A 144179-nucleotide genomic window follows, 5' to 3' on the forward strand; every position below is an offset into this window, starting at 1 on the left:
TAAGGTGAGATGGCCATGGCCACTCTAGTCCTTCAAGTTCAAGTCCAGCAAAAACAGTCTCTGCCCCAACCCTGAATTCTCAGGCACACATTTGATTGTACTTTACTGGCTTTCAATCTGTCTCGTGACATTCCCTGAACCAACTGTAGTGGCCAGAAAATTATAAACACTGATGCCTTCCAAATTCACCTGAAACACAGGTTGAAGATTGGAGAGAATCTCCAGGGAGACTCTAGATTTACTGCTGGAAGAAGAGAGAGTGAATGTTGGGGTGAATGATCAAGTACCTGGATGTTAAGATAACCAATTGCTTCATATTTTTGTGCCAGTTATAGAAATTCAGAAGCAGTTCAATCAAGAGTTTCTAACGACTCACAGACTCAGACAGTAGGAAGCCTTAGCAATCATGTAGCTCCTGGCTATTCAAGATATGCTTCCTGGACCAGCAACAATAGCATCATCAAGAAGCTTGTTAGAGTTACAGCACCTCAGTCTCCCTGGACCTGTTGAATCAGAATCTGCATTTTAACAGTCTCCAGTATATACAGTAAAGTTGAAAATTAATGATCCAAACTTAACTCTAAGTTTACAGATATGGAACCTGGGATGAGGCAAATGAAGATCCTTGGCTGAAGTCATACAGCCAGTGAGTGGGAAATAGAATCCAGGTCTCTTGCCATTCGTGGAAGGCTTTACTCCAAGTTGACACTACTTTACATAGTTAGCTTTTCAACCAATCACAATTATGTTTTTAATTATGTGCTTGTTATTACAACATACAGGGGCTTCCCTGGTAGCACAGTGGTTAAGAATCTGCTGCCAATGCAGGGGACATGGGTTCGAACCCTGGTCCGGGAAGATCCCACATGCAGCAGAGCAACTAAGCCTGTGTGCCACAACTACTGAGCCTGCGCTCTAGACCCTGTGAGCCACAACTACTGAGACTGTGTGCCACAACTACTGAAGCCCACGTGCCTAGAGCCCGTGCTCCACAACAAAAGTAGCCACCGCAATGAGAAGCCCCTGCACCACAATGAAGAGTAGCCCTCGCTCACTGCAACTAGAGAAAGCCCACGTGCAGCAACGAAGACCCAACTCAGCCGAAAATAAATAAATAAAATAAAATAAATTTTTAAATAAATAAATAAAACATACATATCAGGATAGAAGTCAGCATAGCACAATGGTTCAGAAGTAGAACTCTGCAGCCAAAGAGGCCTGGATTCAAATCTCACCTCTAGCATTTTCTACCTCAGAAATTTGGGAAAGTTATTTGACTGCTGTGAAATGCAATTTCTCAGTTACCTACATTGTAGAATTATTATAGGAATTGAAAAAGACAGGCGTCTATGTATATTATAGATATTAAAAACTTAATCAGTATTTTGAGCACGTGGAGCTTAAAAATATTATTTTTATCATATTTTTCATAGAATAACTTTTTCCACCCATTTCTTCTTTTCATCTCTATCTTCTCAGGCATCAGTAATACAAAGGTGGATAAAAATGAGTGTCTGCCATCCTGGAGACTATATTCTATCAGACAAGATAGAATAGCAACAAACTGGGCTGTGACAAATACAAAACCATCAGCATGCACGAAGTGCCACCAAACCACAGAGAAGAAGCAATTAATTTTGCCTAGCAAAGGAGAACAAGCTCCTCAGAAAAAAATCATATAGTCTGCACCTGGAGGGGGCCTGGGCGTTCATCAAGGTATTCCATTAAATTTAGTTTTTGAGGAATTAACATGTGTGTGGTGTTGACAGTTGAGGGCATTAAAAAATAAATAAGATAACGCCCCCAACAGCATCATAGGATCATCAACTGCTGATGGAGGCTGTGAGCCTCAGCCAACATCTCCCCCAGGCCCTTGCCGTTAAGTAGGGCTGTGAAACGAGCTGTGTAATGAAGCAGGGGTAGAAGTGTTGTGTGTCCGATCCGGAGCAGAGTGTGGAAGAGAGGGCCCAAGAACACACATTCCATTTGGTGCAGTTACAAGATGGTGGAGCTTTGTGAGAGCTCCTTAACAGAGTCCCCTGCTGCCCAAGTTAGTCATGCTGTGTGGGTGAGAAATATACTTCAGTGGGGATAAACTGCTCTGACTTAGGGGTTGCTTGTTACCATAGCATAACCCAGAACACCTGACTCACGTGGGATGATAACGGTTCATGGAGAGTAACTCCTGATTTTAAAGTGAAGAAAACCATAGCTTCTTCAGAAGGGGGTTGGGGGGGCACTTCCCTGGTGGTCCAGTGTTTAAGACTTTGCCTTCCAATGCAGGGGGTGTGGGTTCGATCCTTCATCAGGGAGGTAAGACCCCGCATGCCTCAGGACCAATAAAACCAAAACATAAAACAGAAGCAATATTGTAACAAATTCAATAAAGACTTTTAAAACAATGGTCCACATAAAAAAAAAATCTTAAAAAAAAAAAAAGAAGGAGCAGTGGGAAGGGATTGGCCTCAGAGAAGGTAGGAGGGGCAGGGGGAAGATTCTTACTAAACCTACCAAAGTGTTTTACTAAACAACACCTTCTAATCATATTTCCCTGCTCACACAACAGTTTTTTTTTCAGAATTTCATCTTGAAATCCTCCTAAGGACACACACTTTCTCACGGCCAACGAAACCACCGTACATCACTGGGTCATAGTGCATGTCAGTGTTACAAAAACAGTTATGAATTGCCTTAAGCAAAGCAAATCCATCTGTGCACCTTTGCGTGCTACTTCAAAGCCACCCGACCATCTAAAGTCAAACTTCTTAGGATTAAATAGGCTACAAGGTTGAGGCGCAGCGAGTGTCACTTTTAACCTCTAGCAAATTTTCACAGCCCAGTGGCACACTCCTCCCAGACATTTCTAATGGGAGGGTGACAGACTTCTAACTAAAGCAGTTCCTATGTGCCACTATAATAACCTATTTCTTTTGACTGCATTTATTTTTAATGATTATTTTCCCTGCGTGCCAATCCGACCTGTGCTGCCAGCCCAGGAAGAGGGGGAGGGGAGGAAGCCAGGACCAAGAACGTTGTCTTGGGCTGCACTGCCACCTAGTGGTACCACTGAAGAACTGACACATTGCTCTTCAAAGAGCAGTGGCCGGCTGTTTGGTTAAAAGGGGACCTTTCTCCCACTGCGTGGGGCTGGGTAAAATAACTGAAATGATTCCCTCAGCTTCACTTAAACAAAATATATTATAAAATATACAATCATAAGATATATAATAATTTTTCACTGAAAACACCCACGGTGGCCCTAAAGAGGAAGATCCTTTAAAGAATGGTTCTGAGGAACTCTTGGAAAATAACAGTTATTTTCATTACAACAGTTAGATTTGCAGCTCGAACTGAATAGCTGGAAAATCATTTGGAAATGGATTGTTACAAAAGTCTGAATAGGTCCATCTGGTCAGAACTACACTTCAATTGCAAAAATGAAATTTATTCAAAAGTTACTCAGGTTCAAATCAGAAGCCAGGGAGTATTGTGGGCATAGAAAAAAGGACAAGGCTGATGATGTCTTATTGATTACTGAAGTTCTGCAAATGACAGAATCTGACGGGTGTATTCCTAATTGTCATTATTTCAAGGGCAAACTCAAAAGTCTGTTGTTGACAAGGTCTTTGGCTTTCTCCTCAGGCGATGTCAGCTTGTACACAAATGCAAGCCATTTTAAATAAACCTGAAGAACTTGTATTTCGTGAGGACGTTATTTCCAAATGATTAATGCAATGAACACACAAGTTAGGAAAAAGATAATTTAGGCAGGCTTTTGGAGAGGTAACGATTTAGTCAACATTACTAATGATACTTGCAGTAAAAGAGGGGCAAAAGCCAGAGACAAATTATTCAAGAGCTTGTGGATTTTCAGCTACGATCTCTTTGCGACATTTTAAGCCAAGAACTATAGGCTCCTCTTTGAATTGAAGGAGCACATGTATGTTCAGGAACACACCCCAGGACCACAGACTGTGTGGCTCCCTTCGTTTGCATCATTTCTCTGAGATCAAAAAACCTAGGGTTTTGATGTTGAAAGAACAAGAGAGCAAAGACACACAAAAAAGAAAAAAACATGTATTTTGTCGTGCAAAAATCCCATTACTCCTACAAATACAAAATTCAATATTAGGCAAATTAATAGTTCAACTCACTGGAAGATGGTTATTTTCAGAAGGGCAAAACAGCACAGTTAAAATAACTGTTTACATTTTTTACTTACAATGGTCCTGGTGCTATCTTAGGGCTTTACTCATTTGGTCCTCAAGGAACGGAGTGCGGTAGACACTATGACATCCCCATTTTACAGATGAGGACAGTGAGGTCCAGAGAGGTTAAACAAACTTAAAGATAGAGCCTAGATCACCAGGTAGTTAGTCTGTCTCCAGAGTCTGTACTCGTAAATACCATGCTAAGCTATCTCATTAAAGAACATTTTCTATAGGACAACACAAGAAACTACAGCTTTTCCCAGTGCAATTGTTCAAGATGATGCCTCCAATTGATGTTAAGTCATTGCCTTCCTAGGGACCACTCCTGCTGCCACTTCTGTAGGCTTCCTTTCCTGCTCAGATGCCCATTCAGGTCAGATCACCTCACTAAGAGCAGAGGCCATAAACGCTATCAGCGTTCAGGACCTAATGGCTTTCTCTCGTGGATCCTTCTCTGGTTGGAGCTGAGCCAGCCCATTCTTCAGTCACCCCACAAGGAATTTCCTTTTCCCACCAGAGTCCACATGTGCCTTCTCCTCCCAGGCCTTGGGCAAAGGTGATTTTCTGAAGTCAATTCAGTATCATGTCTGAGGTAGGTACTCAATAAACATTTGAATAGTATCGATGGAGGTATTTCCCAAGCTTAATCAAGCCAGAGGCAGTTCCTGGCAGCTCTTCTAACCTCACCCAAGATCCCTGAAGGCAGAAGATAGAAAGTGGTCAGTGGCCTACAGGCATTCATTGTTTTCCCCAAGATGCCCTCTGAAAAAATTGAAACACTGAAAAGTCTCAAAATAAGGATTTTACTGGTTCCAAAAAAAATCAGGGATTCCCTGGTGGCTCAGTGGTTGAGAATACGCCTGCCAATGCAGGGGATATGGGTTCGATCCCTGGTCTGGGAAGATTTCCACATGCCACGGAGCATGCACCACAACTACTAAGCCTGTGCTCTAGAGCCCGCGAGCCACAACTACTGAAGCCCGCGTGCCTAGAGCCCACGCTCCACAACAAGAGAAGCCACCGCAATGAGCAGCCCCCGCTCACCACAACTAGAGAAAGCCCGTGTGCAGCAATGAAGACCCAACGAAGCCAAAAATAAATAAGTAAATAAATTTTTTAAAAAATCAGCCACAAGAAATAACACTCATCTGCGAATGTCATTAAGCTAAATGCCTCTTTGCTGTAGATCCTTTCCAGTGAGGGTGAAAGGGAGGTCATTTAACTGTAACCCCCAGAAGCTGCCCCTGATAATGCAACATGTTTAGCTGGTTTAATTGTTAAGTCTTATGCTATCAGGATAGGATAAAATCTAAATTATCCATAGGGTTGGGGAAAAGGAAAGTAGAGGGAAATGAAATTCCCAGGCACATCCCTAAAATGAATCCCATTGGACCATAGCTTCTGTTTCTCTGGTTCAGAAGTATTGAATGAATGAATGAACAAAAGAACCAACAAATCAACCAATGAAGAAACAACTGAATGAAGAAACCAAGATGCCCTGGGCCAATCAAAGGTAAAAGGTCACCCCAGGCAGCCCCAGTAGTACATCTACACAGTGGACAACCACGCAGACCATTCCCTCCTTGCGCCTAGGCAGTGGCTGCTGCCAAGAGATGCATGTTGTCTAGTGACCTGGCTGGCCTGGCCAGGAGTCGGTGGGCTCCAGCAAGCTGAGCCCTGCAGAGCCAGAGAACATGCATGACATTGCGCCCAAGAGAGAGCACCAGAGATGGAAGCCAGAGGAGCCTGTCTGAAACAGGTTTTCAGGACAAAGGAGGCCGGTGGTGGGTATTGGGAGTCAAGAGAGAGCCATGATGAGGATCCAAGAGGCCAGTGAGCCAAAGAAGACTGGGCCAAGCACATTAGAGTAGATGCACAGGAGGGCTGTTTGTGCCAGCACCGAGACCACAAGTATTTTATTTGTTTGGTTGGGCTTTCTTTTTGCTTTGTGTTTATTTTTTTAAATAGGTAATACATGCACATGGAGCAAATCTCAAAAGTTTCCAAAGGGTATACCAAATGGTAAGCTCATTCTCACCCTTGGCCATCAGTTCCCCAATTTTCCTCCCCTGAATTTCTTCTGGATACTTCCACAGGTAGCCTTTCCATATATAAGCATAAATGTATCTATATCCTATATATCACAAGCCATATCATATTGTACTTAACAGTCTGTATCTTTCTTTTACATTTACCAGGACATCTTAGAAATGGTTCCATAACAGTATATGTAGAGCTGGTTCATCCTGATGGCTGCATAATATTTCATTATACAGACATGCCACAATTTATCATGTTTTTTAAAAGGTATATTTAGTTCCCGTGCAAACTTTGCTGTAGCAGAGAATGCTGCAATGATACGCATTTTGGATGTGTATGAATGTATCTGTAAAAGTGAAACAGGTAGGTTAATAAAGAGTAGGTGCATTTTAAATTGTGATATGTATTGTCAAATTATTCTCCAAAGAGGTGATACAAATTAATATTCCAAACCATGAGTGTGCCTGTTCCCCCAAACACTTGCCAACAAATAGGAAGAGTGAGATAGTATTATTGTTTTAATATGTATTTTTCTTATAATGAATGATGCTGTATAAACTTCATATGATAAAAATCGATGGAGACTTTAGGATTTCTTGGCATCTCATGTGTTACAGAGGATTAGACCTATTTCACAAGGGTGTGGGCAAAGGGGCCCATACTCTGGGATCCAAGACACCTGGGTTTGGAGTTTGAGGTGAAGTCCCATTGATGGAGCACCTACTATGTGCAGACACACTTGCCCCTCACAACAAGCAGAAACTTGCTCTTCCACAGTGCTATTATTTGAGAAAAGCTGATTAAATGGCTTTTCTAAAGCTACATGGCTGATAAAGGGAAGAGCTAGGATTGCAATCCAAGTCAGTTGTAACCACACTCTGTGCTCTTTCTGCGTCCTGGCATTATTAACTGCTAACTTGGAGCAACAAGGCCAGCAGATCTGAAATCAGAAAACCCAGGTATGTCCATCTGCTACTCACTAGCTGTGCAACCTTGGGTAAATGATAACCTCTTTAGGGGCAGGGGAGGTCCTCATATTTCTCAAAGAATTTTTCAAAAAGCTGGAGTTGTTATCTTCAAGTCCTTCCAGGCCTCATTCTGTAGTACGTTGTAATATGGCAAAAATTCAGATGTCCTGTAGGGAAAAGAAAAGCAAAAGCCCTGGCCTATGCAAATGCATCATCATCATCTCCTAAAATTTCACAGCTGATTATCTTCAAAAACCTCATTTACTCATGATACTATACATAGAGAATCCTAAAGATGCTACCAGAAAACTACTAGAGCTAATCAATGAATTTGGTAAAGTAGCAGGATAAAAAATTAATGCACAGAAATCTCTGGCATTCTTATACACCAGTGATGAAAAATCTGAAAGTAAAATTAAGAAAACACTCCCATTTACCACTGCAACAAAAAGAATAAAATATCTAGGAATAAACCTACCTAAGGAGACAAAACACCTGTATGCAGAAAATTATAAGACACTGATAAAAGAAATTAAAGATGATACAAATAGATGGAGAGATATACCATGTTCTTGGATTGGAAGAATCAACATTGTGAAAATGACTCTACTACCCAAAGCAATCTACAGATTCAATGCAATTCCTATCAAACTACCACTGGCATTTTTCACAGAACTAGAACAAAAAACTTCACAATTTGTATGGAAACACAAAAGACCCCGAATAGCCAAAGCAATCTTGAGAACGAAAAACGGACCTGGAGGAATCAGGCTCCCTGACTTCAGACTATACTACAAAGCTACAGTAATCAAGACAGTATGGTACTGGCATAAAAACAGAAAGATAGATCAGTGGAACAGGATAGAAAGCCCAGAGATAAACCCAAGCACATATGGTCACCTTATCTTTGATAAAGGAGGCAGGAATGTACAGTGGAGAAAGGACAGTCTCTTCAATAAGTGGTGCTGGGAAAACTGGATAGGGACATGTAAAAGTATGAGATTAGATCACTCCCTAACACCATACACAAAAATAAGCTCAAAATGGATTAAAGACCTAAATGTAAGGCCAGACACTATCAAACTCTTAGAGGAAAACATAGGCAGAACACTCTATGACATAAATCACAGCAAGATCCTTTTGGACCCACCTCCTAGAGAAATGGAAATAAAGACAAAAATAAACACATGGCACCTAATGAAACTTAAAAGCTTTTGCACAGCAAAGGAAACCATAAATAAGACCAAAAGACAACCCTTAGAATGGGAGAAAATATTTGCAAATGAAGCAACTGACAAAGGATAAATCTCCAAAATTTATAAGCAGCTCATGCAGCTCAATAACAAAAAAACAAACAACCCAATCCAAAAATGAGCAGAAGACCTAAATAGATATTTCTCCAAAGAAGATATACAGACTGCCAACAAACACATGAAAGAATGCTCAACATCTTTACTCATTAGAGAAATGCAAATCAAAACTACAATGAGATATCATCTCACACCAGTCAGAATGGCCATCATCAAAAAATCTAGAAACAATAAATGCTGGAGAGGGTGTGGAAAAAAGGGAATACTCTTGCACTGCTGGTGGGAATGTGAATTGGTACAGCCACTATGGAGAACGGTATGGAGGTTCCTTAAAAAACTACAAATAGAACTACCATATGATCCAGCAATCCCACTACTGGGCATATACCCTGAGAAAACCATAATTCAAAAAGAGTCATGTACCAAAATGTTCATAGCAGCCCTATTTACAATAGCCCAGAGATGGAAACAACCTAAGTGTCCATCGTCGGATGAATGGATAAAGAAGATGTGGCACATATATACAATGGAATATTACTCAGCCATAAAAAGAAACGAAATTGAGCTATTTGTAAGGAGGTGGATGGACCTAGAGTCTGTCATACAGAGTGAAGTAAGTCAGAAAGAGAAAGACAAATACTGTATGCTGACACATACATATGGAATTTAAGAAAAAAAATGTCATGAAGAACATAGGGGTAAGACAGGAATAAAGACACAGACCTACTAGAGAATGGACTTGAGGATATGGGGAGGGGGAAGGGTAAGCTGTGACAAAGCAAAAGAGAAGCATGGACATATATACACTACCAAACGTAAGGTAGATAGCTAGTGGGAAGCAGCCGCATAGCACAGGGAGATCAGCTCGGTGCTTTGTGACCGACTGGAGGGGTGGGATAGGGAGGGTGGGAGGGAGACGCAAAAGGGAGGGGATATGGGAACATATGTATATGTATAACTGATTAAACTTGTTATAAAGCAGAAACTAACAAAAATAAATAAATAAATAAATAAATAAATATTATTCCTTCATATTAAAAAAAAAAAGACCACCCTATTCTAAACTTTGTCCAGAGTGCCACCAGCACGCGTGAAGGAAGCATTTCTCCTCTTTCACTCATCTCCTTAGAAGAGTTCCTCTATAATTTTTTTCCTTTTCTTTTTTCTTCTCCCACTACCTAAATAGGGAGTCATCTTACATTTAGAAACCACAATTGAAGACAAATTTTCTTCTACACAACAGTTCATCTGTGTGTTGCTGCTTCATTTTAAACACTTTGAAGGCTTATGACTTTTCTTTTTTGTTATTGTTTCTTAATATATTTCTCTCATTTGGCTTTTTGAATTCCCTGGAGAGGCCCTTACATTCTGGCTCGATCTGCCCTGAGAATTGGGAAGCCAGCAGCAGCCTGCAGCACTCTTCTGCATGGTATGAACAGGCAGGTGAGAGGAAGCAAAAGCAGAGCTCCCCAAAGATCCAGGCTGCCCAGGCCCAGCAAACCCTTCTAGAGAAGAAGGTCATCATGCTCATTATGGAAAAGTGCCTCAAGGAGGAAACCTCTCTGCGAATGAACAGCTCACATTTGTCTAACTCCCTGACGTCACTGTCATATACCCCATTCATTGATGGTGGATGCAGGGGGCTGGACAACAGCCTAGCAAAGAGCCAGAAAAAATGTCTGCTTTGATCACAGACTAGGTGTCTAGCAATGTGCAAAGTACTTAAACTTTCTTTACCTTTTCACCTAAATTGCTCTCAATATAGATAAGAGAGATGAAGAAACTAAACCTCAACATGAGTTATGTAACTTGCTCGCGGGCACAGTTGGAAGTGGCAGAAGCAGACTTCAAGGCCAGGTCTGTCAGCTTGTACCCAGGGACCTCTGTCCCAACTCCTGAGGAGTCCTAGGTCCTGAAGTCAGTTCTCATCTAAAGCAGAAATTATCAACGGGCAATATTGGCCCCAGATGGGACAAACTGCTTCTGGTAACAGTATATAAACAAATTTAAGCAGTATATAAACACAGATGTGCATGTAGTATATAAACAAATTTCTAAGATATCTATGGTATAAAATTTCATGTGGGAGGCAACTAGGAAAACATGTCTACATGACTCTTCAGTGAGATGATAATGAAAAAAAGTTGAGAAACACTGCTCTAGGCATACGCCTGATGCAGGTCTTCTGTGCCTTCTACTGTATCATGCTGCCTCCTATTCGGCCTATTAGGCTGTTTCCATTAGACATATAAACCTCTTCCAATTAAGTGCTGCTAACTTAAATTATCAGTTAGTGAGAAGCTGATTTTAAAATCGAAGCAGCTCATAGTTACCTTACAAAATTTAGGTTGGGAAGCATTCAAGTCAGGCTCTATCAAGGTGCGAGCACCAACTTTTGAGTACAAACCATTTTCTCATTCCGGTCTTACCTCTCCTTGCTGCTCTCTCCTACCCCAGACTTTCCACTGTCTTTCCTCCACCTTCCTCTCTCTTCATGGTCTCCAAAGTCCACACAGGAAATGGTCTGAACTGGGTTTCAGAGGACAAGACCAGCCTGGGTAAGTTCATTAGCACAAAAAGCAGAGCCACTGTGGGTCCCCTCCTCTCTCATTACCAGCTCAACTCTTTACGTGAAATCAGAGCTGGGGAAATGATCACAACTTAATTCAAGCCAACCCAGTAGGAATTTACTGTTTACGAGAGGACCTGGGAAGGGGTGATGCTAGAGTGATGTGGGTCCTCAGGGAGCTGTTGATCTCTGCCCCACATTTTCCCCTTGAATCCCAGCTTTTCAGACAGAACTTTCTTACCCTCTACTATCTGATTTCTTCAGTCCTCTTCATCTTTGCTAAGAACCCCAAAATAACTCCAAACAGAACCCTAAATATTATCATTGTTCTTTCAGTAATTGAAAGTTACTGAAATTTTCAATAATTCTCAGTTCTCTGAGGCTGATCTCAATGGCTGCCTGATTCCAAAGACTTATTATCATTTCCTCTCCCCACACTGTTTCCTGCCATCACTGCATGCATTGAAAGGGCAACCACAGATGTCACCATGGATGTCACCTGTCCTCGATTGTTCTGAAAAGTGGATAAACCTGTGTGAATAGGATGGGGGAATCACTAAGGTTCCTAATGGAACTGCTGGACTGTGATCTCCTAGAAGGTAAAACATTGTTCTATGCGCCTGTTTGGTCCTCTCTTCCCCGCCACCCTCGCTACTCAAAGCTTCTGGCTGTAGCAGGAATTCTGGAAATGTTTGAGGACTGTATTTGTTTCCTAGGGCAACTATAACAAATTACCACAAGCTAGGTGGCTTAAAACAACACAAATGTACTCTCAGTTGTGGAGGCCAGAAGTCCAAAATCAAGGAGTTGGCAGGTCCAGGCTCTCTCTAAAAGCTCTAAGGGTGAATCTGTTCCATGCCTTCCTCTTAGTTTCTGGTGTTGCTGGTGATCCTTGGGGTCCCTTTATTTTGTAGCTGCATCACTCTAACCTCAGACTCCGTCATCACACACTATTCTCCCTACCTGCTTGTCTGCCTTCTCCTCTTCTGATGAGGACACCAGTCACATTGGATTAGGGATCACCCTAGTCAGGTAGGACCTCATCTTAATTTGAGTATCTGTAAAGACCCTATTTCCTATTTCCATTCACCAATACCAAAGTTTAGGATTTCCATATATCTTCTGGAGGGGATACAATTTGACCCACAACGGTGACTTAATGGAAAAAGCAAGTAAGTGAGTAAGTGCATACTTCACAGAAAGAAGAAAGGAAGGAAGGAAAGAAGAAAAAAGAAAGGAAGAAGAAAGGAAAAGAAAGGAAAAAACTGGGTTTTTCATAAGATACATATGATACTTTCATAAGTATCGTATCAAAAGGAAAAAAAGCCATCTCAACTAGGTTTTCTGAATTTATGTTCTGATGAGTCATTATGCAATTTGTATTCCTTTATGTAACTGACACACATGAACAGCTCCTTTCCCCTAAGACCTTTGGTTAATTTCCTAAGTCTTTTGCCTACTAGGTTATTTTTTTTTAATTACCTGACAGTGAGTACTTTGCATTAAATACCCCTTAACCTTTTAGGTTAAGGTCTACTTTGGGAAAAAATTTTACTTCTATGCTTAACAGGGGAGTCACTAGTGACTGGGCCATATGCCTCTAGTTGTCCTTTCCTTCTGTGCCTTGAAACAAAAACCCCACACCCTTTGTGCCTTTACCTTTGCACTCAAGAGAAATGGAAGGAAGGGATGGGAAAAAGCTGGCCCACACTCTCAGCTCCTAGTCCTGCAAAGCAGAAGGAAGAGTGTTGGTTTGAAGACAGGAGCCCTGGACTCTAGGTCCAGCTCTGAAACAACACCAGTCATAGGCTCTCCCCAAATACCAGTTACCTCACCAGTTAAATACAAGGTGCTTAGAATGGATAATCTCTAAAATCCCTCTTAGCACGGGCATTCATTCTATCCTGGGTGTCCACTCACTGCATTAGGTCCATGCAGAGGAGAGTGTTTCTTCTGCTCACCATCCAATTGGGAGATCACGAACTGGTTCTTAGGAGAATTTGAGAGCTTCCAATACTCAAGACGGAGGGAGAAAAACCCTATAGAAACCATAGTCGTTCCAAAACAAAAACTGAAAGAGACCTGGCCTGCCACAAGGCAAAGGCCATTGAGATGACTGTCTTGAATTTGAATCTGAGCATTGGCTACATTACAATCTTATCTCTCCTTCTGAGGAGTCAAGACAATAGAAAGAAAAGATGTTTCCTATAATTTTTTAAAGTATATATAATAATCATCGTCATGAAATATTTTCTTCTCCAAGATCATTTAGACTCAGTAAATCTGGGTGATCTTTAAGACATACTTTGTCTCAGGCAGGGTGTTATAGTGGAAAGACTCAAACAGATCTAGGTGGAATCCTACCTCTGCCATTTAGGCCCTTAATCAATTGAGCTAAGTCACTCATCTTGGTTAAGCCTGTTTCCTCTTCTGTTAAAACAGGAGTTATTGCAAGGATACAGTGAGAAAATACGTAGAAAGCTTGTAGGACACAGTAAACACTTAGGAAATACTTGTTTTTCTGACTAAAATAAGAAAAGTATGTCCTCTCCGTACCTTGCCCAAATCTAAGCTAGCCACAAGTCTGGTTGATGCTCTATGGTACCGTCTGGTAGATATCTAGCTCCCTTTATGATAGAGCACCTACACACGGTCAGTTGTACATGCCGTGATGTGTATTTTTAGTCGTTCATCTGTGTACTTGCCCAGTGCTCCCACTGAAATCCCATCGAGTCTACAATCTCTGAAGTTATAAACTCCTCACAGGACCATATCCATTTACAGCCATTTGAACAGCCTCTAAAATGATAAGAGGCACAGAGTACACATTAACCCAATGGATGGCAGAGAAGCCCATGGGAACACACATTCTCCCAGTCACTACACAGCTGGAATTTAATCAATGGCTCCATTCTCTCCAGCAGCAGAGGAGATGGCCTCTTTTGTGATCTTGTCAACTAAATGATATGTTCTTCAGGAATAGGAAGCATATCTTTTTTTTGTTGTTTTTCTTTCTGCCCAACCTTTCAGAGAGTATTTCCTCTAACCGATGCTGTGTAAGTGTTTATTTGGCCAGCTTTATGTATGTTGTGATCATTTAGATAAACTTGATGTTTGAAATAATAAATGCTCATTTCCTATTTTCAAAAAGCACATATGGGCTTCCCTGGTGGCACAGTGGTTAAGAATCCGCCTGCTAATGCAGGGGACATGGGTTCGAGCCCTGGTCTGGGAAGATCCCACATGCCGCAGAGCAACTAAGCCTACGCACCACAACTACTGAGCCTGCACTCTAGAGCCTGCGAGCCACAACTACTGAGCCCATGTGCCACAACTACTGAAGCCCGTGCGATAGAGCCCGTGCTCAGCAACAAGAGAAGCCACCACAATGAGAAGCCTGCACACTGCAATGAAGAGTAGTCCCAGCTCACCACAACCAGAGAAAAGCCCACGTACAGCAACAAAGACCCAACACAGCCAAAAATAAAATATATATAAAATAAAATAAAATATTTTTAAAAAGCACTTACGAATTTTTAAAAATCACCTCACACACAAATATTAAAAAGGTCTCAAAATGTTTGGTGTGTGCTCATTTAGGTTCTCAAAATTAGAAGATTAAAAGGCAAACTATGAGAGAATATAAAGCATTCTTCCTTTTTAAAATTTAAATCACCTAATGATTCTGAAATTGTAAAAAGAAAAAAAATAAAGGTACAAAATTATTGTGATGTTGCAGTATAGAGACTAATAGCCCACCAAAGTACTAATCCACAGAAACTGTAACATGTTACCTTATTGGCAAAAGGATCACATCTCTGCGGATGTGATTAACAATCTTGAGATGCAGAGGGTGTCCTGGATTATTCAGGTCATCTCAACAAAATCACAAGGGTCCTTACAAGGGAAAGAGCAAGGGAGGAGAGTCAGAACCAGAGAAAGAGATATGAATGCAGAAAAGGAACTTGGAATGATGTCACTGCTGGAGGGCATGGGGGAATGATGTCATGTCATGAACCAAAGAGTGCAGGCAGCCTCTAAGGAGCTGGAAAAGACAAGGAATGGATTCTCCCTACAGTCTCTAGAAGAAATTCCATCCTGCCGAAACCTTGATTTTAGTCCATGAGACCTATTTTGTACTTGTGGCCTCCAAAACTGTAAAATAAGTTTATGTTGCTTTAAGTCATAGAGTTTGTGGTAATTTGTTAGATCAAGAAGAAAAACAAGACAGAATACATAAACTAATGATTTGGGGGTTTGATGTCAAAATTAAGAGATGTTACATGCAAACAAACTAGAAACATTAATGGATTTACAGTCTTTTTTCAGTCTTATCGGAAAATAATCTTATCTACAGGCTTTGGGTAACTCACAGAATCAGTGAGAAGGCTTAAGAACCCAGTGCACCTTACAGATTATAAGCAGAAACCAAGCAAGGGAAGCTCATCTCTGGGGAGTTCAACCACATCAATGCCCCAGAAGGTCTGGGATCCAACCAAGATATTGCCACTGTAGCATCCCCTCTACCATCACTGTGGTGTGAGTGATTTAATAACTACTTTTAAGTCTGTATCACTCCTTTAGAGATAGGTGCTAAGTCTAGGTTATACACATAAGCTGGGGTTTTAGGGGATGGGGAGAGAAAATATTTGTTCCTTTAAAAGTTTCTCTCAGGATCTGTGGCATTCTCCTTCCCACTAACATTCATGGTGTGGGATTCCCTCTAAAGAAGGAGGTACTCAGATGCTGGTAGAAAAGAAAGTGACAAATGGCTATCAGAGGGTCGGATAACCTGAATTATCCAGCGTAGTATTTAATCAAGAAATTTAAAATACTATTGTGAAGACCCATTTGTCTACAGTTATGAAAAACATAGGCAAGTGATTAAAATTTTTTTGAATGAAATTCAAATATTTAAATTAGAGAATGTTTGAAAATTGTGTTCCATATAACACTAATCTTCCTCTTCCCTCCCTTCCTCTTCTTTATTTCCTTCCTTCCTTCCTTCCTTCCTTCCTTCCTTCCTTCCTTCCTTCCTTCCTTCCATCCCTCCCTCTCTCCTTCCTTCTGGGCACATCAGTTGAAAATCCAATGAGTAACTCTCTGGAAACAAGGCTTACCAGAGATGGGCAATCTGGGAGGATCTAGTGTGAGCTGGGTACAGGATGTCTGTGGCAATTATAAGAGTGAACTTCTCTCTCTCTCTCTCTTTCTCCCCTTTCCTCCCTCCCTCTCTTGTTTTATAGCTTGACACAGCCTCCCACCAAGAGGTAGGAACAGAATATTCCAATGAGGCAGAATGAACAGCTAATCCAAACAGCATGAAGGGAAGGAAGCAGGAACTTCATCAGCACGTGGAGGCAAAGACAGGAGAGCACAGATGAGAACTAGGGTCAGGCTCACCGCAGCATTCTGTCCTCAGATAAAAAGATGCTATAATGGCACTTGGTGATTTTTTTAATGGACTTTTTTATTCTTTTTTTTAATTCTTTTTTTTCCCTTTCAGTATTACTGAGATACAATTGACATATATCACTGTATAGTTTTAAGGGGTACAGCATAATGATTTGACTTACATGCATCATGAAAGGATTATCACAGTAAGTTTAGTGAACATCTATCATCTCATTTAGATACAAAATTAAAGAAACAGAAAAAAAATTTTTCTTGTGATGAGAACTTTTAGGGTTTACTCTCTTAACAATTTTCATGTATAACATTCAGCAGTGTTCGCTATATTTAGATGACAGCTTTCTTAAGTCACACTGTTCCAATCAGGACCATTATCCTTCTGCAACTGCAAAGTCTCTCATCCTGGGCTCTCCCTTCAGTGTCTCTCTGGGACTTGAACTTCATACCATTCCTGTGCTGAATCTCTTATTTCCTATAGTCCATGTCACTTACTCTTCCTTTGTTGGAACAAGTTCTCCAAGAGCTTCTTTTAAAAGTGCATAGAGTATATGAAAGAGAAGGTTTTTGGAGACCTTGAATATCTTGAAAATGTCATTATTATTGACATTTTCTTGATAGTTTGGCTAGGTACAGAATTAAAGTTTAGAAAGAATTTTCTTTCAGAAGTTTGAAAGCATTGCTTCATTGCCTTTTGCTTCTAGTGTTTCTGCTGAAATGTGCACAGCCATTCTAATTCTTGTTTCCTGATTTTCTTGCTTCTTCTCTCTGGAAACTTGGACAATTTTTTTCACTAGGCATAGGGCCCTAATGATGGTATACTCTATTTTCATCCATTCTTCTGGGTTCTAGATAGGCTCTTTCAATCTAGCAACTCATGTCTTTCAGCTCTGGAAATTTGTCTTATTTTGTCATCCTGCTTCCTCTGTTGTTGCCTTCCAGAACAGCTATTCTTGGATGTTGGCCTTCCTTCCTCTCCTGGTTTCTTTCTTTGTGCTTTTCTTTCTGGAAGACTCCTCAAATCTGTCTTCCAAACTGTGTATTGTTTACTTTTTAAACTTTGCTGTCATGTTTTTAATTTCTTTTTCTTTAATAGATCTTTATTGGAGTATAATTGCTTCACAACACTGTTAGTTTCTGTTGTACACCAAAGTGAATCAGCCATATGCATACACATATCCCCTTATCCCCTCCCTCTTGAGCCTCCCTCCCATCCTCCCTATCCCACAACTCTAGGTCATCGTAAAGCACGGAGCTGATCTCCCTGTGCTATGCTGCTGCTTCCCGCTAGCTAACTATTTTACATTCGGTAGCGTATATATATGTCCATGCTACCGTCACTTTGTCCCAGATTCCCCCTCCCACCCCATGTCCTCAGGTCCATTCTCTATGTCTACGTCTTTATTCCTGCCCCAAAACAAGGTTCATCAGTACCATTTTTTTTAAGATTCCATATATGTGTGTTAGAATACAGTATTTGTTTTTCTCTTTCTGACTTACTTTACTCTGTATGACAGACTCTAGGTCCATCCACCTCACTACAAATAACTCAATTTCTTTCCTTTTTATGGTTGAGTAATATTGCATTGTATATATGTGCCACATCTTCTTTATCCATTCACCTGTCGATGGACACTTAGGTTGCTTCCATGTCCTGGTTATTGTAAACAGTGCTGCAATGAACACTGTGGTACATGACTCTTTTTGAATTATGGTTTTCTCAGGGTATATGCCCAGTAGTGGGATTTCTGGATCATATGGTAGTTCTATTTTTAGTGTTTTAAGGAAACTCCATACTGTTCTCCATAGTGGTTGTATCAATTTACATTCCCACCAACAGTGCAGGAGGATTCCCTTTTCACCACACCCTTTCCAGCATTTATTGTTTCTAGATTTTTTGATAATAGCCATTCTGACCAGCATGAGGTGATACCTCATTGTAGTTCTGATTTGCATTTCTCTAATAATTAATCATGTTGAGCATCTTTTCGTGTACCTCTTGGCCATCTGTATGTCTTCCTTGGTGAAATGTCTATTTAGGTGTTCCACCCATTTTTGGATTGGGTTATTTGTATTTTGATATTGAGCTCCATGAGCTGTTTGTATATTTTGGAGATTAATCCTTTGTTCTTTCATTTGAAAATATTTTCTCCCATTCTAAGGGTTGTCTTTTTGTCTTGTTTATGGTTTCCTTTGCTGTGCAAAAGCTTTTAAGTCCCATTTGTTTTTGTTTTTTATTTCCGTTACTCCAGGATGTGGGTCAAAAAAGATCTTGCTGTGGTTTACGTCAAAGAGTGTTTTTCCTATGTTTTCCTCAAAGAGTTTTATAGTGTCTGGTCTTACATTTAGGTCTTTAATCCATTTGGACTTTATTTTTGTGTATGGTGTTAGGTAGTGTTCTAATTTCATTCTTTTACATGTAGCTGTCCAGTTTTCCGAGCACCACTTATTGAAGAGGCTGTCCTTTCCCCATTGTATGTTCTTGCCTCCCTTGTCGTAAATTAGGTGACCATATGTGCGTGGGTTTATCTCTGGGCATTCTATCCTGTACTGTGGATCTATATTTCTGTTTTTGTGCCAGTACAATACTGTCTTGATAACTGTAGCTTTGTGGTATAGTTTGAAGTCGGGGATCCTGATCCTCCAACTCCGTTTTTCTTCCTTAAGATCACTTTGGTTATTTGGGGTCTTGTGTTTCCATACAAATTGTAAAAATTTTTTGTTCTAATTCTGTGAAGAATGCCATTAGTAGTTTGATAGGGATTGCACTGAATGTGTAGATTGCTTTGGGTAGTATAGTCATTTTCACAATATTGATTCTTCCAATCCAAGAACATGGTATATTTCTCCATCTGTTTATGTCATCTTTGATTTCTTTCATCAGTGTTTTATAGTTTTCTGAGTACAAGTATTTCACCTCCTTAGGTAGGTTTATTCTTAGGTATTTTATTCTTTTTGTTGCAATGGTAAATGGGAGTGTTTCCTTAATTTCTCTTTCTGATTTTTCGTTGTTGGTGTATAGGAATGCAAGAGATTTCTCTGCATTAATTTTATATCCTGAAACCTTACCAAGTTCACTGATTAGTTCCAGTAGTTTTCTGGTGGCATCTATAGGGTTTTCTATGTATAGTGTCATGTCATCCGCAAAGAGTGACAGTTTTACTTCTTCTTTTCCAATTTGTATTCCTTTTTCTTCTCTGATTGCCATGGCTAGGACTTCCAAAACTATGTTGAATAAGAGTGGCGAGAGTGGACATCCTTGTCTTGTTCCTGATCTTAGTGGAAATGTTTTCAGTTTTTCACCATTGAGTATGATGCTTGCTGTGGGTTTGTCATATATGGCCTTTATTATGTTGAAGTAGGTTCCCTCTATGTCCATTTTCTGCAGGGTTTTTATGATAAATGGGTGTTGAATTTTGTCAAAAGCTTTTTCTGCATCTATTGAGATGATCATATGGTTTTTATTCCTTAATTTGTTAATGTGGTGTATCACATTGATGGATTTGCACATATTGAAGAATCCTTGCATCCTTGGGATAAATCCCACTTGATCATGGTGTACAATCCTTTTAACGTTTGTTGGATTCTGTTTGCTAGTATTTTGTTCAGGATTTTTGCATCTATGTTCATCAGTGATATTGGTCTATAATTTTCTTTTTTGTGATATATTTTTCTGATTTTGGTATCAGGGTTATGGTGGCTTCATAGAATGAAGTTGAGAGTGTTTCTCCCTCTGAAATTTTTTGGAAGAGTTTGAGAAGGATGGGTGTTAGCTCTTCTCTAAATGTTTGATAGAATTCACCTGTGAAGCCATCTAGTCCTGGATTTTTGTTTGTTTGAGGATTTTTTAATCACAGTTTCAATTTCATTACTTGTGATAGGTCTGTTTATATTTTCTAATTCTTCCTGGTTCAGTCTTGGAAAATTGTACCTTTCCGAGAATTTGTCCATTTCTTCGTGGTTGTCCATTTTACTGGCATATAGTTGTTTGTAGTAGTCTCTTATTATCCTTTGTATTTCTGTGTCAGTTGTGATTTCTCCCTTTTTCATTTCTAATTTTATTGATTTGCGTCCTCTCCCTTTTTTTCTTGATGAGTCTGGCTAAGGATTTATCAATTTTGTTTATCTTCTCAAAGAACCAGCTTTTAGTTTTATTGATCTTTACTATTGTTTTCTTTGTCTCTATTTCATTTATTTCTTTTTTTTTTTTTTTTTTTTTTTTTTTGCGGTATGCGGGCCTCTCACTGTTGTGGCCTCCCCCGTTGCGGAGCACAGGCTCCGGACGCGCAGGCTCCGGACGCGCAGGCTCAGCGGCCATGGCTCACGGGCCCAGCCGCTCCGCGGCATATGGGATCCTCCCAGACCAGGGCACGAACCCGTATCCCCTGCATCGGCAGGCGGACTCTCAACCACTTGCGCCACCAGGGAGGCCCTATTTCATTTATTTCTGCTCTGATTTTTGACTTCTTTCCTTCTCCTGACTTTGGGTTTCCTTTGTTCTTCTTTCTCTAGTTGTTTTAAGTGTAGGGTTAGATTGTTTATTTGAAATTTTTCTTGTTTCTTGAGGTGAGATTGAATTGCTATAAACTTCCCTCTTAGAACTGCTTTTGCTGCATCCCATAGGTTTTGGGTCATCATGTTTTCATTGTCATTTCTTTCTATGTATTTTTTTTATTTCTTCTATGATTTCTTCAGTGATCTCTTGGTTATTTAGTAGCCCACTGTTTAGCCTCCATGTATTTGTGTTTTTTACAGTTTTTTTCTTGTAATTGATTTCCAATCTCATAGTGCCGTGGTCAGAAAAGATGCTTGATATGATTTCTATTTTCTTAAATTTTCTGAGGCTTGATTTGTGACCCAAGATGTGATCTATCCTGGAGAATGTTCTGTGTGCACTTGAGAAGAAAGTGTATTCCACCACTTTCGGGTGGAATCTTCTATAAATATCAATTAAATCTATCTGATCTATTGTGTCATTTAAAGCTTGTGTTTCCTTATTTATTTTCTGTTTGGATGATCTGTCCATCGGTGTAAGTGGCGTGTTAATCTCCCCACTATGATTGTGTTACTGTCGATTTCCCCTTTTATGGCTGTTAGCATTTGCCTTATGTATTGAGGTGCTCCTATGTTGGGTGCATAAACGTTTATAATTGTTATATCTTCTTCTTGGATTGATCCTTTGATCATTATGTAGTGTCCTTCTTTGTCTCTTCTAATAGTCTTTATTTTAAAGTCTATTTTATCAGATACGAGTATTGCTACTCCAGCTTTCTTTTGATTTCCATTTACATGGAATATCTCTTTCTATCCCTTCACCTTCAGTCTGTATGTGTCCCTAGGTCTGAAGTGGGTCTCTTGTAGACAGCATATATATGGATCTTGTTTTTGTATCCATTCAGCCAGTCTGTGTCTTTTGGTTGGGGCATTTAATCCATTTACATTCAAGGTTATTATTGATATGTATGTTCCTATTACCATTTTCTTAATTGTTTTGGGTTTATTTTTGTGGGTCTTTTTCTTCTCTTGTGTTTCCCACCTAGAGAAGTTTCTTTAGCATTTGTTGTAAAGCTGGTTTGGTGGTACTGAATTCTCTTAGCTTTTGCTTGTCTGAAAAGCTTTTGATTTTTCCATCGAATCTGAATGAGGTCCTTACTGGGTAATCTTGGTTTAGGTTTTTCTCTTTCATCACTTCAGGTATATCCTCCCACTCCCTTCTGGCCTGCAGAGTTTCTGCTGAAAATCAGCTGATAACCTTATGGGGATTCCTTTATATGTTATTTTTTGTTTTTCCCTTGCTGCTTTTTTTTCTTTGAATTTAATTTGTGTTAGTTTGATTAATATGTGTCTTGGTGTCTTATTCCTAGGGTTTATCCTGTATGGGACTTTCTATGCTTCCTGGACTTGGGTGACTATTTCCTTTCCCATGTTAGGGAAGTTTTCCACTATAATCTCTTCAAATATTTTCTCAGATCCTTTCTTTTTCTCTTCTTCTTCTCGGTCACCTATAATTCAAATGTTGCTGTGTTTAGTGTTGTCCCAGAGGTCTCTGAGATTGTCTTCAAGTCTTTTCATTCTTCTTTCTTTACTCTGCTCCTCGGCAGTTATTTCCATCATTTTGTCTTCCAGCTCACTTATTCATTCTTCTGCCTCAGTTATTCTGTTATTGATTCCTTCTCGTGTATTTTTCATTTCAGTTATTGTGTTGTTCATCTCTGTTTGTTTGTTCTTTAGTTCTTCTAGATCTTTTTTAAACATTTCTTGTATTTTCTCAATCCGTGCCTCCATTCTATTTCTGAGATTCTGGATCATCTTCACTATCATTACGCTGAATTCTTTTTCAGGTAGATTGCCTATTTCCTCTTCATTTATTTGGTATTGTAGGTTTTTACCCTGCTCCTTCATCTGTGACATATTTTCTTGCCATGCTTTTTTTTTTTTAATGAGTGGGATTGTCTTCCTGTCTTACTGGTTGTTTGGCCTGAGGCTTCCAACACTGGAGCTTGTAGGCTGTTTGGTAGAGCTGGGTCTTCAGGCTGAGATGAGGACCTCCGTGAGACCTCACTCCAATGAACATTCCCTGGGGTCTAAGGTTCTCTGTTAAGTCCAGTGGTTCCAACAGAGAGCCCCCACCACAGAAGCTTCGGCCCAACCCCTGGTGGTACACCTGGGGGGTCCTCCCGTCTCCTTGGGCGTCAGAGCCCCTCACCAGTGGCCGGCAGGTGCCCTAGTTATAGGGAGACATTAACTCGGTGTCTTTCCACACCACCATCTTGACTCTGCCCTCTGTTTTTAATTTCTAAGGGCTTATTTTTGTTCTGTGAATGTTCCTTATTGATAGTACCTTGTTCTTGTTTCATGGCTGTGATAGTTTTGTCTACCTCTCTAAATATATTGATAGCTTTTTCTTCCCTCCATAAGCTCTATTCCCCCCAAGTTGATATTTTTCTGTTTATTTGGTCTCCATTTTCCATGTTAGAGCCTTCCACAAAAATCCAGTGATCCTTCGATTGTTCAGGGGAGCTAAAATCCTGATTGAAAGCTCTGAGTGATGGGAGCAACTTGCCAACTTTACTGTAGGGTGATGTGGGCAGGGTGCATTTCTTGGGAAGAGGTCTTACCTCTTAGCTGGTCAGTACTCCAGAGAAAAGTCTTTCAATCTCTGGGAGATAAAGGCAACAGCATCCTGAAAGCTGAGTGGGTATTATTAGCTTTTAGCACTGAGCACTCAGATGTTGTCACTTAACTCCCCTGCTTTTTGAATAGTACCAGTATACTCAACTGTGCCCAGCATAGCCCCCAATCTAGCATCCCTCTCTTTCACTCCAGAAAATACATCTCCAGACTTTGGTCAGAGTAATAGCGGCACAGCATGGAAGAACAATACTTAAGGATAGAGCTGCTTCTCAAAATGTTTTTCCCCTACCTTCCCTTATACCTCCAGTTCCAGAGGTACCTGCTTCCACCAATTCCTGAGCCTTTTGGAAAATCTTCAGTGTAAATCTAGATTCCTCTCAGCTTTCCCCCACTACTGGCTTAGGATTCAGCTTTCTTAGGTAGTTAACTCATTTCCAAATTTTCCATCTGCTCTCCAGTTTCATAATTTTGTTGCTATTGTCTTCTGTCTTTGTGGGTTTGTACCTTTAAAAGAAATATCCATTTGACTCTAGTTTCAATGGAGTTTTAGATAGAAGAAAAATAATATACTGTCTCATCCCAGAAAACATTCAATATTTCAGATTCTTAACCCAATTTTCCTCAATCTTTGTACCTTCCTTACTTCCTCAGCCCACGTTCATGGCTATAAGAGGGATAATTAAATCAGGCTAGTTTCAGAGCTGCAGTTATAAAACAGGAGGAGGTTCGTGCCCCAGTCCGGGAAGATCCCACATGCTGCGGAGCGGCTGGGCCCGTGAGCCATGGCCAATGAACCTGCGCGTCTGGAGCCTGTGCTCCGCAACGGGAGAGGCCACAACAGTGAGAGGCCCGCGTACCGCTAAAAAACAAAAACAAATGTACAAACAAAACAAAATAGAAACAGACTTTGGGCCTCCCTGGTGGCGCAAGTGGTTGAGAGTCCGCCTGCCGATGCAGGGGATACGGGTTCGTGCCCCGGTCTGGGAGGATCCCATATGCCGCGGAGCGGCTGGGCCCGTGAGCCATGGCCGCTGAGCCTGCGCGTCCGGAGCCTGTGCTCCGCAACGGGGGAGGCCACAACAGTGAGAGGCCCGCATACCGCAAAAAAAAAAAAAAAAAAAAACAGGAGATGGATTACAACACATTCCTGCAAAGGCCACATTTTATTCTTAAACTTCAGCACACTTGATGGTCTTGAACTATTGGCCACATATATCTTTTTCTTCTGTGAGATTTAGCTTGCCAGCATATAAAACAGCATCTATGGTTTTAGCACCAGGCTCCCCTTGCTTGGAGCCTCAAGGGGCATGTATTAGCAGTAAGTGTAGATCAGGGGTGCAGGACAGAGCAGGGGGACCAAGCTCTCTTTCCCACAGTAGGCTTCCAGACTGAATTGGAGCACGGAAAGGACTAACATCTCTAAATCAAGCTTGGAGTTTTGATTACTACATTGGAATTCTCATCTGAATATACTATGTTTGCAACTTCTCACCCAGGGTAGGGGTTCTTATTTGGGGCCATGGATAAAAATCCATATTTCTATCTTGGATAGGAAAAAAATTACATGTTTGTGGTCAACCCCTACTATAATGTAATACGTTTGAGAGTCTGTCTTACCCACTCCACATCCCCAGTGTCTAGAATCATACCCAGGACATGATCAGGTTCAATAAATGCAACTGAATTAGTGAGGGAACAGTTAGGAGGGAGATCACCAAGGGGCTGAGAGATCATGGTAAGAAGTTTTGGGGTTTTATCTAAGAGATAAAGTATCTATTTCTAGAATGACTGATCAGGAAGAGACGATATTTGTGGTAAATTAAAGAACATTAACTTCACTCCTAAAACCACACTGGAACTACTCATGACTCCCCATGAAGAGATCTTAATCCAGCTCCTGAGTTCTACCCTGCTGCACAGCAAGTGGGAGATGTGCCAGAAAACTGGGATTGAAAAATGTTCATAAGTCCAAAATCCTAAGAACAGTGTGGGACTCTACAAAAATGTATGTCAAATGCCATGAAACGTGGTTTGTGTACCACCAGCCTGCAAGGTCACAAGTTAAATGGCCTTACAACTAAATTCCCACTCTGCAGAAATTTAAGAGATATAAATTCACATAGAAATCTGATACACAGATGCAGAAAAGAAAATTTTTAACTGGGTAATTACTCCTAGAATTTGCACTTGAAAATTTATCTTACCCTGTAATTTCAAGTTGAAGCATTTGTGCCTATTTTCCATTTTCATCTATGAAGACATATCTTAATGTCTAGATCTGCAAAGAAGAGATGTTATTTTTATTTTAAGGCTTGCAAAACAATATGCCTTGCTGGGGATTCATTCCCATCTTGAGAATTTTTGCATATATTCACTGGAGATCCTTGTCAACAGGCAACTTGTCCTATTATAAAGGTTAGTTTCAATTCAGTTAGAAATAGCCACCACTGGGCTTCCCTGGTGGCGCAGTGGTTGAGAGTCCGCCTGCCGATGCAGGGGATACGGGTTCGTGCCCCGGTCTGGGAAGATCCCACATGCCGCGAAGAGGCTGGGCCCGTGAGCCATGGCCGCTGGGCCTGTGCGTCCGGAGCCTGTGCTCCGCAATGGGGGAGGCCACAACAGTGAGAGGCCCGCGTACAGCAAAAAAAAAAAAAAAAAAAAAAAAAAAAAAAAAAAAAAAAGAAATAGCCACCACCACTTTTACTGTCATTTAGATTAAAAAATCCCAGACAGAGCTCTGGTATTTTCTTAACCCCTTCAACTACTTCATCTAATCAGCCCTTAATAAATGGAGATCCTACACTTATAAGGACTCCATTCACAACTTTCCATTCTAACTTCCAGGCCCTCATTTTTTTCTCAATGATTTCCTTGTCTTTTAATCCACTCTACACAATATTCTATCCTATATGATACCCCAACTATGTATCCATCAAAATACCAAGAAATGTGGGAGGTCAGTGAACTTATGTCAAAGTGAATCCTCTACAATGCCCCATCCCCCAGGTAGTCTGGTAAATTTTGGGCATTTTATCACACACTGATGGTAGTATCCAGGGTCCTGAACAAGATCAATGCAATCAATTGTGCCTCAAAACTTTTTCATTTTTAATTGAGTGATCAAAGTGCCAGGTACTATTTCAAGCCCTTTCCATATAGTAACTCATTTAGTCCACATAACAACTCCACGAGGAAGGTGCTGTTATCACCCCTATTTTACCAATGAAGAAGCGGGGTTACACCCCTTGCTCACAGTTACCTACTAGTAGATACATGAGGCCAGGTTCAAACCAGGCAGGCTGGCTACAGAGCTCAGACCAGTGGCCACTAATACATGATGCCTCTTATTTATACTGTCCTTGACCATTGTGTATGTGTGTATCTCTGTCAATGTGTGCTTGCAGAAATTCCACAAATCCTGCCTTAGTTAATTCTTTGAAGCAGCAGCAGACAATAGGGATAAAACTCAAGCTCAGGGCATATGTCTAGTTGAACAAGTATGAGGGCAATAAGAATGCTGAACAGTTAGAAAGGATGCTACAGAAGTGAGAGCAGACAGCCTCATCCTGGTTTGAGGTCGAGAGGGGAAACTTCCTGAAGGAAGTGAAGCTTAAGCTAAGGCAGAAGGATGAGCAGGAGTTAGCTAGATGTGTATGGGGAGGGGGGGGCGGGTCAGAGAAAGGAACTAATCCCTGAGGTCATAAGGCTGGCCAGAGCGCATCCTATGAAAGCCTCACTATTCCTGGCCATGACACCCCAAGCTGGTCAACTGGCCGAGATGACAAGGCTGTGCCACAGACCGCACACCATGTGTTCATTCTTTTCTCCCCCCAGCCAGCTGCCAACTGCAGTTTCATGTAGACACATCCTAGAACTAAAACTACTTCAGGGATGCCTGCAGCAAAGCTGAAGGGAACATCCAGAAGGCCAAAGAAAGCGTGCTTTATTGAATTTACAATGCAGAAAATATTTGTAGTTCCTTAGACATTTGTATTGCTATAAAAATTATACTTTATGGGATAATTATTAATGGTTTGAAGAGAAATAAACAGTATAATCGAAATAGAGCTGATACTATGAAAATGTAAACCATGTAAATCAAAATCATAAAATAATTATTCAATACTCAGAGGCCTACTTAATATATACACATGAAATTTCTTACACACATATACTATAAAAGCCCGCAAAGACCATCACTCTGAAGCCATTCACTATACAAATATGAAAATAAATCTTTATCTTTAACCTCGATTTTATCTTCAGCAAGAGGATTGTGCAGTTTGGCTTTATGCAAATCACATTTCGTATTAAATAATCAAATGTCACCTATGTCATATAAAGCAGCAAGTAGAAAAAATAAATTATGAAAATGCATGAGGCTAAAGTTAGCAGTGAAAGATGTCTCCATATCCAACTTTCTTTTCCATGATGAAACTAAAATATTATCCAGTGTGTCAGGATACATAAAAAAGAGTATAGTATAACTGATTTTAAAAGCTCTCAAAGGAAAAATTGAGCCAAGATGAGTTACTTGCACAGAACTAAGCAAATTTATCAAATTAAATCTGTTTAAAAAATTAGATATTTTTTTCTTACCAAAAATATTCTTTAAATTTGAGAACACCTTCACGAAATCAAATGTTGATAATAATCTTGATTTCCTAGCAAGGCAATGGAAAGAGATGTAAGTAGATTTTCTTTAACCAAGTTTGCTAACTGGAGCTTTAATTTTCTAATTTGGATTTTGTTGCAAAAATATTTATCCAGGTTCAAAGAGCTACAGATGATGGCTTTGTGTACCAGAGGCACCTATGTAATCTAATCAATTTGGGTGTACTGGCCGTACAACCCAGAAGCAAAGATCAAGATGATACTTCTATATCAAAGGTACATTCTTATATACAGATCGTAAGACAAATACAGACACTTTGGGGGAAAATAAAGACAACACAATAACATGGATACTAACACAGTTTTGTGCAATTGCACCAAACACCTAAACATGAGTACCATAAGTCAACACATAGGTGTCGGGTCCATTCTGACCTGGGCTCTGTAGATGCCACCGAGGCAAACAGCAGTGGCAGAACTTTTGTCTGACCATGGCACAAAAATAACTACCACTCCCTCCCTGGTTCAGTTTGACATTCCCCACCAGCAAGGCATTCCTCTTGGTCAAAAATGTAAACTTTTTTTTCTGGGACCAAAAAACAGGAAACAGGAATCCATGCTAGAGTTGCTGAAGACACAACCAAATTTCCAGTTAAAAAAAAAAAAAAGATCTAGTTGGTAGAGAGAAGGCACACTTTGAAAAGCTAAACAACATTATGGCTATTTATAATCTATGTGTGTAACATATCTGGTCAATATGCATTAAAAATAATAACAATAAAGCTTGGGGAATTTAAGGTCTGATCATAAACATCATAAACAGGAGAAAAACTGCTACATGGAATTGTTTTAATTCAACAAAAAGGGATGTTTTTAGATGATGTAGTACAATAAATAAGAGCTGTTATTTCAGTTTTTTCAGCAAGCTACTTGGGGCCTGGCCCTATCACAAGGTAAGTTCAAGTCTCTGGTTGGGAATAACTTGGCGCAGGCCACTGAAACTCAAAAGCCAAACCTAAAGACCAGGCCTCACTGACCCACCCTGGGGTCAGGTGTTGACTCATTTAGCTGTTGGAGACATTTCACTGGGGAATCTGGGTGGCAGCACAGCTTCTAGGACGGCAGGACCCACCAGGCTGCGGGTGAGAGTAACTCACTAGTCTCCTCAGACGAAGGACTCTGACTTACCTGTCCCCTAACCACAATCCGCTTCAAAAGAGATGATTTTCCAAAACCACACGTAACATTTCTTTCACCGTTCATTATTTAAGAAACTGAATGCTGGCAACCAGGGAGTTAGGGGATTTGAGTTATACTGGAGATTATGCTTTTAAATCACAGGGAGGTTCGAGCGTGGGTATTTTCACTTGGCAAAATGGTAAACCGTTCTAAGTACTAGTGTGCTTTTTTAATGAGATATAATTCACATACCAAAAAATTCACAATTTAAAATACACAATTTAGTGGGTTTTAGTATATTCACAAAGTTGTGCAACATTATCACAATTCCACATTCTCATCATCTCCCAAAGAAACCACACACCCATTAGAACTCACTCCTTGTTCCTCCCTTCACCAGCCCCTGGCAGTCACTTGCTGTTTTTTTTTTTAAGTGAAATGTGACAACTTTCCTGTACTTTGTATTTTCAGTAGCGCGTGGCTTTATACGTTTTCATTAGAATTTTTATTTATTTATTTATTTATTTATTTATTTATGGCTGTGTTGGGTCTTCGTTGCACGCGGGTTTCCTCTGGTTGCGGTGAGCGAGGGCTACTCTTCGTTGCAGTGCACGGGCTTCTCATTGCAGTGGCTTCCCTTGTTGCGGAGCATGGGCTCTAGGTGCATGGGCTTCAGTAGTTGTGGCCCGCGGGCTCTACAGAGCAGGCTCAGTAGTTGTGGCACACTGGCTTAGCTGCTCCTCGGCACGTGGGATCTTCCCGGACCAGGGCTTGAACCCGTGTCCCCTGCATTAGCAGGCAGATTCTTAACCACTCTGCCACCAGGGAAGCCCTTCATTAGAACTTTTAACACTTAATTCAAACCATGGACTTTATAAGTATTCTGAGATTATAAAATACCCTCTTCTATATACAAACTATTTCTGTTGCAAAAATGTTTTCTTTTTTTATACATAAAAAAATAGATCTTTCTATATCCACTGGAGCTTAAAACATTACCATTTTTTTCCTCAATTAAATTCTGTTCTTGTATATGAAGTGAGAAGAATCAATACTCCAATATTTAAAAAGCATGAATGACCCGAGTCCTTATTAACTGTGGGCCATCATGCTCTCCTTCCCACGGCTTAAAGACCTACAGAGCTGAGACGGCCAAGGCCTGAAAGGCAAAGTTGCTTGTTTACAGACAAGGAAACGGATCTAATGTGGGCTGGTGACACGTCCAAGACCACAAGGCTAGTTTACAGCACAGCTAGGATAGTAACCCCCTTTTCCTAGTTTTCTAGTATTGAATATTGGAAGTAAATGTTATAGGTTATCTACAAAATCAGCTACCACATGAATCTAATTATGTCAGTGAATTTCTTCTATAGCTTTGATCTGAGCATGTGATTTTCTTTTTTAAAAAATATAATATATACTTTAAATATACTTTAAAAATATATATGTTATCTGGTAAGACTTTGTGAGGACAAGACAGGTACATTTAACCAGGGGGCCCAAATCATTCATTGAAACATAGCAAAAAGAGCTGAGGTTCTGGAGGGACCCCAGAGCATCTCTCAGATTCCACACACTGTAACTCTCCACACGACAGTGTCCGTAGGATGCACCACTATGCTATGTAAGAAGCAAACAAGTCACATACATTCAGTACTCTGGAAATGAAGGCCTCATGGGCCAGGAATGTTTGGGATTTAACCATTGCAACAATTCATCTGGGCTGACTTTTTGGAAGTGGTCCCACTCAGACTGGTAATGGATTTGCTGTCATCCTCACCAGTTCTTTTCTTCACTTCCCTAGAGAGAGAAAGAGAGAAAGACATATAGACAGAGAGAGAAAGGAGATTACTGAGGTATAAAACTGAACCGTAAACAGCTCTATAGAAATAAAACAGCACTACTGAGCACTTGCTATGCACCATCCAGACAGTGTTCAAAATGCTTTGTAGCTGTTGACTTATTTAATTCTCACAACTATGTGATTTTATTGTGCCCCATTTTATTTTTTTTTAATTTTTGTTTTTAATGATTTTTGGCTGTGTTGGGTCTTCGTTGCGGCGAGCGGGGCTGCTCTTTGTTTGCGGTGCGCAGGCTTCTCATTGCCGTGGCTTCTCTTGTTGCGGAGCACAGGCTTAGTTGCTCCGTGGCATGTGGGATCTTCCCGGACCAGGGCTCGAACCCATGTCCCCTGCATTGGCAGGCGGATTCTTAACCACTGTGCCCCCAGGGAAGCCCTGTGCCCCATTTTATATGTGAGGAGATGAAGGCAAAAAAAAAAGTTAAGACATTTCCCTTTGGTCACACAGCTGGAGAAGTGGCACAGCAGTTGGGCTCCAGCGCCTGCATTCTAAGCACCAGGCCACACACTCATGCATGAACACACGCACATGCCCAGGTGCATATACATGTGTGCACACACTCACATGCACACATAGACTACTCTTGCTCTCTCCTGTGGTTTCACATGGCTTATAGTCTGCCACACGCACAGCTCACGCCTTAGGATTCTGGAACCTGGCTCCCGTCCCCAGCTAATGCACAAAAGCAATGATGACTTTATAACCATTCTGTAATTATAGACGATCATGGAGATAACAACAGATGGTTAAAATCCAGGAAAAAAAAAGTCTTCCTTTGTCTCTTCCTAAATTTCGTTTAGAATTAACTCCTAGAGGCAGCACTGGACCGAAGATCTCCGTGACCTTATGAAAGCCCCCTAGGAAGTCTCCTAGCCCTGGGGATGCTTGGGAAATACACCCTTAGACAAGCTGAATGGCAGTCTCTGTGGGTGAGGAGAGTGTGACAGCTCGTCCCCAAGATGGTCCCAAAGGATTCTGCCTCCCTCTAGTGGTGAAGCTTGTGCCGCTGCCCCCTGGTCAGCACCGGCTCTGTGACTGCTCAGACCAGTAGAACGGCGAGGAAATGGTGTGCTGAGATTTCCAAGCCAGGCATTAATCAGGCCTGGCCGCTTTGAGCTGCAATTTAAGCAGCCCAGGGTTCTTCGCTGGAGAGAGGTCAGAGAGGTCCCAGGGGCTGAGATCCACAGGGAGGAGCATCCTGGCCGCAGACGTGCAGACGCGCCACAGCCCGTGTCCGTCTGACTGCGAACACATGAGACACCCAAGGGAGAGGAGCTGAGGACTCTCCAAGTGAGATCCAGTCAATTCTGGCCATTTCAGAAAATAAAAAGTGGTGCTGTTCTAGGCAATTAGATTTTGGGTGGTTTGTTACAGAGCAGTAGGTCCTGGGAACTGGCATATTCCCAGCACAGCGACGCTGTTCAACAGGAATAGAATGTAATATAATCCACATATGTAATTTAAAATGTTTAGCAGCCACATTAAAAAATGTAAAGAGACAAGTGAAATTAATTTTATTAATATATTTTATTTAACTCAGTATTGCAAAAATACTATCATTTCAGCATGTAACCAATAAAAATATTAATCAGGTATTTTACAATGTTTATGCTGTCTTCAAAACCCAGTATTTATTTAATATATCCGGCACATCTCAGCTTGGATCAGCCATACTTCAAGCAGCTAGTGGCCACCAAACCGGTCAGCACAGCCCCAGAAGGAGCTGATACCTGCTAACCTTTGAAAACCACTGCACTGTGAGTAGGAAACAAAAGGGAAACTAGTTCTTGCTGAAGGCCAGTTAATAAATGCTATGTTACATGTCTTCACATATTCCTTATTTAATACAAATAACACTCACACCCGCTTGCACAAAATCCTGACAGGTGACAGGTGAGCATCACTGTCCTCACTTCACAGATAAGGAATCAAAGACTCAGGAAAAGAAGGAAGATACACAGTTCAATCCATAAACCCTATAAGACTCAGTTCAGACTTCTAACCTCCAGAACTGTAAGATAATACATTTTTATTGCTTAAACCACAAGACTAGTGGGAATTTGTTACGATGACAATAGAAAACTAGTACAACTTCCAAATGCCAAATCTCAACCACTTGGTCATTCAATAAATGTCTGATTTATGCCAAGCTCTGGGATCCTCAACTAGTGAGCTTTGAGAGAGAGACAGATGTCTTCTAAATAAATTGTTACCAGGTCCCCAAAGAGCTGCTAACACACAAGCACAGCGTTTGCAGCAACACAAAAGGTGCACCACAGTTGTGCTGGGGCAAGGGGAAGGCAGCTTTGTGGAGACTGAGCTTCAAGGAGACTTTGACAGTGGAGCAACCTCTTGATGGGATAGGAATTCACCTTCATGTCATGAGGAAGGGAGATCCCAGGTACAGGAAACAGCATGCATGAGGCGAAGAGGCATAAAAGAACTTGGCCACAACTGGAAGCAGTTTGCTGTGTGGATAGATTATCTTTCATTTGGGAAGCAAGATAAGAGATGCAAACAAATGTAGGTGAGGTTGGGCTCTGAGGGACTATTAGCCACTTGTTAAGGAGCTTGGACTCTATGCTGTAGGTAGGACACCTACCTACAGCAAGAAAGAAAGTCTTAATTGGATTTTTATTTACAAAGATTACCCTGTTTACAGGGTGGGGGATGAACTGATGCTGGAGAAACTCTGAGGCAGAAACTGAGGTGCCTCCTGCACTACCTGGAGTAGGAAATTCTGAGGCCTGAAGCAAAACAGAAAGAGAGAGAGAGAATACGGACAGATTCAAGAAAGATTACAGAGAGGTCACCTAATCAATAGGACCCCAGAACCCACTAGAGGTAGGTGATGGAGAAAGAGAGGAAGGAGTCAAGACTGATTCTGGTTGGTAGTTTCCTGATATAGGAAATGTAGAAGGAGGAACAATTTTAAAGAAAAATTAACACATTAGAATTTGGACATGTTGGGGCAGTCATGCCTATGGAATTCCCATTTGTTGGTGGATGGGAATATGGTCATGGAATTTTTTTTTAAAGATGGGGATTAAAAATACAGAAGTTGGGGGCTTCCCTGGGGGCGCAGTGGTTGGGAGCCCGCCTGCTGATGCAGGGGACGCGGGTTCGTGCCCCGGTCCGGGAGGATCCAACGTGCCGCAGAGCGGCTGGGCCCATGAGCTATGGCCGCTGAGCCTGCACGTCTGGAGCCTGTGCTCTGCAACGGGAGAGGCCACAACAGTGAGAGGCCTGCGTACTGCAAAAAAAAAAAAAAAAAAAAAATAATACAGAAATTGGAAGTCATCAGCTAGACATAGTTCTAGAAACCATGGGGGTGGAAGACATTAGGCAGAGAGAGAAAGGAAAGAGGAAGAGAGTGCAGAATAGAATCCTGAGATTACCAACATTCAAAAGACAAGCCAGAGATTCAGAGTAGTGAAAAGTCCCAATTTTGCTCTTAGCAGCTGTGTCACTTTGAGCAAGCTGATTAAGCATTCTAATTCCCAATTTTCTTATCTGTACAATGGGTATAGTACTCACAGCATCCTCACAAGACAACTCACATCGCTCCCTTCTGGGAGGTCCAACAGCCTCTATTAGCTACATATCATATGGCTGCCTGGTCATATATTTTGTTTTCTTTTTTTTCTCTAATATTAAATTGTATGGCCTATCTTACATACCCTGATATCCCTACACGGCTTTGATGCTGAGCACTCATAATTATGCAGATATTATTGAACCTGAAAGGAAATACTAAGGGAAAAAAAATAGGTACCCATATTGTTCACCTGGACTTAAGTTTCTTTAATCTGCCAAAAATGCAGGCACATCCCACTTTAAGGACATCAGGAAGATACAATTTCATACAACTCAAACAGGTTTAAGGCTGGGAAAATTAAATTACCTCACCAAAAACTACCATGTGCTTCACAACTGCATTTTGAATGACTCAATCTATGGACAGGTTTACACCCAGTGGGCTCAGCAGTGGCGCTGATACATCAGCCTGAACTTTTTGTGTTTTTCTCAAATTTCAGGCCATTGATCGATTTAATGCCTGTTGAACTTGAATGTTTCAAGCCTGTGGCTCTGGTGACGGCAAATGTATTTACCAATGGACAATGGTTGGGATGGATTTCCTATCAGCCCTACAGGGAAAGTGCATTCCTAGGAGAAACGTTTCCTGGGATTGAGAGGTTTTCCAAGAAAAAGCAGAGGGGTTCAGGTTGTTAACCAAACATTGATGGCCTCCCTTTGAAAACAAATTTTGTTTCAGACAGTGCAAATCCATAAACTCTTCTAGTTCAAGTTTTATGACATGACGTGGAATGAAAGGGACCATGCCGGGAATTATCTTATGAAATCTAAATGAAGAACTTACATGTTTTGCATTATATATAACATTCTAAAGGCTGTAACACTTTATTTTTTTGTCACATCTTTATTGGAGTATAATTGCTTTACAATGGTGTGTTAGTTTCTGCTGTACGACAAAGTGAATCAGCTGTACGTATACATATATCCCCATATCTCCTCCCTCTTGCTTCTCCCTCCCACCCTCCTTATCCCACCCCTCTAGGTCATCACAAAGCACTGAGCTGATCTCCCTGTGCTATGCAGCAGCTTCCCACTAGCTATTTTACATCTGGTAGTGTATATATACGTCCATGCCACTCTCTCACTTTGTCCCAGTTTACCCTTCCCTCTCCCCATGTCCTCAAGTCCATTCTCTACGTCTGCAACTTAATTCCTGCCCTGCCACTAGGTTCAGCAGTACCATTTTTTTAGATTCCATATATATGTGTTAGCATATGGTATTTGTTTTTCTCTTTCTTACTTCACTCTGTATGACAGACTCTAGGTCCATCCACCTCACTACAAATAACCTAATTTCTTTTTTAATGGCTGAGTAACATTCCATTGTATATATGTGCCACATCTTCTTTATCCATTCATCTGTTCATGGACACTTAGGTTGATTCCATGTCCCAGCTATTATAAATACTGCTGCAGTGAACATTGTGGTACATGTTTCTTTTTGAATTATGGTTTTCTCAGGGTATATGCCCAGTAGTGGGATTCCTGGGTCATATAGTAGTTCTATTTTTAGTTTTTTAAGGAACCTCCATACAGTTCTCCATAGTGGCTGTATCAATTTACATTCCCACCAACAGCACGAGAGGGTTCCCTTTTCTCCACACCCCCTCCAGCATTTATTGTTTGTAGATATTTTGATGATGGCCATTCTGACTGGTGTGAGGTGATACTTCATTGTGGGGTTTTTTTGTTTGTTTTTTGTTTTTTTTGCCGTATGCGGGCCTCTCACTGTTGTGGTCTCTCCCGTTGTGGAGCACAGGCTCCGGAAGCACAGGCCCAGCGGCCATGGCTCACGGGCCCAGCCGCTCTGCAGCATGTGGGATCCTCCTGGACCGGGGCACGAACCCATGTCCCCTGCATCGGCAGGCGGACTCTCAACCACTGCGCCACCAGGGAAGCCCTTCACTGTGGTTTTGATATGCATTTCTCTAATGGTTAGTGATGTTGAGCATCTTTTCATGTGTTTGTTGGCAATCTGTATGCCTTCCTTTGAGAAATGTCTATTTAGGTCTTCTGCCCATTTTTGGATTGGGTTATTTGTTTTTTTGATATTGAGCTACATGAGCTGCTTGTATATTTTTGAAATTAATCCTTTGTCAGTTGCTTCATTTACAAATATTTTCTCCCATTCTAAGGGTTGTCTTTTCGTCTCGCTTATGGTTTCATTTGCTGTGCAAAAGCTTTTAAGTTTCATTAGGTCCCATTTGTTTATTTTTGGTTTTATTTCCATCTCTCTAGGAGGTGGGTCAAAAAGGATCTTGCTGTGATTTATGTCCTAGAGTGTTCTGCCTATGTTTTCCTCTAAGAGTTTGATAGTTTCTGGCCTTACATTTAGGTCTTTAATCCATCTGGAGTTTATTTTTGTGTATGGTGTGTAACACTTTTTTAAATGGTAGTTTTACCTGTGGAAACTATGCCGTCTTCACTTAAGACTTGGGTACTTTGACAAGCAAATCTGATGGCACAGTATAAAGCAAATTAAAGTCTCTACATGTTTGTTTATTTCTAATTTTCATATTTAACACATTGTTAACAGAACTCAGAGGACTCAAGCCAGGCCACAATACAATAACAACCATTTAAAAAACTCCTTGATAAGTGGTTCACAAGAAGTGACCTTGTTATCAAACGCTTCTGCACACCGGTTTTGTGTTCCCAAAGAAACACAAACCTGAGTGGAAGCTACACTGTAAACAGGGTGGTGCCGGGCTGAGCCAACTCTCTGGCAGGAGCACACGGGGGAAGGGCACAAGCGGCCTCCAGCTCTCCTATCCTTGTAACATAGAGAATCAATTATAAAAAGAGAATCAATTCTGCAATCTGGGTGTGACAGTGGCACTCTGGAGTCATTTAACTGTAATATGACCCCACAAGACAATTCAGTGTTAAATAGTGATTATGTTATTCAGTGGAGTCCAGGCTGTTATATATAGAATCATAGACTGTCAGGACTAGAAAGGGCCTTAGGGATCATTTTCTTCGGCACCCTCGTTGTACAGATTAGAAATGCCTAAAGGAAGACAGGGACTTAGTCAAGACTCTTCAGCTGTTCGGGGTAGATTTAAGATCAGACTTTGAGCCTCCTGACACTACACTCCTCCAACGGGCTGGGCAGAAGCCAGCAGCCATGCGGAGGGCCTGACCTGCAGCATCCTTTCCTGCTCATCCAGGACAGCAATGCAGCACCCCCTGCCTGAAGCTAAGGTAGCACCGAGCCCCTTATTGTACTAAAGTTAATATTCTTATAAAACCAGAATCTCACAAATGATCAGGAAAAGAACTACACGCCTAAAGTTATGTTTTTGCTTTGTCAGCAATTAAAGTATCATTGGCCTGGATTTTGTTAATGCACGTTTCTTTTCTCTCTCTCTCTCTTTTTTTTTTTTTTTTGGATATTTAATCCCTTTAGACCAGCAAAGAATCATCTTTTCATTTGTGGCAGAAAACTAGGCAGAAGAAATAAATCTAACAGAAAACATTCTTATTTCCTAAGAATGCTGCAAGGATTAAAGTACAGTTAAATCCAAGGTCTTCAGTGATGCAATTTTCATTCTAATCCACATCCCAAAATATTATTTATTGTTAACACCATTGACTTAGCTTAATAATTACCTGGGTAATAATTTAAACAAAGTACTTCCAACTGGTATGATATACAATTTGCTTTGTTGAGGTTTTTTTTCCCTTTACCTTGGAAAATGTCATAATAGACAGCTATATTCATAATAGTCTCCTGTGTTTAAAATCTGGTTCCTGGAACTGATTCATACATGTCAACTATTAGCTTTGTGGTGACATTTTGCAGAAACATCAACGACACCTTAGATGCACCTCCTTTGTTTGGCAGTAAAGGTATTTTGCCAAAGTTCACAGTGAACAAGCAGCATTACCAGTTTTTATAAAAACCATGTTGGGGGGCTTCCCTGGTGGCGCAATGGTTGAGAGTCCGCCTGCTGATGCGGGGGGCACGGGTTCGTGCCCCGGTCCGGGAGGATCCCACATGCCGTGGAGCGGCTGGGCCCGTGAGCCATGGCTGCTGAGCCTGAGCGTCCGGAGCCTGTGCTCCGCGGCGGGAGGGGCCACAGCAGTGAGAGGCCCGCGTATCACAAAAAAAACAAAAAACAAAAAAACAAAAAAACAAAAACATGTTTGTTTCTCCAACCACTACTGAAAGACAAACAGTGTTTTCCAATGTAGATTCATGTTATGGTCAAGAAATCTGGCACACACAACAGCTAAGTGAAAATTCAATCCTGTATCCAGTTTTCAAAATGTAAGGCAAAACTTTACCGGGAGAGATGGAGAACAGCTTCCACTATATTCGAACCATCTTTGGCGTTTGTTTTACAAAATAATGCCCCATAGGTCTGTAAAAAATATAAGTACACCATTAAATGAAGGCTTTAATTAGAGTTCCTGGAATGTTAGCTTTTAAAACCAATAAAATAAAATAAAAATACTCCCCTTTTGAGTATGCTAAAACTAATAGCTAAGAAATTGAATTCAAAGTTTCAATACTTTAAAAAAAACAGGTTTGAGCCTAGTTATTCCAGGAACAACTCCTAGTCAGAGGATTTTTATTTTGCATCCAAAAAAAAGAACCCGTAATACAAAATTTCATGTTTTAAGGTTCTTATTTCCAAGAGTCACACATGCTACCAAGTGTTCTCTATCAAATAATTTGAGAGAGAGAAAAATGATAGCTTAAGGTAACCACTCAGGAATTAAATGTCCATCTAAAGTATGTGATGAATTGGGAGGTTGGGATTGACATATATACACTAATATGTATAAAATGGATAACTAATAAGAACCTGCTGTATAAGCAAGAAAGAAAGAAAGAAAGAAAGAAAGGAAGGAAGGAAGGAAGAAAGGAAGAAAGTCTCCTTTTGGCCAGAAGCTAACACACATTCCCCTTCACCCTATCATCTTTTCCTATCAAGATTCAACAGCCTCTCTGTCACTAAAACCAATGGACATTTTCTAGTCCTCTATTTTTCAACCCCCCAGTGGTTATGCATACAATCATCGATCATACCACTCTCCTTCTTCAAACCCTTTATTGCTTTCCCCCATCCCTCTCAAGTAATACTGAAATGCTTACCTGGCCAACAAGGCTTAGCTTGTAGGTGGCCCCAACCAACCTCCCAGTGTTACCTGTCACCACTCTCCCTCACTCACAATGCTCAAGTTACCCTGGCCGTCCCTCTATTTCCCCAATGCTCCAAATTCCCTCCCACCTCAGGACCTGTGCACCTACTGTTCCCACTACTAAGTCATCCCCTACCCCACTAACCCCCTTCACCAGGCTGACTTTTACCTCCCTTCTAGATTTTTAGGTAATCCTCCCTTGAAGTTAAGTGTTTTCTAACTCTGAAAAGTCGATATTAGGTTTTCCTATTATAAAACCTCTTGACATGTGTATTTTCCCAGTATAGCACTTGCCACAGCTGTAATTGACCAAGTTATTTTTGTGTGTCTTTGTCTAACAAGCTGGAGACAATTTCCCTTAGGAAAGGAGAACTGTGTGTGCTGTGGGGCTGGGTGTGGGTGACACAGCCCTGTGTGGGATACGGGCAGCATGTGATGGGTGTTCTGGAGCAGAGAGAAAGGGAAGAACCTAACAACAGGCAAAGACTACCGTGAAACCTTTACCCATGAGCCCCCAAATCCACAGAAAAGCTTAAAAAACAAACAAACATGAATGTATTTCTAGTAGAAATGGGTAGTGCTACTACCTGGCACAGCCAGAATGTTATGGGGGTGAAATAGAGACTGCCTTTGAGGATGCAGGAGGGTGGAGGTCAAGAGATGAATAATAAGGAAGCAAACCTCGGGAAATCTGAGAAATCGTGAAGAGGGAATAAAACTGGCCTGCAGCCAGGAATTCTGGAATCTCTAGAGGGACATGTAGATTACATGAGTTTAATATCTATCTGCCCCAGACAGTAAACTACATGAGGGCAAGGACAGTCTGCTTTGTTCTCTACCCTTTGCTCAGCTCACAATGAAGTGCTTTTCACATGGTGGATACAATTAAATATGTGTTGAATCAATCTCTTCTGTATTTCATTGCCTAGTTTTGATGCTTATCATATTTGGTTCAAAGTTCTAAAATTTAAAACGAGTAATAATTCCAACTTCAAATAGTGAGGTTGTGACTTCCCTGGTGGTCCAGTGGCTAAGACTCCAAGCTCCCAATGCAGGGGGTCCAGGTTCGATCCCTGGTCAGGGAACTAGATCCCACATGCCACAACTAAGAGTTTGCAAGTCACAGCTAAAGACCCCGCATGCCATAACTAAAAGATCCTCCATGCTGCAACTAAAGATCCCGTGTACCACGACGAAGACCCGATGCAGCCAAATAAATAAATAAATAATCTTTTTTTTAAAATAGTGAGCTTGAAACTTCTTTTTAAAGTTAACATGTATATGCTACAGAGCAGTCCTTTCATGGTGCTGAGGACAGACAGCAACGATAGCAACATCAGGTCAGACTGTTATGGTAAGAACCTCTTATTTAACCCAAGGAGCATCTGGGTCCTTGTTTGGGTAAGACAAGTCGCAAGAGGGCCATGCAGCCTTCTGATACAATGATAATAACGAGAGAATAAACATTACTCACAATAACAATCTGGACAGAAACAGGGTCCAACCACTATACAAATGCATAACCAAAAATAATTTTACACTATTCCAACTGAATACAAACCTTACAGAAAAGAACAAGTCTTCCAATTCCCTTCACCCCTTCACCCAGGTGACACACAGCACCACCTGCTGCCCCTTGGCACAGGGACCCTCTGCAACCAAACCCATGTTTTCAAAATAGGACACCCATTCTTTTCCCTTTACCCAAATTCCGGGGCTAGAGAAGGGTTCCAGGAGCTGGGGAAGAGTGAGGAGGAAGACGGGATAACTTTGCCTCCTCTTTGTCCCTGACACTCAGTGGGGGGAAACGATCACGTGATGCTTTTACCTCTCTAAGGGATTTAATTCTTGGTGCAATTACCAACAGTTATGGGGCAGACAGGCATGGGGGGCACTGGGAGTTCTGCCTGTATAAGGACAGAAGACCCATCAAACTGAGTGGAGGTCCGTCAAACAACCTCTTCAGCTAAGGTTGACAAAAGTGGAAGAACCCTTCCAGTTGGACCCACTCTCACTCTTACCATGGCCAGTTTTTCTCCAAGGTACCCTGGGACATGTTTTTGTCCCTCTGCTTCAGCAGCGTCATGAAGATCAGCCTTGTTTCCTACCAACACGATAGGAATGCTCTCATGGGCTGCAGCCTACCACGAGGAAAAGGAAAAAACTGTGCACACGTCACACATTGGACAAGTTATGAGGATGATGACGACAACAGCTACCATTTCCAAATGCCCCTTATGTGCCACGTGATGTATACACAATATCTTCAAACCACAAACGATCTCTAAAAGGAGCCAAACTTTCTCTCATTGCCAGGTGAGAAAACTGAAATTCAGAGAGGTTAAATAAGACCTTGTAAGGACCAGGGCCAGGGTGGTCCAAACTGATTCCATCACCCTTGCCACTCTACAAACCAATAAAACTCAAGAGGCGTGACCGCAAAACTCTACTCGGCTGTGGTGCCCACATAATTTTCCACCACTTTCACTCCAAACAGTGGTGATTACAAATCAACTTCATTACCCCAGGTATAAAACACACAAGAATTCCCTCAGCTACAATGGGACAAAAATGGAGTCTGAAAGTTCCACACTCACTGCTCTCTGGTTTATAACAAAAGCAAAATACAAGGGCCCTAAAGGTCAACATTTTTCTTGCGAGCAGTCACTGAGCGATCACTCAAAGTAACAGACTCTTAGGATTAATGTCCCCAAATCAGCACAGCACGCTGTCACACAGCCCCGACACTCACAGGAGACCTGGCGAGCGCAGCGGAAGCGGTGAGAGGCAGGGTTAAGCTTGAGACCCCACCAATCCCACCACGTGGCTGCTCACTGGCTGCGTGAAGTCAGGCAAGTCTGTTCCTGGTTCTGCCTCACCTTCCCTACCTGTAAAATGAAGGGATCAGCAAGGGCACATCCCCCTTCAGCAGGCGGGATGAGAAGGGAGGACAAGCAGACAACCCTTGCTCTGGACCCTGAACAAGAGAGACAGCAGCCCTGACTGAGACGTGGGGAATGACGCTTTGCGGTGCCTAAAGACATCCAGGTGCTCATCCGCTTCGGGGCCACACCTGATACGGCATCAAGAAATGAGCCTCAGGAACAAGGAAACTGTATCCGACTTCCTTTCTCTTCAGACCATTTTCCTCCAACTGAACGTACCAGAGTGAAGTAAAAGCGAAGGGGAGAAGGAAATGAAAGGCCTTCCCTAAAACTGGACACCCCACTCATTAAGGTGCTAAGTAATTGAGTTCAGTGGGGAACTGCTCAGGATCCAAGGGGGCATCACGTGGAAGCCATGAATCAAATATTCGCTTAAGGGCTTCCCTGGTGGCGCAGTGGTTGAGAATCTGCCTGCCGATGCAGGGGAGATGGGTTCGAGCCCTGGTCTGTGGGGGGGTCCCACATGCCATGGAGCAACTGGGCCTGTGAGCCACAGCTACTGAGCCTGCGCGCCTGGAGCCTGTGCTCCTCAACAAGAGAGGCCGCGATAGTGAGAGGCCCGCGCACCGCGATGGGGAGTGGCCCCAGCTTGCCACAGCTAGAGAAAGCCCTCGCACAGAAACGAAGACCCAACACAGCCATAAATAAATAAATAAATAAATTTTAAAAATTAAAAAAAAGGACTACTTTAAATATATATATATATATTCACTTAAGTAAGCCAAGGGTCTGAGCATCTAAATGACTTCCCAAAGTCATCCAGGAACATACTGGCACCTTCTTCAAGTCCTGACTCAAATATCACCTTCTGGAGTGGCTACCCTGACCACACTACCTGCAGCCCCCTGCCTCACCGTAAGGCCAATCATCCAGCCCTCTTTTTGTTTTCATAACATTTATCACTTTCTATCATTCTACTTATTTTACTTAAGTTTGTTGTGTATTATGCCTCCCCCACTGGAGCACAAGCTCCAAAAGGGTAGGGCTCTGTGTTTTACTAATGGATATATTGCAAGCACTAGCCCAGTACACACACAAAGCAGGTATTTCAAAAATATTTTTGAATGTATAAAAGAGACCAATATTGTTTGAATATTGTAAATATTCAAACAATAAATGACTTATGACAGGTAAGTAAATGGTCTTCATTTTATTATAAGATTTTGTAACCCAGTGGTTTTCAATCGAAGTGAATTAATTATTAATTCAGAGGGTCCATTCACCACTGACATTCTACTGCTTCTCAACCCTCTGGCTTATCCCAACGATCTCACCATTAGTTTCTACCCATATTTATAGTGGCCATATAAATCATCCCAATACAATTTCCTCAAATTAGAAAAGGTAAGCCATGGCAAAGGTTCATTGTGATAAGTGAAAAGTCAAATGCCAAGTGGCATCTAATTTTTTCTACATATCAAATTCAAGAATTCATCTTGAATACAGTTTTCTTCCTTTTTAGACCATACGAAAGGTAACACGAATAGCTAAAAAGGTCACTTATCATATGTAGGTGCTTATTTAGCAAATTATGGCCATGGGGCCCCTGGCACAGGCCACAGCTGGTCACTAAGGGCTATTTCAACCCTATGGCCGACCCTGCCTTTTGTGCCTCCTTTTCTTGAATATAATCCAAAGTCTTAAAATGAAGACCAAATCCAACAGTTCCAACAATAAAATGTTTTGCTATAGATCTTAAATATCTGTAGGTACGAGTGAGCTGGGATTATCCATTCTCACCAGATTCTCCAAACTCACTGGTCTATCCCAGGGAGGTCATCTGTTCCCTTGAGTAGATGCCTCTCCTCTACGCACTAACTACCTTGGAGATCCTTTCTTGACATCAAAAGATTTTTTTTTTCTTAATTTGCTGCACACTCTGGTGCTTAATCAAAGGAGCAACCAATGTTGAATCAGGAGGTCTCATTTCCCCTTCTACTCCTAACCCCTAAATAACCAAAAACCAGTGTCATACACTTTCTATGCCTTAAGTTTCTCGTAAAAAGTGAGAATAACATTACATTTCTTACTTCCTTTCTCAGATATGTTACAGAGATGAATATAACATGTGGGAAATTTTGTGAAATAAAATACTACATAAATGTCAACATGCTTTCATTGTGTTCATAATAATTTTAAGTCATGATATTTCAGTTGAACAAAATGCATGTTTATTTATCATTGTCTAGGTCTTATTGCAATTTCAACCAGTCATTTCTTAAATCACTTCTCTAGTTAGAAAGAAAACACTCATTCTGGTGATTTACAGGGTATGAAATAGGCCCAACTGAAGAATCTAGAGGCTAACCTGAGATCAGACAGCAATCAGTTCTCTGTTCAGCCACCACTGCACTTAAAGCCTGTTAAAAATTATAGATAATAGACTTACTTGAAAAATTGTATTAGCCACCAGTTTTGTTTTGTTTTTCTCCAGGACAGCGTGCTAAACCATGGCTTGAACTGCAGTGTCATGGTTATTAATGACTGTAGGTAGCACACTAACTGTGGTCAAAATCATTTCCTACTTGAAAAAGTATTTACCATGGGGCTTCCCTGGTGGCGCAGTGGTTGAGAATCTGCCTGCTAATGCAGGGGACACGGGTTCGAGTCCTGGGCTGGGAGGATCCCACATGCCGCGGAGCAACTAGGCCCGTGAGCCACAACTACTGAGCCTGCGCGTCCGGAGCCTGTGCTCCGCAACAAGAGAGGCCACGATAGTGAGAGGCCCGCGCACTGCAATGAAGAGTGGCCCCCGCTTGCCACAACTAGAGAAAGCCCTCGCACAGAAACGAAGACCCAACACAGCAAAAATAAATAAATAAATAAATAAATAAACTCCTACCCCCAGCATCTTCTTTAAAAAAAAAATAAAAAAGAGTATTTACCATGAAACCAAAGGATATGAAAGCTCCTCAGATGAAAGACACCATCTTACTGGAGCAAAACAAAGCACAGACAGTTACCACACATGTTTAAAATACCAACTGGTTATTTCAGTGGTACTTTGAGATGTGTAAATCACCCAGATCACTACCAGAAAGAATAAGGTCGAGAACACAGTTCTCTATGCTATAGAATGTGGACCTGGCACAAGCTCACACCCAGGTGGTATCTCACCTATGCCTCTAGCACACATGGCGGCCCTATTATACCTCCAATCACACTACACACCCAGCCCCATCACCCCCTTGTTTGTGAGAGCTGCTGCCCCTTCTTGGGCTGCCTGAATTTTCATTCGCTGCCCATGGGGTTCTGATTTTATCTATAAGAAAACACAGAAGTTATCTTGTTTCCCCAGAAGCTCACTTTAGTAGTGTCCTTGGCTCTGTGGGAACTTGCCCAGCTACTAAGGAAGAGACCAGTACTGCCAGATGCCACTGGGAACCCCACATCTCACATCCAGTTCTTCCTGATGACCTGGATCAGTGGCTTCTAATCAAGTTCGTTTTGACAAAGAAGAGAAAGTGCATTTTCCAAGACAGCCTGTGACTCTCCTGTGTAACTTTTTTGTTTCTCTGTTTTCACTTCTTACCTCAACCGTATCTTCCCATTCTCGTACATTGAGAAAGCTTTTCTCACGTGTAACATCACACAGCAGCAAAACACCATCTGCTCTTCTGAAGTAAGATTTAGCAATACTTCTGGATCTGGAAGAGAGAAAAGCAGGTAAGTAACGGCTCTAATCAGTCAGTCAGTTTGGGGCTGCCTCATTCTTCATCTCTTTGATGCTCACTTTCTTCTCATCTTCTAAAATAACCCCCAATTGAGAAGAATCTAATAGCAGCCTATTACTGTGAAATAGCCATCCCCGAGGCCTAGAATGACTTGGTGAGCGGTAACAGCATAAGAATCTGGGCTGCTGATTTAGAAAAGCAAATCATTTTCTCCACCAAACAATCCCAAGAATGTCTACAAGCCTCAGAGCATAGCTTGAGAGCATAAGTTCTAAAAATTTCAGCCTCAGCAGCAAGCTACCAGATCCCAAGTGGACGTAAGAGAAGGATGGAAGAAGAGGCACATCAGAGAAAACTTATTTTGGGGGTGGTGGGTAGGGAATACTGTGGGTGGGTGGGAGAAGAACTACCCACGTGCAACACCACAGGGCACACACACAGGGTACGGGGCGCTCACCAGAGGAAGAGCACACCTCCACCCACATGTCCTAACTCTAAACCAGGTGCAGCACCTTACAGGACCTTAAATAGGGCCATGTCAACCACACATATTTTTTAAATGGCTTGTCTGTGCAAACCTCAGCAGAATTCAAAGCATTATGGAAAGCACTTGCCTCTCCTGCCCAGCTGTATCCCAGTGCTGCAGGGCTGTCAGCTTTCCATCTACAACGAGAGTTTTCATTTGAAAATCAACTTCTGAAAAAAAAAATAAGAGGACATGGAGAACACGATGTAAATAATTCCATCGGTTTTTACTTTCAAGCCCTATTTGGATGAGACAAGGGCCAGTAAGCCAAAGTTCAGCGAGGTAGAGAGAAATGAACCTGGCCTTCAAGAAGAGTAACCTTCACAAACTAATTATAAGTCAGACCACAGACATGTGCACAGATGCACATCTGCAGGTTGGCTGATTGGGGAAGGATTTGATCTACGGACAAAAGGAAAGTCTATGTTCTATTTGCCCATGTAATTAGATGGACTCAGTTATATCTGTGTGTGTGCATGCACATAAATATGCCTATGTATATATGTATATATGCAGGTATACTCTGTGTATGTATATATGGTATGCTCTCTAGCAACCGAACCAAATATTGTGGTATTTTTATGAATCAAACTGAAGTGAACTTTCAAATTTGTTATCTTGAAGGGTATAACAGAGAACCACAAATTTACAAAGACACCCACTGTGTAAACCTCCCAAGTGGTAAACCGGGCCCAGATGTAAAACTGGGTTCCAGAAGTAAACCCTCAGATGTAAACCCCCCCAGTCGTAAACATGGGGCCCAGATGTAAACCTGGGTAGAAGCCGTAACCTGCTCAGACGCCAGCCAAACCCCCCGATGCTGCGCGCAGGAGCAGAGAACGCGAGCACCCAACGCCCCACATGACTCACACCCGAGCCCGGACCTCAGGCGACTGCAACTGACCTGCAAGCCCCTGACAGGAGGCCGCCCCTCAGGTGTCTCCGGGACCTGAGGAGAGGAGCCCCCAACAGGATGCCCAGGCTTCAGGCAACTCCGTGACAGAATGGCTGACCGAGCCGGGTGGCTGACAGGATCTTGGTGCTCCGGCCGGGTGTGAGGGCTGGGCCTCTGAGGTGGGACAGCTGAGTTCAGGACATGGGTCCACCAGGGACCTCCTGGCTCCACGTGATATCAAACAGCAAAAGCTCTCCCAGAGATCTCTATCTCAAAGCTAAGAACCAGGTCCACTCAAAGACCAGCAAGCTACAGTGCTGGACACCATATGCCAAACAACTAGCAAGACAGGAACACAACCCCACCGATTAGCAGAGAGGCTCCATAAAATCATAATAAGGTCACAGACACCCCAAAACACAAAACCGGATGCAGTCCTACCCACTGGAAAGACAAGATCCAGCCTCATCCACCAGAACACAGACACTAGTCTCCTCCACAAGGAGGCCTACACAACCCACTGAAACAACCTTAGCCACTGGGGGCAGACACCAAAAACAACGGGAACTGCAAACCTGCAGCCTGCAAAAAGGAGACCCCAAACACAGTAAGTTAAGCAAAATGAGAAGACAGAGAAACACATAGCAGATGAAGTAGCAAGGTAAACACCCACCAGACCAAACAAATGAAGAGGAAATAGGCAGTCTACCTGAAAAATAATTCAGAGTACTGATAGTAAAGATGACCCAAAATCTTGGAAATAGAATGGAAAAAAGACAAGAAACATCTAACAAAGACCTAGAAGAACTAAAGAGCAAACAAACAATGATGAACAACACAATAAATAAATTTAAAACTCTCTAGAAGGAATCAATAGCAGAATAACTGAGGCAGAAGAATGGATAAGTGATCTGGAAGATAAAATAGTGGAAATGACTACCAGAGAGGAGAAAGAAGGAAAAAGAATGAAAAGAATTCAGGATAGTCTCAGAGACCTCTGGGACAACATTAAATGCACCAACATTCAAATTACAGGAGTCCCAGAAGAAGAAGAAAAAAAGAAAGGGAATGAGAAAATATTTGAAGAGATTATAGTTGAAAACTTCCCTAATATGGGAAAGGAAATAGTCAATCAAGTCCAGGAAGCACAGAGAATTCCATACAGGATAAATCCAAGGAGAAACACTCCAAGACACATATCAATCAAACTATTAAAAATTAAATACAAAAAAAAATACTAAAAGCAGCAAGGGAAAAGCAACAAATAACATACAAGGGAATCCCCATAAGGTTAACAGCCGATCTTTCAGCAGAAACTCTGCAAGCCAGAAGAGAGTGGCAGGACATATTTAAAGTGATGAGAGGGAAAAACCTACAACCAAGATTACTCTACCCAGCAAGGATCTCATTCAGATTCAACGGAGAAATTAAAAACTTTACAGACAAGCAAAGACTAAGAGAATTCAGCACCACCAAACCAGCTTTAAAACAAGTACTAAAGCAACTTCTAGGCAGGAAACACAAGAGAAAGAAAAGACGTACAATAACAAACCCAAATCAATTAAGAAAATGGTAAAAGGAACATACATATCAATAACTACCTTAAATGTAAATGGATTAAATGCTCTCACCAAAAGACATAGACTGGCTGAATGGATACAAAAACAAGACCCATATATATGCTGTCTACAAGAGACCCACTTCAGACCTAGGGACACATACAAACTGAAAGTGAGGGGATAGAAAAAGATATTCCATGCAAATGGAAATCAAAAGAAAGCTGTAGTAGCAATTCTCATATCAGACAAAATAGACTTTAAAATAAAGACTATTACAAGAGACAGAGAAGGACACTACATAATGATCAAGGGATCAATCCAAGAAGAAGATATAACAATTGTAAATATTTATGCACCCAACATAGGAGCACCTCGATACATAAGGCAAATGCTAACAGCCATAAAAGGGGAAATCGACAGTAACACAATCATAGTAGGGGACTTTAACACCCCACTTTCACCAATGGACAGATCATCCAAACAGAAAATAAATAATTAAACACAAGCTTTAAATGATACATTAAACAAGATGGACTTAATTGATATTTACTGGACATTCCATCCACAAACAACAGAATACACTTTCTTCTCAAGTGCTCATAGAACACGCTCCAGGATAGATTATATCTTGGGTCACAAATCAAGCCTTGGTAAATTTAAGAAAATTGAAATTGTATCAAGTCTCTCTTCCAACCACAACACTATGAGAGTAAATATCAATTACAGGGGAAAATCTGTAAAAGATACAAACACATGGAGGCTAAACAATACATTACTAAATAACCAAGAGATCACTGAAGAAATCAAGAGGAAATCAAAAAATACCTAGAAACAAATGACAATGTAAACACAACGACCTAAAAACTATGGGATGCAGCAAAAGCAGTCCTAAAGGGAAGTTTACAGCGATACAATCTTACCTCAAGAAACAAGAAACAACTCAAATAAACAACCTAACCTTACACCTAAAGCAATTAGAGAAAGAAGAACAAAAAATCCCCAAAGTTACCAGAAGGAAAGAAATCATAAATGATGAATTGGGAGACTGGGATTGACATATATACACTAATATGTAAAAAACAGATAACTAATAAGAAACTGCTGTATAAAAAAATAAATAAAATAAAATTCAAAAAAAATTACAAATGAAAAAGGAGAAGTAACACTGCAGATATACAAAGGATCATGAGAGATTACTACAAGCAACTTTATGCCAATAAAATGGACAACCTGGAAGAAATGGACAAATTCTTAGAAATGCACAACCTTCTGAGACTGAACCAGGAAGAAACAGAAAATATAAACAGACCAATCACAAGCACTGAAATTGAAACTGTGATTAAAAATCTTCCAACAAACAAAAGCCCAGGACCAGATGGCTTCACAGGTGAAGTCTATCAAACATTTAGAGAAGAGCTAACACCTATCCTTCTCAAACTCTTCCAAAATATAGCAGAGGGAGGAACACTCCCAAACTCATGCTATGAGGCCACCGTCGCCCTGATACCAAAACCAGACAAAGATGTCACAAAGAGAACTACAGGCCAATATCATTGATGAACATAGATGCAAAAATCCTCAATAAAATACTAGCAAACAGAATCCAACAGCACATTAAAAGGATCATACACCATGATCAAGTGGGGTTTATCTCAGGAATGCAAGGATTCTTCAATATACGCAAATCAATCAATGTGATTCACCATATTAACAAACTGAAGGAGAAAAACCATATGATCACCTCAATAGATGCAGAAAAAGCTTTCGACAGAATTCAACACCCAGTTATGATAAAAACTCTCCAGAAAGTAGGCACAGGGGGAACCCACCTCAACATAATAAAGGCCATATATGACAAACCCACAGCGAACATCATTCTCAATGGTGAAAAACTAAAACCATTTCCTCTAAGATCAGGAAAAAGATAAGGTTGTCCACTCTCACCACTATTATTCAACATAGTTTTGGAAGCTTTAGCCACAGCATTCAGAGAAGAAAAAGAAATAAAAGGAATCCAAATTGGAAAAGAAGAAGTAAAGCTGTCACTGTTTGCAGATGACATGATACAACACATAGAGAATCCTAAAGATGCTATACCAGAAAACTACTAGAGCTAATCAATGAATTTGGTAAAGTAGCAGGATACAAAATTAATGCACAGAAATCTCTTGCATTCCTATACACTAATGATGAAAAATCTGAAAGAGAAATTAAGGGACACTCCCATTTACCACTGCAACAAAAAGAATAAAATACCTAGGAATAAACCTACGTAAGGAGACAAAAGACCTGTATGCAGAAAACTGTAAGACACTGATGAAAGAAATTAAAGATGATACCAACAGGTGGAGAGATATACCATACTCTTGGATTGGAAGAATCAACATTGTGAAAATGACTATACCACCCAAAGCAACCTACAGGTGCAATGCAATTTCTTATCAAACTACTAATGGCATATTTCACAGAACTAGAAAAAATTTCACAATCTGTATGGAAACAAAAAAGACCCCGAATAGCCAAAGCAATCTTGAGAAAGAAAAACGGACCTGGAGGAATCAGGCTCCTGGACTTCAGACTATACTACAAAGCTACAGCAATCAAGACAGTATGGTACTGGCACAAAAACAGAAATACAGATCAATGGAACAGGATAGAAAGCCCAGAGATAAACCCACGCACATATGGTCACCTTATTTTTATAAAGGAGGCAAGAATATACAATGGAGAAAAGACAGCCTCTTCAATAAGTGGTGCTGGGAAAACTGGACAGCTCCATGTAAAAGAATGAAACTAGAACACTCCCTAACAGCATACACAAAAATAAGCTCAAAATGGATTAAAGGGGCCTCCCTGGTGGCGCAAGTGGTTGGGAGTCCGCCTGCCGATGCAGGGGATACGGGTTCGTGCCCCGGTCTGGGAGGATCCCATATGCCGCGGAGCGGCTGGGCCCGTGAGCCATGGCCGCTGAGCCTGCGTGTCCGGAGCCTGTGCTCCGCAACGGGGGAGGCCACAACAGTGAGAGGCCCGCATACCGCAGAAAAAAAAAAAAAAATGGATTAAAGACCTAAATGTAAGGCCAGACACTATCAAACTCTTAGAGGAAAACAAGGCAGAACACTCAATGACATAAATCACAGCAAGATCCTTTTTGACCCACCTCCTAGAGAAATGGAAATAAAAACAAAAATAAACAAATGGGACCTAATGAAACTTAAAAGCTTTTGCACAGCAAAGGAAACCATAAACAATACGAAAAGACAGCCCTCAGAATGGGAGAAAATATTTGCAAATGAAGCAACTGACAAAGGATTCATCTCCAAAATTTACAAGCAGCTCATGCAGCTCAATATGAAAAAAACAAACAACCCAATCCAAAAATGGGCAGAAGACATAGACATTTCTCCAAAGAAGATATACAGATTGCCAATAAACACATGAAAGGATGCTCAACATCACTAATCATTAGAGAAATGCAGATCAAAACTACAATGAGGTATCACCTCACACCGGTGAGAATGGCCATCATCAAAAAATCTAGAGACAATAAATGCTGGAGAGGGTGTGGAGAAAAGGGAACCCTCTTGCACTGTTGGTGGGAATGTAAATTGATACAGCCACTATGGAGAACAGTATGGAGGTTCCTTAAAAAACTAAAAATAGAACTACCATACGACCCAGCAATCCCACTACTGGGCATATATCCTGAGAAAACCATAATTCAAAAAGAGTCACGTACCACAATGTTCATTGTAGCTCTATTTACAATAGCCAGGACATGGAAGCAACCTAAATTGTCCACCAACAGATGAATGCATAAAGAAGCTGTGGTACATATATACAATGGAATATTACTCAGCCATAGAAAGAAACAAAATTGAGTTCTCTGTAGTGAGGTGGATGGATCTAGAGTCTGTCACACAGAGTGAAGTAAGTCAGAAAGAGGAAAAACAAATACCGTATGCTAACACATATATACGGAATCTAAAAAAAAAAAAAAAAAAAAAAAAAAAAAAGGTTCTGAAGAACCTAGGGGCAGGACAGGAATAAAGACGCAGACGTAGAGAATGGACTTGAGGACATGGGGAGCGGGAAGGGTAAGCTGGGATGAAGAGAGTGGCATGGACATATATACACTACCAAATGTAAAACAGATAGCTAGTGGGAAGCAGCCACACAGCACAGGGAGATCAGCTCGGTGCTTTGTGACCACCTAGAGGGGTGGGTTAGGGAGGGTGGGAGGGAGACGCAAGAGGGAGGAGATATGGGGATATATGTATATGTATAGCTGATTCACTTTGTTATAAAGCAGAAACTAACACACCATTGTAAAGCAATTATACTCCATAAAGATGTTAAAAAAAAAAAAAAGACACCCATTGTGAAGAGGGTAGTCAATCTGTTCTAACGTTCCTGGTTATCAAAATAATAACTCTTGGGCCTCCCTGGTGGCGCAGTGGTTGAGAGTCCGCCTGCCGATGCAGGGGATACGGGTTCGTGCCCCGGTCTGGGAGGATCCCATATGCCGCGGAGCGGCTGGGCCCGTGAGCCATGGCCGCTGGGCCTGCGCATCCAGAGCCTGTGCTCCGCAACGGGAGAGGCCACAACAGTGAGAGGCCCGCATACCGCAAAAAGAAAAAAAAAAAAAATAATAATAATAATAATAACTCTTTAGATGGAGAAAAATAAATGATAATTTGCATATTTTCAGGTCCTTTTTCTGATTATTATGCAATTTTGAGAAACCATGACACTACTTTTTCCTTGTTCTGAGAGGTATTATTCATATATTCTGTTGTGAAGGAGGGGAGGGAACATACACCCAGCCATGATTTTGAACATAATGGCAAAAAGGCCATCAGTAAGATCACTTTATCAACATCCAATGACACCTGATCAGAAAGGCTTTCCCTGGGCACCCTGTGTAAAAGTGCACCTCTCCCAAACCTCATTTTTTCAAATTGCTTTTCATCCATTTCCTTCCTTTGGATGTAAGTTCCTTTCAGGCTGGGACTTAGTCGATTTTGTTTATTGCATGCCCGTAGTCCTACAACAGTATGTGACTCACAGCAGGACTCAGGAAATGCTTGCTGCATAAATGAATCTGTCATTTCTGGCTCTAAACTTGGTTTGGTTGATTTCACTGGGTAAGTAAATACCTAAGTCCTTGGTTAGTCTTCCTCTCCCAAATTTAGGCCTTAGCCAAAACAGAGGAGGACTATTCTACAAAGGACACACACACACAGCTACCTATATATATATGTATTGTACAGAGAGAGAGAAAGGGAGAGATCCATGTATCTGTGTATATAATCCCTAAAGAAAACAGAATCAAGCTAAAGAAGGTCTTTTTCCCATTATCCACTGAAAAAGGAACCATACCCAGGGTGGCACTTGTACTTCCTCAAAATTCATCCTTGCAAAGTCTCATAAGGAAACTTGGCTTCCCCACTGCAGCATACCCGGACAGCACAATCTTGTAAGGCTTCTGCAAGCCATAGGATTTATGGTTACCATCCACCATGTCCGTCTAGGGAAAGAAAGCCACAGTGGATGACAAAGGTAGTGCCAGCTTTCTTCCTAGTAAGTTATATGGCACAAAAATGAAGTGTTCATGAATGAAAGTGCCCCGGAAGCCACCTGCCTGTGGTGAAAGGGCCGAGATGGGCTTTCCTGAGGAGCTAATAATGACGTGGCCTTCACTAGCAGACCCCTCGGGCTTCTAACCCAGGATGGAAGTCACCTTCTGAGCCACCTTCATCCCTTATATCAGGAACCTGTTTTTAATTAAAAAGTCAGCCATTATAAAGCAAAGTCTTTTATTACACGTATACATCATGAAGTAAAAAGAAGAAAAATATGCACCTGAATCTACAGTCAACGCTGTTATGGAACAAAGTGGCCTCAAAAGGAAACCTGTGAGAGTTTTCCCTAACTCAGTAGAGAAAAACATTCTCCTATGTTTCACATGTATGACCTTTAAAACAATGCCCATGACAGATAAAGGTCAAATAGGGTGATACATGTATTTCTACTGAAGATCAGGCCTAGGAGAGCAGTGATTTCGGGGCTCACATCTGTGTCTGAAGTATCACCCCCAAAGCTCTCCTGCAAGCTGTGCAACCTCCAGAATCTCCTCTGGTGCTTGTACTCCACCTCCGAGTCATACTCGGAATCTTTCAGGGTAGACAAGCTGTTCTCAGGCAGGCTGTCAACATCACAATTCATCCTCTGCATGGGATCACAAAGGGCCAGCAAGTCGCAGTCCTCACCCATGTAGGGAGAGTGGGATGACCGGGTGACAAAGGAGAGGACCGCTACCTAAGGGCTGGCAATACTCAAGATGACACAGCAGTGGAATCAGACAGCAATAGAATCAAGAAGACTGATAATCTCATTCTTCCCAAGAGCCACAATGTATTCCATGATTAAGCATCAGGGGAAATAAAATCCTCAGAGCAATATCAGTTCATTCTATGCAACAATCAATTAAGATAAAGACATTTAAATGAAACGTTTAATAAATGAAGCTATCTTCTAAAAATCACCATCTTTATTTCCTGATACAAAAGGAATTAGAACGCCCAGGATGCAAATGCAATCTCAAGTTGTATTAAGAAAATGTATACAGAACATGTGAACCTTTCTACTCTAATGTAGTCAGACCATATTCTGAACAGCGTATCCATTTCTGGATAATATCTCTACTGAAAAGGGATGCCAAGGGCTTCCCTGGTGGCTCAGTGGTTAAGAATCCACCTGCCAATGCAGGGGACATGGGTTCGAACCCTGGTCCAGGAAGATCCCACATGCCACAAAGCAACTAAGCCCGTTCACCACAACTACTGAGCCTGCGTTTTGGAGCCCACGAGCCACAACTACTGAGCCCACATGCCACAACTACTGAAGCCCATGTGCCTAGAGCCCATTCTCTGCAACAAGAGAAGCCACCACAATGAGAAGCCTGCGCACTGCAACAAAGAGTAGCCCCCCGCTCGCTGCAACTAGAGAAAGCCCACGTGCAGCAACAAAGACCCAAAACAGCCATAAATAAATTAATTAATTAATTAATTTTTTAAAAAAGGGGGATGCCAAGAACCTGGATGAGAAAGGCAACTGATGACGTGAGACTTAAAACATTCAGGTCGGTGCACTCGGCTTAAGCTGTAATGGTTTCGCTCTTCAAATACTTGAAGAACTGACACAGGAAGAATACATTCTCTCAGGTTGCACAAGACGAAATAAAGGCCAACTGAATTTTTCTGGGAGTCACATATCTAATCAACATGGTGAGAAATGACAGGTAATTAGAAATGTGTCACCCTGTGGCCATCATCAAAAAATCTACGAACAATACATGCTGGAGAGGGTGTGGAGAAAAGGGAACCTTCTTGCACTGTTGGTGGGAATGTAAATTGATACAGCCACTATGGAGAATAGTATGGAGGTTCCTTAAAAAACTAAAAATAGAACTATCATACAATCCAGCAATCCCACTACTGGGCATATACCCTGAGAAAACCATAATTCAAAAAGAGACATGTACCACAATGTTCATTGCAGCACTATTTACAATAGCCAGGACATGGAAGCAACCTAAGTGTCCATCAACAAATGAATGGGGGATGTGGGAACAGATGTATATGTATGATTGATTCACTTTGTTATAAAGCAGAAACTAATAAAAACAAACAAATAAAAAAACAAAAAACAAAAAAACAAATGAATGGGTAAAGAAGATGTGGCAGGAATAAAGACGCAGAAGTAGAGAATGGACTTGAGGACACGGGGAGGGGAAAGGGGAAACTGGGATTAAGTGAGAGAGTAGCACTGACTTACATACACCACCAAATGTCAAATAGATAGCTAGTGAGAAGCAGCTGCATAGCACAGGGAGATCAGCTCAGTGCTTTGTGACCACCTAGAGGGGTGATAGGGAGGGTGGGAGGGAGACGCAAGAGGGAGGGGATATGGGGATACATGTATACGTACAGCTGATTCACTTTGTTAAAAAGCAGAAACTACCACAAAATTGTAAAGCAATTATACTCCAATAAAGATGTTAAAAAAGAAAAAACAAGGGCTTCCCTGGTGGCACAGTGGTTAAGAGTCCGCCTGCCAATGCAGGGGACACAGGTTCAAGCCCTGGTCCAGGAAGATCACACATGCCACAGAGCAACTAAGCCCGTGTGCTACAGCTACTGAGTCTGCGCTCTACAGCCTGTGAGCCACCACTGCTGAGCCTGTGTGCCACGGCTACTGAAGCCTGAGCACCTACAGCCCATGCTCCACGACAAGAGAAGCCACCGCAATGAGAAGCTCACGCACTGCAATGAAGAGTGGTCCCTGCTCGCCGCAACTAGAGAAAGCCTGTGCGCAGCAACGAAGACCCAACATAGCCAAAAATAAATAAGTAAATAAATTTATGAAAAAAATAATAAAATAAAATAAAAGTAAACTATTCCTATCTGCCCAAAGAGTATTTTCATTACAATTAAATATGCAAAAATATAAAATAAGTTATATTTTTGCTAGAGTTCTTAGAAAAACGATGAAATTAAAACAAATATACAAGATAAAATCCAGTAAGGTCACAAAAGCAATAAAATTAAATTTACAAGATGATTTTAAGTTTTTTAAAAAAATTGGTATTGAAGTATAGTTGATATATATTATATAAATGACAGGTATGCAATATAGTGATTCAGTTTTTAAAGGTTATACTCCATTTATAGTTATTGTAAAATACTGGCCATATTCTCCATGCTGTACAATATATCCTTATAGCTTATTTTATACCTAATAGTTTGTACCTTTTAATCTCCTACCCCTATATTGCCCCTCCCCACTTCCTTCTCCCCACTGGTAACCACTAGTTTGTTCTTTATATCTGTGAGTCTGCTTCTTTTTTGTTATACCCACTAGTTTGTTGTATTTTTTGGATTCTACATATAAGTGGTATCATATAGTATTTGTCTTTCTCTGTATGACTTATTTCACTTAGCATAATGCCCTCCAAGTCCATCCATGTTGCCGCAAATAGCAAAATTTTATTCTTTTTTATGGCTGAGTAGTACTCCATTGTATATATAGACCACATCTTCTTTATCCTTCCTTCTTTGATGGACACTTACGTTGTTTCCATACTTGGCAACTGTAAGTAATGCTGCTGTGAACATTGGGTGCATGTATCTTTTCAAATTAGTGTTTTTGTTTTTTTCTGATATATACCCAGGAGTGGAATTGCTGGGTCATATGGTAGTTTTAGTCTTTTGAGAAACCTCCATACAGTTTTCCAGAATGGCTGCACCAATTTACATTCCCACCAACAGTGTACGAGGGTTCCCTTTTCTCTACATCTTCACCAACATTTGTTATTTGTGGTCTTTTTGATGACAGCCATTCTGACAGGTGATATCTCACTGTGGTTTTGATTTGCATTTCCCTGATGATTACCAATGCTGAGCATCTTTTCATGGGCCTGTTGACCATCTACATTTCCTCTTTGGAAAAATGTCTATTCAGTTCTTCTGCCCATTTTTTACTCAGGTTGTTTGGTTTTTTTTGATGTTGAGTTATATGAGATGTTTATATATGTTGGATATTAACCCTTTATGAGTCATACTATTTGCAAATGTTTTCTCCCATTCAGTAAGTTGTCTTTTCATTTTGTTTATGGTTTCCTTTGCTGTGCAAAAGCTTTTAAGTTTAATTGTTTCTTAAAAACAAAAAGGAAGGAAGAAAATAATCATTGGAGTCTTGCAGTTCAATATGGTGGACAGAACACATGAATTTGTCTTCTTCCCCTTTTGAGACCTCATTAATATGAAATTACAAAGGAAATAAGCCAATAAAAGTTAAAACACATGGTGTGGGAAGGGGAAGCTGGGGCGAAGTGAGAGAGTAGCATGGACATATATACACTACGGAATGTAAAATAGTTAGCTAGTGGGAAGCAGCCGCACAGCACAGGGAGATCAGCTCGATGCTCTGTGATGACCTAGAGGGGTGGGATAGGGAGGATGGGAGGGAGGCTCAAAAGGGAGGGAATATGGGGACATATGTATGCATATGGCTGATTCACTTTGGTGTACAACAGAAACTAACACAGTACTGTGAAGCAATTATACTCCAATAAAGATCTATTTTTAAAAAAAAGTTAAAAGAATGGAAGAGGGGCCCATCAGCAGTAAAGTGATTTAAACACATTGCTGGAAAAAGGAAACTGGATGGTAATGTGCTGACAAAGGGAAGAGAGTTGGGGGAAAGGAGGTCCAGAAGATGTGTGTTGAAGGTCCAACTGTAGAACAAAGAAGAGACAGCTGGTCATGCAGAACCCCAGAGAGTGAGAAGGGGGGCTGAAAATAGAGATTAAAATTGTATACTAAGGCACACTGCCTCTCAAGCCCATAGCTGCTCTTACTCTAGGAAAGAAGAGCAGATAAGCCAGAGCTGATTCCAAATGCAACAAGACAGGGTTTGTCTTTTTAAAAATAACTGAATCATTCCCAGAAGGAAAGCTAAGACTTCTCTCTAAACATACATACCCCATGCACCTAGTAATTGGGGTCCCCTGTCTGACAGCCAGCTTCACACACAGAGCTCCAAGGAAGACCATCTTTCAGAGGAGATGCCTTGAGGTAAACAGATCTACTTGCTACATCAGCTACCTAAAATGATCTGAAATTCCAAGATGACACCTGGGTAGCAAGTTTAAAAAGCAATCAGTCCAATAAGAATAGAAATTTCCTGGACTCCAAAATTAGTACTTTCAAGGAGAAAAAAAACAAATTCCATGCACTGCAAAGAATAAGTTGCAAGGTATCAGTGATATCATGAAGATGGCAGAGTTTCTTTTTACAAGAAACCAAAAACTCAACCAGAGAATCCAAGAGAAATAAGCAACTTTACAAGAAAGTCATGAATCAAACACAAAACCAATTAAGAGGTAGCAAAACTCAGAACTGGCAGTACATAAAGGGGATTCATCTGACCACAAAGCTGGGAACCTTCTCTTTTGAGTGGCATAGGAATAATGACTGGAGAGAAAGAAATGAGTTTCTCAGAACCAGTGGCATAAGGTGTTGACAATTATACTAAATTGGTAAACTTCTGTATAGTTCTTTACAGCCTTTAACATGCTCTCCCATAAATCATCTCCTACTCTCTTACAGGACAACCCTAGGAGGCAGGCAGGAAGTCTGGTATAAACATGAAAGCACCACCTTTGTAAAGACAGAAAGACAACCCATTGCTTATTAGCTGAGTGACTTTGAACAAGTTATTAAACCTGGAACTCATTGTTCCCATCCATAAAAGTGGGGAATTTGCACTTTCCTCAGAGAAAGTTAGAGAATTGAATTTTTTTTAATTATGAAAAAGAGCTTCATAACTACAAAGTCAATAAAATGTTAGTTATTAGGGTTAGACAGGACAGTTTATTATTAATCCCCATTTACAGATGAGAAGCTAATGATCAAAATGAGGAAGTCAATTGTCCAATGTATTACAGGCAGAAATTGGCAGGTCTTGATAAGGACTCAGGTCTCGTCACTACTGACTCTCACTGTTCAGGGCCTGTTTGGTCTTCATCATATGCTGTATCAGGGCAAGAAACTCTGTCTCCTTTTGCAAACATCCTCTTAGTCTAAAGATTTGGGATGACATGGAAATAAGTAAAGACAGTGGCTAGGAGAATCTGTGACTCTAGCATAAGGCAAAGGATTGGTCCATTCAAATTCTGTAATAAAAGCTTAGTATGTATGGTCTAATGACCTGTGGAAATCAGATATAAGGTTGACATTGATAATAATTTTCCAAGAAGGATATGGGGGGAATTCTTAATAATTCCAGAGGTTTAAATAGCAATAACCCACAAAATGCAGTTAATTGTCTATCTCATTCAGTATAAATACTGGAAGGAGCATTAAAGGTTATCACATGAACAATCAGAAAAGCAAAGTGATGTGCCCACAATGCCACTTTCATGGATGATTATTTTTTAAGCACCCATTTTCATTTTAGCTAAGATAATTCCATTAGTTATGGAGACCATCCACATGCAGGAAGTGAATCCAGTACTGTGCTGGAGACAATGGGTACCAGCAGGTGAGAGGCTATTTATTTTAAGCATCTCTTCCCAAACTCTGTATTCAGTGATGTTGACTTGGGAGCCTGAAATCGGTAACGGCAGGAGTATTTATACCATGGAAATCGTCAAATGCTACAAATCCCTCCTTCCCTTCCTCCCCTCTCCAGAGCCTGTTGTTATTAAACATCTACCAGCACAGCAGAGTGAAGCAGACCCTACTCATTAGAAACCAAATAGAGCAAAGGCCAAAACCAATCACACCTTTGCTTTCACTTCAGCAGGTTCTCTCCCACTTCTTGCTCATCAGGGATCCTCTAGATCTGGAACTTTCCACAGAGAAGAGAAATATTCATTTCATTTAATAAACATTCACTGAATACATGTACCTTGTAGTAAGCTGGGTGTAGGGCTGCATGACAAGGAAAGACCATTTCCCTACTGTCATAAGCAGACCCGGGACTTGAGGGCCCTTGGTTGGTAAAGACCAAGGAAAGAAAACTGAGGTTTGATGGACAAGTGTTCAGGGGATCAGAAATATTTATTAGATGTATGCAAAAGATAAGCTGCCCTTAGAAACAGAAAAAGAAATTAGGGGCCTTAAAAAAAATTTTTTTTTGCCAAGGAGTCCAATTTGATTCTGAAATCTGATCCATCTGTTGCTTCCATATGATTCCATATATTTTTAGTTGCTAATAATTTAGACACACTGAGATACTGAAAGTATCCCTCAAAGTCCAGCTGCCACATACCTACCTTTCTGAGTTTCTTTATTGTCACCGTAGATCTCCCACTTCTGTTTCACGCTGAAGTCTGAGGTCACTAAGGGCTTCCTCAGCTTTGCATTTTTCCTGAAAGAAAAAAAAAAAAGAAAGATTTTTTTCACTTAAGTAGGTTCTTCAGAGTCCTGTGGGTGAGAAACATTTTGGGTCAAAAAGGCTGATCCCAAGTCTCCTACAGAGATGGTGAGAAGGGATAAGGGAAGTAACCAAACTTTAGATGCCCAGCACGTCCATAACGGAAACCTACAAGAGTGAAAGAATTGAGGAATCTCGCAACCTACGTATACACATCACCTGGGGCGACACCTCTGTGACCACGACTCAATTGTGATAGAGGGCTGTAACACATCAATTAACTAGCTAATTAATTACTGCTGTGTTTAATTAAAAGCTACTGGCACAGCCAAGGGCCCCAGTGCTTGCCTGAATCCTATCATGTCATCAGGACTCAGGAAGTCCTGGTGGGTTTACTGCTTTTCCAAGAGCTCACGCCTTACCTACATTCAAATCACATCACCTGCAAATGTCTATGCAAGTGCTGCCCCTTAGGCTGGTATTTCTCATATGTGTCACCCCTGGTGCAGAGAAGGGCAGAAGGGCACCCCAGGAGGTCAGGGGCTGAAGCGCTCATGAGTCCAGATACCTTGGAATGTTCTTCTCTTAACACATTATGGAAATTTATATCCTATGTTCAGTATTCAAATAAAGCTTTAAGTTTATAACTACTGGAATTTGAGTGTAACAAGGCCTAAATAAAAGGAAAATATACCAGGTTTGTTCATTATTTATTATTATTAAGATGCCAATTCTTCCCCAATTGATCTTTAGATGCAATTGAAGTCTAAGCAAACCCCCAGCAGGGGACTTCCCTGGCGGTCCAGTGGGTAGGACTCCAAGCTCCCAATGCAGGGAGCCCAGGTTCGATCCCTGGCCAGGGAACTAGATTCCACATGCATGCTGCAACTGAGACCTGGCACAGCCTAAATAAATAAATAATAAATAAATAAATATTAAAAAAAAAAACCCAGCAGGTTTTGTTTTCTAGTTTTGGGGGTTGTTGTTTTTGGGGTTTTTTTTAGAAACTGACAACGTGATTCTATGGAAATTAGAGGAAATGGAAATTAGAGGACTTAAAATAGCCAGGACGACTTTGAGAAATAAAAAACTTGAAGAACTAATACTACCTGATTTTAAGACTTATCATAAAGCAATGGTCATCAAGACAATGTAACACTGGCATAAAGATAGACAACTCAATCAATGTAACAGAGCAGAGAGCTCAGAAATAAACCCAACACGAATACAGAAGACTGATTTTGGACAAAGTGCAAAAGCAATCCAGCAGAGATAGTCTTTTCAACAAATGGGCTGAAACAATTAGGTATGCACGTGCAAAAAAATGAACTTTGATCCATACCTTGCAAAATGGATCCTAAATGTGAAACCTAAAACAAAAAAACTTATAGAAGAAACATAGGAGAAAATCTTTGCAAACTTGGGGTAGGCAAAGATTTCTTAAACACCAAAAGCATGATCTGTGAAAGAAAAAATTGACAAATTGGACTTCATCAAAATAAAACATTTCTACTCTTCAAAGACACTGTCAAATTAGTTCTGCTCATTTTATTCACAAGAAAATTTTGGTCTGGAGAACCATTTCTATGGCCACTCTAGTCTCCTATCTCATTTCCTTCAAACTTCCCATCTTCTAAACACCCTTAGGTGCTCACTGTCCTCAAATATTTTGCACAGCACCTAACACATAATACATAAATTTTCAACAGAGGAGACAAATATGTTATCTTGGTTGACTTCACATCATCCCATCCCTTAACTAATTTTTTTTTCAATTTTTGAGACTGAAGAATTGGGAAATAGCTTTATCCCTCCCTAGTCAAAGTATATTTTAATATCAGTCTCTGATCAAAACCAAAACTCTTTGCATTTCCTATCTAGAAATCAAACACTGCACATCAGTCAAGGCTCTCCCAAAAGTCACTTGTTCCATGAGGCCTGCCTGCCTGCCCTGACTGATTCAACCACAAGAAATCCCTTCCCCTGACACATTTTATCTGAAGCTCTGTGTACTGAGTTTTCTGTGGATGTTTATCTTCCCAGTTACCCTATCAGTCTCCATACCCCCTGCAGCACCCAGAGATCTGACTGGCAACAGATCCTGCATTAATGAATAAATGAGGTCAGAGCCCAGGGAAGAAGGACACAGTGGGAGGTGAAGTGAAGAAGGCGGCGTTTTGCACTGGATCTGAGGCAGGTGGAGGACTCTGCCGCTGGGAGGGTAAAGAACACAGTGGTGAGGAAGGAGCAGGGGACCCTTGCCGGGCACAGGGTCAGGAAGGAGATGGGAAATCTGACTGACAAGCTGAAAAGGGTCAATCCCCTTCTGAACACAGTGAGAAAGGAGAGATTCTAGAAAGCACAACAGATTGCATCTGAAATCTACAGGAAATCTACAGGCAAGAGCATACGCTCCACTTCCACCTGCTGGTTGCCTTCTCCTTCCTTTATTTTTCCTTCTTCTCCTTTTACATTGTTTTGAATGGGGGAGGTGCCCAATATTTCCTATATAACCTACACTACGAAAGCTGAAAAAACTCAAAAATTATCAGCTGGAGAAACTGTCTGTCCTGCAGGGATCTGTAACTAATATTTCTGATATGCAGAGATCCCTTCATTTTCTTCCACCTCAGATTTGTGTTTTTATGGGTCGAGGTTACTGAAATCGGAACTCTGGCTGAATGGCTAAAACAATGTTGTGAATCCTAAATATATTTCAATAACAAACTAGGATGCATTTTTAATAAAAGAATATTTATGTTTAAGTTTATAAGCATTATTATATGTATGTAAGTCCCCACAAATCAAGTCACATGATTATGTAGATGAAAACGCACTTAAAATCCTGTGTAACATAGATTACCCACCACCAGCTTCTACAGAAGGTGAGGACTTGCTTGTCTTTCTAAATCTCCCAATGACTTCTTAATGTACTATAGAACCATGAGTACCAGTAAAGAGCTCATTTCCTCTCCTAAAATTAGCATATTCTGGGATATAATTGCATTCTATCTGTTCACTCAGCAGCAAATGTATTTCTTGAATTCATATTTAATATATATTGAACACCTACCACTAACTATTGAATGATTGGCATTTAGCTATATTATTATTGATATTGTGGAAGAATAGCTGTTGGGTGCATAAGCTATAGCCGAATTTTCTTCAACAGTTAAATCTTGACCCTACACTTGAGTATATATGATACTGGCAAGAAAATCTGTTGGAGATTGTGTACAACCTGCTCTGGCCTTCTTAAAAGTCTTTCTCAAAGGTTACAAGAGTTTGCTCTGAAAAATCATGTAATTAAATGAGAATTTCTTTTCTATGATGTCTTTGAACTATCTTAAAACTATCTGTACACATGCAGAGTTTGTTTAGTTACTATACAAAAAACATATCACAAAAAGAAGTCTTTAATCTACTTTTAATTTAAAAATCATTTATTTTTACCTACCTACCCTGCTACCTAAACTTCAAACACAAAGATAAACCAATCATCGTTTTCCAGTCTCTCTGTTTTATGCAGATAGACCAAAAAATATCAAACTAAAGCAAAATTATAGAGATTTTCTTACAAATTTTCTTCAACACATTTCCCCTTTAAAGCAAAATGTTGTTGACATCTTCAATTTCAACATTTCAACAGTTAAAACCCTTTGAGACATCATCTCATTCAATGATGCCTGGGGTGTATTTTCCACAAGGTAGAAGTTTCCTGAGATACTCTCCACTTCATTGCTTCCCCAGAAACCTGCAGAAAATTTTAATTACTTTTTCATTTGATTTTCTAAAGAATCGAAGGGTGATTTTCTGGAATGTGATTTTAAAAAGAAGGTAGTGGGGCTTCCCTGGTGGCGCAGTGGTTGAGAGTCCGCCTGCCGATGCAGGGGACACGGGTTCGTACCCCGGTCTGGGAGGATCCCACATGCCGCAGAGCGGCTGGGCCCGTGAGCCATGGCTGCTGGGCCTGCGCATCCGGAGCCTGTGCTCCGCAATGGGAGAGGCTGCAGCAGTGAGAGGCCCGCATACTGCAAAAAAAAAAAAAAGAAGGTAGCCAAAAATCCTATTAAAATCTTTTTCACACTATACCAGGATCATTTTCCCTGAAAACTAGTCCACTTCTGTGCTCCCAGAGCTACAGCCTGCTAAAAGAGCAAACAACCTTCAGATCTGCAAACACTATCTCCTGAAGAAATCTGACCTCAACCCTTCAGGAGATCCAAGAAAAGAAAAGTCAGTCTTTGGGACTTCCCTGGTTGCGTGGTGGTGAAGACTCCATGCTTCCAATGCAGAGGGCCCAGGTTTGATCCCTGGTCAGGGAACTAGATCCCACATGCATGCCGCAACTAAGAGTTTGCATGACACAACCAAGATCCGCCGCAACCAAATACATAAATTAATTAATTAATAACAAAAGAAAAAGTCAGTCTTCTCTTAATTGAGTTACCACTTAACTCACTGGTTCATCAGATAAGGAAAAAGCAATTTCAGTGAGCTGTGTATTTACATTTATCTCAATTTACATTTTTCATCCCAAAACTTCACTGGTTTCCAGTTCTGGTTCCCTGAGGTATGAGCTACCCTCTCTCACCTGTGTGGATAACATCCCTTTTGGGCAGTACAACTGGCTTAAAAGCTACTAAACAAAACAGAAATAAATGCTGAATGGTTTCTTTAAATGCAAGTGGTACTAAAGAAGGAGCCATAATAAAGTTATTACAATAATCTGCTTGAGTGGACAAGGAGAACCCACAAAGCAGTAGTATCTGTTTACCTCCATATACAGTTTTGTAGCATTTTCCCAAGACTCAGAAAAAAAAGAGCATTAAAGATAATCTCAATGACCAACCATTGGGCTGGGAGCCCAAGACACAGGTGCAAGCCCATATCTTGCTTATGGCTTCATATCAGCATAAGACTATGTCCACTCTTGGCTAGATGCCTACTTCTCACATGTATTCATAATATTATAAATCCATGTTTTGTGTTTACCTTTCTAAATGACATAATTTCTACAAAGATAATTTAGATTTACAGTGTCTGCTTTGGGGAACATTCAAAATGAACCAAAGGGGGAAAGGAGTTAAAATATACATAAAAACAGAAAAGGAATAAAACTGCAAAAAATACCAATTTCAAAATGATGGCAGCACTCCAGTCATCTGAAACTCACATATCTGGCACCACGAGGAATCCAAAAGAAGATTGAAAGTCAGGAAAGGATGAACAGCACCCTGTGAGACACCCCTCCTTGGCACAGGACTACATTCAAGGGGGTTTAAAACTCAATTCTAGTATATCTGATCATTTTGCTTTCTGAGTCTTCAGCAAACGAAGGTTCTCAGAAAGGAAGGAAGAAAGAACCAACAATAGTAAATTGTAACCTGGCAGCCTGAGAGCAAAAGCAGAAAATGCACATAGGAACTCAAAAAGCCAAGCTGAACTACCATCCCCCAAATCCTGAGGATATCACTATACTACAGTCCAGGATGAAACTTGGCTTCATAATGATGACCCTGAGTTAGCAAGGAAAGCTGAAGTTATTTTGCAAACAGTTATTAAAAGCAAGGCATTGGGTGACTCCATATGCTTACCAAAAGACATGTGACAGACTGCCCATGGCAGCACTCTATGTGACAGCCACAAAGTAGAAAGTACCCAAATGGCCATTAATAGTAAAACAGATAAATGAATTGTGATATCTTCACACAGTGAATACTCTACAGCAGTGGAAATGACAGATCTACAACAACAAGCTCACAAGCATAACGGTGAGTGCAAGAAGCCAAACCCGTGTATAGTAAGGAAAAGAACAGGCAAGAGATCATGCCTGGGGGTCAGGGAGGGGCTGTAGGGATTGGTTGGAAGGGAGCACAGAGAGCTTCTAAGTAACATGCTGTTTCCTGATCTGGATGCTGAATATGCGAGCATTCCATCTGGAAAGATTCAGCAAGCTGTACACCAAGCTCTGTGCCCTTTTCTGTATGTGTATTTGTCTCTGAAGAACACATTCACAAAATATTACACAATATACTTGATGAAGTATAAATTTCTTATCTTCGTGGTAAATCCAATCATGAACACTTCACAATTCAGATTTCAAGTAACCAGAGGCAACCACAGGCAAAATTTGAAGCACATGATGTTCATCTTTCCTCCCTCAGTTCCACATTCTTTCTGGGGCTTTTCTATCTTTTGAAAAGCAACTCCCCCCCACCACCAAGCATGGTCACACACCACGCCCTCCCCGTTTCTCATTTCCTCAGCAGAGTTTAATACACACACAAATCTCCCAGGGATCCCGTTAAAATGCAGATGCCTCAGTAGGTCTGTGGTGGGACCTAGAGCCTGCATTTCTAGAAAAACTCCCAGGTGTGGCCAATGCTGCTTGAGTGAGGCCTCGAGCTGCAGAGCCTGAGAAAAGACGTGATTTAAAACTAGTGCCTGCCAAGCTCCTGGGTGCTGAGGAATGCCTCATCCCGGGAATATGAGCATGGAAGTTTTAGGGCCCATATCTGGTGGAACATTCCTGGCTTCCCAATGCCTCTCAAATTGCATCCCTATTAGCTCTACCAACTCAGGGACAAAAACTAGTAGTTGGGGACAGTAAAGTAAAAACCTGCTCCTACTCTAGGGAGTTTTGCTCTGTTTCTCATGAAAACTTCACCTTTGGACTTGTTAGCATAGTGCCTTTCCCATAGCACTTACGGGAGGGAGGGAGGGAGGGAGAAGAAGGGAAAGAAAGAAAGGAAGTGAGCAAGCAAGCAGTTAGTTTGCCTGGGAAAGTGCAGCAATGTAAAGTGCTGGTGTGACTTGCCAGATGGCTGAGAGGCTGCTTAAATCCAAGATGTCTCTTCCATGAGGGGCTCAATTTGCTGTTACGAATGTTTTCATGAAGAGTGAGGTTGTAGGGTGAGAATGGAGAGGTAGACACCAGGGTGAGTAAGCCCTCTTCTCCCAGGGCATCTCAGAGCCATGAACACAGATAGGGCAAGCCTTTTCCTGGCAGATAGAAAAATGTTAATAACTTTAAAGCCTCCCCAGAAACTTGGTATGTGGTTTTGAAGTGTTTCAGCATTTGGAAGGGGTACAAGGGGAATATAACATATGTATAGGGATTTTTCCCAGATTCAAATAAATATTCGAAAATTTTCTGGTGTGTATTTTATAAGATGGAAGCAATAAAATAAAAAAAGAAAGAAAGAAATGCTCTCTGATCTTTCCAAAATATTCCCGTAACATAGGGAATCTCGAAAACAGAGTATATGTAAAACATTTTATTTAATAGCTGCAATGGTTAATTTTATGTGTCAACTTGGCTAGGCTGCAGTGCTTACGTATTTGGTTGTACGTGTCTGGACGGTGCTGTGAAGGTCTTTTGTACATGAGATTAATAAAGCAGATTACCCTCCATAATGTGAGCAGGCCTCTTCCAGTGAGTTGAAGACCTTTAAATGAAAACTTATCATCCCCAAGAAAGAGGGAATTTTGCCAGCCCACTGCCTTCCCTGAGTCTCCAGCCTACCCGCCCAGCCTGCAGATTTCAGACTTGCTAGCCTCCACAATTGTGTGAGCTAATTCCTTAAAATAAATCCACCCCCAGCCCCCGCCTCTATACACTCTCTCTCACACACACACACACACACACACACACACACACACACACACATCTTACTGGTTCTGTTTCTCTGGAGAACCCCAACTAACATAATGGGTTATGTCATTGTACTTTCATTGGAGTTAATCACATAAACAAATACACCAGCTTCACAGTGAATAAATGTTAGCACTGCTTAAAAGAGTTGAGTAAGATTATTCAGCTTACTTGGTTGAATAAATTGAACTCAAGAAGAACTGAATTCTTATTCAGCTGCTGAATGAGAACTTTAATTTTAAATATCATTCAGCAGAATAGGTCACTTTTTAAGGGCCCAAATGCTCACATAATATAACATTTTAATTCTCACAGGGCTCATTAGGATTGTAACAGCCTGTCTAATAGATCAGAGGACTTCTGTGGACAGATTTTATTAGTCCAAAGACAGCTTATTCACTGTAATCTTTTAGGAGAGAGGCAATACATTATCTTTTTAGACCAATATAAAACCTCCAGATCTGTACACATGGAATCAATCTAACGCTCATTTCTGGCTCAGTGCCTTCCTTTAGCCTCCCATGAATTTGTACTCAAGACTAGGACTGCTCAGACAGAGTGCATGTTCCTAGAGCATCAATTAGCTCGTCCCCTAGGTCAGTAGGTGAGAGATGCAGAAGTGGAAGTTGCATTTCCCAGCATGTCAGCGCTCTGCGCCCAAGTAACATCCACCAAACGCAAGCCTATTACCGCCACTGAAGGCAGCCAGCTGCAAGTGAACCCAGCGCTAGGCACAGTGCCCACTCCCCGGGGACTTCCTGCTGGCACAGACATTCCACATGCTTTGTGTTTGTTCATTTTGTCCTTGTTCCCGTAACTTGGTAGCCACAACCCATATACCTCCATCCATCAAGTTACCTTCACCGTAAAAAAATAAATAAATAAACTGCAAAATCCTATATTTTCACTGTTTAGAACATCTACAGTTTATCCTGGACTGATATTCTGGACTGCTGCATGTCTCTGTCTATTAAGAACGTAACGTGGGGGTTTTTTTTATTGGGCTAATATCTTATTAGGATTGTTACTGTTTTTGAGTATTCTGGCTGCAAAGCTGTACATATATGGAGAGGTCGGCCCCATTCCTACTTTTGTTTTTATATGTCTTGTGTGTGTTTGCAGAACATTAGTCTTTTCTGGAATGCACATACTACGTTAGAGCAGAAATGCATGCACTATAATTCATTCATTAACATCCCCAAGCTACTCATATCTGCCAGACTGAAGTACAGGCTATGCCAACAGATCCCCAAGGAGGAATAGAAAAAGTATTTGCATCACCAACAATAACACTAGTTTACGGCATGTCTGTCAGAAAACATGACATACAAATGTCCTAAAACACGGATTTTCTACGCAAATGTCAGTTGACTCCTCAGAAATTCTTCTGCCTCAGCCAGAGCAGACTGTAACTCTGCTCTATAGGAGCAAGAATTACAGCGTGACTGTGTCACATCAGGGGATGAACTGTGCGGCCACCACGCCTAAGGAGATGGGCAACAAGCCAGCACATGCTGCCTCAACCCCCCTGACCCTCCACCTCAGGACCAGGCAGCCACAGGTGGCTCACAGCAGCGGAGACTTTCACCACTGCATTCAGGTTTCAAAATGAATAACTCACTTGCACTTTTTTGTTTTCTAGCCAGACATTAAAACAAACAAACAAACAAAAACACTCTAGGTCAGAGATACCATTATGACAAAATGGCCACTTGAGCATGCTCCATAACTGTGTAGTTGTAAATGATCACAAGTGGGTATCATGGCTGAACATTCCCCAGAATGTCCCCCCAAAATTTTTTAAAATTGAAATTAAAAAAAATGAAATTGAAGAGAGTGGTTGCCATCAGTGTGGGGCGGTGGCGGGGGGTGGGGATGGAGCTCTCAGAATCTCTTTATCTGGAGTGTTTCTGCCTGGTCACCTGAAAAGGACAGGTATGAGGACATTTAAGGGGAAACTCTTTTTTTTTTTTTTTTTTTTTGCTTTACGTGGGCCTCTCACTGTTGTGGCCTCTCCCGTTGTGGAGCACAGGCTCCAGACGCGCAGGCCCAGCGGCCATGGGTCACGGGCCCAGCCGCTCCGCGGCATGTGGGATCCTCCCGAACCGGGGCACGAACCCGTGTCTCCTGCATCGGCAGGCGGACTCTCAACCACTGCGCCACCAGGGAAGCCCAAGGGGAAACTCTTGATGGAGCCTGTATTTGGGGCTGACAAAAATTACAAGACACAGAGCTTTTGTAGCTATCCAAATTTCTTATCTCTATAAAAAAGAAATGTGATATTTCCATAGTTTTTCTTTTCTTGTGGTTAAGAAACATATAACGTGAAATCTACCTTCTTGACAAACTTGTAAGTGTGCAGTACTGTCACCTACATGCACACTGTTGCAGAGCAGATCTCTAGAGCTTGTTCATGTTGAACGACTGAAACTCTCTAACCCACGGAACAGCCAGTGACTCTTCATTTCCCAATCCCCCAACCCCTGCCAACCACCATTCTACTTTCTAAGAGTTGGCTATTTTGATACCTCATGGAAGTGGAATTATACATTATTGGTCCTTCTGTGACTGGTTTATTTCACTTAGCATAATGTCCTCAAGGTTCACCCATGCTGTCATGAAGGAACTGCAGAAGTTCCTTCTTTTTTTTAAAGCTGAGTGATATTCCACTGTATGTATACACCCCATTTTCTTTATTCATTCATCTGTCAATGGACACTTCAGCTGTTTCCAACTCTTAGCTATTGTGAATAGTGTTGCAATGATCATGGGAGTGCAGATATCTCTTCAAGATCCTGATTTCAATCCTTTTGGATATACATGCAGAAGTGGGACTGCTGGATCATATGGTAGTTCTATTTTCAATTTTTTGGAGGAACCTGCATACTGTTTTCCATAGTGGCTGCACCACTTTACATTCCCACCAACAGCGTACAGGTTCCCAATTTCTCCACATTCTAACTAGCACTTATTACCTTCTCTGCTTTTAATAACAGCCATCATAACAGGTATGAGGCAATATTTCACTGTGGTTTTGATCTGCATTCCTCTGATGATTAGTGATGTTGAGCATCTTTTCATCTCCTCAAAAATTTTTTTGCCTGAAGGACAAAATATTCCAGCAATGAAAGGAAACACCATTGTGGTACCAGAAAATATGACCTCTCATCACTAAATTCCCTTATTTTTGATCAGAAATCATTCCATTCCAATTGATTTTTTACCTGTCTTAAAACTGTGACAGACAAGTACTTCCAGCTTCAAATGAAGAGAAGGAAAGACATCAGGGGAAGAGGTGTTCTGGATATCTCAGTGCTTTCAGAGCTCAGCCCTCCTCCCCCAAGGACACACCTATCAGGGCAGCATAACCTGGAGGTAGAAAATATTGTACAGCACCACCTGTTGAGCCTGAACAAGGTAACTCTGAAATGACAAGAATATCTAAGAGCAAAAAAGAGAGTAAAGATAGACTAGTTTTGGGTCAAAATATGATCCCACAAACTTGAAAGGGGAAGAAGTAACATGATTAAAGGTCTAAGGGCACCATGGAACCACATGTTCACGGATCTTCAAAGCAGGATCACAACTGACACTTGAATTTACCAGGGCATATTCACAGGTAGGAAACAGGGGTTGCAAACTGGAAATGGTATCTTTCCCACCTCACGGAGTATGCAAAATTAGAAATTTCTACTTAAAAGCCGGATGTTTCACCCTCCTTTATAAGCTGGCATTGCCGGCAACACTGGGCCTACATCCTGCCTGTCAGCATCTGTCAGTCCCCCCAGCAGATAAAGCAGAGCCTGCTACTGGGCCCCAACTCCATTCTATCGGGTCAGTGTTACCTGCCTGGCCGCGGAGGCCTCTGAGTTTGTGAGCCCCTCTCCATGACATCAGTCACAGCCCACGGGATGGTGAAGATGGGAACCTGAAGATAATCTGACCAGGACCTAGAATCTCTCTTGTTGAAACTGTATCATCACCACACAAGATAAGTGGAGATAACGTCTCTACTGAAGAGAGAAAAAAACTGCCTGAATTTAGTAGGTGTGCTTGATTTCCGACCCCCAGTGAGACCTGGACCCAGACCATCCACCTCATGGTTCTTCCCATTCATTACACTCACTGGTGCCTCTGGAGAGAGAGCAGCTGGCCAAGAAACTTTGATTTTTGACTGGATATGATTTTTAAGCACCCAGGTCCTAGCACAGTCCCAGGCACATGTGGATACAAAAAAATCTTTTTTAAATGAAGTAATTAAAATGAATGACATAGGAAAAAAGCAAGAAGAGTTTCTTCTGTGGGCAAATGACAAACATGATCCTTAAGACTGGGACCAATTTAAGATGAACTTCTTCCACAGTATTTTTGCCCTCAATTTAAATGATGGACAAGATCAATAAGCAATGAAAAATGGAGAAACTAATGTTTTCAATCTTTTATAGTTCTTGAGGAGTTCAAGTCCCTTTAGAACAGTATTTCTCACACTTGACTAACATGTAGACCTTATTAAAGAAAATATCTCCTATGGATTGCAGAGTTGACGTAAATATTGTCTGTATCATGTTACGAACTATGAACAAACATAAACAGATATAAACTAATTATAATTATAGTTCCAAAACATTAATGTGCCCAACACACGTTTGAAAATCAATGGAATGATAATTAACAACATTCATTTAATCCAACAAGGGACGCACTTCCACTGAAACTACATCCCAACAGCTAATGTCAGTAGGCACTGGCAGCTTGTGTGCTGCACTTTTGAGTTACATTTACAAGATCAAAACCCCATTCCCCATCACTTTTCCATTGAGAACACAAGAGACTCCAACACTCTATGTTGTCAATCAGTTTCATTTTACACAGACACATCACTTACACTAAGCCCACTGCTGTGCCTTCCTCATCAGCCCATGACAAGTGGTGCTGTGGGTGCCGCATAACCAGTCTGAAACAAAGAGGCAGGTTTTGAAATGCTGTAGCCAAATCTGTCATGCAAGGGTCATCCAGGTGATTGCAAATGTGCTCCAAATAATTTGTTTTATATTATCATATAATGATAACATAAAATGAAAACAAAAATGTTAAGTCTTCTAAGACTCCCAAGCATACAAGACCCAAAGGGCCCCTGATAGGAGAAACATTCTTTTTTTTTTTTTTTTTTTTTTTGAGAAACATTCTTGACATGAAATGTCCATAGTCTGAGGATGTGACCAGAGGTATTTTTCCATTTATTATACTGCATCCCAGGTCCTTCAGGTGTTAGAAACTCCTAGGTTTTTGTTGTTGTTGTTGTTGTTGTTTTTTGCGGTACGCGGGCCTCTCACTGTTGTGGCCTCTCCCGTTGCGGAGCACAGGCTCCAGACGCGGAGGCCCAGCAGCCATGGCTCACGGGCCCAGCCGCTCCACGGCACGTGGGATCCTCCCGGACCGGGGCACGAAGCCGTGTCCCCTGCATTGGCAGGCGGACTCTCAACCACCGCGCCACCAGGGAAGCCCTACTCCTAGGTATTTTTAAAGGTGAAACAATAAGCTTCTTGAAGGTCAGGGTCACTCTAGTGCCTGGGACACTGGCAGGCACATGAACACTGAGGGAATTAAAGAAACATGTCTGAGCTACTGCATCTATATATCTTTATAAGACATACAAACGAAGGCCTTAAGGTTTAAAATTCACTTTCCTCTTTTTATAATTACTCTGACAAAAGCAATTATAATTTGGAAGACCCCAAACACTTACCAGTTGAAGCAATGAAACTGTTTTTCTTGTTTGTTTGTTTGTTTTTTAAATTTTTGGCTGGGCCGTGTGGCATGTCGGATCTTAGTTCCCCAACCAGGAATCGAACCCTGCCCCTTGCATTGGAAGCACGGAGTCTTAACCACTGGACCACCAGGGAAGTCCCATGAAACTTTTTTTGAGGAACTAATTTCAATGAAATCATATGTGTCATACCACCATTACAACTTTCTTCTGGGAAATAGTGTTTACTTCCCATTTTACAACATGGTATGAGACTAATAGTCAGATAGGAGAAGCCTGAGTACCATGATAAATAATCTCTTCCCATTTCTTCCTTCCAACAATATACCGCAGTCAGGCCCTACCTAAGCTTTACCAAGCTACACATGAAGCAAGAAGGTATATTGTATATACCCTCTTAGGAGAAGAAAGCAGACATCTGAATCACTACAGCATCCTAACCTTTCCCATCATCTAAAAGCTCTCTCCGCCGTCAGCCTCTAAGCTTCCATTCACAGCACATTAGCCTGTTTCAACTACTTCCATTTTACAAATGAAATAAGATCATGTAACCTGGGAAGAAACTGAGAAACAAGTAAAGATGTTTACATGCTCAAAGTGACAGGAGTAGTACAACTGTGAATTTGAACAGTGATTCAGGATAGGAGTAAACGAAAACTTCAGGTTAAAAGACAAGCCAGAGAAGAGTCTGCGCTCTTAGAGCATAGTCTTCCAATGATACCTCATTTTCAGCCTTTCTCTTTTTTTTTTTTTTTTTTTTTTTTTTGCGGTATGCGGGCCTCTCACTGTTGTGGCCTCTCCCGTTGCGGAGCACAGGCTCCGGACGCGCAGGCTCAGCGGCCATGGCTCACGGGCCCAGCCGCTCCGCGGCATGTGGGATCTTCTCGGACTGGGGCACGAACCCGTGTCCCCTGCATCGGCAGGTGGACTCTCAACCACTGCGCCACCAGGGAAGCCCCTAAGCCTTTCTCTTTTTGTCCACACCATAAGGCAGAGTAAACAAGCTCTCATCAAAATCTGACAGCAAAGCTCGTAACAAACAGTGAGATCTGAGGGTCAGAGCAGGCCACTGTCCCAATGGCCAACACTGGTAGTCCTCTAAGGATGGGAAAGCCAGAATACCTTTCTGGGGCCAGGAGGTCAAAAAGAAATTACTATCTTGAGATGAAACTCAAATATCAGAACCAGAAGGGGTCACCACCAGCAAGCAGAGCTCAGAAAAACTAAGCCACACACAGATTCCTGCCAGGCCCAGGCACAAGGTTTGGAAGGTTCAAGGTAGGCTGTGGTTTTCACAGACAGGTAGGCTTCTCCCACTCAGCAGTAATGACACACATAATTGTGACAGAGGATATATTGAAGGGAAAAAACAAAAAGCAACAAGCCAGCAACAATTAGAAAATAAAGATATACAGAGAGAGATACAGATAAAGATATAGATAGATAGATGGATAGATCTTTATGCATCTGTCTCTATATATCTCCAGTTCTGAATGCATAAAAGGCAGAGAATCTCTGGAAAGCCTGTGGCTAGCACACTGATAGGCCCCAAAGCCAGTGCCAAAGGAAAGCATTACACACAGACAAAAACACTCAGTGGAGCAGTGGTTAAGAATCCGCCTGCTAATGCAGGGAACAGGGGTTCAAGCCCTGGTCCAGGAAGATCCCACATGCCACGGAGCAGCACAACTACTGAGCCTGCACTCTAGAGCCCACGAGCCACAACTACTGAGCCCGCATGCCACAGCTACTGAGCCTGTGCTCTAGAGCCTGTGCTCCGCAACAACAGAAGCCACAACAATGAGAAGCCACCACAAGGAGAAGCCCGTGCATCACAACGAAGATTAGCTCCCTCTTGCCACAACTAGAGAAAGCCCGAGTGCCGCAACGAAGATGCAATGCAGTCAAAAATAAATAAATAAAAATAAATACATTTTTAAATAAATAAATAAATACAGTATTTAAAAAAAAAAAAAAACACTCTTCCAGGACCGAGGCTCAACCCACCATCATGCCTCAAGGCTGAAACAAATCTTTATCTCCTTGGGGAGCACAAGATATTACTGGCCATATGAGTTAAAAAAATATATTTATCTTCAAACACTACAAACACAGTCCAAAGCACCCAGATGCTCACATTTGGAAGATACTCAAGAGCTGAGATCAACCAGAGAAGAGCTGATTTAACTCTCGCATCTCAAGCTGCCTCGGGGCCGTTCTCATTGAGTGGGAAGAGAAGGGAAACTGAGGCACTATCTAATCAATCAGTCAGTGTCTCTCCATCCGTCTGCTCGTCTTCTGCCCCCTCTCACCCTGTCCCTCTCCCTCTGTGTCTCCAGATCACTCTCTGTGTTTATTTCTCTTTGCGTCCACCTCTCCTCTCTTCCGTTCTAATCTTGCAAAGCACCACATCATGTAGGTAAAGTGGGTTTATGAAGCAACTGCACTATTACAAAAGAAGATGATCAGAGGGAAAAGCCCTAAAGTGGAACCCAAGAAAGGGAAATGTAAAGGAAACGCTGACCAATGCTGAAACCATGCCTCTGTGTACTTGTAGCTATGTGTTTTTAAAAATCTAGTGAAGTGGGATTGGTGTTCAACTGTTGCTCTTTTCCTCTCTATTTTAGCCATCATCTTTATAGTTGTACAGACATGCTGAAGTAAACCATTTTGACAACCCATATACAGGTCACACATGGGTAGTTTTGGTTCCTTCTCCATTAAATTTCTTGCTTCTAAATTATTCAACAAAAGAGTCCTCTTCAACACTGTGTGTGTAGAAAAGGTGCAAATCACATGAAACAGCTGACAGCATGGGTCCAATTTTGGCACCTGAACGAATCCCACCCTAGCCCTGTCTGGCAGGTCACCAATCACACTAATCCCTGCTACACTAGATGCACCCACCCTGGGTCTGTCCCTGGTCTGGTTATTGTGGCACAACCAGTGCCCATGCACAAACCCATTGTGGTTCCAGTGCCGGCTGGACCCTTGTGTTTCTGTTTCTAAGAATGCGGGGTTCTAAGTTAATTTATCAACGTGAATCAGTCCACAAATGACACTCGCTATCACTACAAATGGAACTGAGAAAACTCTGAAAAGCTTCAGCTCTGATTAGAGGAGAGAGATGAATTCCTGTTATGCCCTTGCCTCAGTCAAATGCTCAACGTGTGCGTGCGCATACATTTCTCCATCAATTTCTCCATCAATCAGAGATAAGAAAGTGTACGACCCTGTTTAATTCTGAAAATCAAACAAATGAGCTTGTAAAGTAGTAGGCATCAATGAATATTTGTGTGCAGCAATATAAATGCACAACAATGTCTTGTTTTCTATGTAGTAGCAGGAAAACAGGGAGTACAAAAACTGCTATAGCGAAAGCCAAACTGTCTAACAGCGCGGGTCACGGCTCAGGTGCCGCTCAGGTGCATCCAGGAGGCCTGGAGTACAGGGTGCCGTAATCAAGTCGTTGAGAAGTGGGAGCGCTCCTAAATCAGTGTCTGGGAAGATTCTCCGGACGCTGCGGATTTCACTTTGGCCTGTATAACTAACAAAGTGCCCTTTGCAGGGCTCAGATACGAGCAAGTAAAACTTTCTCCCCAAACTCTGACTCTGAACGCATTCCCTTTCCTTAACGCTAGGGTATCTCGTCTTGGGGAAGTTAAAGCGAGTCGGTGAATGGAGAAAAAGGAACTGAGAGAGAGACTAGGCGGGCTGCACACTCCACAGTGTAAGAAGGAGAGATGGCAGCGCCCCTGGGAGGACAGGAAACACCACCACCACCTCCCGCCCTCCAAACTACACACGCACCTGGGGATGAACTTGGCCTCGTCCCAGAGTCGTGCCTGGAAGTCCTGCCAAGCCTAGCCAGGGCTCGCCGCGTCCCAGGAGGCGGCCAGAGCTGCCGCCGCGTCCTTGTCGCCCATGTCCTCCTCGCTGTCCCCGGGGTCGGACCCCGCCTGGTTCTTGCAGCCCCCAGCCAAGGCGCCGTCCCCCGCGGCCGGCCCAGCGGAAGCCGAGAGCAAACTCCTGGAAGGTGAGGCGCAGTCGCGGTCGGCTTCCAGCCTCCGGAGCCGGCCTCGGCGTCGGCCGAGAGCACGCGCAGCTCCGCCCACAGCGTGCTGAACTTCTTGCGCTCCAGCTGCCCTGAGCGGTTCGCAGGCGACGAAGACGGATCGCATCCCGGTCAGCTCCTCCAGGTCCCCGTCCGCCTCCGTCCCGCCTGGTGGGGCCAACCGAAAGGGCTCCGCGGCGCGACGGGGCACGCGGTCCGCCCCGGCTGTGGCGACAGCGGGGAGTCCGGAGCCACCTGCTGCCCCCGGGAGCCGCGGCAAGTTCGGCGACTCGAGCTGGTTTGGCCACTGGCGGGAACCTCCGGGCGGGGCGAGGCGCCTGGGTGGGTCGTAATGGCGCGCTCCGACGCGGCTTCGCGTTCTGCCAGCCCTGGAGCGGTGCCAGCGCGCCCCTGACCCCGCGCAAAAATGCCCGCCCGCGACTGAGACCCCGGCGCAGCCGCACGCGCCTTCCCGGCGGGGCCTGGCTCTGCCCAGCCTGGGAGAAGGAGCGCCCAGCTCCGGTTCCCACGCCTCCGGGATCCCGGCTGTGCTTCCCGTGCAGAGCTCTGGAGCCTGGGTTTGGGGCTCTTGGAGTTGGGGGGCCCGGCCGGAGCTGGGAGTGAGGCAGTAGGTTCTTCGGCGTAAACAGTGTTTACTCGGGTCAATCAAGAGCTGGCAGGAGCGTAGGGAGCTAACTGGACAGAAAGGGGAAAGGAAAGTAGGGGTAGGATTCCAAATTGGTTAACGTTATGTGTATTTTATTCTTTTCCGATTCCGGAAAATTGGTAAACTTCTGTATATACAAGATTTACCAGAAGACCCCCGTTCTCTGATTTTACTGGCTTTCTTTAATGCATGCCCGTCCAACATTAAGATCCAACTAGGTAATGCACATTAGGAATCACACAGATCTTCCAGATCCTCAAATCCAAATAATTTTTCACAGTTCTTGTCTCCAAAACCTGAGAAAATTAATAACCAAAATCCTTGACAGGCAGCAATATTTAAACAAGGACTGAGGTAGCTTTTAAACAAATCTTATGGAAATTATATGTGCAGATGTATGTTACCCTTTGATCTTAATTTCAACAGTACTGTTGTTTCCTTAATACTGGCTGCTTAATGGGTATAAGATCTTTAAAATTCATCCATTTTTATCCTTTTTTTAAAAAAAACCTCATCTTATTTTCAAGAGACCCTCACTTTGTCCTATGACTTATGTATATGTTCCCTTTGGTGATTCTCAAAGCTTGTGAAAATGCATTTGGGTTATTTTTACTTTATCACATCAGTTCCCTCCACTTTTTAGACTTTTTAATTTATTTCCATTTCTTTTAGCAATGACTCTATTCCATTCTCATTCTGAATCCTCTCTATTGCTTATTACTTTGTTTTCAGTGTCATAAAAATAGAGGATTTGACTGACACATTTCTTCAAGCTGATGTTCTTAAACAGAAAGCTAAACGCTAAACATCCGAAGAACTGTTTCTTCTTGAATAGTACAATAAATAAGGTCAACACTCACAGGATCCGTCAAGCTGTAAATGCCACTGATATTCGCCATCTGTAAATTTAACTAGTAAATTATGAGAGGCATTCTATTAATAAGCCCTGGCCTTAGCAATCTAATTGCTAAGTGAATATAGTTCTGTACAAGTAGATAACTAATACATTGGAATGAATTTTATTATTAGTGCAAAAAAATTGTTATTGATTTTCCTGTTTATTCTAAAGACTGATTTTTCCATATAAAGTAAAAAGTGGCCTCGGTAATCCCACTTATTACCTCGGTAATGCCTTTAAAGCTTTTCAGATATACTTATTAAACTGAATCTTTGAAATATTATTATCATTCTGTTAGCAATTAATAAATATCTGTATTTTTCAAAATAGATGTTAATATTTTTAACTGCTTTGCCAGAAATGCTTTCTTGAAGACTGCTCTTGCAACTTCCTTCCTTAACTCACACTGACCTTTGCACTCAATTCGAAATTCTTATATTCTTTGACCTGCTTTGTCCTTTCAATAAGCCCCTTCACTGAGGAGTCATCAAGAAACATGGATTGGGCTTCCCTGGTGGCACAGTGGTTGAGAGTCTACCTGCCAATGCAGGGGACACGGGTTCGTGCCCCGGTCCGGGAAGATCCCACATGCCGCGGAGCGGCTGGGCCAGTGAGCCATGGCTACTGAGCCTGCGCGTCTGGAGCCTGTGCTCCGCAACGGGAGAGGCCGTGACGGTGAGAGGCCCGCGCACCGCGATGAAGAGTAGCCTCTGCTCGCCGCAACGAGAGAAAGCCCTCACACAGAAACGAAGGCCCAAAGCAGCCAAATAAATAAAATAAATAAAATGAATTTATAAAAAAAAAAAAGAAACATGGATTATTCCAAACGTCTGTGTACACACCTTCTCATTTCCACTGATTTTAATCTACTCCAGTTATCACAACAGTTATCATAACAACACAACAAACACCTAGTGATTTAAAATAGCAGCATAATCTCACTGCCATCAACTTGGGCAGGGCTCAGGTAGGTGGTTTTTCTGCTGGCTTGCCTGGGATCATATAGTCACGGTAGCTTTACTGTGGCTGCTTGGTCTTAAGAGTGCCTCACCCATACGTCTGGAAGTTGGTGCTGGCTGTTAGCTGGACACGTGTCCTCAGGAGGCTCACACCAGCTTTGTCACATGGTGGCAGTGTTCCAAGAGGTTTAGGACCAATGCACAAATGCTTTTCAAGCCTCAGCTTGTGTCATGTTTGTTGCTATTCCATGGATCAAAGGAAGTCACATGGCCAAGCTCTAAGTCAATGGAGGAGGAGATTATACAAGGTCGTGAATACAGGGAGATGTACTTTACTGGAGGCCCTTACTATAATAATATACCATACTTAGCCTCTAACACATTCTCTCAGGCTTCTGTCCTGCCAACCTCCTGTTCGTTCTACACAACCACAGCTGGACAGTCCTTCTTAAACACCAATTATTCTGTCATTTTGGAGCTTAGTGTTTCTCAATCAGTGGTAATTTTGTTCCCCAGGAGACATTTGGCAATATCTGGAGACATTTTTGGTTGTCACAATTTGAAAAGGGGGAGATGCTAGTATCTAGTAGGTATAGGCCAGGGATGCTGCTAAACATCCTATGATGTACAGGCCCAGCCACCCATAACAAAAAAATTATCTGGTCAAAAATGTCAGTAGTCCTGGGCTTCCCTGGTGGCACAGTGGTTGAGAGTCCGCCTGCTGATGCAGGGGACGCGGGTTCGTGCCCCAGTCCGGGAAGATCCCACATGCCACAGAGCGGCTGGGCCCATGAGCCATGGCCGCTGAGCCTGAGCGTCCGGAGCCTGTGCTCCGCAATGGGAGAGGCCACAACAGTGAGAGGCCCGCGTACCGCAAAAAAAAAAAAAAAAGTAGTCCTGAGGTTGAGAAAGCCTGCACCCAAGCTCATCAACCCCTAGAGGTGTCTCAGTAAAAAGAGAACCAAGGGTAAGCTCTTCATCTGGGCATACAAAATCCTCTACAATCTGGTCCCACCTTATACTGTATATACAAACATTTCTGCTTTAGTCTCCATCAGGGCTCCTCCTGTCCCCCAAATATGCCACACTTGATTACATGACTAACTTGATAGCTCCTTACTGTCATGACAAAATGTAAATACTGAACATCCTTTAGCTTTTTTCACTTCTCCCTAACCAAACCATTTCCCAGCCTTAGGGGAAGAGTTGGATCCTGCTTTTCCTACCAAAGTTTCCACAATTTCATTATGACCTGTGACTTACAAGGACATTGCTTACCATGTACTATGTCAGCTCAGGCCACAGGAATGCTTTTTTCTTTTCTTTTTTAGTCTTTTTCACAGTTTTATTTTTCACGTTAAAACACTGATTCAGGACTTCCCTGGTGGCGCAGTGGTTGAGAGTCCACCTGCCGATGCAGGGGACACAGGTTCGTGCCCCGGTCCGGGAGGATCCCACATGCTGCGGAGCAGCTGGGCCCGTGAGCCATGGCCGCTGAGCCTGTGCGTCCAGAGCCTGTGCTCCGCAACGGGAGAGGCCACAACAGTGAGAGGCCCGAGTACCGCAAAAACAAAAACAAAAACAAAAACTCTGATTCATCTGGAATTTATTTTGGGTCAGGTGTGAGTTGTAGATTCAACTTTATTTTTTTCTGAATTTCTGCCTAGTTGCCTCAACACCATTTATACAACAATCTCTTCACCATGGATTTAAATACCACCTTTAGCATATACTAAATTCCTGTATGTATTTGAATTTATTTCTGGACTTTGTAGTCTGTTCTATTGAGGAATCACTCACCTTTTGAAAGGACTCTTCAGCTTATAAAAAGATTCTTAAAGGAGTCCTATTGGGTTGCTTTTCATATTTTTAAGTGTTTAAAGTACCTCACAAGGTACTAAGGAATGCTTTTGAATATCCCTACTCAGGGGAAGGCAAAGGTTACATAATCTATCTTTACTATTTTGAAAAATTAGAGGAAAGAGAGGAGAAAAAAGAAATAGGAGGCATTTATTTTCTATTTTAGCATCCAGAAACAGCTAAAGGCAGTGCACAACTATTTCCTTGGCCTGAAATATTCTCCACAGTAACTCAAGTCTAAGGGTGTGGCATCGTCTGCAGTTTGTGAAAGGGCCCTATGGAATACATGGGCTACCTAGAAGTCACTACAATGCCCTGACACAAGTCCTGCTGAAATCAACACATCTGACATTGCTGTAGTACACTGTAGTACATACAAAACCAGAGTGTATACAATTAAATATTTGTGAGTTATAAGAGAATAAATATTTCTTTCAGAGTTATCCAACTTATTCTTGTCTCATACTACATTGAGTGACTGAAGAAAAGTAGATTGTAATGTACCATAGTAATCTCAGGTAAAAATTTAAATGCATTACAAGCAAGCAAGAAAATACAAACACTTAAAATTCTGTACTTTTTAACTTTATCATTATTTAGAGGGGTGGAGAGGACAGAGATGTTTGGCATGCAAAATGCATTATTTTTGTATGATGTCAAAATTTCATGTGCAGTTACCTCTTGCTTACCTATCTCCATCTAAATTTTAAAATAATTTATATCTACAGCTGGCAGAACTTAAAGTGATGTCTGTATTTTTTTTATTTTTTTTTGCAGTACGCGGCCCTCTCACTGTTGTGGCCTCTCCCGTTGCGGAGCTCAGGCTCCGGACGCTCAGGCTCAGCGGCCATGGCTCACGGGCCCAGCCACTCCACGGCATGTGGGATCTTCCCGGGCCGGGGCACAAACCCGTGTCCCCTGCATCGGCAGGTGGACTCTCAACCACTGCGCCACCAGGGAAGCCTGATATCTGTATTATTGATCAATCTATGACTCAAAATACTGAATAAAATAAGGTTACTTCAAAAAATCTTATATCTTATTTTAATTGGGAAAATTTCTGAGCATATTTAAGTATATTTTCAAAGTCTTTGTTGCTAGAAATGCTATTTTCCTGAAAACATTAGCAGGTAAGGGCAGACGTGTTGTGAAATACTTTGACTCTTTCGTAAGCTTCTTTTATTTTGCACAGGTCAGAAGTGATGGTACAGCTGCAAAGATGGAGAACCTTCAATATAAAAAAAGAAAAGACAAGGCCATAGATTATGTGGAGGAGATACAGTTGAGCCTAGATTCTAAGCATGTTAAATGCATGAAAAGTCTTCAAAGTAACTTTGACTTGTACTTTGTTTCTCAAAGGAGATGCCATCAAACTTGAGAAAACAGATATATATATATACTTTTTTTTTTTTTTCCGGTACGCGGGCCTCTCACTGTTGCGGCCTCTCCCATTGCGGAGCACAGGCTCCGGACGCGCAGGCTCAGCGGCCATGGCTCACGGGCCCAGCTGGTCTGCAGCATGTGGGATCCTCCCGGACCGGGGCACGAACCTGCGTCCCCTGCATCGGCAGGCGGACTCTCAACCACTGCGCCACCAGGGAAGCCCCAGATATATATATTTTTAAATCTGTCCCATAAGTGAAGGAATAGTGAGAATGTCTGAAGTTAAAGACCACCTGTGGAAAAAAAAAAAAAGACCACCTGTGTTCCAAAGGAAAGGGTATTAGGCCCTGCTGTGAGAGAGAATCACTGTCCATAAATAAAGATTTTTTCGAACATAATCTTGCCGATTCACTTTCACACTACAGGAGCACAGCTGAGCAGCTGCAACAGATACATACGACCTGAAAAGCCTAAAATATTTATTCCCTGGCCCTTTACAGAGAAAGTTTGCTAACCCTGCTCTGTTTGAAGATGTGAAGGAAGGTAATGCATTGGCAAAGAATCGTCTTAATTTCAAACCATTCTTCTACTCTGAAGGTAGCTTCGGTGCCTCTAAAAACTCTTCAAACCCAATAAAAACATAATAATTCAACTTACAGGAGAAGAATTAAAGTCATCACAAGGGAATGGTGATAGGATAAAGGAAGAATGCACAAATTTCATTAATGGTAACTTATTTAACATTTTTTAAAATAAGAAAATACCAACAGACCCGAATCTTGTGCAATTTTGTCTGGTTGTTAAGTTTTTCGGTTCCTCAGCAATTTAGAAGAATCCTATGATAAATTCTGCTTAGAATGTATTAATTTTCCCTTTAATGAAGAATTGCTAAGCCTCCTTTTAGAAGGCAAAAAGGACCAAGGTTTCATAATGTTTCCCATCTTATTTCCCTGCCAGTGATTTCAGCTTACGTTTAGTGTTAAACTGAGGGACTCAGTTTGACCTTGGTTCCATTTCTGCTCTTACTCTAGTTGGTTTCTGATCAAATTTTTTTTTGTATAATTGTGAATTGCTCAGATGTGTGTGTGTGTGTGTGTGTGTGTGTGTTTAACCATAAAAACTCCCAAAGCCTTTTTGACAGTAGGCAGGACTTATAAATTATAAATAATTATAAACAACTATTAGGCAGCTATGTTCATTTTAATCTCAGTAATATTGGAATGATAATTATGTCAATATTTCCTTGTTAGCAATTTACTAATTATTTTAGAGCTGCTCAGGACACACTCAACTTTTTCCGAAACTTGTATTCTAACAGTAGGTAGATCACGTCCTGAGACCACAATGAATTTTTTCCTAGGGAAGCCTATGAATTTTATCTCAAATACTCAAAAATTACTTTTAGCTCTAGGGAATGCAGCGTGTGCATTGTTAGATCAGAGATATATTTACATTCATGCAAAATAATGGAGAAATGTACATTTCTGTGTGACATGAAAGTTGTTCCCAATTCTATATAAGATGTTAAAATATTAATCCCTTTTTTTAGACCAAAAAAGATTAAAGCTCCTATTCCCAGAAGTACAAAATGAGACAAAAGATCAGTCAGAAAGAGATCTATAAAATTCTAAAACCATTCCTATTCCTCTGGAAAGCATTATATAATTCAGAATTCAAAGGATGAGATATTCAAATAAGGCTCTTTTCACCAATACCCAAGAGACTCAGCTTAGCAATGAACTAAGATACTCATCTTTTACTAATGTAGTAATTAGAAATACAGAATAAGAATTTCTAATGTTGTTACATGTATTCCTTAATTTGTAAGTCTTTAATGTTATAGAAGATGAGTGAATAAAATGAAGTTAGGTTTATAAAAAGAAAAAGAGGTCGCATTTGCACCATACAATGAGATAGAATTCTTGCCCACCAACACATTTGTTGAGAATGCCATACCTTTAGAGATGATTTTTTTAAATAATGTATATTTCATTGTCTTTTAAGCTCTCAATTTGTCTTCCAGTAATAAACAAATTATTAGTTAATTTTTATAAGATATTTACAATTGGCAAAGGGGATTTCCAATATTCCAGACTATTCCAATATGTTGTTTGTTTTGAAACCTAAAAAGTTCCAGGGCCCCATATACAAGTATTTGTTCTATGTATTCCCCTATTTGTTCTATGGATTCCCCCATTTCATGAAAGATTATTACAAAAATCTTTGACTTCATTCAAAGAGCTCAGATTTCAGGGCTTCCCTGGTGGCGCAGTGGTTGAGAGTCCGCCTGCCGATGCAGGGGACACGGGTTCGTGCCCCGGTCCGGGAAGATCCCACAAGCCGCAGAGCGGTGAGGCCCGTGAGCCATGGCTGCTGAGCCTGCGCGTCTGGAGCCTGTGCTCCGCAACGGGAGAGGCCACAACAGTGAGAGGCCCGCGTACAACAAGAACAAAAAAAACCCAAAGAGCTCAGATTTCAGAGAGTAGACAAGGACTAATAAAAGAATTCTTGAAATATGGAACACTTGAAATGGTAGCTTCAACTCTGGTGACTCCTGAAATCTTTTTATTTCCTTAGCTTGTATAATTCTCGTAAATGGTGTTCCAAGGACAGAGGCCAAAATAACTGAAAGGTATTTCATTTAAGTTTTCCAAATATTTTTTCTGAACTTTTCTATGAATTCCAAAGTACATTTGAGATGTCGTGAAAGCTTGGTTTCGTCTTTTTTTTTTTTTTTTGTCTTTTTTTCAGGGCCTAGGTACATTTATTTGTTTGTTTACAAAATTTACTGAGCCCAACCCAATCCTAGCCACTGGGTTCCTCCAGGGCAGCAGCCAAGCCTACATGCCCCATATAACCTGAGCAGCCCAGGAAGGAGGCAAGTGGGAGCTAGGACCAAGGGAGGGGAAGCCACAGCGGTCTGCTATGAGTCACCTTGGTTTAGTCTTTCTTTTTTTTTCCTTTGCGGTACACGGGCCTCTCACCGCTGTGGTCTCCCCCGTTGCAGAGCACAGTCTCTGGACGCACAGGCCCAGCGGCATGGCTCACGGGCCCAGCCGCTCCACGGCATGTGGGATCCTTCCAGACCTTGCATCGGCAGGCGGACTCCCAACCACTGCACCACCAGGGAAGCCCTAGTCTTAAATAAAGTTACCAGAAGCTATTTTCTGGGAAATATTTAATGATTGCTAGAACTCTGTTAATAAAATGGAAACAACCACGAGGATTTATAAAGCACAAACCAATGCACAGCTAATATCACATTTCCTCTTCACTTCATAATGGCATTTGGGACTGAAAGAGACACAAGTGGGCAAAATCAACATTCTCTTACCATCGACAGTTTTTACAAAGTTTTTTAACCACATCCAGGATGACATTCTTGCAGAAACTGAATTTTACACATTCCAAACTAATATGACAATAGTTAGCCAATGAGCAAACCCTGGAAAGAAGGAAGAGGACAAAAGGTTATTAGAATAGATTGTGAAATGCACTTTTTACAAAGTTTACAAAAATTCAACCCTCAAATTTACCTTGGCCCTGCATATCCACTAACCCCACCCCATCGCTCCTCACCTACTGGTCCTGCCTTCCCAACCAAGCTGAGGCTACAAATGGACCTTCCAGAAACACACACAATGAACATACCTAATACAATTTCCAGACCATAAAAATAAAGTAAAAAAGTAAACATGACGGGGGCAAGGATTTAAAGATGTCAGAGTTTCATTCTGAGATTCTGAGAAAAATGGTAAAAGTAAATAAATCGAGATAATTGTTACAGTGTTATCATTTTGATGTGTATTTAATAATAATGAGGTAAAAGTAATCATTATCTTAACATCTGGCACCAGAATTACTCCCAGAAGGGAACCATCTTAGTTTGGGATAATACCTTTATTAAAAAAAAAAAAATTATTTATTTATTATTTATCTTTATTCATTTGGGGCTGCATCAGGTCTTAGTTGTGGCATGCAGGCTCTTCGTTGTGTTGTGTGGGCTTCTCTCTAGTTGTGGCGAGAGGGTTTTCTCTTCTCCAGTTGTGGTGCACAGGCTCTAGAGCGCGTGGGCTCTGTAGTTTGTGGCACCTGGGCTCTGTAGTTTGTGGCATGCGGGCTCTAGTTGAGGTGCGCAAGCTCAGTAGTTGCGGCACACAGGCTTAGCTGCCCCGTGGCATGTGGGATCTTAGTTCCCTGACCAGGGGTCGAACCCGCATCCCCTGCATTGGAAGGCGGATTCTTAACCACTGGACCACCAGGGAAGTCCCTGGGGTAATACCTTGATAGACTCTTGCAAGAGAAAAGAATCTGCAGAATAACATGTAATAGTTCTGCCAATTTTCATAGACAAGGATGGATTTTTCTTCCTCCTGACAAGTGAATAAGGAAGACAGTGGAGAGAAGAGAGACGACAGAAAAATGGAGAAAGGCTGGAGCCAGCAAGGTGAGAAGGCTACTGGGGAGCCAGTGGAAGAACTTGTGAAAGTGCTATAAGCCCTTCCTAGGGTACCTGAAACATTTCTGCTGAAATCTGTTTTGCTCACAAATGAACTAGAAGAAGAGGCTGATGTAACACTGATCATGTGAAAGGGAGCAGGAGCCCAGGAGGCAAGAGAAGACAGGAGGGAACATGAGCACATAGATCCCACCCCAGAATTTGTCAGAATTATGGGCATGGAATTTTTTTTTTTTTTTTTTTTTTTTGCGGTACGTGGGCCTCTCACTGTTGTGGCCTCTCCCATTGCGGAGCACAGGCTCCGGACACGCAGGCTCAGTGGCCATGGCTCACGGGCCCAGCCGCTCTGCGGCATGTGAGATTTTCCCGGACCGCGGCACAAACCCGTGTCCCCTGCGTCGTCAGGCAGACTCTCAACCACTGCGCCACCAGGGAAACCCTGGGCATGGAATTTTGATAACCTTAAGCAAATGTTTACCTAGATCTCAGGAGTCAAAAAGCCTCCTTCAGGGGCCTCCCTGGTGGCGCAGTGGTTGGGGGTCCGCCTGCCGATGCGGGGGACGCGGGTTCGTGCCCCGGTCTGGGAGGATCCCACATGCCGTGGAGCGGCTGGGCCCGTGAGCCATGGCCGCTGGGCCTGCGCGTCCGGAGCCTGTGCTCCGCAACGGGAGAGGCCGCAACAGTGAGAGGCCCGCGTACCGCAAAAAAAAAAAAAGCCTCCTTCAGGACAAGGGATCTCTATAACCTAAATCACAAGTTCTCAAAGGATGGCTCCCGGACCAGCAGCAGCAGCAGCAGCAGCACCTGGGAAATTGTTAGAAATTTGGGGGGCTTCACCCGGAACCACTAAATCAGAAATTCCAGGGGTCAGGCTCACCAATCTAACAAGTCTTTCAGGTGATCCTGATGCACAAAAAATCTGAGAACCACTGGCCTGAAAAATGATTCACAGCCTTGGCCATGTATTAGTTTCACCTGTGACATGATGAATAAAAAATACTGATGCCAGAGAATCATTCTCAATGTTTCTACCAACATAAACAAATTATACTTCAAAGAAACAAATTCTTGAAAATTAAGTCTATAGGCAGAAACACCGAAAATCTCTATTAGACATAGCTTCAGGATGGCAGAGGAGTAAGATGTAGAGATCACCTTCTTCCCCACAAATAAATCAAAACTACATCTACATGAGGAACAGCTCCTACAGAACACCTACTGAACGCTGGCAGAAGACCTTAGACTTCCCAAAAGGCAAGAAACTCCCCATGTACCCGGGTAGGGCAAAAGAAAAAAGAAAAAATAGAGACAAAAGAATAGGGACGGGACCTGCACCTCGGGGAGGGAGCTGTGAAGGAGGAAAAGTTCCCACACACTAGGAAGCCCCTTCGCGGGTGGAGATGGCAGGTGGCAGGGTGGGGGGGAGCTTCGGGGCCAGAGGAGAGCGCAGCAACAGGGGTGCAGAGAGCAAAGCAGAAAGATTCCCACACAGAGGATCGGTGCCGACCAGCACTCACCAGCCTGAGAGGCTTCTCTGCTCACCCGCAGGGGCGGGTGGGGTCTGCGAGCTGAGGCTAGGGCTTCGGAGCTTAGATCCCAGGGAGAGGACTGGGGTTGGCGGCGTGAACACAGCCTGAAGGGGGCTAGTGCGCTACAGCTAGCCGGGAGGGAGTCCAGGAAAAAGTCTGGAACTGCCTAACGGGCAAAAGACCATTGTTTCAGGGTGCACAAGGAGACAGGGTTCAGGGCACCACCTAAACAAGCTCCAGAGACGAGCATGAGCTGTGGCTATGAGCGCATACCTCAGAGACAGTCATGAAATGCTAAGGCTGCTGCTGCAGCCACCAAGAAGCCTGTGGGCAAGCACAGGTCACTATCCATACCTCCCCTCCCAGGAGCCTGTGCACCCCGCCACTGCCATGGTCCCATAATCCAGGGACAACTTCCCCGGGAGAACACACATCATGCCTCAGGCTGTTCCAACATCACGCCAGCCTCTGCCACCACAGGCTTGCCCCGCATTCCGTACCCCTCCCTCCCCCACCGTACCCCTCCCTCCCCCACTGGCCTGAGTGAGCCAGATCCCCCTAATCAGCTGCTCCTTTAACCATGTCCTGTCTGGGTAGGGAACACATGCCCTCAGGCGACCTACACACAGAGGCAGGGCCACATCCAAAGCCGAACCCCAAGAGCTGTGCGAACAAAGAAGAGAAAGGGAAATCTCTCCCAGCAGCCTCAGGAGCAGTGGATTAAAGCTCCACAATCAACCTGATGAACGCTGCATCTCTGTTAATACCTGAATAGACAATGAATCATCCCAAAATTGAGGCAGTGGACTTTGGGAGCAACTGTAGACTTGGGGTTTGCTTTCTGCATCTAATTTGTTTCTGGTTTTATGCCTAACTTAATTTAGTATTTAGAGCTTATTATCATTGGTAGATTTGTTTATTGATTTGGTTGCTCTCTTCCTTTTTTTTTTTTTTTTTTTTTTTGCGGTACACGGGCCTCTCACTGTTGTGCCTCTCCCGTTGTGGAGCACAGGCTCCAGACGCACAGGCTCAGCAGCCATGGCTCACGGGCCCAGCCGCTCCGCAGCATGTGGGATCCTCCCGGACTGGGGCACAAACTCGTGTCCCCTGCATTGGCAGGCAGACTCTCAACCACTGCACCACCAGGGAAGCCCTTTTTTTTATATATACATATTTTTTTCCTTTTTCTCCTTTTCTGAGTATGTATGTGTATGCTTGTGTGATTTTGTCTGTATAGCTTTGCTTTCACCATTTGTCCTAGGGTCTGTCTGTCCATTTCTGGTTTTGGAGGTATTTTTTAGTATAGTTTTTAGCGCTTGTTGTCATTGGTGAATTTTTTTTGTTTTGGTTGCTCTCTTCTTTCTGTCTTTTTTTTATTACCTTTTTATTTTTAATAATATATTTTTAATTTCTTATTTTAATAACTTTATTTGATTTTATTTTTCTTTCTTTCTTTTTTTTTTCTCCCTTTCTTCTGAGCAGTGTGGCTGACACGGTCTTGGTGCTCTGGCTGGGTGTCAGGCCTGAGGCTCTGAGGTGGGAGAGCGAAGTTCAGGACATTGGGCCACCAGAGACCTCCTGGCCCCATGTAATATCAAATGGCAAAAGCTCTCTCAGAGATCTCCATCTCAACGTGAAGACCCAGCTCCACTCAACAACCAGTAAGCTACTGTGTTGGACACCCTATGCAACTAGAAAGACAGGAACACAACCCCACCCATTAGCAGAGAGGCTGCCTAAAATCATAATAAGTTCACAGACACCCCAAAACACAACACCGGACGTGGTCCTGCCCACCAAAAAGACAAGATCCAGCCTCATCCACCAGAACACAGGCACCAGTGCCCTCCACCAGGAAGCTTACACAACCCACTGAACTAAACTTACCCACTGGGGGTAGACAACAAAAAAAACGGGAACTACGAACCTGCAGCCTGCGAAAAGGAGATCCCAAACACAGTGAGTTAAGCAAAATGAGAAGACAGAGAAACACACAACAGATGAAGGAGCAAGGTAAAAACCCACCAGACCAAACAAATGAAGAGGAAATAGGCTGTCTACCTGAAAAAGAATTCAGAGTACTGATAGTAAAGATGATCCAAAATCTTGGAAATAGAATGGAGAAAATACAAGAAATGTTTAACAATGACCTAGAAGAACTAAAGAGCAAACAAACAGTGATGAAAAACACACTAAATGGAATAAAAAGTTCTCCAGAAGGAATCAATAGCAGATTAACTGAGGCAGAAGAACGGATAAGTGACCTGGAAGATAAAATAGTGGAAATAATTACTGCAGACCAGAATAAAGAAAAAAGAATGAAGAGAATTGAGGACAGTCTCAGAGACCTCTGGGACAACATTAAACGCACCAACATTCGAATTACAGGGATCCCAGAAGAAGAAGAGAAAAAAAAGGGACTGAAAAAATATTTGAAGAGATTATATTTGAAAATTTCCCTAATACAAGAAATGAAATAGTCAATCAAGTCCAGGAAGCACAGAGAGTCCCATACAGGATAAAACCAAGGAGGAACACGCCAAGACACATATTAATCAAACTATCAAAAATAAAATACAAAGAAAAAATATGAAAAGCAGCAAGGGAAAAGCAACAAATAACATACAAAGGAATTCCCATAACATTAACAGCTGTCCTTTCAGCAGAAACTCTGCAAGCCAGAAGGGAGTGGCAGGAAATATTTAAAGTGATGAAAGAGAAAAACCTACAACCAAGATTACTCTCCCCAGCAAGGATCTCATTCAGATTCGACAGAGAAATTAAAACCTTTACAGAAAAGCAAAGACTAAGAGAATTCAGCACCACCAAACCAGCTTTACAACAAATGTTGGAGGAACTTCTCTAGGCAGGAAACACAAGAGAAGGAAAAGACGTACAGTAACAAACCCAAAACAATTAAGAAAATGGTAATAGGAACACACATATCGATAACTATCTTAAATGTAAATGGATTAAATGCTCCAACCAAAAGACATAGACTGGCTGAATGGATACAAAAACAAGACCTATATATAGGCTGTCTACAAGAGACCCACGTCAGACCTGGGACACATACAGAATGAAAGTGACAGGATGGAAAAAAGATATTCCATGCAAATGGAAATCAAAAGAAAGCTGGAGTAGCAATTCTCATATCACATAAAATAGACTTTAAAATTAAGACTATTACAAGAGACAAAGAAGGACACTCCATAATGATCAAGGGATCAATCCAAGAAGAAGATATAACAATTGTAAATATTTATGCACCCAACATAGGAGCATCTCAATACATAAGGCAAATGTTAACAGTCATAAAAGGGGAAATTGACAGTAACACTGTCATAGTAGGGAACTTTAACACCCCACTATCACCAATGGACAGATCATCCAAAATGAAAATAAATAATGAAACACAAGCTTTAAATGATACATTAAACAAGATGGACTTAATTGATATTTATAGGACACTCCATCCAAAAACAACAGATTACACTTTCTTCTCAAGTGCACAAGGAACATTCTCCAGGACAGATCACATCTTGGGTCACAAATCAAGCCTTGGTAAATTTAAGAAGATTGAAATTGTATCAAGTATCTTTTCCAACCACAGCGCTAGGAGACTAGATATCAATTACAGGAAAAGATCTGTAAAAAATACAAACACATGGAGGCTAAACAATACATTACTTAATAACAAAGTGATCACTGAAGAAATCAAAGAGGAAATAAAAAAACACCTAGAAACAAATGACAATGGAGACACGACGACCCAAAACCTATGGGATGCAGCAAAAGCAGTTCTAAGAGGGAAGTTTATAGCAATACAATCCTACCTTAAGAAACAGGAAACATCTCGAGTAAACAACCTGACCTTGCACCTAAAGCAATTAGAGAAAGAAGGACAAAAAAACCCCAAAGTTAGCAGAAGGAAAGAAATCATAAAAATCAGATCAGAAATAAATGAAAAAGAAATGAAGGAAATGATAGCAAAGATCAATAAAACTAAAAGCTGGTTCTTTCAGAAGATAAACAAAATTGATAAACCATTAGCCAGACTCATCAAGAAAAAAAGGGAGAAGACTCAGATCAATAGAATTAGAAATGAAAAAGGAGAAGTAACAACTGACACTGCAAAAATACAAAAGATCATGAGGGATTACTACAAGCAACTCTATGCCAATAAAATGGACAACCTGGAAGAAATGGACAAATTCTTAGAAATGCATAACCTGCCAAGACTGAATCAGAAAGAAATAGAAAATATGAACAGACCAATCACAAGCACTGAAATTGAAACTGTGATAAAAAATCTTCCAACAAACAAAAGCCCAGGACCAGGTGGCTTCACAGGCGAATTCTATCAAACATTTAGAGAAGAGCTAACACCTATCCTTCTCAAACTCTTCCAAAATATAGCAGAGGGAGGAACACTCCCAAACTCATTCTACGAGGCCACCATCACCTTGATTCCAAAACCAGACAAGGATGTCATAAAGAAAGAAAACTACAGGCCAATATCACTGATGAACATAGATGCAAAAATCCTCAACAAAATACTAGCAAACAGAATCCAACAGCACATTAAAAAGATCATACGCCATGATCAAGTGGGGTTTATTCCAGGAATGCAAGGATTCTTCAATATACGTAAGTCAATCAACGTGATACACCATATTAACAAATTGAAGGAGAAAAACCATATGATCATCTCAATAGATGCAGAAAAAGCTTCTGACAAAATTCAACACCCATTTATGATAAAAACCCTGCAGAAAGTAGGCATAGAGGGAACTTTCCTCAATATAATAAAGGCCATATATGACAAACCCACAGCCAACGTCATCCTCAATGGTGAAAAACTGAAACCATTTCCACTAAGATCAGGAACAAGACAAGGTTGCCCACTCTCACCACTCTTATTCAACATAGTTTTGGAAGTTTTCGCCACAGCAATCAGAGAAGAAAAAGAAATAAAAGGAATCCAAATCAGAAAAGAAGTAAAGCTGTCACTGTTTGCAGATGACATGATACTATACACAGAGAATCCTAAAGATGCTACCAGAAAACTACTAGAGCTAATCAATGAATTTGGTAAAGTAGCAGGATACAAAATTAATGCACAGAAATCTCTGGCATTCCTGTACACTAATGATGAAAAATCTGAAAGTGAAATCAAGAAAACACTCCCATTTACCACTGCAACAAAAAGAATAAAATATCTAGGAATAAACCTACCTAAGGAGACAAAACACCTGTATGCAGAAAATTATAAGACACTGATGGGGCCTCCCTGGTGGCGCAAGTGGTTGAGAGTCCGCCTGCCGATGCAGGGGATGCGGGTTCGTGCCCCGGTCTGGGAGGATCCCATGTGCCGCGGAGCGGCTGGGCCCGTGAGCCATGGCCGCTGAGCCTGCGCGTCCGGAGCCTGCGCGTCCGGAGCCTGTGCTCCGCAGCGGGGGAGGCCACGGCAGTGAGAGGCCCGCATACCGCAAAAAAAAAAAAAAAAAAGACACTGATGAAAGAAATTAAAGATGATACAAATAGATAGAGAGATATACCATGTTCCTGGATTGGAAGAATCAACATTGTGAAAATGACTCTACTACCCAAAGCAATCTACAGATTCAATGCAAGCCCTATCAAACTACCACTGGCATTTTTCACAGAACTAGAACAAAAAATTTCACAATTTGTATGGAAACACAAAAGACCCCGAATAGCCAAAGCAATCTTGAGAACAAAAAACGGAGCTGGAGGAATCAGGCTCCCTGACTTCAGACTATATTACAAAGCTACAGTAATCAAGAGAGTATGGTACTGGCACAAAAACAGAAAGATAGATCAATGGAACAGGATAGAAAGCCCAGAGATAAACCCATGCACATATGGTCACCTTATCTTTGATAAAGGAGGCAGGAATGTACAGTGGAGAAAGGAAAGCCTCTTCAATAAGTGGTGCTGGGAAAACTGGACAGGGACATGTAAAAGTATGAGATTAGATCACTCCCTAACACCATACACAAAAATAAGCTCAAAATGGATTAAAGACCTAAATGTAAGGCCAGAAACTATCAAACTCTTAGAGGAAAACGTAGGCAGAACACTGTATGACATAAATCACAGCAAGATCCTTTTTGACCCACCTCCTAGAGAAATGGAAATAAAAACAAAAATAAACAAATGGGACCTAATGAAACTTAAAAGCTTTTGCACAGCAAAGGAAACCATAAACAAGACCAAAAGACAACCCTCAGAATGGGAGAAAATATTTGCAAATGAAGCAACTGACAAAGGATTAATCTCCAAAATTTACAAGCAGCTCATGCAGCTCAATATCAAAAAAACAAACAACCCAATCCAAAAATGGGCAGAAGACCTAAATAGACATTTCTCCACAGAAGATATACAGACTGCCAACAAACACATGAAAGAATGCTCAACATCATTAATCATTAGAGAAATGCAAATCAAAACTACAGTTAGATATCATCTCACACCAGTCAGAATGGCCATCATCAAAAAATCTAGAAGCAATAAATGCTGGAGAGGGTGTAAAGAAAAGGGAACACTCTTGCACTGCTGGTGGGAATGTGAATTGGTACAGCCACTATGGAGAACAGTAAGGAGGTTCCTTAAAAAACTACAAATAGAACTACCATATGATCCAGCAATCCCATTACTGGGCATATACCCTGAGAAAACCATAATTCAAAAAGAGTCATGTACCAAAACGTTCATTGCAGCTCTATTTACAATAGCCCGGAGATGGAAACAACCTAAGTGTCCATCATCGAATGAATGGATAAAGAAGATGTGGCACATATATACAATGGAATATTACTCAGCCATAAAAAGAAATGAAATTGTGCTATTTGTAATGAGGTGGGTAGACCTAGAGTCTGTCATACAGAATGAAGTAAGTCAGAAAGAGAAAGACAAATACCATATGCTAACACATATATATGGAATTTAAGAAAAAAAATGTCATGAAGAACCTAGGTGTAAAACAGGAATAAAGATACAGACCTACTTGAGAATGGACTTGAGGATATGGGGAGGGGGAAGGGTAAGCTGTGACAAAGCGAGAGAGAGGCATGGACATATATACAGTACCAAACGTAAGGTAGATAGCTAGTGGGAAGCAGCCGCAAAGCACAGGGAGATCAACTCGGTGCTTTGTGACCGACTGGAGGGGTGGGATAGGGAGGGTGGGAGGGAGGGAGACGCAAGAGGGAAGGTATATGGGAACAGATGTATATGTATAGCTGATTCACTTTGTTATAAAGCAGAAACTAATACACCATTGTGAAGCAATTATACTCCAAAAAAAAAAAGATACACAGCTCTCAATGGAAGACAAATTCCATGGGCTGAGTTTACCACATAGTCATGATTCTCCTTTTCCTATTCCACCCACCAATTATGCAACAGCTTTTGATGAAATTCAGCTGGTAAACCATCACCTTTCCTGATGCCAATCATTTGTTCTTGCCAACCAATCAGCACTTGTTGCACTTTTGGGTTTTTAACAAATGTGTTCAAAATCCATCAAAACTCTACATTTGAAAGACATTTTCAGGGTAGATATTTTCAGTCCCAGGTTTTAAGTGTGTAGATATGAGAGGTTTTCTAGGTATGCAACTTACATCTTTTTTAAATTTTTTTATTTTTGCTGTACGCAGGCCTCTCACTGTTGTGGCCTCTCCCGTTGCGGAGCACAGGCTCCGGATGCGCAGGCTCAGCGGCCATGGCTCACGGGCCCAGCCACTCCGTGGCATGTGGGATCTTCCCGGACCGGGGCACGAACCCGTGTCCCCTGCATCGGCAGGCGGACTCTCAACCACTGCGCCACCAGGGAAGCCCTTACATCATTTTTGGCAATAAAATTACATAACAATGAAAACACAAATATCTGTTCTCCAAATGTTCTCTCCATGAACTGAGTTTCCGTCCAAAGCAGTTATTTTCTCCCTCATTGTTAAATATCAACTTAACCTTGAAGAGCTATATTGAGTGTTTATTATAATGGTTTTTAAAAAATAGCCACTGACTGTTAAAGGACACCACAGAAAAGGTGAAACATGCACCTTTGTGTGAAAGGAAGCTACCTTTTAGTTTGAAAACTCTTTTAAGGACTTTGCCACAAAATAACCAGCTAACCTCTGTGTGGTAGGGAAGTGACAAAGGGAGTGTCACTCCCTTCCTTGTTACAAAATAGAATACTATGAACATTTCAAAAATCTAGTTTCTGTAGAATATTGGTGAATCCTATAGCAGTTTGTACATTCCAGGCTTCAATATCTCTGCTGTGAAAAGTTGCCAACTTTTTCAGTAAACTTACCTTGAAATTCACCCCCACCTTTTGAAAAATATTCCTGTCAAAACAGCACTTCATTAGAGTAAAAAACTGCATTTCCCCTTTTTCTGTAAGGCATTTAAAAAAGATTAAACTATCTCAATACTCTGTAATGACCTATATGGAAATAGAATTTTAAAAAGAGTGAATATATGTATATGTATAACTGATTCACTTTGCTGTACACCTGAAACTAACAGAACATTATAAATCAACTATACTCCAATAAAAATTTTAAAAAATTAAACCAAAAAAAATATTTTTTTCACATTTCTTACAAATTGATAGTACACAAGAATATGGAACCACCCCTCACCCTCAACTTACAGGACATGAAAAACCTGATTTTTTTTAAGCATTAAGGATTGCAGGTATTAGTGTCTGTTCTAGCAGCAGGTACTGTTGGTGTATTTTTCACACATATTTATGTGACTTGAGTTACTACTTGCATGGGTTTTAGGAGCATCCTCCTTTCAGGTCACAATAAGGGCACAGGGAAGATAGTAAGTAATAACTCTGTCTACCTGGTATAAGACTGCAAGTCCATGAGTTGGTTCTGAAGGAATCAGCAAACTCACACCAGCCCCTCTTCTTGCATGACTTTCAGTTAAATGATTACCTAAGGCAGCATCTTTCCAAATGTGGTTCCTGAACCAGCAGTAACTTGTTAGAAATACAAATACCTGGGGCCCACCCCAGATCCTCTGAGCATGGAGCCCAGCCATCTGTGGTTTAACAAGCCCCCCCAGGTGATTCTCATGCCTTTAGTTTGCGAATCACTGACCTCAGGAATCTTCCTAATCACTCCCAGGTCACTTTTGTAGTTAGCACAGGCATATGAGCCCTGAGTCCATGATTATATCTTGGATAAGTGAATTCATTACTGAATAATGATGCTTTAATCATATATTTCCCAGAACCAGTACAAAATAATAAAATACCTCTTTAAACTGACAGCATACTTTTAGGACATTATTTCAAAATCAATTCATATTAAAATGAATGAGTTCTTGTGAAGTGTTTTAACACATGAACTATTTATTGCCCCATGCATCTATATAGGTTAATTTGAGTTAAGGAGTTTTTTTTTTTTTTTTTAAGGCAATAGGAAAGTGAGTATTCAGGTGTGGGGTGTGTGTATGTTGTGCGTTTGTGGCTGTTTATGACTATATTTGTGCATATGTAAGCAAAAGTCAGAAAGCAAAACCTGGGACTTCCCTGGCGGTCCAGTGGTGAAGGCTTCACCTTTCAATGCAGTGGGTGCAGGCTCGATCCCTGGTCGGGGAGCTAAGATCCTACATGCCTCCTGGCCAAAAAACGAAAACATAAAATAGGACCAATATTGTAACAAATTCAATAAGGACTTTAAAAGTGGTCCACATCAAAAAAAAATCTTAAAAAAAAAAAGAAAGACAAAACCTAACATATTGGGGGGGGCGATGAATTGGGAGATTGGGACTGACATATATACACTAATATGTATAAAATAGATAACTAATAAGAACCTGCTGTATAAAAAAAACCTAACATACAGTGCAGGTATTATAATGAAATATGACATAAACTATTATAAGAACTTTTTCATAAGGAAATAATTAAGTTCCCAGTTATTTAAATAAATATTTATTATATTGACTGTGCTACAGCAAAGTAACTCATAGTCCACTAGAACTTGTTATTGTGAGATATGATCTATATTAAATACAAGTCAGATTTTACCAAAAATTATCAGAACAGGGCTTCCCTGGTGGCGCAGTGGTTGAGAGTCCGCCTGCCGATGCAGGGGACACGGGTTCGTGCCCTGGTCCAGGAAGATCCCACATGCCGCGGAGCTGCTGGGCCTGTGAGCCATGGCCGCTGAGCCTGTGTGTCGGGAGCCTGTGCTCCGCAACGGGAGAGGCCTGCATACCGGAAAAAAAAAAAATTATCAGAACAGTAAAATAATGTGTATCTTAATATCAAAAGGCCTTCACCTTTTTGCAGCCTATGTTCTTAGGACAAGTCCTTTACCTCTCTGAAGCACAGTTTCCTCATATGTAACATGAGGATGTTGGATTTAAAAGGGTCTATGGTGTCTGATCTAAAATTCTACCTGAGGGCTTCCCTGGTGGCACAGTGGTTGAGAGTCCACCTGCCGATGCAGGGGACACGGGTTCGTGCCCCAGTCCAGGAAGATCCCACATGCCGCGGAGCGGCTGGGCCCATGAGCCATGGCTGCTCAGCCTGCGCATCCGGAGCCTGTGCTCCGCAACGGGAGAGGCCACAACTGTGAGAGGCCCGTGTACTGCAAAAATAAATAAATAAAATAAAATAAAATAAAATAAAATTCTACCTGAGATGGAAACTGAGCTGGAAATGTAAGAGTTAGCTTGAAAACTAGAGTCTCAGAGAAGAGGAAACACTTGAGGTAGAGTCAGGTACTGAGAGCCTCAGATATAGCCCTTCACTGTAGACCAGTGCAAGACTGGATGGGATATGCAGGATCAGCAGAAATGGTGGCCTAAGGGAAGAAATATTGGGGAGGCATCAACAACAGGGTGTGAGGGAACACTGCCTTCCTATAGTCCTAGGGGAATGTATTTGAGATGACATTGATACCTAAGAAAATATATAATTCCCCCTGGAATTGAGCCCACCTTGGGAAGCCAGCAAGATAACTGAATGATTGTCTATTGCCATTCAATTACGATGTCTTTCACATGTTGTTGACCCCATTGCCTGTCCCCTATTGCTTTTATGGTTTTTTTTTTTTTCGGTACGCGGGCCTCTCACTGCTGTGGCCTCCCCCGCTGCGGAGCACAGGCTCCGGACGCGCAGGCCCAGCGGCCATGGCTCACGGGCCCAGCCGCTCCGCGGCACGTGGGATCCTCCCAGACCGGGGCACGAACCCGTGTCCCCTGCATCGGCAGGCGGACTCCCAACCACTGCGCCACCAGGGAAGCCCCCCTATTGCTTTTAGAGTTTGATCTCCAACCCAATTACCTGACCCAGGACTGTCACCTGCTTCCAACTAAGCTTGTCAGATCTTCCAGCAACAAGCCTTGATATTAAGCCCCAGAGATTTTACTCAGACTTAACCATTTTGTTTTAAAGTGCAGGTTTTATTATTATCCAGGTATGGCCAGGCCAGCAGATCAGGAGATGACTGCCATTGAAAAGAGAGTTTGTTATACTCACAGTTCCCAAGAGGAAGTAGCATGCCACACCACACTGGGCCACATGTGGAAGTACCAGTGTCAGGAGGCAAAGGAATGAGGGGAAAATGTGGGCAAGAGCCTTTGCTGCGGTCTTCATTGGAAGGAATGGTGAGACAGAGCACGCAGGTTTAGGATTGGCTGGATTGAAACATTTTGGTGGATTCTAGGGCATAGGGGCTGCCCCTAGTTGTCAGGTACCTGGCCCGGGGGAGATTATGACTGGCAGATAGTGGCCTGGAGTGTAAGAGCTAGGTAAAGGAGGTGGTTGGGGAACGTGGGCATTGGACGGGTTGGTTTGCTTATGAAAGGTGCACTTGCAAGTGAGTCCTTTACTATGTCTAGGAATTGGAGCCCTGGGAAAGGCAGTCTCTCCAGGGTCAGCAAAGCCCCAGATGTCAAAACATCAGAATAAAAAGACATGTTTAATACACATCTCCAAAGGCCACTTCCCTCTGGCTATGCTCACACTCTTTAGTTGGTCCACAGGTATCACAAGACCAAAAGAAGGGAGCCTCTACCCAGAGCAGCTGAAGTCAAATACCCAAGGAATAGCTTTTACTTGGTATGGTCACATCTGCACCAGAGTGTAAGACTGACTGAAATATTTATGAGACCCAGGTTTGAAACCCACTGCCCCTGAGTATGTCATTTAACCACTCAAAACCTCTGGGTTTTTTTGATCTGCTCAACAGTGATGATAATATTGATCAAATTTTTGTGATAACCTAATGAAATAAGGCAGGCTGGAACTATAAAGCACTATGTAATTTTTAGCATTTATAGTTATTTTAACAATATAAAACTAGATTGACAGAGGTGAATACTAAAGTGTTTATGGGTGAAATAATACATGCGTGATCTGCTTTAAATTATCCCAGCAAACAAACAAAAAAGAGGGAGGAGATTGATAACAGAAGATTGAAAAAAAAACTGGTAATTACTGAAGCTCAGTGAGGTACATGGGAATTCATTATGCAGTTCTTCTTTGGTGTATTCATGAATATTTTCATAATAAAAACATTTAATGATTTAAGAGACAGGGAAAAGAAGTATTAGCAATCATTGGAGGACTGCTATTATATTCAAACCCAAACTCTATTGTACAATATTTTGCTATCATGAATCAAAAGCTCATCCTCTTTCCACAGACTCCTGGATTACTAAGGTTACTTGATCTTTTTTCAATGGTTCCAAATATCTCCAGGCTAAAATTGACTTAGTTTAATTAAATTCTTGTTATAATCCATTTGTGTTAAGCAATGGAATTCCTAATGGTAAAACTATAATCAACATGTTATGACTGTTTCATGATAAGAGGTCCTATCCAATTAGGGAATTTACCTATCAAAGGCCCTTCACTCTCAAGAGAGGTTCACTGAATAGTGATGGGGATTGCTTAATTAGTGAGGTTAAAACATCCTTCAGAAACAAGGTCAAGATGACATTTTTATCTGTGCCAAGTTGATGAAAGAATCCTCCAAATACAGCACTCAGAAATCTTGGTGTGAAAATTCCTGTAAGACTTATCAACAGAAGGAAAAGGAAAATACATTGATCTTAATGGTATCAATGGATTTTTCTTTAGGCACATTCTAGGTATTAGATTTACATAAATATTTCCATACAGTTTCCATAAAGTGACCAACTTTTTGCTTGAGAAAACTCTTCCTCCAAATTCATTGTTCCTGTTTAAAGAAATAAGAATCCATTAAAAAAAAAAACAACTGTGAACCATAACTCCATAATTATAAAACAATCAACAGAGGAAATTTAAAAAGAAGCAATTCTCTGAGAGTTTTCTTTTCATGATATCTGCAAAATCTCTTAAAGAGATTGTAAGAAACACTGAGTTAGTCTATGAGATAGAAGGAGATGAACAATATAACAGACCCTTTAATCAAAATGCTGTATGCAATGACAGAGCGCTTGGTAATCAGTGTGTCTGCTCAAGGAAAGAAGAGAGAATGCATCTACACAAATATACCTGGTGGTATCAGAGCATTCAAACTGCAAAGAATTATTTCCTTTTTCTTCCCATAAAAAGAAAATCTCAATGACAAATCCCCAAAAATTCTTTGCTTCATCTGACTAAACAATTCTGCATTTCCCAATGATTTGGTTCTTGGTAGATAGCATCAACTGTCAAACCCCTCATTTAATTTACTATACTTTACTATAGTTTTGTATACTTTAATACAGTTACAGTGATATAAAATGTCAGCTCTCTAAAAACATTTAACTGCCCAAACTAGTATCAGGATATCCAGAACATGTAAAATAAAATAAGTCACATTATTTAAGACTTGCCCACCACCAAGGCTAGTTTGCCTTGGGAAAAAGACCTCTTTACAGCCTTCCTACACTTTCAAACTTCACTTGAGTGCCAAGTGTAAACAACAGTTCAGCTAAGAGGAAGAAATGAAAGCCTCACATTTATTCAATGTCTATTTTATTCCAGGTAAATGGGTATTGTAACTTTCATTGTTAACAGGGAGGAAAATGGGATTCAGGAGCTGTTGTGCAGCTTACTCAAGTTTGAGCATCTGTAAGATGCTAAGTTTCAACACTTCATGCCCTTTCTACCTCTTTTTGCTACTTCCAAGGCCAAAACTGAGCTTCACACTACCAGCTAACTGTTCACAATATCTGCCACTTCCACCCAATCTCGAAGAGTCACAAAGCTAAATGAGAGAATACAGACTCCTGCACTGAGGAACACTATGTTAAAAGTGAAAAAATAAAGAATGGAGGGAAGCCATCATCAAGTCTAGAGAACAGCATGAAGACCCACCTGCTTTAAATTAGTTTCAACTTCACCCATTCAGAGTCACTGACAACTGACAAGGGGAACACCTTGCCTCTCACTCCCCAAGCTTATTTTTCAAATCTTAACCCTCCTCAATGTGTTTTTTGTTTCCACTTGACAAACCAATTAGTCTAACAGAAATTATAAACCCAAAATAAAATTCTCTTTTCTCAGCCTTAATTGTGAACAAACCATAAGAGCAAAGCTTTGTTTTTATAAAAATAAAATGCATGGCATTATCCGGGATCATGTACTTGACTGAAAGTACCTTGGGAATTGTTCTAAAAGCTTTAAACATTATGGAAGTGTATGACTGCATTATTATAGAACCCAGCCAACTATGACAAGCAGGTATGGTGGTAGGATATAAAAGCTGAAACCAATCATAGCCAGGAATTTTGGTTATAACGTTGAATGCCCTGGCTGCAGGGTTGCAGCCTAGAAGAACACCACCCAAGGCCAAGTGACTGCAGAAACTGCAGCTGCTCAGCCCAACATCTTCTAAGAGAAGTCTTAGAAGTCCACTGCCCCTCTTTTCAAAGGGATTAACTGAAAGCCCAGCTTGCATTTTCACCAGGAATACCCAAAGAACGCACCTCTGGCCATCCATTCTCTCCTCCCTTCTGCTTGGTACTTCTGGACCCTTGACCCAGCCCAGCCCTACCCTACCCCATCTAAACCCTTGAACTGAGCTCTATGGAAATACTGCTCCATACACCAAATCCTGTATGAATTTATCTGTTTCTTTGCTCAATCCCTCTACCTTGCCTTAAGGGATACCCCTGCTGCAAATACTTTCCCACACCCCTCACAAGTGGAGACTGTTCATTCTCTCACTGTCACGTAGCTCAAAATCAGGACAGGGAGTTTTTGTCCTCTGTGCTCCCCATCATCACTTGCCAAAAATTATCACCTCTCCTCACATCATGCATGACAGCTTCTCCCCTTCCTCTTAGCTGTCAGTTACCACCCTTGCAGTTACACATCAATCACCACCCTTAATGAAGGACTTTAGTACACAATCACAGTCTTCCTCTTCACCCTAAGTCCTGCCAATATCCTGGGGGACTTCAGTAGCCAAGTTGATGACCCATCTAATACCTCAACCGTGGGTTCTTGACCCCATAACTTAGACCCTTGTCCTCTGCACCCCATCAGCCACCCACTTTGTTAGTATGGCCTTGGACCTTTTCTTTCCAGCTTATAACTACTTTTCTACCTACTCCCACTGAGACCTTCTTCCACGTCATCAGGACCTCCAAATATCTGTCTTCTTTGCTTTCACTCCTAATATCAGCCTTCTAATTTCTTCATTTTATCCTTTTTTTCCCCAAGCCCAGATGTCCCATGTTTATTTACATGTGAAATGTGTTTAGCATAGTTATGATGAATGTAGTGATAACACCTGACAGCAGCAAGACCTTTTGGGGAATCAATGTTGACTACAGTATATCATGCAAGTATCTACATATATACAAAAGACTCACTTTATTCTCTTATTGCTCAAATCCCATGACCTACCATTTCACCAATAATCTAGCCAGTATCCCAAAGTCCTGTCTCACTTGTCAGTCATAGTCAGAATCCACATAAATTGCTATCCATGTTCTCTGGCCTTGCACTGGAGCAAGGTACAAAATATATTTACATTTTAAACAAATGATCAGCAACCTGTTACATTTGTCTGGCCAACACACTACATTCTCTGAAATGCCTTTCAAACCTATGTCACTCATCTCGAGACATGTCCTTATAGCTCCAACTTCCCTTTTCCTGATAGCCAATGACCTTGCCTCCTACCTCATGCTCAACACGCCACTACCATATCCTTCCACATATTTTTTCAACTTTCTCCACCCCTCCTACATTAGTTGACCATTTCTCTTCCTTTCAAAAGCTAATTCTTAATCTTTGGATCCCATTAACTCCAGCCTTTTCCAGAACTATATGCTGTCATCTATACTTTTTCCATCTTATATATCCAATCATTCTGTTTGAAATGGATCCTCCTCACCAGAATTTGAACACGTTCAAGTTTCATCAATGAAAAACCAAAAGGTTCCTTTGACCTCACGTTCCTATCCAGTCATCACTTTATCTTTCTTTCCTGCCCTTGTAGATAAAATTGCTATTTTCTATCTCCATTTTCTTATTCCCCATTCATTCATCATTTCATGCCAATGTGGTTTTTTACTCTGTCACTCCCCCAAAATAATTCTCATGAAGGTCATTAATGATTGCTAGTAGCTAAATCCAACAAACATGGATTTTATATACTTTAAGCAGCACAGGACTGTTAACCACTGCCTATCTCTTAAAATGTTTTATTCTTTTCATTTCTAAAAAACAAAACAAAACAAAAAAAACCCCATATTCTTCTGGTTTTCCTCATATCTCTTTGGCTATTCCTTCTCACTCGCTTTTGCAGACTCAGCTTCTTCTATCTGATCATTGACTATTGGAGCTTCTCAAGGCTAAAGGCGAGATCCTCCTCTCCCTTACACCATAATATCTCTCTGGATGTCAACCATGGCCATAGCTTCTCCAACTTACATCTCCAGGCAGATCCTGGTCTGAGCTCCAGAGTCCTATATCCTTATACCTACTCAACATCTCCACTGATATATCCCAAAGCACTTCAAACTGAGTATAGCCAAGAACATATTCCAAATTTTCCTCCTCAAATAACATTCACTTCCAAGTTTTCTCTATCTGTTCATAGGAACATTATTTGCAATAAACCAAATTGGACAACCTAAATGTCCATCAATAATAGACCTGATAAATACAAAAAGTGCGATGTATCAATGCAGTGGGATACTATATATTAATTAAAATGAATGCACCATAACCATATGCTTTAACAACAGTGCATCTCACAAACAATATTAAACAAAAGAAACAAATCACAAAATGATATAAATAGAATGATTCCAGTTATAAAAAATTTTAACTGGCAAAATTAAACTATTTTTAAAGGATGCATATATATGTGGTAAAACTATAAATAAAAACAGTGTGATGGTTCTCACAAAGGTCAGGCCATTGATGGTCTCTATTACAGAGGCAGGGTGACATACACAGAGGGTTTTTATGCAATAGATGATATTCCATTTCTTAAGATAGGTGATAGATATATGAGTGATTTCCAATTAGTCTCTGTACTTTACAATTATCTTTTAAATTGTCTGTGTATTACAAATATCAGTCTATATGCAAGGAGTTTTTCAAATACACACAATTTTTTAAAAGGTAGAACTACAATCTCATTTAAATGAAGTTCAAGAAAAGGTAAAACTAAGCTATGATGATAGAAGAGAGAAGAGTGGTTACTTCCAGGGGAGGGAGAAGATTATAACTAAAGAGGAACATGAAGGCCCTGTCTGGAGTGATGGAAATACTCTATATCTTGATGTGGGTGGTGGTTACATGGGTATATACATATGCAAAAATTCACTGAGTTGTACACTTAAGACTTGTTCATTTTACTCCACGTAAATTATACTTCAATAAAAAAGAAAAAAGAAAATTAAATAAATAAAATTCATACATTAAATATGATTTATATAAAAGGGAAAACTTGGATGTACTTCAGCACAGTATTTTGAAAGTTCCATCTTACCAAATCATAGTCTAAACCAGAGGTGGGAGAACTACAGCCCCTGAACCATCTTGTTTTTGTAAATAAAGTTGCATTGGAACACAGCCACACTCATTTGTTTACAGAGACTCTATGTTCTTCAAAGACTAAAATATATACTATCTCATGTTTTTCAGAAAAAATTCACCAACTCCTGACTTAGGTCAATAGCTCATAACTTTTTTAGGAATTCATGACTGTCTCAAAGAATCCAGTGAAAGCTACAGATTATCTATTCAAGAAAACACACAGCTTCTTAAATATAAAATGTTATTCAGGAAAAAAGAATATATATATCTATAATTGAGTCATTTTGCTGTACAGCAGAAATTAACACAACATTGTAGATCAACTATACTTCAGTAAAAAATTTTTTTAATATTATTCATAATTTCAGGAAGTTCACAGACCCTCTGAAGCAGTCACTAAACCCAACTTAAGACTTTCTGTCTGAGGTTTTCATCACAAATTACTAAACCACTCTACTGAGAACAGTCCACAGGTTGGCTCTCCTTTCTTTGAACCACAAATAATTGAACTTCCATCTCACATTCTTGTTTGCTCCATGGAACTACTCATAGTTTTATAGCCAATAACAAAGTTGCCCAGGTCACAATATCCAGTCCTGTATCAATCGATTTATTTTGTTCTCCCTCTAGGTGACAGTCTATATGCTACTTAGCCTTGAGAAGTCTTTCTGAAAATGTGATATAATTTGCTACCAAGGGAGACCAAGAACACCAGAAGTGATGAACTGGCAGCCCCTAGCCTTAATACTAGAAAAAAGCACAAAGCAATGGCTTACAGACAGAGGAGTGAGCAGTGTCACATTCACATATGAAGAACATTGGTACATTTATTCAATAGACCAAAAATGTAGAGGAAGAATACAGACCAAGAATACAGAGGAAGTAAAAACTTGTGGACCAAATGATGGAGTGTATGTGGATGCTGTGTGTTCTTTTACAGCAGGGCTATTTTGTGCATCTACTTAGTCCCTGCAGTGCCTTGCACGTTGTAGGAAACTAATAAGCAATTTTTAAATGGATAAATTAAACCAATTTATACAAACAAAGTCATGATTTTATAAATGGTTTAGGCTTCCTGGGAGCAATATGATAGTTTTATTTATTTTACATTACATAAAAAGACAATTATGAGTGTGGAACAGTCCCTATGTTTCTGTGATTCTTATTTCTTATTAATGTGCTCACACAACATATATCAAAGGTCTAGTTGGTGGGAGGCTGGCCAACTTATTAGCACCGTTTATTGTTCTGAAAGAAAGCACTCACAGAAGTCATTTGATGAGGACAAAGCATGTTTTGACCAATTCCAGAATAACAAAAAAAGTCTTCACACAAAATAGACACGGCAGCCAGCATGATCTCTGATCTAATGCTTGTTCTTCAATTTTTCATTAATGCCTTCCTCACTGCTGTATGAACAGTGGGTGGCATTCAACAAAAGCTGATTAATGCTGAGATTTCAAATTGCTGAAAATTGAAAGAATGTGCCCCGTGCTAACAATTTGTTAATCAAAAAATTTCTACCTCCATGCAAGCTTTAGCCCATCTAAATTTCTTCCCAGATGCAATGTTATATATTCCCCTTTCAATGAGATTCAATGCATTTTTCCTAACAGTGAAAATATTTTATGGGCTCATCAAGAGGCTAAATCTCTCTAATTCCAAAGAATTAATTTCCAAAGTGGAGGGAACATATTTTGTCTGTATTTGCTACTTCTTGTATCAAGTTGATAAGAATCCACAGATTTACGTGGACACTGAACTCTTCCGAGTTTATCAAAAAAGCATTTTGTGGCTTACCAATTATATTTTTAAAGAAAGTTAAATGTTTGTATTCCTTTCTAGTAGTTAGCATTATTAAGGCCTCAGAGCAATTGTCACACATCAGCCTGTACAAAGTGGCCATCATCTCAATGTGGACAGGTGACAACTATCAGAACAACCATATTTAGGAGGCAGAATGGACTCAAAGAACACAAAGAAGACAGTAGGCCCTGGGGCTCCTAAACCACAGGGAACTTGGGTCAAACTCTCCTGGTTGTTCTCATCACCCCTTCCCTCTTGACTTGAGGTCAAGGACACTTCCCTCCCCCATAAGGGTATACCAATGACTCATTCCAAAAAAATCCCTCCCCCCAACTCTTCAACCTCCACTTCTCATACAGGCTGAGGCTAAGTGTTTGCCATCCTGCAAAACCAATATTATACTCTCTTAGCATGTCCTATATGGGTGGCCTACCATCTTGAGTTCGAATGAAGATGGGGGTACTTGTCTCAAATCTTATATTTTAAGGGCACCGCAGAACGTGGGATTTTAAAGCCTAGGGCATGTACAAAGAGAGAAGTCAGAAGAGAAATGTGCCCACAGAGCCAGGATCTTAAATGTCTCCACCTTCAGTGAAAGAATAAACTATGATTGCCCCAAAAAAGGAGACACCACAGAAATTGCCCATCTCCCCTGAGTATTTATAGTAATCATAAGTTCGCCTTCACACTGATTTGTGGCCTAAATTTATATCACCTGTTTGGTCTGAAAAGCCCTAAGTCCAGAATTTCTTTTAAAGTGATTCTGGGTTAGTAGTGTTCCAGGAACCAGGAAGAAGAAAAAGCAAATCCTTACAGGAGAAATGTGTGTTCACCCAGTCCTCCAGGTGTTTCCAGGGGAACTTGAAACATCAGCTGACATTTAAAAAGTCAAACCACTAGAGGAAACAAGGCACCATGAGCAAGAATTACCAGAAACAAGTAGCAAAGTCAGATGGGCAAAGCCTGCAGATATTGGAGTTTTTAGGTACAGAATATAAGATAAGAATGCATATTAACACTAAAGAAATAAGACAGCATTGAAAGTATGAGCAAATAACAAGAAACTATCAAAACTGTTTAAGCAGATTTGAAAAAAAAGAAAATTTCTAAGAATGAAATGCAAAAAAATAAATTTAAAACAATTGATGGATTAAATGGCAAATTGCATGTGATGGAAGAATTAATGAACCAGAAAAAGATCTGGAGATGGGCCTCCCTGGTGGCGCAAGTGGTTGAGAGTCCGCCTGCCGATGCAGGGGATACGGGTTCGTGCCCCGGTCTGGGAGGATCCCATATGCCGCGGAGCGGCTGGGCCCGTGAGCCATGGCCGCTGAGCCTGCGCGTCCGGAGCCTGTGCGTCCGGAGCCTGTGCTCCGCAACGGGGGAGGCCACAACAGTGAGAGGCCCGCATACCGCAAAAAAAAAAAAAAAAAAAGATCTGGAGACAATATGCATAGTGCAAATGTTTATAAATGCTAACAATTCTTCCAAAATAACTTAAAGTGTTTTTTTATAAATTTATTTATTTTATTTTATTTATTTTTGCTGCGTTGGACCTCGTTGCTGTGAGCGGGCTTTCTCTAGTTGTGGTGAGCAGGGGCCACTCTTTGTTGCGGTGTGCAGGCTTCTCATTGCAGTGGCTTCTCTTGTTGTGGAGCACGGGCTCTAGGCGCGCAGGCTTCAGTAGTTGCGGCGTGTGGCCTCAGTAGTTGTAGCACACGGGCTTAGTTGCCCCGTGGCATGTGGGATCTTACCCGACCAGGGCTCGAATCCATGTCCCCTACACTGGCAGGCGGATTCTTAACCACTGCACCACCAGGGAAGAACCAATAGCTTAAAGTTTTACAAAGAATTTAATAAGAAAATTTCAAAGAGAATTTTTGATGAGAAAATAATTCTATTGATAAATATTTTCTAGAAAAACAAACAGAGAAGAATGAGAATAAAATGTTTACAAATAAAATAAGGAACTGGGGCTTCCCTGGTGGCGCAGTGGTTGGGAGTCTGCCTGCCGATGCAGGGGACGCGGGTTCGTGCCCTGGTCCGGGAAGATCCCACATGCCGTGGAGCGGCTAGGCCCGTGAGCCATGGCCGCTGAGCCTGCGCATCTGGAGCCTGTGCTCTGCAACGGGAGAGGCCACAGCAGTGAGAGGCCCGCGTACCGCACACACACACACAAAAAAGCAAATATTTTTATTTAAAGTTATAATAGTGCTCAAAGCTAGCAAAATGAGGTTAGATTACATTTTCACATTCTGTTGGGATGCATATTGTTACCTCTCTATTGAAAGCTATTTTGCAGTATTTATGTCCCTGCCCTTTGATCCAATAATTCCACCTCTAAGATTCTATCCTAAAATTTTCATCATATTACATATAACAGCAAATATTTAGTAATTATACAAATATCTGTTAGTGAAGTTGCACATTCGTTTTATGGAACCATTAAAAATTATTTTCACTACAATGAGGTAACACCTCACACCAATCAGAATGGCCATCATTAAAAAGTCTACAGAAAGAGAAAGACAAATACCGTATGATACCACTTATATGTGTATTCTAAAATACAACACAAGTGAACATACCTATGAAACAGAAACAGACACACAGACATAGAGAACAGACCTGTGGGTGCCAAGGCAGGTGGGGAGAAAAGGATTGGGAGTTTGGGATTAGCAGACGCAAGTTAGTATATACATGATGGATAAACAACAAGGTTCTACTGTATAGCACAGGAAACTATATTCAATATCTTGTGATAAACCATAATGGAAAAGAATATGAGAAAGAATGTATATATATGTATATATACATATATATGTATATGTATATATATGTATAACTGAGTCACTTTGCTATACAGAATTTATACAGAAGTTAACACAATATTGTAAATCAACTCTAATTCAATAAAATTGTTTAAAAAAAGAAAGTATCATCAAGGAAGACTTACCTTTAAAAAAAAATGAGGGCTTCCCTGGTGGCGTAGTGGTTGAGAATCTGCCTGCCGATGGAGGAGACACTGGTTCGAGCCCTGGTCTGGGAAGATCCCACATGCCGCGGAGCAACTAAGCCTGTGTGCCACATCTACTGAGCCTGCGCTCTAGAGCCCGCGAGCCACAACTACTGAAGCCCGCGCGCCTAGAGCCCGTGCTCGGCAACAAGAGAAGCCACTGCAATGAGAAGCCCGCGCACCACAACAAAGAGTAGCCCCCGCTCTCCGCAACTAGAGAAAAGCCCACACGCAGCAACAAGGACCCAACGCAGCCAAAAATAAATAAATAAATATTTTTTTAAAATGATGTTTTCAAAAGATATTTAATGGATTGAGAATACTCTGTGTACTTAATGAAAATAAATGCCACAAAACTATCCTTGTGATTATGGTTTTGTTTTAAAAAACTTTTTTCCACACATAGAATAAAGACTGAAAGGAAATATATAAGATGTACACAGTGCTTATCACTGGGTAGTAAAATTAAGGGCAATTTTAATTTTCTTTAATTCTATATGTCCTAAACTTTTTAAAAATCCTTATTTTTAAAAAAATAAGCATGGCACTTAAAAATCCTTATGGATTTAAGAGTGAATTTTCAACAAATAGATAACAAGTAAAATAAAATATGGATATAATAATCTGAGATCTAGACAGAAAAGAACTGTGCTCTCTTAAAGATAATGACTGAAAGTTCTTTGTTACAAAAACCACTATGCCTTCAACGGGACTTGAACAGAAAATCTACAATTGAAGAAATGCAAATGGCAAACATATTTAAAGATAAAACCAAATAACCAAAGACAAGAATAATAAAGCAATCTTGCAAAAGAAAAAACTTCTTTTCCCTGTCAAATAAGTGAAGTTTACTTTGTCCCTGTGCCTCAACTCCCCACCTCGCCTCAAAGAACAGTGACTGGCAAGGGTATGATAAAGAGACATTCTCTTCCACTGTTGATGGAGTACACATTAGTCCAATCCTTAAGAACATTTGGAAATGTAAATCAAGATTTAAAGTGTTTTTTTTCATGTAGTTAGACCCAGAAATCCCACTTTGGAAAATCTAGCCTAAATAGTCATTAAAGGGGAGATGGAAATCTCCGTGTAAAAAGATGTATCATTGGGGCAGCATTTGCTTCAAAATATTAGAAACATCCTAGCTGTTCAAAGCTTATGATGCTAACGGCAAGTTTTTAATAAAGTAGGAAAATATTTGCTAAAATTTTAAAAAGAAAAATAGGTACAACTATTCAAAAAATTAACCTATGCATTAGAAACAATTAGAAGCAAATATATCCAGATAGTAAAACTTTTAAAAAAGAAACAAGTAAAAATACGCTGGAACTTTTCTGAACCACAGCATTGGTATTAATATTCCAAAGTGAATGAAGGTGAGATTTGAAACTGTGGCAGCAGGGACCATTTTGGAATTCCCTGCCAAGACTTCATTTCTCATTTTATCTTTCCATTTAATGTTGACTTATGTCAAAATCGTTCAAGGGCTAGGATTCAAAAGACTTGAGATAATGCAGAGAAACCACAACCTGTTGCCAACTTATATAAGAAACGTTGGCCTCCTTAATTTACCTGTATACTTTGCCAATCAGAATTGGATTTGATGAGGGTTTTATTGGCCAGCTCCAGCCTTTCTTTATCATAGGGGCCACACTCCTTGGTGTTTTTTTCTTTTTTTTTTTTTTGCGGTACGCGGGCCTCTCACTGTTGGGGCCTCTCCCGTCGCGGAGCACAGGCTCCGGACGCGCAGGCTCAGCAGCCATGGCTCACGGGCCCAGCCGCTCCGTGGCATGTGGGATCTTCCCAGACCGGGGCACGAACCCGCGTCCCCTGCATCGGCAGGCGGACTCTAAACCACTGCGCCACCAGGGAAGCCCCTTGGTGTGTTTTTCTACCAAATAAGTTATTACGCAATTCACAGGCTGTTGACGTTGGGAGGATTCATGGTGTTTCCCCAAATTATTTCCTGCACTGTGCCAGATCCTGAAGGTGTAAAAAGTATTCTTTCTTTAAAAGCTGGTTAAGGAGACAAGGTTATTGTTATAGAAATATTAGGGAACAGTATGTGCCACAGGCATTCAGAGAGGGGGATAATCAATGTAGGCTGGAATAAAATAATTAAAGTAGCATTTATTGAGCACATACTAAATACTAGTCACTAAGGGTCTTATATACATTAGCTTTTTAAATTTTCACAACAGCTCTCCACGATAATCATTATGACCCACATTTTATAAATAACTTGGGCTCAGAAAATATATAACTTTCCCAAATTCACATAACTAATAAACAGGTCTATATGAGTCCCACTTTTCCCCCCCTACTACTCAAAGAAGGCTTCAAAAAGAAGTAAGAATTTGAGGGGGAAAATGAGTACTATATCAATAGGTAAAAGGACAGGTAATCTGTAAACCAATTATAATGTATCCAATACTTCCTCCTCATAACAAGTTGGCCAATTACTTACATCAGTTTAGTAGAATATTTTTTCTGCTTATAAAGTAGAATGTCTAAGGCATCAAAATAACCACAGGATCAAGCAAATATCTAGAGTCTCTCAGTTACTCTTTCCAAAAACATAATATAAACTGATTTTTATGCTTCATGATATATAAAATAATAAGAAAGTGAGCTGATCAAAGTGAGGATGTTTCAAACAGATTCTTGAGAGTACATCAGACTTCCAGTTCACGTTGGGATCATCATACACCATATTTTTAACACATCATCACATCCAATGTACTATTCAATTAGACTTTCCCAGGCTGATGGCGTTCGGAAATTTTATTTTTTAAAAAAAACAAACAAAAAGTTGAAGAGAAGGCAGTAGCCTTTCTCCAGAGGGAGTGACCAAGAGAAAAATTCTGTTTGTCCAGGGGTTATTTATGCACAGAGCCTACACCTTGGTTTTCACACTGGGTAAAACTCACCAGACTCCTTTGGAACAAAGGAGAAGCAGACTCAAATAAGAAGCAGACTTAAATTAGAGGAATAAAAATCTGCCACCCACCGAATCATTTCACCTCACAAATACGGAAGAAGCCCACACTGCTGTTCATGAAGCTTCTTTCTAGATGGTTTCTATAGGTGTAGGAGCAGCAGCAGCTGCCCTGAGAGACCAGACATGGATCTTTGATGCCACCTTATTTGAGGATTCCACACACTCTCTCTTGATGAGCCTTCAGGTTACAGAAGTCAAACCTCATCAGACCCTTAGGAATCCTGTAAGTCTGGAGTACGTTCCTGCAGGTGCCATCTGCTACTGGTCATCTTACTGTAGCGGGTGGAATTTCTTCCCCAAAATGTGGGAGAATGACAGTTACTGAAAATACAGCTATTTGATGATCTTTCCAGAACTATGGGGGAAAAGCATGGCATCAACTCTTTCAGCCCATGACAGTGGAAATCAAATCACGATGGGAAAGTCTCTAGTTTTTTTTGTGATTAGCTTTGAAGTTCTGAACAAGAGGAGAGAGGGAAAATGTTTTCAAGATGTTTCCTTGGGGCTTCCCTGGTGGCGCAGTGGTTGAGAATCTGCCTGCCAATGCAGGGGACATGGGTTCGAGCCCTGGTCTGGGAAGATCCCCCATGCCGCAGAGCAACTAGGCCCGTGAGCCACAACTACTGAGCCTGCGCGTCTGGAGACTGTGCTCCACAACAAGAGAGGCAGCGATAGTGAGAGGCCCGCGCACCGCGATGAAAAGTGGTCCCCGCTTGCCACAACTAGGGGAAGCCCTCACACAGAAACGAAGACCCAACACAGCAAAAATTAATTAATTAATTAATTAACTCCTACCCCCAACATCTAAAAAAAAAGATGTTTCCTTGAGTTGAGCTATAACACAAAGAACACTATGCTTGAGACTGGAAGGTCTAGCTTCTATAACGTACTTTGTGTCACTTAGCAGGTCACTTAATGTCTCTGGGCCTCAGTTTACTCAACTGACAAATATGGATAATGCCTACCTCAATGAATGCTTGATGAAAACACCAAATAATTAAATACAAATACAACAACAGAATGTACTCTGTAAGCTAATAGGTGATATATAAATGTTAAGGTACATGTAAATGAGAAATTTATCATTACTTATCTGTTCCCAGGCTTTTCAATTAAAGCTTTAATGGCTTTGTCTGTAATATGGCATACATTAATGGAGAGTCCTTGAAGGCTGAAAGTCTACTAAAAAAAGAAATATCTCGGGCCTCCCTGGTGGCGCAGTGGTTAAGAGTCCGCCTGCCGATGCAGGGGATACGGGTTCGTGCCCCGGTCTGGGAGGATCCCATATGCCGCGGAGCGGCTGGGCCCGTGAGCCATGGCTGCTGGGCCTGCGCGTCTGGAGCCTGTGCTCCGCGGCGGGAGAGGCCACAACAGTAAGAGGCCCGCATACCACAAAAAGAAAAAAAAAAAAAAAAAAGAAAGAAATATCTCAATAACATCTTTATTTTAAAAAAAGGATTTAATACCAAAAGCTCACAGTTTATTATTCAAATAACCACAAAATTATCTAAAGAGGATTTTGTTTTGGTAAACAATGCACTTTAATTACATCAACTTTGGAGGGCTCAATAAGTCAGGCACAGATATATGTATCTTGGTTTCTTGGATTTCTTTTCTGTTGCTTTGATTTTGTCTTTGTAGAAAACATATTTTTATTTCAAATTATTTTATCAAGGCTTTGATTGTGACCAAAGAATATGGTTGTGTAAGGGATATGGAATGCTCCTTAAGTGGCGTGGCCACTTAAAGTATAGTTTCCATCATCACCACCATGTTATTCGGCCAAGAATAGTTTCCTAGGGAGATAAATTAAGGAAAACGTACAGTGACATTGTGATCATTATACAGATTCACTTTGCTTACCACCAGGCCAAGCTTCAGTGAGAAACTGACAAAGAAATGAAATATAGTGAGTCTTACATAGCATTTGTTTTTAGATTTATCACCAAATATAATGGGACATAAAAGTGACAGTGCTTTTATATGATATATTTCTTCCCACTGGATGCACAAAATCAGAAAAGCTGAAAGAGAATCTTACCTGACACTCACAAATTTACACCACCAGTATGTATTCTTAGTGAACACGAGGCTCAACTCTAAAAAGTTGGCACTTTACTAAAACATGGAGCTGATTTAATATAAAGTCTTTATCTTAAAACATCCTACAAGGAAGCTTTTTACATTGAGAAGAATGATCAGAGGACCCTTGATAAAGTTACACGTCATAGAAATGGTTATCCTACATTAAGGCTTGGAGCAAAGGAAGGAAACTGAAGCAATAGCCCTGGAGATGAAGACTTCCCCTCCTCATCAGGCATGCCATCTGCCATTCTGAAGCAGGCTGTGGAGAGCCAGCAGTTTCACCATTTTCATTACACAGATAGTTGGAGAAAATTATTGCTATCACTCAGTGCAGCCATTTCCTGGTTTTCATCTCTTATTTACATGTCGACACCCTCAACAACGAACTTCTGTTTTGCTTTCACCTTTTAGGAAACTGGTAAAGACACCGACATCTTTAAAATGATACTGCATTTTCCAAACAGTTCTTATGGACCCTGTGTGCAGAAACTATATTTGTGATGCTTGACAGCACATCTGATTTTGCTGCTTTGGATGGAAAGCCATAATGACTCATTGCCTTCTGCATCTGATACATATTGACATCAAAGTTTCTGTTAAAATATCTGAAGGAGGCCTTGCTTCCTTCCAGAATAGTTATCATCAAATTCATTAGAACTAGAGATTAGTTGATGAGAGAGGCAGGTGGAAAACTAAAACTACCTTGGCCACAACTCTAAGCGATTGTGATATCAGGATGGCTGTTCACAAATGTCTGGTTTTCTCTTTCTTTCCAGGAATGTGGTAGGATTCCAATTCCCCATTCCACGGAGCTCGCTGCTCTATGAAATGTAATCAGTTGCTTTAGGATGCAGTGCATGTTTCACCACGTCCTCTTTCCCTTCTTCCATGACAGTTGCCAGTACTCCAGCCAGTGCCTGCTCTCCGAGCCCAGGCCCTGGACCGAGCACCACGAAGCTGTGGAGTAGAGCCTCCATCCCATCCAAGACGGGCGTGAGCCAAACCTTTATTGTTTTAAGCTACTGAGATCTGAAGGTTGTTTGTTACCACAACATAATCTAGCTTTTCCGCACTGATACAAGGCCTACGCCGGCCTTCTATCACTAAAGGAAATGCTTCTGCAAGTAGAACCCTGCAGATCATCAGAAAAATTGCAGAACTCTTTTACGAGGTTCTTCAACTCAGGTGACCCTTAAAATGGAAAGGTAGGGCTTCCCTGGTGGCGCAGTGGTTGAGAGTCTGCCTGCCGATGCAGGGGACACGGGTTCGTACCCCGGTCCGGGAAGATCCCACATGCCGCGGAGCAGCTGGGTCCGTGAGCCATGGCCGCTGAGCCTGCACGTCCAGAGCCTGTGCTCCGCAACGGGAGAGGCCCCAACAGTGAGAGGCCCGCGTACCGAAAAAAAAAAAAAAAAAATTTGAAATGTAGATCTGTAATCCTTGTCTTGCTGACATAAACACCACCAGTGATGCAAATCTGATGAAATATCTAACCTTGGCTACTTCATTAGGATAAATTTCTGCATGGGGGATGATGCGCCCTTATTACAAATTATCGTATTACCTCCAAAAGATAACCAATTTATAGAGCCACTACAAGGAATGTGTACCAATTCTACTACAACACTGCTGATACTGTATAATTTTTTAAACTATTTTAGCTGGCATATTTTAGTTGTCCAGAGTTGTTTATTTCACATATTTATTCTTGCAGTAATAAGCTTTTAGAAGTTGGCTTTTATTTCACTTATTATCATTTATTTATTCAATATTTATTACATACCTATTATGTGTGAAGTACAAGGAAATGTCCCTGTCCTCTCAGAGCTTACAGTCTAGTGAAATTCACTGATATCCTCTTTTTTGTTTATTTTTCCAAGTTTGAATATCTTCTTTATAAACATGAATTTTTAAAAATATTGTATATATCAGCCCCTTTGGGGTTTTTTAATGGTATAGAAATTTTATATACGTATATTCTTGAAGCTATCAATCATCCATTTACAATTTTTTAATTTCTTCAAAAATGAAGACGTTATCCTCCTTCTATATATTGAATAAATGATTTAATCTTTGTCAATTTTTATTATAATTTGATTCAATGTTTATATTTTTATTCCATATATATAGATTGACTTTGAAACATGAAAAAGCAGGGATTCACCTTAAATTACTGAAATGCTATCCTGTTTCTGTAATACCCTATCTTAAACAATCCTTCCTTAACCTCTTTAAACATACATACAGAGTTTTGCATACATATAATTGTCTACGTTGGTACTCACTAGTCTGTTGTATTAATTGGTATTCCTTATTGTAGCAAATACTATTTGGGGAATTGTAGGTTTATGGACTAACTCTGATAGTACACATTAAAAAAGAACACAGTCACTAGATGCAAAATGAGTAAGTTAGTAAGTATGTAATAAAAAAATAATAATCATAAAAACTGAGTAAGTTGAAGTAGGGAGCTAAGAGTTATGAAATATTTGTACTAAAAGTTAATCTTGAAAAATGTATTGCTAGGTCTGTCTTATAATGAGATTTTCTATAATAGTGGAACACAATTTAGTAGATAGAAAATAGGACAATTATGAATGTTGAAAAAGGACAAAGAGCTAGAGACAGCAAGATAGTAACAGACGGGTTCATGCTGGGAATAAGAAAAATAGAGTGGTACAAATAAATATTCAAAAGCTTGCTGACTAGGACTTCCCTGGTGGTCCAGTGGTAAAGAATACGACTCCCAGTGCAAAGGGTTCAATCCCTGGTCAGGGAACTAAGATCTCACGTGCTGCAGGGCAACTAAGCCCACGTGCCACAACTACTGATCTCGCCTCAACTAGAGAGCCTGCGTGCCACAAACTACAGAGCCCATGTGTTCTGGAACCCGTGCCATAACTAGAGAAGAGAAAACCCATGCTCCACAGCTAGAGAGAAGCCCGTGCACCACAATGAAGAGCCCACGCTGCAACTTGCAGTGCAATGAAAGATCCCACATGCCACAACGAAAATCCAATACAGCCAAATAAATAAATAAATATTTAAGAAAAAGCAAAAAAAAACCTTGCTGACTGAAGTCAGAAGTTGGATCAGCTGGGGCAGGGTCCACTGGACGATGCTTTATCAGAATGATACAGAAGTAAGACAAAAGCAAGACAAAAGATACTTAAAAGATTGTTTTTTTGGTAGAGGATATACAAAACTTGAACATTATCCTAAGGAGCTGACCTATTTTAAGACATAAATGCAATCAAATTTTTAGTTATGGAGAACAGTATGGAGTTTCCTTAAAAAACTAAATATAGAACTACCATACGACCCAGCAATCCCACTACTGGGCATATACCCTGAGAAAACCATAATTCAAAAAGACAGGGCTTCCCTGGTGGCGCAGTGGTTGAGAGTCCGCCTGCCGATGCAGGGGACGCGGGTTCGTGCCCCAGTCCGGGAAGATCCCACATGCCGCGGAGCGGCTGGGCTCGTGAGCCATGGCCGCTGAGCCTGCACGTCCGGAGCCTGTGCTCCGCAACGGGAGAGGCCATAGCAGTGAGAGGCCCGCGAACCGCAAAAAAAAAAAAAAGACACATGCACCCCAATTTCATTGCAGCACTATTTACAATAGCCATGGAAGCAACTTAAATGTCCATCGACAGATGAATGGATAAAGAAGATGTGGTACATATATATAATGGAATATTACTCAGCCATAAAAAGAAATGAAACTGGGTCATTTGTAATGATATGGATGGACCTAGAATCTGTCATACAGAGTGAAATAAGTCAGAAAGAGAAAAATATCGTATATTAACGCATATATGTGGAATCTAGAAAAATGATACAGATGAACATATTTATAGGGCAGGAATAGAAATGCAGATGTAGAGAATGGACATGTGGACACAGGGAGGAAAGGGGAGGGTGGGATGAATTGGGAGATTAGGTTTAACATGAATACACTACCATGTGTAAAACAGATAGCTAGTGGGAACCTGCTGTATAGCACAGGGAGCTCAGCTCGGTGCTCTGTGATGATCTAGATGATGATCTAGATGGGGGGGCAGGAGGTCCAAGAGGGAAGGGATATATGTATACATATAGCTCATTCACTTCATTGTACAGCAGAAAATAACACAACATTGTAAAGCAATTATACTCCAATAACAAACAAAACAACTACAATGATTTGTCCAAGGCTATAGAATTGGTGTCAGTGGTACTTGGGTTAATCTGCTTTTTCCAAACATCTAAGGCCTTTAAAGCTTCCTGGGCACGTTGCTTTTCTACCTGTACCCACTGGACAAATAATCCCAGCAGGCTAGTTTCAGATGGCACTATCCCTGAAAATGACACCATTATCTCTGTTTTACGTGAGGGCTCAAGTTTACTCTTTAGGCATTTCTAGCTAAATGCCTAGTAATTCTGAGCTACAGCATAACCCAAAACTGAAATTGTCGATCATGAAGAAGATTCTCCAAAGAAATACTAGACTAAGAAAGTAATTATGCTGGAAGAGAGGTGTAGAATATAGTGGATGACAAGCAGGCAGGGGAATAAAAGCAGTCTTATCCTGAAAATTAACTCTGATTTAAGTTTAACACCATGCAAAAGACTACAAAAAACTACAACGGAATCTATTTTGAGGGGTCTTCTACAACATATTGTCCAAATCAATGGGGCATTTATTTATTTATTTGTTTTAAATTTATTTATTTTTGGCTGCATTGGGTTTTCATTGCTGCACACAGGCTTTCTCTAGTTGCAGCGGGCAGGGTTACTCTTTGTTGTGGTGCGCAGGCTTCTCATTGTGGTGGCTTCTCTTGTTGCAGAGCACGGGCTCTAGGCGTGCAGGCTTCAGTAGTTGTGGCACGTGGGCTCAATAGTTGTGGCTCACGGGCTCTAGAACGCAGGCTCAGTAGCTGTGGTGCATGGGCTTAGTTGCTCTCTGGCATGTGGGATCTTCCCGGACCAGGGCTCGAACCCGTGTCCCCTGCATTGGCAGGTGGATTCTTAACCACCGTGCCACCAGGGAAGTCCCGGGGCATTTATTTTTATTGACTGTTAAATCTTCCAAATCAATAAGGGTATTTATTTTTATTGAATGCTAAAACATCAACAATTCAGCTCTTCTAGAGCAGAGCCAACCTTTTTAACCATAGTTTCTTTTCCCATAGCTCCAAATACACCCTTGGCTATTATTGCATTCTTTTCAGAAATCCTTTTCGGAGCTCTGTAGTCTCCTCCTCCTGTATCCATGGCCTCAGAGGACTGTCTGAATTTTTATGACACCACCTGCTATGCACACAACAAACTCAAACTTTTAGAAGCTTTTTTAAAATAAACAAGTAAGGGACTTCCCTGGCGGCGCCATGGTTAAGACTCTGCTCCCAATTCAGGGGGCCCAGGTTCGATCCCTGCTCAGAGAACTAGATCCCACATGCATGCTGCAACTAAGAGTTCACATGCCACAACTAAGGAGCCTATGTGCCACAACTAAGGAGCTGGTGAGCCGCAACTAAGGAGGCCGCAATCCACAACTAAGACCCAGGGCAACTAAATAAATAAATAAAATAAACAAATAAATATTACTGGTGTCATGAAAATGATGTCATATCTCTAGTTGCCACCTCCTTACTCTAACAGTCTCCTCCCAGATAAAAAGGTCATATCTGAATGTGAAATGGCACACGAGTATTGATGGAGTAATTCTTTGGTGACAGTCTCTGCTTTGGAGGCAGGGGTCACAGAGCACTAGGCCCTTGGTGAGTCTGGAAATGGAGATGTTGCAGAATTTTCCCTGTTTGTGTCTTCCTGAATGGTAATTCAAATATGAGTGATTTGGGCTCCAAATCATGGACATTGCATGCCAGGTCTTCTAGCACCGTAGTACTCTTAAGAGTGGTATCCACATCACCAGGGAACCTGTGAGAACTGCAGAATCTGCATTTTAACAGCATCCCCAGGGGATTCATACACACATTAAAGTTTTAGAAGCACTGTATATTAAAATTTGATGTTCGCTGCTCTAGCACACACTCCTCCAAGATATTTCTGTGTATATAAACTAGAGCAGAAAATGTATTTTTCAGGGATTTAAGCTAAAAATCTTAAGGGTCATAGAAAAAAATTCCCTCTGAACATGAAAACATTTCATTAGTTAGCCAATATTTGGATATTTTTAGTATATGGTAGCAGGTTGCTAATTTTCCCCTCCGACTTAATACCAACGTGGTAGGAAAACACAATAGCAGAGGAAACTAAAGATATAAATCAATGATATCAATGATGTTTTTTAGTCATTGGGAGGAATTAGTTCTAACTGTAATGGGGTTGGGCCAGTGAGCTCATATGAGTGTCTTTGAAAGACAGCAACACAACCACAAACATGAACCATTATATTAGAGATCTAGTTCCTGAGGGGAATCTTCCTCCCTAAGGAAATTCTTCCCTGAGGATTCTTCAGTGTTTCATTCCTAGATTCACTCTGGAGTCCTATAACGCCCAGTGACTGAACTTGGCCATGAGCTCAAGGGCCCATCAATATTGTACCCTGTGGTGTCAAGGCATGAGTAGGTGGGGGCAGAAAGAGGAAGCAATCCACTTTGGAGACTGGATTCCCCATGCTCTACTTCCAGCAAAGCAAGAGCTTCATGCTGATTCAAAGTTTTCAGTAACAAATATACTATCTCATAGTTCGAAAACCAGACAACGGGAACAAAGCCATGCCTCAATAAAGTAATGTTGAACTGGAAAAATGTCTTCTAGATATTAAAATTTAAATGCTAGGGATGTGTGCATCTGCTTGGCCTCTAGCTTATTTCCTGAAAGAGAATTCTGACAGTACATTGGTGGATGGTGAGAAAATCCAAATAGAATATGGGTCCTATCAGCTGGCAAATATCAGACCGGAATGTATCTTCTTTGTTCCAGGTTGAGTAATCAGGAAAATTATATAACATGCAGCATTTGAAAATCAAAGAATATTCTTGCTCCAAAAATACAGAGAAAAATTATTCTTATTAATACTATGAAATCAGATAAAAAATTTTAAAGCACATTTGCAAAAACACAGAAGAAAGTAACTTTATAAAATTAATTTTTAAAAAACAATAAAAATAGAACCGAGATGCCAGAGTGATGTAAAAAGGTAGAGAGCAAGGACACAACACAAACTTAAAGAAATCTAACCTTGCAATAGCTAACTAAAGCCCATCTCAAAGGCACTGCAGAGCAGAAGGAACAGAGATAAAGATATGATAAAAAGAGATAGCCATAGATTACAAAGTTCCAATCAGTTGGCAATTGCTATCATTGAGAAAAACAACATAAAAGTGAGCCTCCTGGCTAATGGCTGAGGAGGTCAGCAAATCCTTTTCCCCCAAACAAGTGCAAACAATCATCTGTGAAACATTCGTGCTTAAAAAACAGCTGAACTTTAAGTAGCAACAGTGGGAATCTGACGCATTCTCGGCTGAAGCAGCTCCAATCACTCCCCACCCCCTTCAGCTCAGTAAGGTTCTGCCAGGGCAGCAGGCAGGCTGTGCTTTGGTGGAAGGGAGTTCACTCCATGTGGAGTGGTTGGCAACACCTATGTCCAAAGGCGTTGTTGGTGGAGGTGATGACCTCAGTGATGAGTGATTAAGGAGGGCCAACACCTGCCCAAGGTTGAGGTCATAACTGGGGCAAGTATATTTCTGGCTCAAGCTTGGCTAGGGCTGGGGTGAGTGGGAGCAGTGATTAACTGCAAATGAGGACAAAGGGGGCTTCCCTGGTGGCGCAGTGGTTGAGAGTCTGCCTGCCGAGGCAGGGGACGTGGGTTCGTGCCCCGGTCCGGGAAGATCCCACATGCCGCGGAGTGGCTGGGCCCGTGAGCCATGGCCGCTGAGCCTGCGCGTCCGGAGCCTGTGCTCCTCAAAGGGAGAGGCCACAACAGTAAGAGGCCCATGTACCGCAAAAAAAAAAAAAAAAAAAAAGAAAAAAAAAATGAGGACAAAGGGACTTTGGGGGATGATGAAAATGTTCTGAAACCAAAAACCATTGAACTGTTTACCACTTAGCATGTATAAAATTTACATGAAATCGATACACCAATAAAAGTTTTTTAAAAACTATATACACAAAGGAAAACTTGCTAGGGTGAAAAAAAAAGTTCCAAATCTACAGCTCTAATGAGCTCACCATGCCCCTGGCAAAAATTAATTTAATGTTGTTCAGTCTTCAACTTGGCAACAGTTTTATTTTCTTGGCAACAGTTTTATTTTCGTGATAAAAACTGTAAGAACTATGATCTTATCCATGCAGGAAAAGAAAGCCAAACAAAAAGATTACTTGCAAAGGAAGAATAATCACACTGAACCCAAGCTTCTCCTGTGCAAAAGTAAATGTCATGATAATAAAAGAAAGAAATTTTTTACAGAATTTTAATAGGACAAGCTGAGCTCTCAGAATTATATGCCAGGCTAAGATGTAGCTCTTGTCAAGGGAATAGAAATTTAATCAAGTGTGCTCATTTGATGTACAAAAGAATTAGTTTATAGTTACAGTTGATTCCTCTGAATAGCAAACTGCATACATTTCAGATAAAGTTTAATTTGTAAACAATATTTTTCCCCAATACTTCATAGAAACACATCTATTGCAAATCTGAGGACTCAAGTTCAATTGCCTTCAGTGACAGGCAAGTAACACAAATGCAGGGAGAAGGTCAGGTGTATTTCCATGGTATGCCAGACTCATCATTTTGGGAGTTTAGTGCTACTCTCGATACTTAGCTTCTGCATCAGGGACACTTTAGGGAATGGTGAGGACTGTGGCAAACTGGAGTGAGTTCCAGAAGATTGACACTTTTCAAGAATGAAAAAACAAAACCTTATTGCTGGGTCTTTTAATTTTTCAAATCAGATTACCTAGATTTTTATATTAAAAAATCTTCAATTTACTCATCTGAAAATAGTTTGTCCAGAATCAGTGGCTTTCATGCTGTTTTATGCCATAGAAACCTTTCTTCAAATTAAATTCTCCATAAAACACAAAAATATGAACCACAGCTAGATTATCTTTCAAATATCTATGATTCTATGGGATCCTAAATAAGAGTTGGCCGAGTAATCTCTTATCTAGCCGGTCAGCATATTTACCTCATGCCAATTTAACTCATTAGGTTAGCTCAAGTTAACATGTATTAAGTGATTATTATGGACCGGACACTGTGCCTTTATGGATGCATGATCCTACCATTGGCAGTCATACATACCTATTTCAGGGCAGGGGAAGCAGAACACCACAGAGGACATAGAAAACCCTGCTTCTAGAGGAGGAGGGGGAAAACGTCAGCCAAGGGCACATTTCCGTTGTGCCTTAAAGGATGGGTTAAGTTTTTCCAAGCAGAAATGGGTGTCTAGAAAAGCCTGAAGAAACACATATAGGTGTGAAAGTACATAATACCTCCAGGGAAAGTGAGATAGCTGGTACACAAAAGGAAACAGCACCCAGAAATTAGGCATTCACCTGTTTACTGGTAATTGAGTTATACTAATCAGTCATTTTCTTACCGTGTTTGCATGGAGGAGGAGAAAAAACAGACCTCAGAGTGGTGAGGATGTAAATCCCAGCTTACATGAATAAAACATTTATATAATTATATACTTTAAGTTAGAATCACAAGGATAATCTGTTATTTTAAATTTTCTTTTTGAGTTAACAGATTTTAATCCTAGAAATTAAGACTAGAAATGTTGATGAGAATCAAACCCATGATATTTTGTGTAAAAATCTGTACACTTTTGTGTTATAAATATTTATAAAATTTAAGAGGATTTGGCTTATTAAAATAAGATTATCCTTATTGTTCTCTCACATGGTGCAGGATGCAGCATCTCTGTGGGGTTTATTCCTGTGCCCGTCCTGTGTTTGTTGCCCTCTCTGTGCGGGCTGCAGTGAGGAGGTACAAAAAGGAAGCAGCCACGCTCCCTGTTCGCTAGGACTTAGTGTTTCACAGAAGTGATTTTGTGGAGAAGCCATTCTCCTCCACTGCAGGAAGGCAGTTGCCTTAAATTCTCTCTATAGAATTCTGAAATGCTTTCCTCGGAGACCAGGAGAAGGGCTCCAGAAGGTCAAAACCTTTCGCCATGACAGTGTGGTACCTCAGAGGGCAGAGGAAACTCCAAAGTTCCCAAGCAAGCATTGATGTACTCCTAGAATCTACCACCAATTCTGCAAGAGTAAATACTTGAGTTTGTGCCCTGCCATGAGAGTTTTCATTCTGATTTTACCTCTTGAGCCTAGGGGGAGCTGGAAGGTGGGGCTTGTGCTAGGGTTACAGGATGGAATGAGCAAGGCTTCGTCCCTCTACAACATCCTGCATGAATTATAGGCTCTGACCCTGTATTCTCTCAGCTCTTAACTCTGCTGAGACTTGAGAATCCTGAAGGTCTTGGTTCCAGCTCATCTTTCTACCCCCAGGGGCTGGGCCCCCAACCCTTAGGCACAGAATCACCATTCAGAGGAGGGACACATTCATGCTTCTTCCCATCTGACTTTTCTGCATCCTGCTAGCAGTGGATACACTGTGCTAAGTGCTGAGTCCTATCAGAGGAAGAGATTCCTGCCCCCACCTCCTGGTTTGATGGTATGTTGAGCCATCTTGGGTTTCCTTAGGAAACACTGAGGCGGGGGCATCCCACAGTCCCCCATACCACACCATGAGGAAGCCACAGCACTTCCTGCCCTTACTCTCTACTCTGTGGTAGGTCAGAAAGTGGGACTACAGAGGTGCCAACTTCTGAGAGAAATGAGGTGTCCAAAACAGAGTTCCCTCCCATCCACTCAGGGCAGCCTCTTTGTCTTTCTGCTTCCCAGTTCTCTCCTCCAAACACCAAAACTCCCTGGTCCCCGGCTGAACACTAGGATGCCATACCTGTTACCAGGTGATCACCAACTTCAACTTTTTGTTCTGCCCACCTGGGCTCACATGCTGTTATCAACTCCTTAGGCCCTAATAAAAAACCTTGCCATGGCAACTTCCAGAATTCCTTTTTGTCTCCGGCTTTGGCTCTATGTATCAGCCCCTCCCCCCAGCCATGATCCTTCCCAGTTCCTCATTCACCCCCTTAGGTATTTGCCCTGCTCTCTTAATTGTAGAAAAACCACTCTTCTCATGATACACAGAGTCCCTCCACATTACTGTCACCTTGTCTCTACTTACCATCAGTGAAACGTCTGTGCTTTTAGCCAAGGCCAACCCTTCAACCTGTGACTCACTCCTATTATGTTACTTCTGCACCACAACATTGCTCTAGCATTTCTCCCTTTCTCTCCTCCATCATCAGTTTATTCCTCTAGACTGGATCTTTTCCGTCAACATCCAACATGCTATATCTCCTACCTTTAAAAATCCCTCTTGACGCTATCTCATTTTTCTGCCCCTCTGTGGAACAAAGCTCCCTAAAGCAGTTGATTACACTTGCTATCACCAATTGCTCTTCCTCTCTCTCGAATCCACTCCCGTCACGCTTTTACCTCCACTTCTCACCTGAGTCTATTCTTCTCAAGGCCATGAATGATCTCTGTGTTGTTAAATCTAACGATCAACTCTGAGTCCTCACCTTACTTGGTGGATTGGCGACTTTTCATGCAGTGGATCACTTTCTCCTTGAAATACTTTCCTCTCTTGCCTTCCAGTATGCCACACTCTCCTGGTTTTCCTCCTACCTCACTGGCTGCTACTTCTCAGTCTCTGCTTATTCGTTCCTACTTTGTCCTCCAAATTCTTAATGTTGGGGTGTCCCAGAGCCTGTCTTTAGATCTTCCCTTCATTTACAATCATTGCCTTGGTGATCTTATCCAGTCTCATGGTTTTACGTATCTTTCTCCCTTCCTTCTTTCCTTCCTTCCCTCCCTCCTTCTTCCTTCCTTCTTTCCTTCCTTCCTTTCTTCCTTCTTTTTTCCTTCTTTCTTCCTTTCATTCTTCTCCTCCTCTTCCTCCTTCATATTCATCATCATCATCATCATCATCATCATTCAATCTTTTTTTTTTTTTTTTTTTTTTTTTTTTTTTGCTGTACGCGGGCCTCTCACTGCTGTGGCCTCTCCCGTTGCGGAGCACAGGCTCCGGACACACAGGCTCCGCGGCCATGGCTCGCGGGCCCAGCCGCTCCGCGGCATGTGGGATCTTCCGGGATAGGGGCACGAACCCGTGTCCCCTGCATCGGCAGGCGGACTCTCAACCACTGCGCCACCAGGGAAGCCCTCATCATTCAATCTTAATCTATCTTTCTATCTAGTCTTCTACAGCCAGGACCTTCCCTGAGGACCATCAAATTTCTGTGCTGAGAATAGACTGTTGGAAGTATGGTCTCAGGCAGAAGCTGGGAGATTAGTTATGATGCTACTGCAGTAATCATAGCAGCAGAGTGAGTGAGAGACGTCGTCATGTTCTGAATTCATTTCAGAAGGTAGAGACAACAGGATGGACTGGATATGGACAGTTAGGGAAACAATGTCAAGAATGACACCAATGTTTTTGTCCTGAACAGCTAGAAAGATGGAGCTGCCATTAAGTGATGTTGTGAATACTGTGATTGGAGAATGTTTCATATGTGTCATTAGATGATGGCTTGGAGCAGGGAATCAGGAGTTCTTTGTTCTATAGTTTGAGGTGAATATTGGACATTCAAGTATATGTGTTGATTAGACAATTTGGGCATGTGAGACTATCCCATGCAATCATGAGCTCCATTGTGCAAGTCCTGTGTCTTTGTCACGTTAGCTATGGCCCCTTGCATATAGTAAGTAAATATTTTAACTGAGTGTTAAGATATTTCTCAAAATGATTTTTTAAATTCTTTTTTGTCCAGTTTTGAAATATAATTGACATACAGCACTGTATAAGTTTAAGGTGTACAGCATAATCAAGGTTGTTTTTATTGTGACCTGAGGTCCTCATGAGCTGAGTACCCAGTAATCGTGTGTCAGCATTCCCTATTCCATAGCACTCATCACACTAATGTAATGATTTGTCTGCCTCCTAAGCCCAGACTTTCAATTCAAGTACTATTAAGGTATTATTATGCCACCACTATCCTAAGCCCTGGGGATATGAGACACTATTGTATTATTTAGGCAAGAATGGATGAGTATAATCTAACAAGCAGAGGCAGTAAACACAGAAAAAAGGGGGCAAAGTTGAGATATATCAAGATTAGAACACAGTCATTGACTTCATGTTTGAGCTGAGCAAAAACACAGATTTATAGTTATACCAATCCCTGACACTGGAAAACAGTTTTGTGGGGTTGAGGGTGAGTATTCAGAAATTGTAAATTAATATGCATTGCCTTTGAAAACAAGGCTCAACTCACTGCTCTTCATCACACTATGGACAACAAACCAAAACTCAGTTTATTCATCTCCATCCCCTAAAAGCACTTGGGTATTGGGTTGGCTTCCTGGCTCAAGGCTCTTTAGAGTGCACAGCTAACTAGCCTTTTCTCTTATCATGCCCTCTTCAGGAACATGTCAACTTCTACCCCAGATATTCAGACCTCCATCTACATGCTCTCCCTCCCTGCTTCTCTCCCTGCCTACCCTTGGGAGTGGGGACCAGCCCCTCTCCATGTTCTACTGGGATCTTCATTCCCAGTGTCATTCAGTCCATGCAGCTGATAAGACAGTGGAGGTGGGATAGAGGCAAGAGGGCTACAGCAGCCTCCCAAGTGAGTTCTCCAGAAATATCTAACCAATAACCAACAGGGAGCAGAGAGGGGAGACTCTATCATTTGCTTTTGACTGTTGTCATATTACCTATATGCTGTTGATAAACACATAGCACCTGCTCAAGGCTGGAACACTGGCACTCTCCTAAAAACCTCCCTTCCAGAGTGTGGGCACATATAGAAGTCATCAGTGAATTTTGCCTGTGAGATTCCTGGCCACTCCTCCTTGACAGTTCTAGCCTCATGTCCACATTGCTCCACTGGGCCGAAGGACACCATGATAAAATTCAAGCCTGACCTCTACCTTCAATGTACCTTAGACAAGGGCCTTCCTTCTCTGTTCAAGTCCCTTTACCCGTAGTCCAGGGTGGGGGTGGGGTGGAATGCTACCCAGCTTAAGTGTGGGTTAAAGCCCCTTCCCCAGATAGGAAGGACATTTACCTCCCTTATGCCTTCCCTGAACACACCGCAGTGGAGAGAAGGAGCAGACAGACACCTCTCTGCTTAGAGATATACAGTGTATTTTGGGTGGCACCTCTGTCCACCTGCACATCAATGAAAATGACAGTAGCAGTCCTCTTCAAGGAATGCTGACGTTGGATAGACTACAAAGTCTCTTGACTGAGCTGGGTCTTCTTGAGCAGACCAGTGCTTCCCTCCGAGGTGAGAGTTGGGAATTAGGGTGGGTTCCCTGGTTGGGTGACACAAGCCACTCGAGGACAGTGCAGTGCCGAGGGCAGCGGCAGGGGATGCCCAGGACTGAGGCAGAGTGGAGTTGATGGGAGCAGGGGCGGTGCCAGAGCTTACTGTCTGGGGAGTGGGGCACATCCAAGAACGCCAAGCCCACCTGCTTCTCAGTGGGCAGAAACTGGGCCTTAGGGTCCCCTCTTGTCTTCTCCATCTTAGTTTGCCCTTTGGGACTTCTGGCTGAAGCCAGGCTCTTTTCCACATTTTCTTTTCTGGTATTGGCCACTTTCTCAGATGTGGAGGACATGGACTCCTCATGCCCTTTGCCTTTTGTCTTGGGGTTAATAAAGTGCAGAAAAGATTTCATCTTATTTCTCCAGCCAGATTCTGAAAAGCTGGGCCTCTTTTGAGTACGGCCTTGCATCACCTGCCCCTGAAAAACCTGACCTTGTAAAGTTTGGCCCTGCAACGGCTTACCCGGAGTGAGTTGGCCCAGGAAAGGCTGGCCCTGTGACACCTGAGGCACCACAGGCTGGGCATTCTCAGGAACCCTTGCTGGTTTGAGGATGACATTGAGCTTGGCTTGACTGTCTTGCAGGTCATTCTTCTCAGAGTCTTTCCCCCCAGGGACTCCAGGAGGTAGCTCTGGGAGTTTAAGCTGAGGGCGATGCTGGGGACTGTGTTGACAGGGAGCACCAGGGTGAAAGCGATGTCTCCGTCGCCAGGGGCTGCAGGGTGTCCCATTCAGAAGCATCCCTTCTGGCCTCTCGGTTTCAGCAAAGTGGCTTTTCTTTCTTGTGGAGGAGACTGCAAACCCGGCATCCCCTTCTCTGTGGTCCCCGGCCGATTTGGGTTTGCCTGGTTCCTCTCTCTTTTCTGCCAGTGTGGGTACTTGGGCTAAGTCCTTGCTCTTGTCAGGGCTTTGGGGCTCAGGGCTCCAGGGCTCCTTCAGGCTGCGGTTGTTCACACTGGCCTCCAGCTGACGACAAAGCACCTGGGCCTCTGTCGGGTCCCCACTGGGTTGCGAGATATTGGAGGCCCAGTGGACAGAACCATGGGATACTGCACTGGAACTGGGTTGCTTCTGTTTCTGATACACTGCCTTCAACTCAGTGGCCAGCTGTTCTTTGAGATAGAGGCATTCTGGATCTGGGGCACGTGGCATATCTCATGGGATGGGGAGTTCCTGGAGCAGTGTGTTTCCTTGGTTGTTTAGACTCCCAAGAGACTCCTGTAGAGACTCCTGTGTGCATATGTTCTCTGAGGTTGCTACAAGTTGTTTCCTGGACTTCCTTGCCTTTATGGGAATTCCCAGTTGTATCTCTAGCCTCTTCTTTCTCAGATGGAAATTTAGTTTGGCCAAGATGTGTTCTCCAAGTGAGGAGGGCCTCGCAGGCTCTGTCTGACTTTCTAGAGGCACCATCTCAATTACTTCTTCCACCTGCACTTCAGCCTGGAATTCATCTGCAATGTCTGCACAAGCCTTGTTGGCATCTTGAAAGCCTGACCCAGGACTTAGACCCTGCTCTTCAGGTGAGGTCATCTGAGTCAGAGGTTCTGTTGGGAATTTGATAGGCCTAGGTACCATCTCTGTGATCATAGCTTGGGAAGTGACTGCTGGGGCCACGACCCTAGAGAGAGCCACATAATGAAGAGCCGGCAGCCCTAACAAGAAGGCCAGACACTTGTGCTGTAAAGTTGTCTCCAGTTTCTCAATGGCTCCCTCGGACAGGGCTTGGAGCAGCTTAGGACGTTCAATGACAGCGTCTGGTGAGGTTTGTTGCTGCTGATCAAGGGCCGCTGGCATCCAGGGTGTAATTTTCTGTTGTAGGTCCGAGTCACTTGCTGCCTGTAGTTCCAGGGGCTTGTTTTCTGGGATGCAGGTGAAGGGAGCCACTTCCAGGCCCCCAGGAATTATGCACTCCCAAGAGCTATATACACAGGCAGGGATGTTGCCCTGGTGAATCTGCCCACATTTGGAGTCGATATGGCTCTGCAATATTGCCTTGGTCTGGTCAAACAAGTGTGGCATGGGGACTGTCACTGGGTCCACAATGGGTGAGAATGGGTCATCAGCCCCAGTGGCCTCTAGAGATGTAGGCCGGGGACCATTCACACTGTCTAGGGATGTGCTGCTCCGGGACATAGTCTGCTGGTTAGTGGGGGACAGGAACAATTGAATGGACTGTTGGATCTTCTGCGGCAGGCCCCAGCGGTGGTGAATCAACTGTCTCTGGAGGTGGAATTCCAGCTGCCTCCTGGCATGCTGCTGCGGGAAGAATGGCTCTCTTGTGAGGACTGAGATGGGATGCCCTGGCCAGGAAGTTTTCACAGTCTCAAAAGACTGGGCTTTGTCACAGGGCTTATACTGCACAGGGCTCTGGGTGTGTTGATCTCTCTGGGAAACATGTGGCCAGTCCCACTGAAGCTGGAGCTGCCTCTGCAGCAGGTACCACTCCAAGGCTTCACACTCATCCAGGGTCAGAAATGGGACACTGATCTGAGCTTGTTGGTGGTCAGATGGAGCAACCCAATTCTGAGAAGACAGAAAAGAGGGTGGAGCTGACTGGGGTGGAGTTTTAGGCGGCAGAGGGAGGAAGGAGAGTTCCTTGAAGAGAACCTAGGGGTAAAACGGGAATAAAGACACAGACCTACTTGAGAATGGACTTGAGGATATGGGGAGGGGGAAGGGTAAGCTGTGACAAAGCGAAAGAGAGGCATGGACATATATACACTACCAAACGTAAGGTAGATAGCTAGTGGGAAGCAGCCGCAGAGCACAGGGAGATCAGCTCGGTGCTTTGTGACCGCCTGGAGGGGTGGGATGGGGAGGGTGGGAGGGAGGGAGATGCATGAGGGAAGGGATGTGGGAACAGGTGTATATGTATGACTGATTCACTTTGTTATAAAGCAGAAACTAATAAAAAAAAGAAAAGAAAAAAAAACTACAACAGCTAATAAACACTTGATTCATTTAAGTCTTTTTTTTTTTTTTTTTTTTTTTTTTTTGCTGTACGCGGGCCTCTCACTGCTGTGGCCTCTCCCGTTGCGGAGCACAGGCTCCGGACACACAGGCTCCGCGGCCATGGCTCGCGGGCCCAGCCGCTCCGCGGCATGTGGGATCTTCCGGGATAGGGGCACGAACCCGTGTCCCCTGCATCGGCAGGCGGACTCCCAACCACTGTGCCACCAGGGAAGCCCCATTTAAGTCTTGAAAAAAAAAAAAGCAGAAACTAACTTAAAAAATGCAAAAAAAAAAAAAAAAGGGTCCTTTAAGCGGGGCTTGGACATGTTCTCATTCATGGAGAGGCCTTGAGAACCCAAGAAGGCGTCACCCAGGGACTCACTGTGCAGAGAAGGAAGACCACAGAATAGCTGGCTATATTTCAGCTGCACATGGCCCACTGAGTCATTAGCCTGTTGCCCAGGCATTAGATAAAGGCCACTTAATTCCTTAAGGGCTAAAGAGGGCAAGGCAAAAGCCATATGGTTTGGGATTTGCTGGTAACAGTGTATTTGTTCTGGGTCCATAATGGACCATTCAGAAACCCAGAAGGCCTGGGTAGGCTGGCCAGCCATACATGGACCCCAGTTCTGGTATGAAATGGTCCCAAATCTCTCAACAGAGAACTGAGAAGTATCATTCTGAATGAAAGAAACTGGTTGGTTATATACAGGTTGGTAAAATAATGGTGGATTTGGCATAAGCTGCCTCAGAGACTCTTTCACACGTCTGGGGAGGCCCCACCTCTGGAAATGCATCCATTTTTTTACATGTAGCTCAAGAAGCCTCAGGACTTCAGGACTCAGGGACGGCAGGTGGGCAGGGAGGACAGTGACCGTCTGCAAGGCCACAGGATGTATCAGGGTAGTAATTTCTTGGTTCAGGGTCAGCGGAGAGACCTGGGAATTTAAAGGCTGATGGCCTTGGTTCTCACAGACAAGGTTGAGGTTGCTCTGCATCATCTCCTGCAGCTTCACTGAAACCCTAGGTTCCTCAATCCTTGAAGAAAACATAGTCTCTGGGAACCTGGGCACCTCTGGCACTTGAAATCCCTGCCTTAGGATGAGGTGTTCAGCCCAGAAATCGTGGATGCTGGCTGCACCAGTTGACTGCGCAGCTGACTGGGTTAAGGATTTCTGTGACACTGTGAGGGTAGCAGATGGAAGTGAAAGGTCTTTGGAGTGTGGGCCATGCTCCAGACTCTGTTCAAAAGACACATTAGACATGGACAAAACCTCTAGGCAAGAAGAGCCCTGCGATGACCCCCCTGAAGTGGGGGAGATCAGAGTGTTCTCACCCACCACCGCCTGCTGAATCTCCAGAGCCACAGTGTTGCAGGTTTGGCAGCAGGGATCTGCACACAGGATCTGCCGCACGCTCCCCTCCTGAGGAAGCCAGTCCTGCCTGGGAAGGGAAACATGGCAACCATTTGTAACTGATGGAATGACATCTGCCTCTTTTCAAGTGTGTGGCCTGGAGATTGACACTGCCCCCCTTAGTCCTGTAAACTCTGAGGCCTGCACCCACTGGGTGTTTACTCATCTACTTGTCTTCCTAGGGAAATGTCATTTGGCAAGTTATGGTGTGCTGGGCTGAGAGCCTGGGGCTTGTTGGGCAAAGTCTCAGACAACTGAAAGGAACGCAGGGCCTTGAGAGCCTGGGAGGTGGGTGAGTTCTCTGCTGACCTGTGCTGAGAAGCTGAACTAGGAGAAGGCAACCAGGCAGATGGGGGAGCCCATGGTTACCTGATGGTGCAGCACCAGGAACATCACCAGATAGAACCTGGAGTCAACCTCATTTGGGGCTACGGAGGTCCTTGTGCGAACTCTGCATTCTGGGGATTACAGGGCATACACAACATCTCTTGGAAGCCAATCCCTATTCTCTAGACATCTTAAGAGGGGGATAATATGACAAGCTCCTGCCTGAGGGCTGTCCCAGGAACTGGCCTCCCTGAAGATAAAACCAGAGGAGGTATGTCAGCAGGGTCCAGGGGTCTGCCCTTGAAAGGGTCTAGCTGTAAAGAGAATATGTAAATGATGACTGATTTATGCACTTAATTATCTAGCCTCCTAACTTGTCTTGTGGTTGAGTGAAAACCCATGTAGTTTTAAATCCTGCACTAGTCAAATCCTGAATTCCAGGACCTTCGTGAGCCTAGCCCAGAGCAGAACTGCAGGACTCCTGTCTCCTGAGACGTCTGATCCCACCCTCTCCTCTGGGAACCCTCAACCAGTGTCCAGGCTCCACTGTGTCTGGCTACCTCCCAGCCATTATGCTCCTCCCCAACCCTGCCCCAGGCCAAGTGGAGAAATGATCACAGGCCAGGCTGGGAGTTGGGAGACTGCAAAGAGCAAGAGATCACCTTCTCATGACAGACAGCAGCTCCCATGGCTTCTCAGCTTCTTCCCGGGAAAGTCTCCTAGCTGAGAAACCAGGAGACAGTGTTACATGGAACGGGAGAGGATTCAGGGACATCCGACAGGAAGCTGGAGATCTTTGAATGACAGGAGACTGCAAACCCCAACAGCCAGTGCTCTGACGCACGTCTGACTACAACGTAACCAGGTATGACGTGCTCTCCTGGACCTAATCTCCTGTGACCTTCACAACCACACTGTGAGTGCGACAGCACCATCGTGCCCATTTTATGGATAACAAGACTGAGAGCTGAAGCGACGTTCACTGGGTCATAAAACTAGTAAATGACACAGTTAAGGACAGAGCCCTTCCTTACTCACTCCCCTACTTCCTCTTCACTCCCAGAGGTAAGGTGGAGAATTCTGGAATATTCCCAGGCTCTGATTTCCCACCCAAAAAAGTCTTCTGGGAGAATTTGTCCACTTGGGGAACTGGGCCTTCAGTGGTTAGAGCACTTGGTGCCTGGCACCAGGGGTCATTGAGGGACAGGGTTCATGGGAGGCTCACCCACAGTGGAGAGAAGTCAGAGCAGAGACTGGGACATTACCTCTTGATGTTTTATCTTTAGCCCTTTGTTTGACGCTCCAGTGACGCTGAAAGGCAAAAGAGAGTGTGAAGCTGGGGTGCTCTCTTCCTTTCATGTCTAAACTGAGACAAAACCTGCAAATATTTCCCTAGCTTTTTCTGTGTTCCAATTTTACACATTCTCCTACCTTGCTTTTTCCTACTCTACCTTTTTCACACCATCATTTCCTTTCTCTTATTTCTGATTCATTTTTAGGCTCTTCATACTCCATACCTCCACCCCCATTCCCTGAACAAGTTCTGTGGAGAGATCAGGATAAGACAAGAGAAAGGGAGGAACAGAATAAAGGATGGGTGGCACAGTAGCCAAAGGACTTTAGCCATCCAAGGCCCTAAATGTCCACCAACCAGAAGAATCACCCAAATATGAAGCTGTTCTGGGATCCAATGAGGAAACTTCCTCCATTAAAAAAAAAAAAAAAAAAAAAAAAAAAAAAACAGGGGTAAGGGTTTAAGAGTAACAAGAGACAGTGAGGGGATAAAACCTTGTTTAAGGCTTAATTGGTTCAGTCGTAGTCATAGTGTTTCCCTACCCAGCAGCAGCTCCTGTTAGGTCCCAATCTTAAATCTTGGTGATTCTTTCTCACTTGCCAAATAATTAATGCAATAATGATGATGCAGCCATAAATGTAAAGAGGATATCCAACATCCCACAGAATAAAGGTAGGCCTCAACATAATCTAAACCTCACTAGCCATCCCCCTTTCTAGGCTTCCTAGGCTTTCAGGGTCTTAGAACCTAATGCCTCCAAATTCTAGACCTATCATCTCTGCCTCACAGAGCACAGAACCAGACCAGTAGACTGCATCACAAAGCCCTCCTGTTTCCCGTCATGCATAGCATCACAGACCTTTATTTGTCTAGGAGAAACTCATGTGACACAGTGCAGAGCCTGAGCCTAAAGGTGCCAAGTCACAGGAAGCAAATACTCTTTCATGCTCTATTCTCTACATCCTGTTGGCTCAGCCTTCTTCTTTCAGATAACAGTCTGGCATCTATCCCCAGATAACCGAGTCTGCCCTAAAACAGACAGTGGCTACTGTCTCTCTTCCTCCTACTACAGAGGAACTCCATGAACTATATCACCTGTACTGGGAAGATAACTAGAAAACACACAAGAGGACAGTGCACACATTGTCTTGCTAAGTCTTGGACAGTGAAGGTTTTGATGCCATAGGCAATAGGTGGTCAGTATCAAGAGGTTCAGGAAAAGAACAGTGATTAATGTGTCAAGGAAAGGACATAGCTTCTGTTCTTTTAAATAACTTACTGAGAGTTAAAGAAGGAGTCCTCCCAGTCTCATCCCTAAGCTGGACAGTGTCAAAGGTACAAAGACATTTGAGTTATGTTACCTGCCTGCTCTCAAGACACTTAAAAACCTAGTTTCAAAGATTAATTCACAATCAAGAACCCACCTTATTAAGAGTTGAATCAAGAACCAGCCTTACTAGGAGTTGGGAAAGAGAGGTGTGGGGAGTTATTTAATGGGTACAAAGTTTCTGTATGGGATGATGAAAAAGTTCTGAAAACGGATGGTGGTGATGGTTGCACAGCACTGTGAATGTCCTTAATGTCAGTGACAAGTACACTTAAAAGTGGTTAAAATAGTAAAGTTTATATTGAGTATATTTTACCACAATTTAAAAAACAAAAGGCCAAGAAAACCCAATCGTTAGCATGAGGGGATTTTTTGCTACCTATAAGGAAGAATATTCTGAAAATAATTTGGCAAAAAAATGGATTAGTGAATGTTTTTCTTAAATGCCCTTTTTTTACAGAACAAAATAAATACAAAATAGATCCTTACATTTAAGATAATTTAAGAAGAGTCTCACCCTGAAGACGGGATGAATTTGAGCCATTTCAACATCTTTCCTGAACGTGTAAATTCCATAATACAGGAATGAGAAGACTTTTCCAACTAAAGAGCACTGAATGACAGGTAAACAATAATCAGTGAAAAAGCATCTTGCATCAGCTTTTTAGCAGTAGATCAAGATACGTACAAAGTGGCTTGAATCTTTTATTACTGTTGTTATTCCTATCAAACCAAGCTCCAGCTTCCTGCAGCTGCTGCCGGCCTCTATGCTGCTGCAAAAGTTCTCAGTCTCCCGTTAACCTGACCCGGTATGGCACTGCGTGGTGCTTGGGGTCCTCCTTCCCTGGACTATGAATGTAGGTAATTAATAAACTTCATTCAGTCTTATAGGTCCAGTGTCAGATGTTGCTCGTTCGGCCATCCCCAGAACCCCAGGGTTACCAATGGAATGAAGAGGAGGTGCATAGAACACTATATCTCCTACACAACCAGCTCCTGCTTCCTGCAGCTACTGCTGCAACACTGCTTAGTCTTCCATTAGCCTGACCTCTTTGCCCCAGACAAAATCACCAAATTTGGCAACATCAGCACCAGCTCCAACAAGTATACTATTTACTTAACAGATAATCCACAGCCACTGTCATCCCACCAAACTGTTAAAACCATATGCTGCAAACTGCTCTACAGCAACGTATCCACCCTTGCTCCTCTGTCTCAGAGCTGAGGTGGAGTCAAATGACAATCTTATGCCTTTCTGCAGAGTAGACTTTTAGTACTGGTTTATTTATTGATTTGGTACCCACTGACAGGGTGCTTGTGTGGATAGGACAGTGGGATCAGCGTCTTCCTAAACAAGGGCACATTCATGTAATGAACACACCATCGTTTTTCTTTTTTTAATGGATCATTTCTTTTTTCTTAATTTATTTAATCTATTTATTTTGGGCTGCGTTGGGTCTTTGCTGCGGTGCGCAGGCCCCTCATTGTGGTGGCTTCTCTTGTTGCGGAGCATGGGCTCTAGACGCACGGGCTCCAGTAGTTGTTGCACGCGGGCTCAGTAGTTGTGGCTCGTGGACTCTAGAGCACAGTCTCAGTAGCTGTTGCACACGGGCTTAGTTGCTCCGTGGCATGTGGGATCTTCCCAGACCAAGGATCGAACCTGTGTCCCCTGCATTGGCAGGCGTATTCTTAACCACTACACCACCAGGGAAGTCCACATACTTTTTTTTTTTTAACATCTTTATTGGAGTATAATTGCTTTACAATGGTGCATTAGTTTCTGCTGTATGACAAAGTGAATCAGCTGTACGTATACATATATCCCCATATCTCCTCCCTCTTGCGTCTCCCCTCCCACCCTCCCTATCCCACCCCTCTAGGTGGTCACAAAGCACCGAGCTGATCTCCCTGTGCTATGCGGCTGCTTCCCACTAGCTATTTTACATTTGGTAGTGTATATATATGTCCATGCCGCTCTCTCACTTTGTCCCAGCTTACCCTTCCCTCTCCCCATGTCCTCAAGCCCATTCTCTACGTCTGCATCTTTATTCCCGTCCTGTCCCTAGGTTCTTCAGAACCAGTTTTTTTTGTTGTTGTTTTTGTTTTAGATTCCATATATATGTGTTAGCATACGGTATTTGTTTTTCTCTTTCTGACTTACTTCACTCTGTATGACAGACTCTAGGTCCATCCACCTCACTACAAATAACTCAATTTCGTTTCTTTTTAGGGCTGAGTAATACTCCATGGTATATATGGGCCACATCTTCTTTATCCATTCATCTGTCGATGGACACTTTAGGTTGCTTCCATGTCCTGGCTATTGTAAATAGAGCTGCAGTGAACATTGTGGTACATGACTCTTTTTGAATTATGGTTTTCTCAGGGTATATGTCCAGTAGTGGGATGGCTGGGTCATATGGTAGTTCTAGTTTTAGTTTTTTAAGGAACCTCCATACTGTTCTCCACAGTGGCTGTATCAATTTACATTCCCACCAACAGTGCAAGAGGGTTCCCTTTTCTCCACACCCTCTCCAGCATCTACTGTTTGTAGATTTTTTGATGATGGCCACTGTTGCTTTTAATGATGTGGGCGTGGACCTTCAGCTTTGCCCTTCCTGCCTCGTGGTGTATCCTGAACGGCAAACAAGGGAGATGAAGTACATCAAAGACCTCTGTGGACTCTGGAGGGTTA

At 41.9% G+C, this 144179-nt stretch overlaps 1 protein-coding gene and 1 pseudogene across 1 annotated transcript; both read right to left on the bottom strand.

The window, feature by feature from the left end:
• Window positions 1–30939: 30939 nt before the first annotated feature.
• On the bottom strand, window positions 30940–80937 carry LOC132491595 (ras and EF-hand domain-containing protein-like; annotated as a pseudogene).
• Window positions 80938–132035: 51098 nt separating this feature from the next.
• LOC132492479 (protein SPATA31F1-like) lies at window positions 132036–140843 on the bottom strand. The gene is given in 6 exon segments (XM_060102033.1): window positions 132036–134194; window positions 134197–136776; window positions 138462–138564; window positions 139526–139586; window positions 140129–140174; window positions 140700–140843. Coding segments are annotated over 6 exon segments (2982 nt in total). The 3' UTR covers window positions 132036–134146.
• Window positions 140844–144179: the final 3336 nt, after the last annotated feature.

Source organism: Mesoplodon densirostris, chromosome 6, assembly GCF_025265405.1.
Source record: "Mesoplodon densirostris isolate mMesDen1 chromosome 6, mMesDen1 primary haplotype, whole genome shotgun sequence".
Taxonomy (NCBI): domain Eukaryota; kingdom Metazoa; phylum Chordata; class Mammalia; order Artiodactyla; family Ziphiidae; genus Mesoplodon; species Mesoplodon densirostris.